This window comes from Brachionichthys hirsutus, chromosome 8, assembly GCF_040956055.1.
Source record: "Brachionichthys hirsutus isolate HB-005 chromosome 8, CSIRO-AGI_Bhir_v1, whole genome shotgun sequence".
In the NCBI taxonomy this organism is placed as follows: domain Eukaryota; kingdom Metazoa; phylum Chordata; class Actinopteri; order Lophiiformes; family Brachionichthyidae; genus Brachionichthys; species Brachionichthys hirsutus.
The window spans coordinates 11,498,656-11,642,834 of NC_090904.1; the positions used below are offsets into that span (position 1 = coordinate 11,498,656).

Genomic DNA, 144,179 nt, shown 5'->3' on the forward strand with positions numbered 1-144,179 from the left:
GGAAGGCTAGACGCATTGTGTCACTGAGGCCTGTGACCGGCGTACAATGGCGGTAAATCATTCCACTGATTTGAGGAATGGAGGCACAGATATGCACCAGTGTCACTGGAACCTATCCACTGGGAGCTGACGGGGTGATGGTATGTCTGTGTTTTGTGTGTGTCAAAAAGCAGGAAATAGAATGTACGTACAAGATTATTTATTTATATTCAAACCTGCATTTTGGTGTTAATCGAGCACCCCTGAAGGATTTGACTGTTTTCTCTCGGCCTCAGACTAGATGTTTCTCATGGAGATCCTTTGGCAGGCCTCACACATCCTTCTCTGTTTCCTATTAAAAAGCCATTCTGCCGTGGTTCTTCTGGGAGCCATGCAAGTAAATATATCCATTTCCATAGAAAGTGTTTTGTTTTGGAGGTCCAGTGTTTTCTTGGGCTCCTCTGCTCTCACTCTGCCTGGTTTTGGGATCCTCTCTCCGCTGTGCTCTGGACCCCTCTTGTAAACCCCCGCGTATGCCTCGTAACGGAGAACACAAATAAAACCTGAATCCTTCTCCTTTTTCTGCAACGGGATCCACACAGGAAGAGAAAAAAACCAAAGACACAGTTCGTTATTCTGTGGAGAAGTAGTCTGTGAGGCCATGTGCATTCACCTCATTGCATATGCTCCAAGTAAACAAACACGCACAAACCTACAGGGGAAACCTGCAATAAAAGTGTAATTGTGTGGGAAGGGTGTCACAGATGTTTATAGTTTGGCCCAGAGTTAAAATGCAACCTCATCCCTGTGTTTTAACAGCTGCTTCTCTCCCAACTCATTCTGTTATCCCAGGTTTTTAAATCATGATGCAAGAATCTGGGATGGAGGCGACGAGCAACGGATCAGCCACTCACAATGGAGGGGCGAGCATAGAGCGTGGCTCCAGGGAGGGGCGGCCCGAGAGTGCCGCGCCATTGGTGGAGGTGACGGGAGCCGACCTGCTGCATCTTCAGCATCACCAGGTACACCGGGTTTCCCTTTCTCACCTGCCCTCGGTCTGCGGCGCTCCATCACCGGCGTGCCCTCGACCTCCCTCTCAAAGTGCCTCTTAATATTTAATTCCTCTGGTTCATAAACACATTATTATTATTATTTATGTATATTGAGGCCCTTTTTGAATTTTTAAAGAAGTAGAAGTGCTCTCTCTGTGATTATGTTTGTCTGCGGGCGGAGTTTATCTTAGCATGCAGCATCTGCATGTCCGTCAAATATTTATCGCGGCGTTGGAACGCACTTTAAGTATGTAGGTGCCGCAGGATTTCGTAGACAGCCAGGAAACGGCGACACGCCTTACTCGATGTAAACAGACCTCACACTCACAGCTAATGCTACCCTCCGAAGTGCGGAAATGCACGGGACATTGTCAACAAAGCCCAAAACATTCTCGCCGTCTCCTGAATTGAGGCAAAGAGACAAGCTCTTTCTGTTGGTGTCAGCGTTATGTGTGGCACAAGACAGCGTTTCCCAAGGAAGCGGCATCGGAAAGATCAGCGTGTCTTCTGCTATCTCGGTCTATCCGACAGGACAACCAGAGTTGTTGTCAGGAGCTGTTTGGTGATGATGCACAGGCATCCTCGCCTCTGTCTGTTGTCCCGGCACATCCATCAGCTTGCACAGAGAGGGTAACAACGCTGGGAGGGGGGGGGGGGGTTGAGGCCTACAGAGCTTACCAGTAATTCAGAGTTATCATTTATAATCTTATAACGCGATGATCAGGAAGTAACGCTGCTATTCTAACACAGCCACGCAATTCTGCCACCAGAGCTGATGATAAATGGCAGATTCAGTTTATATCTCATTTTGACAAAAGGAGGTGTGAAATATTTTGGATCAAACCGTCGCCAAAGGGTCATCATCGCACGCAAGTGCCTTCATCTTCCCGTAAATCCCCGGGCAGAAACTACTGAAATTTTGCATATACATTTTCGGGACCTAAAGGTTTAAATCCCATAGTTGTTTTCCATAATTTAACATGTATCCGTCGTAATTTATGTTTTTCATTTTTCCAGCATCCTGTTGCAAAAACATAAATGTTCTTGTTTGGGCACATTTGGGAAAACTCCTGACATAATACCTAGATTGTTGCAGGGATACATCCGTTTTATTACCTTAAGAAAAACACACTTAAAGTGCACCGCTAACCGTGCTTATGTCACTCGATTGTAATATGACCTTATGCACGATTGTTTTGTATTGTGATGATATATTTTAATTGTTCCCTTATGCCTAAGCTCGATTTAATTATCGAGTAGAGATAGGGCCAAACATACAACACAGGCCAGATGTGATGTTTTATGTTATTATCTGCTTCTGTTTATCATATTTTCAAGGAATAAAGGGCGGGGGGGGGGGGGGGGGGGGTACTGGAATAAATACCAGAGAAGCAGTATAAGCATATCAGTAATTAGGAGTGTGTCAGCACTTGATTTGTCACGTTGTTAGTCTCCAGCTTTAGGAGATTTTAGTTTGCTCCTCATCTCCACTCACCCATATCCAGACCCCCCCCCCCCCCCCCTTCTCCCACCCATCTTTTTTTCAATCTTAAAATGAGCATGTCATCAGTGAGAAAATCACAGCCATACTGAATTCATTACTGCAGTAGTCACACAAAACCATGGCTAAAATTTCAATAACTGTAGGCCACAGTTGAGTAAACAGTTGCGCTGACACTTAACTCCTGTGGACTTCTCCTTCATTCTTTGCCAGGGGCACATTCTGATTCACTCTGCCGAGACAACTGGGTTGCAACTTTGATGAATTGACACAGTGGAGAGAGGGAGCGGAGTGCCGTGAATGTGTACTTGGCACCGTGGAGGGATGGAAGTAAAGGCCGTCCGTAGAACGGAGCCAGACGTCCGAGTGCGGTCCTGTTTTCTAGCCATCCAGGAAGAACCGGTGTTATTCTCCAGGATCTGTCCCGAGTTTAAAGGAAGGAAAACAAGAAACGCCCTCCCTTCCAAATTCTATGTGTTATTGTTGCCTTTTTTTGCACTCTGCCTTCTGTGTGGTAAATAGCAGGCGTTTTGCGCAGCATGGGCTTTGAACCAGTGGTTAATTTCTATCTCCTGTGGTTGGAGTTGGAACAGAGTGGGGGGGGGGGGGGGGGGGCTGTACTTGTGTGATAAATGGCTCACGGATGGGGCAGAAGGACGAGCTGTCGCACTCTTTACTTTGACGAGCTGCTTTCCAGCATTGTTACCGGGCAGGCTGGCTGTCGTTTTATTCTCCCATTAGACTAACCCAGGATTTTCACTCGTGGACCATGAACCATGCTAATTGTCCCCAGGGTATTAAGATCTGCGCTCAATTACTTGATAACTTTTTTGCGGCTTGTCACAGCCTCCCTTTTAAGTTTTACTTGTGACTCGGACTAATACGCATCAAACTGACACACAGAGGTTTTTCTTCTTCTGCATTCTTTGTTCTCCACAACATCCAACATCCTTTAGGTGTTGCAAAAATCAATCTAAAATTGTCTCAGTCTCAAAGTGCAAATGTCTGAGAATCCCCTGAGTGAGTGGGAACAACAAACCTTGCAGTGGCATATCATTTATTCTTATTAGGGAGCATAACTGTGAAAGACAGTCCTCATTAATAAAGATGGGGGATGAAATAATTGTAATCTGTTTGATTCTGACAGGGGAATTCATCTTGTAGACTAGTCAGATTTGGGGGGAAGTGGACCATAAGCTTGATTTAAGCATCTCTATTAGTGAGTCAAATACTCTAAGAAAAGCATCGTCTTCAAACGCCGAGGAAATTTAGCAGAATTGTTTTCCGATGAGCTCAAAGCCACGTTGTGATAGCTGGAGTTATGAGCCCTTATAAATGTTTGTCGTTCCATTGTTTGTGCAGATAAAAGGTGGCATCCACACGAATATAGAATCTCTTATCCGTGCACCCCCCTCCCCCCCCAGACCACGGGTGTGCTTGTTTTCTCTGTGTTTTTGTTTGTGCAGCAGAAGTTGCGGTTTAAACGTTTATCCACATGAGGAAGTGGAGATACTTTAGGAGAGAGAAAAAACAACAACAAACACAACGGTTTATTGCAAAACGGTTTGTTTTGCAATAAACCGATTTGTGATTTCAATGATTTTGCAACAGGAAGTCGTGTTGTGCATTTGCTGTAGTCGAATGAAAACAACGACAATTAGGAGGCTTGGTATTAGCATTGCAGTTGCTGGCTCCAGGACATTGTGCTCCACACACACACTTCATGGTATATGTGTGCCCCCCAGATTCTCACATGTTTAACCACGCGTGTGATCCTTTCACTGTGGAATTCAGTTCAACTGTAGAGTGTTAATTAAATTAAATGAATATCGTGTCTTTTTAATGGTAATGGACTGCACTTATATAGAGCTTTTTACACCTTCACCGTGCCCAAAGCGTACGTAATGCGACTCTTACCAGGTCCCCGGAGGAGGAGGAGCTTCGCACCTTATGCTGCAGAGCATCGGGTAAAGCTAAGTGATGAGCGTCACTATTACAGTAAACATCATGATGCACAACCAAAGAACCACAGATATAGAGAGACTAGAGAATATAGTCCAGGGTCTGCTGGCTTCTCGTAGCCAAGTTCCATTATGGTCTGATGGCCTGGACTGAAAGAGTTAACGCGAGGTCAGCAAACGTTTGTAGCCTCAGACCTCTGATTTTGTGCGTCTCTGGTAATCGACATGCGCTCTGTCACAGAGGGAGGGTAGGAGCCTTATCAGAAACAACACTTCTAAATTGAATTCCTGTCTTTATTCGCTCTGCTGCAGAATCCTACATCTGCGTAGAGCAGCGCTGAATATCGGAGTATGTGCAATAAAGGCCTCTTTGCCCTGGGTGCATTTTGACCAACAACTGTGATGCATCATCTAGGAGTGTGGGTCTGCTGCTCATGCACACAGAGAGTTTGTCTGAATGCATCCATCCGGAGGACCACAGGGAAAAGATGCAAGTCCACACCGCGTTGTTTTGCACACTCCTCCATCTCCCTTTGAGCTCTCAGGTTTCTTCATCTATGCTTTTCATATTATCACAGGAGGCCGAGCACAGATTCCAACTTATTGGAAAATCTGGGCGGCGAGGATAACATCAGTGTTATGACATTGCATATTGCCTTAAATTGCTTTATTGGTAAAATGATAGTGCTCTTCCAATTTGAATAATTTTGTGGAATCCCTCACAGAACATTTTAATTATGTTATCACACAACTGGCAACATCTGTCTTTATACCACAGCACATGACAGTTTTATTACAGGCTGAATTTCTTTGCTGGTTCAGGCAATTGATGTGTGATCTGATTAATAATCACACAGATGGAAGTGAAAATTGAACAGCGATGTGCTGCTATGTCGCGAAAAAAGGAGGAAAAAGCAGCTTGTATGTCAGAAAATATAAGGATTGTTCTTGTTTTTCCCAGGCGTAAGCATCCTTCGCTTAAAAAGTAATTTTACTCTTCTTTTTTTTTGTCCTGAAGTTTTATGCATTTTTTCCAAATCCCTTTGTCTCTCAGGTTTTGTTTGTGAGGTTTTGGGTGCCTAAAACCAACCGGGACCTCACCGCTTGTCTTTTGCATGCCTTCCAAAGACAGTCAGGCCATGAACTCGTCCGTTTTGTTGAGTCTATCTTCAGCCGGCGCTCCCCGGTCAAAGCACAGGTTGCATGTGTCATACGCCGAGATTGTTGCGCAGGCCGACATCCTTGTTTACACATCCTGCTTACGTGGGCAGCAGGTAGGGATCACAAGAGTTGTTTGACAATTTTCATAATCAGAACAGACACACACACACACACTGATCTCACCTTTTAGTTTCCAGCACATTCCAGCACAAACTAAAATCAACAATGTGTGTCGACATGCCTTCCTGCAACGTGATTAATATACTTATGGAGAATCAGGATAGTCACCACCTGCTAGGAGGTGAGTGTAAACAGCCCGTTATCACCTTTTTTTTTTTATTTCTCACTTCTTTCTTGTCAAAACCTGCCATCTTCATTTTTCCTAAAAGTGAGGGGATTAGGGTGTATTATGCTAGCAGCGGCTAAATAAGCCACAAGGAGACAAGAGGTCCAATAAGCTCCGCCTTTTTTTTTTACTCGTGTGACCTCACTTGAGGCAGCTTAGCGCTGATCTGTAAGAAGAAAAAAACCAAGCTGTGAATGATCAAAAGAATTGTTTGTGAGATAAAAGACAATTCATTCTTTTGTTTCCTGTATCCCCCCTGTAATTCTTTAGATTCTTCCTGATTCTTCATTTGTTGCTCTGAAATATAAAATAATTCACTAATATGACTCCCAAATCTCTCGTCCGTTTCAGTTACAGCCGGGAGTCTTCATAGTGACCGGTGTTGGAGACTTTTATTTTCAGTGCGAGCCCTGTGTCTCAACATGTCAGACATATTTCATAATTCCAGGAAACATCCCATTTACTCTGCCCACCCAAAAAAAACAAGCCAACATTTTAGATTCATCCATTCTGAACTGCCTTTGGGGGAAAAGCTGGTGTGAGAACATCACCGGCTCATGGTGGAGAGAAAATACCTGTACTAGGACAGAATTCAGCTTCGTTCGAGCGCATTTCTAATCATTTAGCTCACCATGAATCAGGTTGTAGTAACGACCAGCAACCTTATCATTCAATAGTAACAACATCTTAACATCTTATCCCTGAGTGAAGTGAAGCGGTCTCTTACTGTGCGGTGCCTGGATCATCTTTTATGACCACGACCTGCATGTTCGTGTGAAGTGAGCAACTTTAAACCTCAAGCAGGGGTCTGACAGGGAAACACGTCTGCATCGGTTTAGAATTAAACGGCTCGGAGTCAGAGGACTAATGCATCCTCCATGTTTTATTTAAAGTAGTCCCAACGACTGCCTCTGTGTCCCACATTAACACACAAATAACCACACATGCGCACACACACACACACACACACACAGGCACACAGGGTGATTTTGCACTGTTTAGCTGAACAACTTGTGTGTTTAGTGTTGTAAATAAGTAACCGTTTTAACAGCGCCTCAGGAGACCAAGTGGTTGAGAAAGTACACGCTCAGACATGACTGGCTTTAATAGCCGTTTCAACCAAAACCTTCTTCTTCTTCAGCCAAATGAATGTTTACACGCCTTTGAATAATAATGCCATTTTAAGGAGAAGCTATTCTTTAAGGATAGCCCATCTGACCCAATTTATTAGGGATAGACTTAAGGATGCGTAATTCCTCTTGGGAAAACATTCAAATGCAGGGCCTATTCATTTTTAATGAGAACGCTACTTTAAAAAACTTCATAGAATTAATATGTATCAGTGAAGTCTTTCCTGTGCAGAAAACTTCAGGGTAATTAATATTCATAGGCTGTGCTTGTTAACACCCCCAATGCTAGTGCAATGTAGATCCAATTAACATAGAATGGACCCCAAGGATTTGGGCAGATAAGGGTTAAATGAGCTATTGAAATTGAAACTGGGACCGTCTCTCTCTTAAAACACTTATTTGTTTCAATACGCCCTGGTCCTCGTTGCAGAGTGTGGTTTCGGGCGCAAATGTGAGGCAGAGATGCCTGAGAGACTGTGCATGCAGCGTGTGTGTGTGTGTGTGTGTGTGTTTGTGAGTGTGTAAGCATCTGTGTATGCTTAGGTAAATGTGTGAGAATGTGCATACACGACAAATGTGAGCCACATTCATGTGTGCATAGAGGGTGTGACCTTCACTTCGCCACAAGGCTAATGTGAAAGCCCTGTCGTGATGCTACCTTTAATATCTTATTCATAATTTCTTGACGCAGTAGACGTCGCTGATCTGGCCACGCTGGATGACTGAGTGGGGAGCACTGAGGTTCTAAGAGGAACCAGGCGATGGTAGCAGAATGCCTGTTTGTCACCTGCTTCAGTTTAGCATGCAGAATTCAATTATCGTTCCCCAGAGCATCTTAAAGGAGTCAAAGTTAAACATGAGCGTTTTGAAAGGAGGAAATAAATGGAGGAAATCAGCACTTTTAAAAAAATGTACACTTATTTTGATTCCCCATTTTATTTATTATAAAACAACATATTTATTTTTGCTCATGAAATAACTTGTGTGTTTTTGTTTACTTGCTTTGTTTTGCAGAGCTGTGTTGGTCTGGTAGATAAAGGCAAAAAGGATTTAGTAAGTAATAATGTTGACATGTTACATACACATAATAAACGAACCCCCCATTAAATCCCATGCAGCTGTTTATTAGCAATGAAACATCTGTATAAATATCTGTTCTGCGTATTCAGAATAGTGGCAGCTCTGCTTTTGGCTCACAGGGAAGAATATGATAAATTGAAGGTGATGAGGAGCCCCCATTGAAGTAAATATGCATGGACAGCCACACCATGCATGGGTCTCTTAGAGTAAATTTGATTACATGACATCTATTCACCCATCAAAGTGTGTATCGGTGATTCATAACAGCCCACCTTGCATGTTCAGCAGTAACGTGGCCTCTATTTGGAAGAAAAATGGCACCGGTCGGTATTCACTGGTGAGGAGCTGTATACCATTTACAGAATGATGTGCCATGATGGGGCGCCCAGTCATAAATAACCGTGACGGCACCTCCACATCCAGTGAATGGCATGTGCCATAAATACTTGGCCGAGCCAGAGACAATGGTTCATACATATCCTCATGCAACCCTTTTGTCTGCAGAGAAAAAAAAAGGTATATATTATTTAAATGGACAGTAAAAACCAATGTTTTTTCCTCCCCAGTCGGCGATGGAGAGAACTCCAGACGATGCGCTGTTGTTATTTGCTTGTTTACAGTCTTTGGCATGATGTAATGGGATGGCTGTGAAAGTACTAGCCACTAAAAGGCACGGAAATAAGACAGCCCTTTATGTCTTCCCCCTTCTCCTTTTTCCCCTCCTCCTCCTCTCTGCCTTTTTTTCTTGTTTTTCCTTCCCTGCAAATTAGGAATATGTGCTGTTTGACTGAAGGAACATGAGCCTTGAATATAAGTAACTGTTTTTTGCATTAGGTACTCCCTGGAGGTTGGGGAGGGCGGGGGTGGGGGGTTGAATATAATGTCTCTGCGTGAAATGTGAATGTGAAATCTAGCAGAAAGAAATATTTATGACCATTTTCTGCTTGATTAGAGCTGGATGACATGCCTTAGGAGACAGTGAGTGGACAAAAGGCAGCAGTGCTGCTTCTGGGCAGATGTTAAAGAAAGAGTTGTTGGGGAGGGGGTGCTTTCTGTCTGGGGGCTCTGTGTGCATGTCTTTGTGTATGTCTTTGGGTGGGATGGGATAGGGCTGGGGGGCTGGGATTGAAGCACGGTGCAGGAAATTGAGTAAGTCCAACATGAGTGCGGCGGGAGGCAGATGGAGAGCACATACGATCCATCACCCGTCTCGCTCTCAAACATGATATAATGTATCTCAGATGCCGTGGTAAATATATATATAATACTTATATAAAAATGTTGATACGCTGAAGAAAAAAAACCTGGCACATATTTCTATTTGAAAATATTTATTTTGGCAACAATGCAGCGTCTCGGTATACGAACTCAGCGACATCCCTTCTTTGATGCTGGTCTCAATTTATATTTTTGATTTTGCTGTTCCTTCATCTTTGACATGACATCATCACTTGTATTATTGGTCATCAATAATAATAATAATAGTGATACTATCTTAACATGTAATATATGTGTCTTGGAAAAACTAGCTGTAGTGAATCCTGCTGTTTTTGTCCTCTTATTAGCATGTAATAATAATAATAATAATACATTTTATTTATATAGCGCTTTTCTGAGAACTCAAAGTCGCTTTACAGTGTACATAATAAAAACAGTAGAGTAATACAGAAAATCCAAACAATAAAAATGTGAACACGGATATAAAATCAATAATGTGATAGAAAAAACCCACCGGTCCAATGCATTGGTATTTGAGTTCTATTGATTTGAAACCGAATAAGAACCCCGGTCCAGGCGGTTTTGTATTTGCATCTGTTTCCAGTAAATATGCATATCCTATTATGTAAAGTTGAAAGCGTTAATTTGTTTTATAACATGCGCTCAAAGCCAAACAACAGATATCTACCTGCTTTCTGACACAACATGCTGTCAGATGAACCCCACCCCCCTGCCCCCCCGCCCCTCATGCTACATGGTTTTATATTTTAGACACATAATCACCTTGCTAACTTATGGTAGCTGTATGCATGGCTGAAGCAAAACAAGTTACCTACTAAATATTTTATACTTTGAGTACAAAGTAGAAGAAAATGAAAACAGCAAGTATCTTAAAAATTGTCTTAAATTCCAATTAAGTAGGTTTGATTAAATTGTAGTACATTGGCTTGTTAGGAGGTGGGTAACATGCCAGCTCCCTAAAAATGGCGCCAAAATGTTGTGATCACCCCCTGGTGGCTGGCTGCAGGATAGCTCGTTAACCCATCCTGCTTACTCGACTCAGAAGTAGACATCAAATAATTTTCTCTCATAATGACATCTGTTCTTCTCCTAGTATGTGTGCAAGAGTTAATTTTTTCTGCTCGACTTGGATTTAATTAGTCATTTCATCTTTTGAAAGGGGGCGTATGACATCGTGATTGACAGCTGAGCCCACCTTACAACCGATCCGCTCGACTGAATGGGTGGGAGCGCGATACCCACTATCCAATCACTGCTGCCCAGGCTGTGACTCTAAAAATGATATGAACGGCTTAAAATGGCATCACTATAGTGTCTGATTTTTTTTTGTGTGTGTGGCAGGGGGTTGTCGAGGTCGTACCATCTCTAGTTTTTAGAAACATTTTGTGCGTGTCTTGGTTCAAAATCAGTGTTCGTTGTATCAGATTACTGATAATTTGTATAATTATAGGAACTAAAAAATGCTGGTAAATAATTAGTCACACCAAACCAACATTGTGTTTAAATGCTCGGTTAATTATCGTCTGTCTCTGCTGTGGATTGTTCCTGTTCAGACAGAGATGGTGACGAGGAAGAAACCGCAGCTCTCAGAGCCGTTTCCAATAGAGCAGAGAAATACAAAACTGAGAGTATGATTAATTTTTCAATTCCTCTCTGCGGATATCTAATAATTGTGACCACAGATAGCCGAGGGCTCCTATTAAACATTAACATGCAAAAGAAAAGTTAGAATCAGAAAGATTGTATTTTGGATTGAATAATGTAAAATATCTGTAGGGCAACAGGGAAAGAAGCAAACGAGTCCAGGTTTGTTCTTCAAATGCTTTCCTCTACTGCAATGCCTACTGCTAATTACCGAGCTCTTATCTGCACACTCAACACTATTTATTTTTCCTCATTGCGAAATGCAAATTTCTCTAACATTTTAATAACATATACATGGCAGATTTCTTTTTTTTTTATAAAGGAGTGGCTAGAAATGTCAGTTGGACTCTGCAAGAATTGTGTTTTTTATTTGTGTGGACCTTTGCTGGACAGAGGAGCGTTTATTTCTAAATGTACGTTCTTGATAATTAATGTGAGACTGTCTTCAGCATATAAATGCTCGGCTCTTTGATCTGGTAAAAGGGAGTGTTTCGAGACGCACGCTTCTTATTAAAATGTACCAGTGTGTTATCTCCTTGCTTTCCAGCTGAGAGGCTTTGCCTTTAAGAACCCGATCCTTCGGGGAACGTTCCACCTTCAGCTCTCACCCTCGTCTCCCTTTATGTCCTTCTGTTTCTCCCTGTGCTGTCTACATCATTTTGCTCTCTTCTCAGCGATATCATCTTCATCTCAGTTATCTGTTGCACGTGGGGGGGGGGGGGGGGGGGTGCTGCTGCTGCTGACGCCTCCTCCCCAGATGTACCGGGATGTGAGTGTAATGCTCGAGCCTGGTCACCGCTGGCTGATTGAGTGGTCCTGCCTTGTCACAGGACAAGATAACCACATCAGTAAATACTCCCAGCCCCTCAACACCGGCATCACTTGTACTGCTCTGCATCTTGTCCATTCATTTTCAGCTCTTCTTTGCCCCATGAATGTCTAAGAGCTCAAAACGTGATGCACATTTAGTCCATTCTCTCACAAATCCATTTGCGTCACAGCTAGAGAGGATACACACTCCATATTTGATACTGAGACATACTGTACCGGCGCTCTGCCTTCCCCAAAGGGAATTCTGACTCAAGTTTCAATTTGTTTTTCCTCTCAATTTGATTTGGTCCCCAGCCGGTATCGCACCAACAGACTCCAGTTTCACAGCACGTTCTTTCTTGATATTGTCCTCTCCTCAAAACGTCACCGCCATCGAGGTCGGATTGAATTAGGGATTTGTGGCATATTTATCTCAATCTGAGAGTAATTTCGTGCTCTCTGTCTTTGCACTCGAGCTCAATGAAAACCATAAATGGTGTTCTTATCTTCTGGAGGGAAATCAAGATAGGCTCAGGAGGCTGTGAGTTATTTGTGGTTGATTTGGAGGGAAGTGTGCCCGTTGGGGGGGGGGGGGGGGGGGGTGCTGGATGGACACCCCTCTCGCATTACCTCTCGCCATACGGCGGGAGAATGGGATGGGAGGCTAGGGAAGATTTTTAATCAGCAGAAAGCTGTGCTTCTAATGTAAAAGTGTCAGAGATGTACTTTTCTGGTCGGGTCCAGTGTTAAATTGAAATCTGCGCCCGCTGGGATTTGGGGGTGAGGGGTTAGGGGCCTCGGTAGTAGCAGCATCTTGGTCAATTATCACAGCCCCCTCTGCTGTGTGCTGCTATCAAGACTTCTCTTTGTCTGGCTGGCCTGCTGCACAACCAGACACACAAAAAATATATTGGTGCATTTTGAGGATTTAAAAAAAAAAAAAAATGTTTCATCCAAATGTGAGTGTTTGTAACTCCGAATTGCCCTGCCTGTTGGATGATCTTAGCTAAATGTTCTCGCTGCAGCTGCATGTCCTGGCACATCCCGGCATCCCATTTGGCCGCAGAGAAAAGGATCGCTTGCTGGCAGGTGTGTTGTGGGGAGCCACAGATCTTTGCTTTTCGCTGACTCGCCACAGAGTAAAAAATAAAATGGTAAACTGAGTGGGGAAAAATGAAAGTTGTTCACCACTCTGTTTATACGTACGTGTGTGTGTGTGTGTGTGTGTGTGCGTGTTCGTGCAGTCTACTTTAACCAACTGATTGCGAGCCAGGAAGGCAGCACTTGCCCCATATTTTAACCAGATGTTGAAAAGGAGAGGAAAAGCCTCACCAGAATCACGCAATCAAAATAATGATCTTTATGGGTGGATGTTTACAAAGTGTTAATGTGATATTCTGCAGGCAGACTGAGTCTGCCTTTATGTGTTGCACATGTTAAGTGCCCCTGTCTGTTATAAAGACCAACACTTTCTATACTTTACGCTGGAGCAACACAGTTTATAGATGCCTTAACCACTTTTTTCAAAAGAAGGGAAACATCTGTAGTCGGCCATGATCCTCCTTCTCTTTGTCACACCTCCCGTTTATTCCCACTATGAATCACAGCCGACGGGACGGATGGGAATGGAGGCAGCCTTTTTGATAGACAGTCAAAGGAGCACCGGCAGTAATTCGTAGCCACGGGGCAACAGTATTGCTGTAACCTGTCCTCTTGCCAAGCACTCGTCAGATGGAGGCGTAGGTGCGGATGCTCCAGCATATTTTCATCGCAATTCATATTCCACTAACTCGAGTTTGCATTTCTTCTTTCTTTCACTGTGTTATTTTTTGTGTTTATTTATATATTTAGTACTTGATTGTGAAATTTACAGTATGCAGGCTGAAACCCGACAGAACTCCCTCATTTGGCTGCGGGGAAGTTTGTTTTGGAGCGTATTAGATTTGCAGCGTCGTCGTTTGACAGACCTTTTCTCTCAGGAATTGGTGTTTAATTTGAATAATGACAAAAAAAAAACCCTGCTCTTTTGGTTTGCGGGGACATCTGTGTCCCAGATGAATAAAGGAGTAAATGAGGGAAAGAAAAACAGGTAATTATGCTGAACCAGTAAATGAATGACCCGCTGACCCACAGTCCTAATTGATTTTAGTGGCAGCAAATTGTTTTTATCGCCCGCTTTGATGTGTTTTTGTTAACTTTTTTTTTTTTTCCCAGAGGTAATTAATTGGTTGCGTGAACAAAGAATCAAATCCGAGAAAAGGAGAGCTCTGTCTCCTCCGTTTACGAGCAGGGCAATTACAGTTGGCAGCTTGAGTTCTGTAGAAAGGCGTCACATCCTGGAAGAAGCGCAACGCCTTCATCTCCCAAAGGAGTCATCACGCCCGCAAATGTACCGTTTAAACAACCGTACATGCAGAAATTAAACATACTGTTTGGTTGAATAGTTTGTAGCCGCCACAACTTTATCCGAAGAGCCCCCCCGCTCCGGGTCGGACCGTCAGCGCCGCCGCGGATGTGTGGCGGACAGTGCACGCGTGGCAAGTTGCGGCGCGACGCTCTGTGTGCAAGCACGCTGTGTGGGGTGATGACATGTGCTACTTTGCATGTAAATTCTTCAGCGATTCACCTCCCAGTGAACCCACTGAGAGCGATTCTGGTGCCGGCTTAAAGACAGAGGTGTGTTTTTATGACTAGGTGAGGCACGTCCTCTCCAAGGCCCTCAAGCTCTGTATCCCTCTACCCTCCCCTTTAATCACTGTATCAACCACTCTCATAAACTCCATGAGGTGTGTATTACTGTGTCTGTGTTTGCACGGGTGTGTGGGTGTGTGGGTGTGTGTGTGTGTGTGTGAATGCCATGTGTATGCATCTGCGGGCGTTTGCCCTTCCTTGTTTCCCCATTTTTAAACTTAATCAGCAAAAATAAAAGCCATTGCACGCCAGCTCATATTAAAGAGGTGATTATTGGTAATAAATACTTTTTATACATACTTATCACAGAGGCAGTTTTCTTCTTGCGCTTAATGAGAGTAATTTGATTTGCTTGAGAGATTACAGTTTCCTAGAATTAATGCAGCAATCCCCATTTCAAGATAGAGTGAGATCTAAGATTCTTCACAGGTCGTGTGCTGCTAGATGCACCCCTCTAACATAGCAGCTAATGGAGTTGAACAGCAGTCTGTCATCCCCCCGCCCACCGCCCCAGCAGCTCTATAGCCCACATGCCCTTGGTTCCTGCAGAGCTTGTTGTTTGGGCTACTTCTGCTACCTGCATTTGACTTTTTTTCCCCCTCTTATTCACGCCAGCCGCCACTAAGTACCTCTCTCTGAAAAAACACGGGGGCGGTGGTGATTTATTGCATATATGCGATGTTCAGTCATCAATGAAAATCCAACATCTGGGCAAATTATTCACCCAATTGCTTTATTTTAAATTGCTTTCAAGTTGCATCAGGTTTTTTTTCTTCCTTTTTCTCTGCAGCCCTGGTTTTTCATCTATTTTGTTATATTGTTGCATATTCTTAATATTTCCATCACGTGTTTGTGTAAACCTCTCATGCTTAGTGCGTAACTTAATTGTGATCATCTTTTCCTCAAACATTTATTAAAGCCAGCAGGTCCCGGTGCCCGAAGCTTAAGGTGGCTCAAGCAGATTGGCCGGTTCTGTCTCCACGCCGCTCTCCCTGAATGTTAATTAAGCTGGAGGTGGTTTGGAGAAGTGCTTACACTCAAAGGACTTTTTCATGACTTGTTAGTCCATAAACACTCGAGGAAAGGGCCGCGATGAAGGAGGATTTGTAAATTGGGATTGCGAATGTGAATGCTGAAATTAATCTTAAGCATCTGTGATGGAGTGTTTCTATCTCCGGTGGTCGGTAGATTCAGCCGTTAAACATTTTGAGTAATCGCATCCACATCTGGATTTGGATGCGCCGTGCTGAACAAATACCAACTGTCACCAGTTGCGTTCCTGTAAATCTCCATTGATTCTCCAATAACGGCTGATCATTCCGTTCATTGAACTTCCTTCAGTGAAACACGAGATCTTTTTTACAGCGCTAAGCGTTCCCACACTATCATCGGAATTCTTTCCCAATCCAATCATGAGTCAATCCACCTTCAGTCCAGCACAGACTGAAGAAGCTTCCCTTTTCGAGTCAGATTTAAAAGCAACTTTTTCTTTTAACTTGGGTTCTTTAAATGTACTTTACTCAAATGTGCAGTTTAAGGCTGTGGGATTCTTCAGTTCCCAACATAACTTTACGGAGAGATTCACCTGACATTCAGAGAACCTCCGTTTGCATCTTTCTCAGCGTCAGACAGCCTAAACCTTTGATTTCCCATATTATACTTCAACTCTTTCTTCCTTTGTCAAGAAAATATTGAACAATAATCTTCAAACAAAACCAGTTTTGGACCCTCAATAAGGTGAGGGCCCGTTCATGTGTCAGATCATCTGCTTGAGACGGTAATACATTACAGGCTGGTGTGACAGGTGATATGTCTGACCCGGCTGGAGATTACCCCTCTTTATGGCCAGAGCCCCTTTTCCTCTTCCCTTTCTTTATTCCTGACTGCATTGGGATCATATTACTCATCTTGGAATGACTTCAACAGAGACACTGCTATTCCCAGGGAGCTGTCCCTCTCCGCTGCAACTCAATCCATAGCCAATTGGACTGGCCTGTGATATATAGAAAATCCTCTCCTTCGGAGGATCACACAAACACACACACACACACACACACACGGGGAATTCGGTAGCCCGCGATGCCTTAGGTCTCAGGTCAGGACGGTTAAAAGCAGTGGTTGAAGATGCACCATCGGAAACCACAGAGAGCCTCGCCATTAAGGCCCACTTTGTGGTTGTAAAATGCAAGATAAAGAAAATGAAATCCAAACCGCTTGAAAAGAGAGTTTGGGATCAGTGTCTTAATGGCATCACTTTGAGAAGGATACTCGTGCTCTTTGGCCAGATGTCATCTCTTATTCATCGTGGAGACGGCAGTCGAAGTTGGCTTTGGGCAGCATCGCTTTTGTTGTCTGTTTTACGGATTAGAGGGATTGCTCATCTGGATGAGTTACTTCTTCATCCATAGCGATTGGTCAGCTAAAGACACAGGATGTCCACGCAGACCCCCCCAATAAAAGAAAAAGCGCTGCGAGGCTCTGTAATTGTGGCGAATGTCTGATCGCTCCTCTGTAGCGGCGTACAGACTACATTCATCTATATTCACCACAACTAAATTGGAAGATTAGGGGTTTTACTGGCCATATCCTGCATGTCTCAAGTGCATCAATAATGTTGAGTCCTCCATCTATGAGACCAGACCAGACAGATCTTCCCATTCTAAACAATATCTTTCACGCATGATAAAATGTGCTCGCAGTATTCTAGGTCTCACACTGGGCTTTTTGAAGGCCCCGTTTTCCCAAGCACAGCACAAGTGATGCAACACTTCTAACAAAGATGCAATAGGGAGGAGCGCGTGTTTTCTAGCAGTCCAGCTAAGCACCCAGCACAGTTGGCATGCCTCTGCTCTTTTCCTCCCACTTTATCAACTTGACGGATTTTATCGCCATATTCACTGGTGGGCATCCCGGGGCATCATATGCTCAGAACAAAAAAGATAAGGTCAGGGAAAGACGGGCTGCTGAGATCCGCCCGCCGCATTGTTCCCAGATTGTTTTTTTCTTTCTTCTTCTTTTACTCTCTTAGCTCATTTTATCCTCCTCTCATTCTCATGCTTTTTTTTTTTCCTCCCTTTTTCTCCACCAGCCTCTAAATGACACCTTAGCATTGAGTGCCTCTCCAACTGATTCCACTGTTGTATGACCTCCCTTCTTTAGTGGAGCCATTCGCAGGCGATGCTAAAGCCGAGCGCCTGGCTCTTGGCGGGGAGATATAGGAGCGACGGTGACACGCGGCTGTGCGCTGATAGACTTTCCACTGGAGTGGATTAAATCAGCATCAGGCTAGTGGAGCTGATTACCTCAATATGAAAATGCAGTATCTTAATGGTACATATTTTCATGAGGCAGCCCAGTCGCCTTTCATTTTGCGCCTAATATGTCTCTTCTTATGAGTCATTTACTTCTTTAATTACCTTTAGCAGCAGATGCACAATGGAGTATTAATGTGAATGATTTTTACTGCCGCTTTATCATACTGAGCTTATGAGGTTGAAAGGCATAATTGAGGTGGAAGAGCGACTCGTGAGAGAAACAATATTTAGATGACAGCTCCTCTTGTACTCCGGGAGGGTGTTTAGGAGTTTACACCGCACTAAAGCGGTAATAAACACACTGTTCATTTAATAATGGCGGTATGTGAAAACGCTCTCGGTTATTGAATCGTCTTCAGAAGTGGCAATCAGACGACGGCGTGCGTTTGCTCGGGCTGCTCGATGGCATCCTCTGCATGCATTATTGTGTGCAAACGAAATGCATGTTTGCAGCAAGCAAAAAAAAAAACCCCCATTCGCTGTTTGTCCCCATTTGCAGCATGTGCAACTCTTGACAATCCATGTCATTAGCATGTGCGTGCTTGTGTGTGTTTTGTCTTGCAGCTTGTGTACCTTCCTCCGTGTGACTTTCTCAATGGCGGCCTTCTTTGGCCGTCTGTTGTTAAGCTGTTGGCTAAGCGGGGCTGAGGAATCCAAACAAACGGCGGGCACACAGCAAACGGAAGCTGTCAGACCCGCATAGCTGAGCTGACCTCGCCGGCGTGGTGATGGAGGCAGAGAAGGGGGGGGGCGCTCTGTACCAGGCTCCAAGCGCCGGCACCGCCAAGATGGGGCGTTGTTTAAACTCCCCTTTGCACCTCCTGCAACCTCGGCCTCTTTATACCATGTTCTCATCTTTCTACCCCCCTTTACCTCTCTTGCCCCCCCAATATATTTTCCCTTCACTCCCATCATCATCAGTCCTGCTTTACAGCCCCCTCTTCTCTATCTCCACTCACAGTTAATAACTTTGCTTTCGTCTTGCTTTTTCTCACGGTGGTTTTTTCCTCCCAAGAACGTTTGTCCGGCCGTTGCATTACCTGTTAGTGGGGGGGGGTTGTTGTCTTATGTAAGTGCACCCCCTCCCTTATTGTTTAAATGTGGATATTTGAAATGTTTAGTTTTGTCATAAATATTAATAGATTAGTTGGAAAGTGCAGTGAAGGAAGGGAATCTAATGGTTTGAAGTGGGTATAAAACATTGATTTATTTATGTATTCTACATGAATTAGTTTGGAAATCTAAACACAGACTGGAGAGTGTTGTCGCGGTGGCCCTGTAATGTGCGAGGTTTGAGCATCGGGGGCCTGTTTTCCATGTGGAGTGGCTTTTTGGAAATGGCATTAATTATATACTTAGTAGGAAAGCAGACTTTCCCTGCTTTGCATTGCAGATAAACGTCTGTATTTCTGGGAAAAAGTGAAAGCTAAAAAAAATGCTAATAATATAAATAGACATGATCCTCGCTACTTTAAAATTCACCCCCACCCCCCAAAAAAAATTCTAATAAAAGTATGTTTCGACTGAAATGACAAGTATTGCAAATGATTTCCATTACTTTACGTTAACGTCATCAGCATCCTCTCACGCTGCCCTATTGTGGAATGAAACGCCAGATATAACCTCAGTTTTTCCAATTTCCCTGCTGCTGGTTACAGGAGCCTCTGTAATTTATGAATCGAACTACATTTCCCTTCTTGGGTGGCCTGACTGGAGAAATACTGGAGTATTCTCAGCATTTAATATCAAATCATGTGGATGAGCTGCTGAGGGAACCTGGTTTGGTCAGGCTGGGGAGGAGCAGATGGCCCCCCGCTGAAAAGGAAACTGCAGAAGTGATAAATGTCAGGTGAGGTGAGACATGCGATGAGTCACAAAGTCAAGCAGATAACCTTGACATTTAGGCCCCCGCCGGGGGGCCACGGAGTCGGACCGGAGGGCCTGGCGTCTTCTGAGCCGGACTACATTAGGAGATAACCTATTTGTCTTGTTGTTGTTGCTGGCTGCTCCTGAGCCACGCTTTCCTGACTGGCTGCTGAGTAAATACACTGAAACGCACAGCGCGGCTCGTTCCGTTTCCCCGAGCGGCCGCAGGGATCGGGTTACACCTGCTCGCACATCTTCTAGCAATTAAGAGCAATCTGCTTGAAACCATTTCACGTTCAAGGTCTTTGCCGGCGGTGGGAAGAGGAGTCTGACGTTTGTAATGCTGCAGAGATCTCTCTGCTGACCAAACATACAATGGAGGAGCCTGGTACCCCCCCCCCCACGTCATCTGTTTCCTCCAGACCTTTTATCACCTCCCCCGTCTTATATGTCATCGAGAGAGTGCATCACGTTGAGTGGTGTGGGTCCATCACACTTGAAGTCGTTCTCTCTGATCGATTTCCTTTATGCACGGGGACATTTGGCATCTTGGAATTGTGTTTGTGGCACTGCGGCTCGGTTAAGTTACACAAAATGAAAAAAACTAAACAATAACCCCAAAACGACCCATATCTGAAATATGTTGTTTTTCTGTCGCCGTAAAAAAAAGAAGTGCAACGAGGGATTCAGCAGAGAGCAGATATGACTGTGTGGCATTGCTCTGAGCTGGGATTTGTGAGACACCCAGAGCTGGCTTTAGCAGCAGGAAACCCCAAAGCCTGTAAATAATCCACATGTGCAGACTGCACATAAAGACATCCAGTACTTAGCTGTTCCCTTATCGCAGCGTGATAGCCGAGGGACACGAGAGACGCTCCTGCCTCAAATCAATAATATAGTATGAAAGAAGATGCAGATAAAAAGCGGCTGTTGTTTACGGAGGAAGTTGTGTTAGCACAAGGAAAAGAGTGTGAACTTTGAACACATTCGAAAAGGGGAATATAAAAGAAGACTGCAAAAGACAAGGATGCTAAATTATAGCAGCTTTGTTGCTGATAATAGCCTTTGTCTTTTGCTGGAGGGTGTTTTCTTAATCACAACCACCTGGAGGGTTCACTCACTGCATGGTGTGTATTTGTATGCATGCAGACCCACAAACAGGCTGTACTGTATTCGTAGTGTGTAGCTGTAGTCAAACTCTTGGTGCATCCAGTCTGGCTGTTTCAGTCATGAGTTATATTTGATTTAACAAGCATCATAACACAAATATTGTTTTATAAAACTCAGTGTATTTAGTGAGCGTATTGTACTATTCATGTATTTAAACAGCACAGTTCTTAGGATAGCATAACCCACTATGATTACCATCATGCCCGGACACGTCTTTTTCATTATAGCAGTCAGACATCGTACCGTTTCAAACATTTCCCAGTCCTTCAGATGTTCCTGTCATCAGTTGCAGGTTCATCACATTAACCTGGAGCAGCTCTCATGGTCCGCATGTCTATCAAGAGTCCAGCGGCTTCTGCATGGAAGATCAAAACCAGATAGATTCCTGAGAATGAGGTGGAGGGAGAGGCCTCTGAAAGAGAGCAGCGCTGCGTAAACATCACAGCAACGATCCAGCGTTCGGCCTCTCAGAGGGAACGCCGACTCTCGTGGCATTTATAAAACATACAAACAGAGCTCGCAACGCAAAACATGCGCTTTTTTTTAAACATTTTTTATCTCGTTATTTCCACCCCAGCGACGGCGTTTACTCAAATTTTATCTCTGACATTCAAAAGTCACACCGTAGAGTTATTACACCGACATATCTGTGCATGTGCTTTCAGGTGAAAATGCGATTTCTGTTTGGCCGTCTGCTGCGAGAATATTCATCGGTGATGCATTCAGGTGCTTTTTAATGTGAAAAATAATAATTTTACCATCATCATGCATCGTTAGAGATTCACGATTTTTGCACTGCATTTATTTGAGACCTTGCGAATTACCAAAGGACAAACACACACATAAACACACTCGCATTTGTTGGCCCGCGGTAGCCGTCGCCCTTAGCTGTTGTACTGATTGTTGCTTGCATGATTAATCCTTTACAAACACCCTCAGTTTTAGTAAAGACTATATTGCAAGATAGTCATAATAGCAACACAATTAGAATTTTAATATACCTGTCAACAGCCCATTGTTTGTGCAGCACGCATTATTGCAGTCTCACAATCCCTCTTCATCTACGTGTCGGGACTGATCAGCAAGCGGCTTCGCGGGCCACCGATTTCCTTCTTTAACATATTTATGTGAAAATAGAGGTGAAGTAAGACTTCCCAGAAATGCATCTCTTCATTCGTTAACTGTTGACACAACTCTCTGTTCCTACAGCCTCGACTGTAAAGCCACACACACACATATTTCACTGTGTGTGTCATCAGTTACAGCGGAAAAGAAAAGCGTGAACTTTGTTTATTCTTTGTTGTGCCCGTAATAACATGAATCATTTTATCACAGCTTTTTTTTTTTTGTCTTTTGAACTTGCATATGAATTACCTGTTGTTCTTACTCGTCTGCAGTTTTTCATCACATGTCAAATTATCAAAAAGTGCAGAATAATCACCCGGATGATACTGTCGTGATAGATTCTGCTTTAGAAGCTGGAAAACTTTGCAAACTTTTATTTTTATCCAAGCTAAATGACTGAAATGTAAATATTGCCATTATGGTAGTACTTTCTTGTACTTTCTTCTTTCAATTTATGCACTTTCTTTTTGAGTGCACTTGCCCATTTGGCGGGCGGGGGGGTTCCCCCATTGCAAAAATTTCAGGCCGGATGACAATTAGGCATGCAGAATGAGATATGTTGCTCTGGCGTCGTTTATCTTTTGCGTGGCAGTTCAGAGGAAGACAGACGCAGCGAAGTAGAATTGATGCTCTTTCAAGTTAAGCTTGTTGAAATGCCAGGAGTACGGCCTCTTTGTAGCCTGTGGTCATATTTATGCCTCATGATGTCATCCGACAGCACAGTGTTTGGGAGGATCAACACATAACACCCACACACAGACCAGCGTACAGCTGTTCTCTCCCTCCCCTCTTTCCGTCTTAAAGGTTTGTCAGACTTTACTTTAAGACCAGATCTCGCGTCTTTCTTTCACACAGTCTTTTGTGGGTTTCCCTCACTCGTTCACACGTCTCCAACTTTTTCTCTTCTTCTAGCTCTCTTCTCTGTCTTTCATGAAAAAGTCCAGCATTTTACTTTCACAAATTCTGAACCCTCCGTTGATCGGCTCGACAACTTAGAGCTTGTCCTTCTGTGAGATGAGCTCGGAGCTTCCCCCCCCCCCCCCCCGGCTGTTTATTTAATCGTGGCAGCAATCGTCTGAGGAACATGGAAAGAATGAGTCCAGTTATTTACCCAGATGGTTTACTGGTGGAGGTGTGAGGCTGGCCAGCTTACTGTGGGAACACAACGCTTGCTTTTCTTGGTATCGCTGACCGTTTTCAAGACCACTGTGTTTTTTTCCCCCCTGGCTCTCTCCAGCTTTGTTTGCTCTGGATGGCATGTTTGATTATTTATCGTAAGGGAAAAGGGAGTAGCTGGAGCAATAAACATGTGACTGCACTGTATTTTGTTTTCCACTTACAAGGCTGTGTCCTTTAACAGATATTTGAAACGGCGTAGAGCCTTTTATGTGGGGAGTTTGGCTGAGGAGTATCAAAAGTTCTGATATTCATCTTCGCGATGCTCATTTATGTACGCTGTAAATGCAAATGATCGGCTCGAAAGTCTGTGAAATTGTTTTGACGTTGGATCATTGTTCCCTGTGTTTTTTGGAGACTGTGTTTTTAATGCCAGACTTTACGACAGATTTACGATCCTGACTATGAAAAGACGATTCGACGTGTTTGTTTGTTATCTATCGTAAGGCCGAGGGGATATTTGTGTAAGGGGATACTCCCGCTCTGATAACAGGAATCAGAGCGGGAACATCAGAGTTCTCAAGGGGCTTCTGACATGACTGCTGCTATCACTTCATTGGTTTTGCATTTTTCTCTCCCTCCTAGGCTGTCCAAGTGGCTCGGCAGCTCCTCCTCCATCAGCAGCATCAGCAGCAGTCACAGTCGCAGCAACTGCAGCTTCAACAAAGCACTGGACACAAATCCCCCAAAGCCAGCGACAAGCAGGTAAGCCTGCAGGTACCGGTTCTCCGATGCACTCTCATTATTTAAAGTGTCGGTACCAGATAGGTTGCCTCTTTGACTTTGGGGTTGATCCAGTTTAAAAATAAAAATAATAATCGTGTGAATTTGATTCACACTTTCCAGAACACGGCGCGTGAGAAACGATTCATAAAGAGGAAATTAAAATTGCCAGTTTAACATTTTCGGTTATGAATTTTCAAGTATTGACCTCTGAGTATTCACACACCCACGTGCTGCCCCCCCCCCCCTACCCCGCCACGCTGTGTCTCTTGACGTAGAACAACCAGAAGTGGAGTCTGCTGTGAAATACGTCGACCAAAGTGTTAGAAGTAGCCTCCGTGCAGCCAGTTGGCCAGAAGTAGCAGAATAATTTAAATTCAGGAAGACGTCAGTCTGTGCTGTCTGATCCTGAGCGCTCCACTAGAAAAGGCTCCGCTGACTTGGTTTAGGAGGAGCACAGCTCGGGTAAAAGGAGGAGAAAGTGTGGAAATGAGGGAGGGAGGTGGTGAAAGGTAAGAGAGAGCTTCATTCCTCCTGCAGAGAAGTGAGTTGGGTCAAGCAGAGGAAACTCCATCCCCTCACCGTTTACCTTTCATCACACAGGCATCAGAAATAAAAGAGAGAGCATGTCCCCACCACTCGCAGCAGGAGGTGCTGTAGAGCAGCCCACAGGCGGGGTGGATGATTCAGGTGGATGGCTTGAAGGTGGAGCAGAGAAACATGTGTGTGGCAAGAAGTAAAGAGGCTGCGGGACAATATATAAAAGACTGCCTTTTTGATGTGAAAGAAAGGCAGGAAAGCAGGAAAATAAAGTTTTCCATCCTCCTCCGCCTTTAGTCTGAATGTGTGATGTAATATTTACCTTAACTGCAGATCAGCTTCCTCAGAGACGTTTTTGTTTGAACAAGAAGCGGCTGTTCGTGTCACTGTTAAATTGCATGCGTATATATTTATATATATAATATATACCCTTTCTATCCCATCTATCCCATTGTAGCAGTTCGGTCTCATGTCAGGTGGTGAAAAGAGACCCCCGCTTTGTTGTGCAGATCTCTTAGAAATAGCTCCAGAGGATGAAATATGACTGCGATGACCTTTCAGTTGTGTGCATATTTGTCAGGATTCAAATAAGTCGAAAGGATCAAACATAACAGTTTTCCCAGCCTGGCAGGGAATTGTGCTGCAGAGGTCAACAGGGGGGGGGACCACAGTGGCAGATTCCAGCGTGCAGCCAGTTGTTGGTACATAGTGGAGTACGAGACCATCTCCTGCACACAAAGACAAAATTAAAATTCTAATTTATTAATGTATACAGAGAGCTTGGCCAAGCTGTCACTCAGCTATTGAAAAGAGACTCGGGCCCTTTTCCCCTGCCCCCGCCCCCCCTCCCTCATTTCTCCTGCCCCGTTCTTGCTATCTAACTACTAGCGTAAATTGCCAGCTCTCTAATGTTGTATGTTAGTTTTGGTGGGTTAAAACTGTCATTCTGAAAAAGCCACAGGTCCAGACAAGTGTTTGTTTATATCTGCATTACATGCTCTGCTAATTAATGCCGCTACCACACAGACATAGACACACACACACACACACACAGTTTAAATCCAGGGTTTCATACATAAACAGTTTGCAGTTCTGTGTGTGGATGTATCACATTTGTTTTTGCTGTGTGTTTTTTCATCTCAAGGTCGCTTTCACAAAAAAACAGTCTGAGTCTTATTTCACTTCCTCTTTTAAGAACAAACCCCTGCCTTGAAGAGCCCCCCCCCCCCCTTCATGCAGAACATCCACTATCCCCATCACACGGTCCTGATAATGATTCTCTGTTGGCACTGGACCAGGTCATCAAAAGACATGATCCAACAATTATGAGGCTGTGTAGTAAGCTGGCATCCCATAAAAGCACCTGATCTGCAGACGAGGCTCCGTTCATCTCACTGCTCTTCCCATTAGCCACAAGGATTTGTGCAGAGAGACACTTTTACTCATTTGTGGATGTGACTCACTTTACAATTCATTTTTTATTCCAGTCAAAAATAATGAAGCGCGCTGTATTCAGAACATCTGAAGGAAAAAAAAAGACGTGCATCCAGTTGGGGGGGGGGTTGAGTCAGACAAGCCTCAGAATCCTTGATCAGCATTAAATGCCTCTTTGGTTTTATATCTACAACAGGGGTGCCCCTATACCCCCCCCCCCCCCCCCTTGCATCTGAATGAAAATGCTTCCGTTGTATACTCAGCTGCCTAGAGGTGCTTTAATCAGAGCAGATATACAAACAGCTGCTGGGAGACAGCTAAACACACTCGACTGGTCAAAAAGCCAGTAAATTACAGTGACAGAATGACACGTGTGATAAAAACATTCATGTCACTTCTACCTTTTTTTGCGCTTTGCACCGATAGCGGCATGACGACAAGCGCCAGTGACTCCCACCCCGCTAATTACCATTATCAGTGAAACGCTAGGGTTTGACTCATTAGTTCCGTGTGCATTTAATTAGAGGCTGGCTGAAATTGGATTTAACTTATTACTTTTTCATGGATCACTTTCTTGTCATCACTTCAAATTGGATTGCAGCCCCAGGTAACTAATTATGCCAGCCACAGGATCAGGAGTGGAGGAATAGGTAATTAGGAACAACACTGTCGGACCCTTGCTGATAGTCCGCCGCGCCGAGGTGGGGAAGAGGGGAAATTGAAGCTCGTTTGTGGTGTTTTTCACGAGCCCGACTGGTTAACTCCGTCTCATCGCCAGAGATCCTTGGTCGGCATCCGCCTCCAACAGGGGATTATGGGGCATTCAGCTGGGCGGAAGATGTTGTGTCAACATGGCGTCTTTGCTATTAGTGTAATGCCCAGATTAGGTTCGTTTCTCATCCAGGATTTTTCCTCAGATTGGCCTCCATTGTTCATGTCACTGGCGCAGAGTAACGGCCAGCAGCCAAATGAAGCTGCCCTGTTTGGCTTGATTGACGTGGACTGTATCTCTGATTGTAGCGAGATTAGGCGAATGGCCAGTTAATGTGGGAAAGTAAAAATATATTTAACACAGCTCCAGCATGAGACCGTTTTTACTTGTTATTCAGAGCAGAGAGCCTGCTAATGCTGAGGGTTAAAGGTCACTTTACTTGGCATTGAGAGCTTTGGTGCTTCATCCTAAACGGCTTCTTTGCCAAGAACTTGGAGTTAAAAGAGGATTCCATGGATTCTATTGTTTTTTTTCCTCCTTGGTTTGTTGTAATTATTATACGGCCTTTTTTGTTTTTAGATTAAAATGACTATTCAGTTTTCTGATAAGTGTTTTATTGAACATTTTCAGAATGTCAAAGGTGCATCACTTGTTATTCTTTAGAAACTACTGATGGTATTTCAAAACCCAGCCAGTGGAAGATTTTTCTTATCTGTTCTATAACCAGTTGAAACCACATTTCATTCTTCTCCTTTTTTCTTCTTTCTTTTGCTCTGTTTTTTCTTTTCTCTTTTCTCTCCACACCATAGTGTACGACTTCACAGAGGGCATCTCCAGGTCAAAAGATAATGTCTTTTCAGTTTACAGGACGAAAGCTTTTAAGTTACAGCGCGGCCCTCCAGCGCTCCCCCCTTCCCTTGTTTGCTCTTCCCATCCTTCATTTGCGGCCCGTTGAGCGGTGGGGGGGGGGGGGGGGGGCGTGAAGTGACACAATCCAGGGGCCAAGCCTCCGCCTGACAGGAAGGGGAGAAGCCGTCGGCTCTCTTTCGTTCCCTCTCCTACTGTTTTTGCTGTAGGCCCGTGGCATTGTCCTCACACACGTATACCACAGCGCTCCGATCTGTAAGTCATTAGAGCACTAGGCCAGAGCCTGTCAGCTGGAGCTCAGCCAGTGCTGGGGGGTGATCTGAGGCGCAACTTTGAGCTCAGCTGGTCAGTGGCCCAAAATGGCACAGCGGTGGTAGCCCACTGGCGAGGTGACGGCGAGAAAAAGGCTGGGATTAAGTACTGGGTTAGATGTGTTCGGATAAAAATAAACTTCCATCTCGATGAAGCCCTTCTTAAGAGAACAGGCGCGAATTTATATGCAGTGTGTTTCACGAAAAATGCATGCGAAGAATTTTAGACAATTAATGTTGCTGGGAAGAAAACAAGTGTTGAAAATGCAAATGGAAAGATGTGGCTCCTCCTCCAAACAAAGAACCAAACAAATGGCCAGTTTCAACTTGATTCACTTTGCAACCGCAAGTTCAGAAAGAGGAAGTCACTGGAATAAACCATTATTTTATTCCCATAAATCTAATGAGGTGTTATTTACTGAGCTTTAAAGGTTGTAATCTGTTGATTCTCGTAACGGACTCGGGTTAGAGTTTCCCTCTGTTTCCAGTCCTGGAGCTGAGCTGACTCTCACTAGACTCCACCTTTACTTGGAGCCATAAAGGACCGCTTCTCTCAACCTCTGCAATTACAGCTGTTGACATCTTGCTTCTTCACCTCCAGGATGGGCTTTTGCCATTAATATTTTTAGGTAAGCGTAACACAGTATACCCCCCCCCCCTCCCCCCCGTCGATCTGAAAAATGTCTCTGATGATAAAATCATGGGGTCTGTGTGCGATACCCACAAAGAGTGGATCGCTTTGTGTTTGTAGAAGTCTCCCGGTGATGCCGTAATGAAGTCTCATCTTGACACGTTTCAATGCTCTGAGATGATACGGCATGTCAGGAGTGATCATCGCAACGCGGAAGCCGATGCTTGCCCGGAACCCCAGGATCAGGCCGTCTCCTCTGCAGTTTGTTTTCCTTGTCATATTGTAAAAACCTATCATGCGTACTGTATAGATTAGAACCAGGTTGGGGATAATCCTGTCAGAATGAAGTCATCTATCCCAATTCCACGCGAGCGGAGCAGAGACTTGGAGGGCTGCTGTGTTAGGATCTCTCTCCCAGCCAAGATGATGACTTTTGAATTGACTCCAGTCACAGCGCTGGGAGCCGCTCACCATTTTCAGGACCCTCTTTTCACTTTAGCCTGATGTTTCCCTTCCAGCTGCGAACCCTCGCAACCCTCCACCCCCGTTCAGTCATCCGCCCAACTACGCACACACTCCTGCTAAATTGTGTTTGTATCTTTGTTCCGTCCTCTGGCAATATATCTTTGATGTCAAGAGTGCGTTGTTCGGAGTGATTCACACGCCCTTTGCAGAGGCACGGATGGATGCACAGCCAACCGTAGCATAAAAAAAAAGCACACTAACAGCTACACAAGGTGCAGTCAAGTCAGCATAAAGTTGCAGTTTCTCTTTGGGTGTTGTCGCACACCTTTGACTGCTTGCCGATTCTCTGATTCCAGTTTTCACTCTTTGTTAGGAGCAGGAAAATGGAAATATTGTCTTTGTTCTGTTTTGTTTCCATCTGTGGACAGACGTCCTCCTGTTGCCGCTTTTCTTTGACTTGTTGATTGGATAGTTTTAGCTAGTTAGTTTCCACTGTACCTCATTTGCCTTTATTTATTCAGAAGTGTCACACAATGGACTTTGTCAAGGCTGGCGTGCTTTTGTGATATCAGCGTCGTGGTTATAATGTGTTCTTCTTTTATTAAACAGCCTGTATTATCATTACTATTGTTCTGTTCTTAGTACTAGTTACCACCAGGTGTAGGTAAAGACAAGGTGCAAACATTTCTATGACTAAACAACGACAGCTAGAAAAGTAGAAAGAGAACCAGAATACAACCATTACTAGGTAACCGCCCAACCCCAAAAATAATGATGCCACAATCCCTGGAGGTGCTTGAAGCATGCAAACATCACACACACACATGCACACGCACACACACACAATTTGGCTTGGCTAAACAGACACCACTAATTTCTGTTTGCTCGGTTTTAAATTTAACTGATGTTTATCTTTTTTGTAACAAGATCATTTAAATTCTTAACACAATTTTTTTTGTAAGAACTGCCGATTGTAACAATTTACAGAAAATGTATTTATTTTTATTCAATACTTTTGTGCAGTTCAGGGTTTTGAATAGATTTTAACCCCGTAAGTGAAGGCTTTTAGTTTTAGGGATCGGAGCTGTGCTGTTCAGAGCATTTTAGACTGGTGTAGGACAGAAAGCTGATCTTCATATATACCGTAGTCAAGAGAAAAACTGCACAGAGAAAGCATTTCAAATATCAACCACTGACAAAACTCAACGCACGGAGTCTTACGAACAAGAGACATCTGCAAATGGAAGCTGGCGTACAGTTAATTAGAATAGCTTAACTTATAACTTAAACAAGTTTCAAACCAAACATCCCAAGACATGATACTGAGGTTTTAAAAACTATTTCTTTTAACTAAAACAGGTCATTTCCATGTTTTTTGATCAGCTAATTCCTAATTATTATGCATTGTTGTTGTTGCCATGAAAACATCAAATGTACCAGCTTTTCACACATTTCAGTCTCGAGATAGTCTTGTTTATCTCCACACCTCCTATAGAACAAGTGTTCATCAAAACAGTTACCACAAATTAAGGCAGTTTCCGATCTCAAGTCAAAGTGAAAATTCCCCCCACCTCGCCACATCGATGTTGCTCAAACCCAAAAGTGTTCTTGTTTTGACAAAGTGAAAAACCACAAGAACGTGCATGCTGAAGCACAAGCGCCGTTATGCACTGGCTGGCACATCACCTCAGGAAATAGTTTACAAATACAGTGCTGACTAAACAATGTGCTTCTGAATACTGAAATTAAAAGAAATAACCAAGCCCATATGCAATAGTCCAGAAGGAACATGGTGACTCAGGCGTGACTTACTGTAACTGCATTCTGCTTCGGGTGATAACCTTATTCAAGGATAAATATGACATTCTAAGTATTCTAGGGGAACATTGTTGTGCTGCAGATGTATCAACTGTCTTCACATGCTTTTTTTTATTGTGAAAATAAAGATCTTCCATCTTATTTTAAGGTGTTTAAAATATACCATTTATTTAAAACAATTAAAAATGTATTATTATTTTTACAACAGTTCGCCTTTCAGAACCCCTTAGTCTCCAATGATTGGCCACTGTTCGCTTATCAAATGAAAATATATAAAAAAAAACAGGAGAGTAAACAGCTATATTTTACGAAGTAAACTAATACATTTTACAGTTGCTGCTTTAGAGACTTTTAAATATTTGTGTTACAGCTAGAACATGGTGCCGTCTCCTCACGTGCAGGCAGGCATCTCTTAAAGACAATTGCAAAGCAAATGAGTTGTTTGACTATCAGTTCAAAGTTCAAGCAAGCAGTTATTAACAAAATGCAAATAATTCCACCTGACAAAAAGACCAACAGAAACGACCAACAAAAAAAAAAGGACTTCTTTGAATTCGTGAGAGACAAAGTGTTCAGGCATCTTGTGTGGAAAAATGTCACGCTCGGCACATGCACCTTGTGCATGTCATGTGAACCATAGTGGAACCATAGAGATCAAAGCAACACCAACAGCTTAACAATGCTGAAGTACTACGTAGTAAAAGTGTCATATGCAAAAGATTAGACACAAATAGTGGGCTGGTTACTGAAAATAGGAATTTAATAAACAAATGATGTTGAGGCTCATTTAATGTAGTGTTGCCGACCTTTTAAAAGTGTGTGTCTTGCACGCCATTTGGGTTTTGGTTCTTCCTTGACTTTAGAATAGAAATACAGAGGAGCTCTTCCACATCTTAAAATATACATAACCCTCTCCTGTGCGATGTCAGTGAAAAAAAAAAATTCAAACGTGGGATCTTTCTGAACTGTGTGAAGTTTTTTCTGTAGCTTTGAAAAAAAAAAAAAGGCTGATAAGTTGAGAGAAGTGATGAAATGCTTTACGTCTCTTATGACTTTGAAGGATTTGGGGGGGGGGGGGGGGGGGGTGCTGCTGAAATAATAGCAAGAAACTATAGAACTATCATACACTGGGGCTGCCCTCTTGGATCTATAAGATATTTTTGTTGCCCCAGCAGTATTATATAGAGCACCTGGTATTTAAATAGGTCCCACACCTGCCCTGATAACTCTGACCATCAGTAAAGAATGATTTACCACCCAACCCACACAGAGAAAACAGGCTGTGTTTGGTTTCTCATGACAAAGGTCCAGAGGCTTCCAGAAAAAGGAATGGCTGTAGAATTGTATATTCCTCCTCCACCCTTCCCCTTCTTTTATGCAGTGGAAGTAAGACATTGCTTGGCAGGCTGGTGCAGCTTATTCACAGACTGCTGGTGTTTTGGGAAGGCTTTGTAATTGGAGCCGAGTCGTTATCTGTACCCAGAGCCAAGCGGAGCAGAGCCCGGGCCAGACCAGACGTTAACTCATACTTTCACTCTAACTCATGCAGGAAATAGGAGTATTTTATAATGTCATCCGCTCAGTCATGAACACAATCACTCCACGCCCTCGCAGGGGGAAGCTGGTTCAAGGATATTGATGTTTCCCTATGCACCGAGAATAATAATAAATAAATAAATAAATATATATATATACATGTACATGTGTGTTATTATTTTATATGGCGCAGGCACACAGGCAATGGATTAGAAAGACAGTCTGTGAGAGAAGCTTGAACTGTGTATCTGCTAAATTTATCATGAGGCCTTTGGGAGCGTTGAAATGAGAACAGTGGCCTATTACTGCTAAGAAGGTGTTTTATTGAGAATATGCCGACATACCACCCCAGGGAGAGTAAAGGGGGGAGAGGAGCGTGGCCGTGCCCTAAACCGCTGTGTGTGTGTGTGTGCGTGTGCGTGTGCGTGTGCGTGTGCGTGCATAGAGTCGCGAACACATGGCTGCATGCCACAGTCTTTTCTTTCTCTCTTTTTTATGCGCGAGCCATCACGGGGCGTCAGATAGAAAATGAAAGCATTCCTTTCTCCCACTTAATTATTCACCGTGATATGTATTGGAATTGTCGTTTTTGACACTTGAGGTGTCTCAGTCAATAATTTATATATATAGGTCAGGCCGTCTTAGCAGCGGCCGTCCTTAGTTATTAGCAGATGAGAGCAGGCGCTGTGTTTATTTTACCAGCGTGTTTGCGGACTGGAACGCATCCCTTGAACATTCCTTCTTCTCCGGCCAAGGGTTTATAGCTGCTGATATGAGCTGTGTTATTCGGCTCTCTGTTTAATGTCATGATAATTAACAAACTGATGAGTTAATCTCGTCTCAAGCCTTCATTCAGATCGTCTGTTCGGCGGTTGCACAAGTCAGTTAGGATCACTTTGTTGCTTATTTTTTGTACCCTTAAAAATAAAATGCACTTGTTCTCTATTCAGTTAAAACCTGGGACTTGTCGCCCCTCCTCTGCTGTCCTGGTGTGTTCAGCAGTATATCCAGTAGGTGGCAGAGTCCTGTTGTCTTCTCCTGTCTTCTCTCCTTACCGGCTACACGTGGGTGTTAAAGAGTGTGGTGATATTATGAGAGCTAATTGCTCTCATTGGGTCGCCCGCTGGATGGACAGCCGGTGTAACGCTAGCTATAAATATAAGTGGTTTTAGCTCGTCTGAAGCCAAATTGTAGGATTAAACAGTGAAGAAAGTTAAAGCTGCTGTGGTTGATTTTTATGACCGAGTGCAAACAAACTTGTGTTACTGCAAAGGGCTCTGATGCAACAGTGCATTAATAGCAGTGGAATACAGACAGTTGTTAGAATTTTTATTTGTTATTGTCAAAAATGGGAAACTTGGAAGGGAAAAAAACAAACTACAAAGCCCGTTTGTGCATTTGTTGTTTTCGGCATGTGAAATGAGTTGTGTCTTTGTTCCGGCTCTGTAAACAATTCCATTTCGCAGAACAATAAAGGGGCTGATAGTGGGTCCGGCTTTCTTTCTTTTCCACTGGATGTCCATGTGTACTTATCTGTTGTTTAATTAAAGGGCCTCTTTTCTTCAGGGTTCCCATTGTTTCAGTGGCACGGCCGGAGTCCCAGCAGGGGTCAAAGGGTTAACAGCCGTCAACTGTGTCTTTTTTTTTTTTTTTTATTCTTCGAACGTCCCTCACACAAAGGCACAGTTTCACCTGCAGCGCAGCCCGAGGCGCCCTATTGTATGGCCCCATTTGAATTGATTATGTTTCAAGGGCCGGTTGTGATTGGTGGAGAAGGGCGTGGTTGATTGGGTAGTTTTGTATCTTGTCAGCCGGGGAGACAACCTCGCGCATGCAATCTGTCTGCATCCCGAGGAAGGTTGGAGAGTCGGCAGCACAGCGGCGCTTGTTCTCAGCCTCTCTGCCCGTCAGCCTCTCGCTCTCACAAACACTCCCTCTCCTCCTCCCTCTCTCTCCCTCTGTGTCTCTCTCTCCTTCCCTCGCCACTCTGCTCTTCGCTCTGCTTCACTCCACACCGCGTGGCCCAGCACTCTGTTTACCCTGCCAGCTAAATGGAGTTTGTCAGGTTTGTCAATATGATTGATTTCTGTGATTTTCTAATTTTTTTTTTTAGCATTCTTCTGTGGAAAAACTTGACAATTTAATTTGATGAGGGAAAAGGGGGTTTATTGTCTGCCTATTGTTGATGCTTCTTTCACTGTAATTGACTAATTGTGTCATTCAGGTTTGTCTGTGTAGCAGTTATCCAGCAGCTGCACAGTTTAGTACGTCGTAATGATGGGAGAGACTTAAAGCTGGTTTATATATTAACAGTAGCAGCTTGTTTTATGTAAAATACAACAGCTTATCTGTATGAGAAAATAGCGTCTGTTTCTCTGTGGTCTGTGATGCTGATGGTTGTTTAACATTTCAAATGTTCAGCAACAGTTTCTCCTCTTTTGTCAGTCACTGGAAGAGTTACCCAATTGTCTAACAAGTTTACGACTATGCTACGCAGGGTAGTTTTGTTTTGTTTTGTTTTGTTTATTCAGTTTGATAGTGAGCTAACCAGTTTAGCACGATCTGACCATGAGATATGTGCTGCTTATGAATTCTAAAAAGTTCTAGGGCAAACGGCAGACAGGTTCCCACCTCTTTCACATGGTTCTTGTTAGAAAATGATCTCTTTGTCACTGGTTTAAAAAAAAAAAAAAAAAAGATTTTAAAAAGACTTAAATTATCTTCTTTCTTTTTGGGGGATTTTGTGCTTGTGTGTTTTTTGTCTGATTTGTTCTTGTGAGTTCATGAGCGCTGGTCAGACATTCATCGCTTTGGCCTGGACTACGGTAATCCTCACTCCTCTCTTGGTGTCACAGTGGATTAAAGCAGGCTGGGGCAGCTCTATATTTGACGCCGTCACCACAAAACCAGACTAGAGACACCCTGTCACTCACTCCAGATGTCATCGTAGCTTCCCTATAACTTAGCGAGTGAATGTTAGAATGGTATGTTAACAATGTTTGTATGTGTCTGTCCTTGTAACCAAGGAAAATATGATTAGCAGGAAACGCTTTTTTTGTTGTTTCATTTTAATCCTATTTGAAATCATCTAGTTTTACATACCAGAAAGCAGCTGAAGCATCTCTACACCCAGGATTCCAGTCAGAGCAGCAGAAAAGACTCAAATTAATTCTTCAAAGTGCTCTTCGCACGTTGTACCTCTGTTTTTTCTTATTTTTATTTACTTACAATAGTTTAATACCTTTTGCATCGGTGCAGAGGAAGTGTGTGCCTCATGGAAAGGAGAGGTGGAGGAGAATATCAGACGCTCGAGGAGGTGGAGAGTGAAGCCTAAACAGGGCAGCGTGCAGCGTAATGCCGTGCAGCTGTGCCGAGACGCAGTTTGGGCGAGCTGGAGTGCGAGCTGATTGGGCTGACAGTTTGTAATCAAAGTTGATTTATTGTTCATTAGTAGTGCATTACCCTTTCAGGCAGGGGTGTTATTTGTGCAGTGGCCTGTCAAGGCGAGGGGCTGCCAGCACCTGTCATTTCTAAACCATGACACAGGCAACCAGATATTAGCCGTCTTCCCAAAGAGAGAGAGAGGGGGGGGGGGGCTGCATGCGGTAGCCGCCAGAGGCTCGCGGCTCGCTGGGATATCCTTTACAGGGAGCGTCTCTGCTTCGCACTGGAACGGGCAAGACGGAGGGAATAGCTGAGCAGTGATGGAGTGAGCCGCCAGCTGCTCTCCTCTGTTATTCCCCGGCTTTCCTGACTAGAACGTGTTTCTATTTTTCTCTCTTTTTTTTTAAAGGGTCATTACTGCTGGGAGTGTGAGACTGTTGCAGATTGGGAGATTAGCTCCACACTTGAGACGCCATGTGTTTCAGTGCGTTGAGATGGGTCTATAATGATGAGATTACATGGCGACGAATGTTTTATGGCTGCTCATCTCTGTGATCATCTGTTTATTCCTCTTAACCGTGAGGGATGTGATTGTATTAACGTGTTGACTGTTACGGCGGCGTGTCGACGTAAGCAAATTTTACGATTCCTTAACTACTGTGCTGGAAAAAGCTGAGCGTCTCTTTCTTTGATATTCTATTATCTGGCTCAAATCCTTATGTGAGTCACATAACCCAACAACACTAAAAATGTCAAGAACAACCACATTTTGAGCTCTTCTTGTCTGCCGTCATGGAAACAAGGATCAACTTTGCGGGTGTGCAGAGAATGGGGACAATCAGTGCGAGGATGTGTCGCCGCTGTCTTCTGATTCAAGTTTCCTTTAAAGGGATTTTCGAGGCTGCGATCTTAATTGAAGCGCAGTAGATTAAAATAATCCATTTGTAAATGTGTGTCATTGCATAACTGGGTGGAACTGGTCACCTATAGAACACACGGGTGAACGTGAGTGTGTGTGTGTGTGTAGGATAGGATGGCAGTTGTAACCTTGAGATTCAGGAATGGAGTGACTTTTCACTGTCGTAGCTTCAAAAGTCACACACATTTTTTTTTAAATACTTCTGTGGAGATGCTTATTTAAAGAAAAAAAAAAGATTGTCATTGTTTTTTTCATACTTTCAATAGAGTTTTTTAGGGTAGAATTTATTACATTTACATAGGTGTTATTTTTTTCTTTAATTTCTTTTCAGAAATACCTAAAAAAATAATTGTTTTCAACATTTACTGATGATGCAAAACGGTTGTTGCATTTCTGTGTGTGTGTGTGTGTGTGTGTGTGTGTGTGTGTGTATAGTGGGATGTGGACAGGTGCGTTGTGTGTTCCCCCTCGGCTATGGTCACCTGCAGCGGTGTTTCCTCCAGTGTGGGAAGCGGCGTGCATCTCAGCTCTGCTTCTGGGGGGGGGGGCGCTCAGTTCGCTGTGCAGCTTGCTTGTTTAAACGCAACACCGGGCCCAGCCCCAACCAAAACCTGTTTGTTTGCAGTCGAAGAACTTGAATAATACAACCATAGCTTTTGTATTTACAGTTGCTTCAAGTAATTTCAGCCTCAGCGTTCACACCCACACCTGACCCAGAGTACGTGGAATTTGGCGATCGCAGGCCAAATGTGGCCGTGATGATCCTGTTTGTCTCAGCTGTAAACATTCTAGAAACCGCTTGATTGATGATTAAAGAGTTCCCGATACTTTTAACACATGCAGGGATACGTGTTTCTTTCCTCCATATGTTTTTTCTACTTATTATTATTATTATTATTATGTATGATTATCATTCTGAATATACTCCATATATTTTTCAAGAGATAAAAAGCTCCACACCTCAGAGATTTCAATCAGCCAGATGGAATTAGTCTTTCTAGTCTTGTCGACAGCTAATTATGTTCACACATCACTTAAGTACAATAGCCCCCGTGAAATTCTAATTTGGGAGACGGCTCATAGTCGGGCTGGGAAGTCGTTTCCTTGCACCTCTGTAGGCCGGAGTAAAACACTAGCATCAAACGGACTGCACTCTGTAATTTCTCCAGGGCTTGTTATGTTTTCACTTCTCCATTCCATTTGATGCCCCCACAAAACAAGATGACCCCGGGGAGCACAAATGAAAATTTGATAATTCTCCTCTTTCATTCTTCCTTTGCTTTAAAAAATAATAATGAATAAACAAACATATTTTTATGAATTTCTTTTGCAGCTAAACTGCTGCTAAAATATCTCACTGATGCTCACCTCCTCGTCCTTCATTTCTGTTCCTCCTAATTGCCTCCGAGCCGGAGAAAGGAGCTGTCTTGACACCTTTTCACCGGACTCCGACCTCTGACTCGTGATAGGAGGAGGCGCTCGGGGAGCGTCTTCATTACCTCTGAATGAGTGACTGGTTTTCTGATGTGCAGTTTGTGTTACTTCATTAGTTGTTATTTTTTGTGATGTTGCACAAAGAGAATCTTACTGTAGGTGTGTGTGTGTTTGTCTCTGTAGGTGTGTGTGGTGCAGGTAAGCGATGGTGTTGAGAAATGAATGATGCTCCATATTAATTTTGTTTTATATTCTTTTAAATTAAAATGTATATTGTTGTTGTTATTATTAGTATCATTATTGTTTAAGTTATTTGATTTTGTTTTAGATGCTCTGGTCTGACGCTCTATTATATTTTCAGTATTTTTTTTAACATCATGTGAATGTTACAGTGTGTGTGGTGTGTGTGTTTATGTGTGTGCTAGGCTTGTGCTGGCACGGTATATTGCCTCCAGTCACTCTACAGCTGTGTTTGAATGTTTATGGGTGGGAGGGGCCTGGAGAGCGCCACACCTTTATGAAATTCATACACGTCGGCTATTCCTGGCGTCCTCCGAATGTCCTCCTTTTCACACCTTCATTCTGGTGGAGTAGATTAGAGCTTGGCTCGCTGGATGCCTCCAGTTATTAGCGCCGTACAAACCCCCTTTTAGGATGTCTTTAGATGATGATATATTTTTGCGGATCATCTGGAGACGTGATGTTATCCAGGCGATAAGGGAGTGCACCATATGGGAGTGCTCTAAATGGCGACTGGCGTCCTGTGTTTGCGTTAAATGGGCATGATACGGCGGCCGGGGCAATATTTTTCAGTTAAAGTGCTCCCTCCCGCCTTTCCTCTCAATAGGATCCAGTCGTAGGCAGATTTTCACTCCTTCATCACAGGATTAAATGCTAGTAGTTACATTGATCAATAGGTTAAGAAGCGTACAATCCCTCTTGCTGCTAATGACCTCAGTAGTAATGGGTAATAAAACGAGGGGTGTGTAATAGCCTCTTGCTGCTGCCATGCACAGAGGAAGCTGCTTGAGCTGTAGTTACCGTGAGCCAGATGCTCCTGACAAGACAAAGTGTGAAACCATGATGAGCTACACACCCAAGGTGTAAAGAATTAAGACAATTAAATTGAAGCAAATCTCAGCATAATTTGTAATGAAATTGGCAGCTATTGAGAGCTGCTGAAGTGTGCAAAGTCTCAACTCCTTTCACATCACACTCTGTGTAACACGGCACGAAGAAATGATTATATATTGAAAATAAGACGAAATTTACAACTTTAACATGGTCATAAAAAATAGTGTGACGAGTATGGGGTAGATTATAAGGCTCAAGAAAAAGGATGTATTTATTTTTCTATCAGTGTGCCGGGGGTGTTAAATCTCATGATTAGACGAGTGCTATATATCGAATCATGTATGGCGCTGTCATGTCAGCAAGCTAGGAGTCCTTGGTTGACCTTCAAATAGCTCAGCAAAATTAACAATGCCCAGAAGAAGAAAAAAAAACGGACTTCACTGGATAATGACTGTGAAATTAGGAAATAAGAGGCCGGGGTTATGCAAATGACAGGACATGTCAGGTGCAGAATGCAAGATGGCCTGCGTATTAAGGCATAATACGAGGGGGCGGGGGGGATTAATATTGCATTTTCTTCCTGCTGTCCTATGCCCCGACCGGATAAATGTGCGTGTTAGTCCCAGGTGGGGGGGGGGGGGGGGCTGAAACTCCGCCGTTCTCTCATGGCGCAGGATGAACTCAACATGACGGCGGTCTGTCCTGCCTGACGTCACTGCCCTTTCCCGTCCACGCTGTTCATTATGGCGGCGCTTTGTTTTTGTTTGATGCTACAGTCTGGATGAGGCGATGTGCTCAAGACGAGTTTTAAACAGCAAAATAACATTCGAGAAATGCATGAAATATTCAGTGGGTGTCATTTGCCGCACAATTCGGGTAACCTTGGTGAAGACGGACTGTCACCCGTCACGTCTGCTCTATCGCCGGCTCAGCTTATGCACGTTCATACTAATAAATATGTACATGCACAAAAGAACGATAGCGCAAACATGTTAACTGCAAAGACGCTGCACCATCAAGTGCGTGCTAGTTGCTATTTGTCATCCAAATGTCATGAAAAGGGGCTTTTAATGGTTCTGCACATCACAGCGGTGACTGGCAGCGCCCAGACATGCTGCGAGTCCCCTGCACCGCCGGAGCAATTAAAGCACCCTGACAACTGTGGGGGCTCTTTCAGTGTCACAACAAATCACTTGTGTTGAGGAGTCGTGCACTCACACCTTTCTACTGAGAGTTAGTTAGAGGCCTGTGTGTTCTTCGCCGTGACTCCTCCCCCTCCAGGCGCTCCTTCGACTCACAATAATAGATTGCCTTTGACAGCGCCTCTAATGAAATCTTCTTACATGACATGTTGTGCGTGATGAGACAACTGCAGCGTTGTTGAGGGGGGGGATCTTTTAATGTTGTCAGGTACTTCGCATTCGCCGCCACAGACGCAGGTCACATCTTGATGGTTTCTGTTTTTAAAGAGGAGGGTCGGAGGAAGCGGGTAGGGGTGGAAACACGAGGCGTCCTGCGTCCTTTAGCCTGCCCCAGTGTTGTGTGACAGAGCAGCCGAAATGTGTGCGTTTGAAGTCCTGTGAAGCTTGTAACAAACCAAGATGACACCAAACCAATGGACTAGAGCATTCATATTTATTCCATGTATTTTTACTGAGAGGTTTTCATTCCAAGCCTTGTGTTCTTCATATTTCCCAGAATGACATCCGAGTTCTCTTCCATTGCGAGTTAGGATAGGGTTGAGTTGTGGCTGTTTGCAGGAGAAAGTGTGTCTGCTGTAATTGTGTACTTGTCGTTCTTGACATTTCTTCTTTTGTGTCCGTAGGTTCCAGTTTCAGTGGCTATGATGACGCCTCAAGTGATTACGTCACAGCAGATGCAGCAACTCCTTCAGCAGCAAGTCCTGAGCCCTCAGCAGCTCCAGGTTTTTTTCCAGCACCAACAGGCCCTCATGTTACAGCAGGTAACGTGCAACCTGCAATCATTTCAAAGATAAACTCACTTTGAACTAGCATTCCTCAAAGTCGTGAAAAGTTTCGCTGAACCCTCTGCCGAGCTTCTGACTGACAGTCTCTCACGTCACTTTCCTGTCTTTTCAGCATCAGCAACTCCAAGAGGCCTACAAGAAGCAGCAGGAACAGGTCCACCTCCAGCTCTTACAGCAGCAGCAGCATGGAGGCAGCAAGCAGAGTAAAGAGGTATGCTGACATCACTCCAGCCCGCCTGCCATTACCAAACCCGTTGGCCAGACAACAGTATGGAAGGCATGTGTGCTCCCTCCCTCAACCCCATCTGCTTCCAGACTGTGGTTAAAGCAGGGGAGAATCAAGTGCACTCATGTTTCTGATTAGTAGTCAGACTTGCTGGATAAACGCTAACAACTGACTGATACTGTGCTAAAAATACAGTCTTTTTTTTCTGAAACCAACCCACATTCATTCTCTAATATTTTCTAGAGCCTGAGTCCATTGTTTTATTTTTTTCCCCTCCAAGTAAACAAGTGTCCCGAGCAACAGAATTATGACCATTCCTGCGAGCCTCATGTGGGACATAATGAAAGGCAGAAGGGAGAAAGGCAGGAACACTGAGCACATAAATCTGAGGGGCTTTTCTCCGTAATTAACATGGAAATGGCAGAGGAAGAGAAGGCATGTAATTGTGAGATATCAGTGCAGAGAGCGCTCCCAGCTTTGTTGCCCGTGTTGAGTTTTTTTTTTCCCCCTCCTCCATCTTTCTTGCTCTCTCCACATCGTTCCCTCCACTACAGCAGGGCTTGCTCAGAGGCAGCGGCTTAGCGCATATTAATGACTGGAGGATACATGCGTTACTCCGGACAAGGCAAATTATTATTGTGCGGTCAGAAGAAGTTCAAAGACAAAACAAAAAAAAATGTCCCTCGTGTCCCCGTTGACTTCCATGTTTGGACAGCGGAGGACGCATAGAAAATTAATCCCAGTGTGTTTAAAGCAGACGTGCACGCATGCAAGCATGCTCACACTCGAACATGTGCACGTGCTGTCAAAGATCCGAACTTCAAAGTCGTAGCTCCCTAATTAATGAACTGTGGGCTTCAGTTTGGACAAGTTGTGGCGTGATGCTCCCATAAATCAACATGACAGCGGAGCTCCTCGGCCTCAGATAGGGCCTGTCACTGAGTCGCATCTGATGGAAACACCAGAGGAGCGAGGGAGAAAGGGGAGGGATGGGGGGTGGGGGGGGTGGGAGGAGGTGCAATTGATTAGTTGAATTAAGTATGGGAATAAAAGAAAAAAAAACTTTTGAAGCGTATTATGCATGATCACAGGAAATGGATGCAGCCTCAAGAGGCTCTCCCCCTCTGTCGGTGTTTTCTTTTTCAACCCATCGGTCTCTCTCTCTTTCTTTCAGTCGCGTTTCTTACAGCCATCAAAGACTCCCCTGTGGCTACCAGACAATAGCCCCCTGTTGTTGCTTTGTGCCTCTTTTATTTTATAGACATCAAAATTTCGTTTTTTTTTGCTCCAAAGATCTTTAACTTTTTATTTGAAGCTTGACAATAAAGACCTGCCAGCACCACTCTTAATCATTTGTCAGCGATTGTATTTTTCACTCCCTTGTGCCACTTCTTGTTAACCTCTTATTTGGCGTATTCGGTCTTGGGCTTTTAATGTGTCTGCATGCTGGGAGCTCTCAGGAGCGCCCGTCAGCTGATGGGCCTAACAGACTAGAAGAACAAAACAAAAAAGTGAAGAGGAGGGTTAAATTCATTTGCAATACTCTGATTTTTCTTGCTTTCAGTTTTTTTTCCCTGAAAAGCCACCCTCTATTTATTTAGCGTTTTGATGAAAGACATTGTTCCCTGTGAACTGCCGCCCCCGTAACGCCATTATGTTTGTGTCAGGCTGTCAGGGAGGAGGTCGAGAGCAGAGAAACCACTGAAGACATGAGAAACCTGATAGAAGGGAATAACGAACCAACCACCTCTCACAAATAGGACGGATCACAGAGGATCACCTGCATCCCATATTTCACCAAAATGTGGTTACACCTCAAGTCTGATTCTCTGCTATCCACCATAAAACCCGCCTCCTTCGCCTGATTGATCCAATGAGACGCCCCGGCTCACTATAATAAAGGGCTTCCCAGGGCTTTATTCTTAGCGAGCCTATGCCAGCAGTGTGTGGGTAAGGGGGGGGGGGGGGGGGGCAAAGGAAGGCCTATAGACCCTTTTGACATGCCAAAAGGGGGCAGTCGGAGGGTACATGTTTTATCCGGCTGTTTCAGAGCCTGACGGCAACGTTGCACCAAGACCTTTTTTGTATGCGCTCAATTGTGAGAAGTAAACAAAGTGGTGTATCCTGTGTTTGGTAACAGGGTGCGGCGCACAGCTTGGCAGCCCCTGCACTGCTTTTAGTCCCCCCCCCCCCCCCCCCCGCTTGACAACTGGCCTCGTATCCTCATAAACAGGCAATAACCCGATGAGTCTCAGGCATGTTTATTTTAAAGGCATCCATCAGAAAGTACAGAACGCTTCCTGTCGCAGCTTGTTTAATTGATGATAGACTTTTTCATGCGTTGTTGAGATCAAGGGTTAATGAAAGGGTTAAAGACAGCTCTTCTCCGTGCCGCTGTTATCTAAAGAACATCTCTCACTTGTTTTGACTCATTGGGGATATTAGATCATTTCCTTCTATTTATTATTCTGACTCCATTTTCATATCGCGTTTACATCCTATCAGAGTTCACGCGTTTCACTTGCCAAAGCCGGAGTTATTTCCTAACCCTAGACATTTTTGAAAAGCAACTTTTCGTCGCCAACTTTTGCGACGGAGCAGCTGATGTCACTCGGCCGGCAGCGAGCGACAAAGCTCGCTGCGGTGGTTTGGGGGGAGCGGCGCCTCCCTGAGCTCAGCGCCGTGCCTGAGAGACTAGAGAGAGTTTCTAGTGTAGTTATTAAGCACTTTGATTTAGTCACACATTGTTTGCTGAATTATGAATGGCTGTAATTAAATTCCTGTGGCTCTTATTATGAAAGATTAACTATGTTGTTTCATTGTTTGTCATTTGCGTCACGACTCCTCTGTAATTAAGAGAAAGCATGAGAGGGACGTTCCACCTGTTTTAAGTGGGCCGGATAAATTCACCGTAAAGGCACATTTCGTGAATATCACACTGGAGATATGCGGCTTAGCACGTTTTGCACTGGCCTTTACACCCTCAGGCATGTCGTGTTTGCTGACAGTGTGCCTTTTGATCTTCATATCAGGTGTCAACGCAGCAGCTGGCCATCCAGCAATTCCTGCAGATCCAGCAGGCCCAGCAGCAGCATCTTGCCAACCTCCAGAGGCAAGGGCTACTCACCATCCAGCCTGGACAGACCAGCCTGCAGCTGCACTCCCTCACTCAGGGTCAGTACCTGCTATCATAGCATCCCCGCCTGCAGTCCTCACCTGTTCAGTGGGAGCATTTGAGCAAACCAAACACCACAACCAATTACGTCTAGGGATTATCTGTCAGTATGACTGTATGACTGATGTGAAGATTAATTCTGCCGGGTAGGGAACACATTGGGTTATTGGTATATTTGTCAGGTGATTTCACCACCGGTTATTATGGAGTTGTTTGCTGAAGATAAAGAGTGACTGTCATTAAAAAAAAAACAAGAACGCTGCTTATAAAATTATTGAACTATTAAGGCTAAGAATGTTTTCACTGATGGGGAAGGAGTCAGTGTTCTATACAGATATTTATAGTTCTATATAGTGTTCTTTGACACCTGCTGCCACACCTAAAATTCTATTATATGATCCAGATTTCATTGTAAGAGTCACATGATTATCACGATGATGTCATTTCATTGGTATTCACGCTCCGACAGTTGTCAGGGAACTGTGTGCGGCTTTCTCCACACAGAGATGTTCCTTTTTTATAGTCATCTCTGTGCAAATTATAGCCTCCCTCTAAAAATATTATTATTCCTGAAACTAAAGGATGCTGCAAATAACTTTAGACCTGCCATTTATTAAGAATTGCAGCTTGTGTATTATGTCTCTTTGTAAGTGGACTGGTTTGATCCGTCCCTCTTATTGCGCTACTATACGATACCTGTATAAATTTGCTCAGTCAAAGTGAACAATGCAAGTCTGTGGTTTCTGTGATTCAGGACGCACGTTTTATAAGGCCTCATTCAACATCTCTGTGATTTATTAATTTCCATCTTACACATCTTGCACTGTTTGCTGCCACTTTGATCCCGGTGCATCGTATTTTATTACAGCCTACAAATCCCACTTTGGACAAGCGATGATGTTTGATGGTGGAACTTTGTGCGTGAACTCGTGTACTTGTGTCTTACACTTGGCATCCTGATCGCCTTCAGCCATAGGGGAAACTGGTTCCATTGTTCCTAAACTGCCAGTGAACTTGACATTGTGAAACTGCCTTTCATTTGATATGGCGTCAATACTTGTTGTTCGGCAAGGACGTTTATTTCTTTATTTACTCTTCAATATTTTGTTAAGGAGTGGCCGCCTTGTGACAAAGCAGCCGTCACATGGTTGACGGCGTCAACATGACATGCACTATTCATTCCCAGCAAAGACAAACAGTTTTGAAATAACAAGATAAGGGTGATAAAAACGGGAGTGTTTGGGGTGGTTCTTAGGTAATAGGCAAACACAAACACGGTTTGTACAGTGGTGTTATTGTTTGGACTGGGTATGGAATCACTCATCCACTCGCCATGGGCACAGGCGTGGAGCGCAGTTGTGTTGTTAGTGTGCTTTGCTGAATTGCTTTGTGTCAGATGTCTGGCACACACACACACACCCCTTAAGTAAAGCATTGTATGTGTGATATGACTAGTGTACACTTGACGGATTTCGCAACAGCCCCAGATACCATTGAGTCATCTCCAACTTTTATAGCAGCGTCCTATTTCATTTATTTGTTCTTTTTTTTAGTTTATTTTTTGATACTCTAAGCTTCTTGGAGCAGGAGGCGGAGCTAGAAGTGGCGATGAAGATGCTGAGGTTCTCCTTCGGAGTGACCAGGTTGTATAGGATTAGAAATGAGACAATTAGAGGGACAGTGAAGGTTAGACGTTTTGGAGACAAGGTCAGAGAGGACAGACTTCGATGGTTTGGACATGTCCAGAGGAGAGACAGGGACTATATCGGTAGACGGATGCTGAGGATGGAACTGCCAGGGAACAGGGCTAGAGGTCAACCCAGGAGAAGATACATGGATGTAGTGAGGGAGGACATGAGGGGTTGGTGTTGGGGAGGACGATGCAAAGGACAGGGTGAAGGTTGGTTTGCTGTGGCGACCCCTCACGGGACAAGCTGAAAGTACAGTAGTAGTAGTAGTAAGCTTCTTTGAGCCACACATTTACCTTTATTAAAGCATTGATCCACGTGCTTTAAAGATTCCGTGTGTCACCATACCTACGAAGATGGGTCGTAGAACCTAATGAGTGAAATGTCCTCAGAGGCTGAGGTGTGTACTCACATCGGGAAGGATCGATCAAAGAAGAGGAATGAACGTTCAGTGTTTTTCTGTTACAAGCAGTCTAACCTGATTGGTTTGCCCTCACGATCCATTGATGGTTGACTCTGTGCCTCCAACAGCTGTTACGACACTTGGGCCCCTGGTTTGTCTTCCTTTTCTACACATTTTCTGCTTGATTGTTTGAAGTTATTGATGACCTTTCTGTTTTCCACATCACTAAACTCTTTCATGCATCAGCAGACCGTGCCCACGGTACTCAGATCTCATCTGCAATATACAGCTAACAGTTAGCGCTGCGTCAGAAGAGATGATTGGATCTGCTCTGTTTGGATCCCAGTGATTATGACGTCTGGGGTGGGCAGTAAATTTGCATGACTTGTGTATTTCTTCCATCTGAAAATATGGATATCAGTATACTGGTGATTACACACATGGACTTTACTGAATATTTTCCTAAACAAAAAGTTTTCAAATGATACAATGTTGCAGTAAAGGATCAAAGTAGTTGTATTTAGAGCGCTAAGATGCAGTTTACGGCTTATTTCTCCTGCACTCATCGCTAGCGCAGACAGATTCCAGTACTGACAATGGACTGACGGAACGCATCTGAATTAGCTTTTCAAAATTTGATAGGGCTAATTAAATATAAACTTTGTAGATAGATATTTAGAGGAACAAAAAAAACCTATTGTTCACATTATCTAAAGTATAATTTATTTCTCCTGTTGTAAATTCTGTTGACGTTAATGTTCAAAGTCTTGGAAGCGGCCAGACGGTGTCTGTTATAAATTACAGCAATTTGTTTAAGGAGGATGTGACTCCCAAATATAAATTTGATCCACCCTCCCCGGTCCTGATGAAAAAACCCCCCACTGTCCTCTTGACCCAAAGGGAGTCAGTGGTTGCTCAGGTGATTGTGCGTTTGAATGTGTGTGTGAGTGTGTGTTTGTGTGTGACTGTGGTGGGGGTAGGTATTTGTGCACAACCCGGCTAAAATGGATGCTCATCCTCTGCGGTTACTCCACTGGAGTGCGAGTTCTTGTAGCTGCACGACATTATTTAAGTTGTCTGTGGAGGCCAGTGGGACGGTGACAAGACAAATTTGTCGGTAATATGAAAGCAAAGAATGTGGCGAGCCATGGAGCGGTGGTATAACGGCGTCACATCAGGGACGGCGGTGGGTAATGCGGCTGACCTGTCAGTGATTGATACCTCCAGCGGTGGGCCACTGGTAATAGTTCTTGCAACATTAGGACAGGGCATATTTCAGGCCTAAGGGGTGCATATCAGCAGGCTGGTGATTACGGCAACATAAACAGGGGTGCAGTAAAGGTCCCAGCCTGATGGAACAATAAACTAATAGCGATGTCACTGTCCCCCCCATGGCAGCGACGCTGCGTGTGAGAAGTAACAGCTCGGTTTAAAGAGCCCAGAGCACTGGGGGCCATTTTTTATTTGGTGGATGATGGCCTGCAACTGATGTCATTATGAACCTTAAATCAACTTTCTGCTTGCTTGAACATGGTCACCTGGGTGCAGGGGGACAAGGACAGGAAAAGGTTGAAGAGCTCGGCCTGTCTCGGTGCCAGAGGTACCTGCAGAGGTAAAATTGAGTTGGGAGAATGGTGATCAATCAAGTGTCCCAACAACATACATTTTTTAGAGCGCTTGTCCGTGTTTCCCAGTTGTAATGAGTGGAATAGTTCTGTTGAAAAATGGAAAGGGGAAAGATAAACCAATCTGGCATTTAAAGGATGGACAAACTGGGGACCAAAGAAAGACAATTTACAGATCAATGTCATTACGTGTCCCAAAGTAATCAGATGGAGAGAAAGTCAATGCGTTTCGTCCAAACACAAAATATAAGACCCTTTGAGACATTTGTGTAATGATATTTTATTGTCATTTACGTGGAATCATGAGCCATAGCTGTTGTGGCGCTTGAAGAGGTTACGGTTAGATAGGACTACCGGGAGCGAAGAGGTGAACGGAGAGCAATAAAACCACGGACTAGATTCAGGAAGAGACGGCCCGGTCCCAGTCCGTTACCCCTCTCATCAGACCGGTCTATCCGCTGCTGTTTCATCTGAGTAAACAGCGGTGCCGGGGTCACCGGGACGGCTGGGTAATTGAGCCAGTGTGGGCCGCCCTGTCAAGCACATCGGCTAAAAATACATCGCCCACTGTCACCGGGCACCAAGTGGGGGGAAAATGATTATTCCCACTGTCGGAGCACAGGACACTCGCATCACCAGTGACCTTCTACTTCCAAACCCGCCGTCACAGAAAAAAAGGCGTTAGCGCCAAAAGTTTCCGTGTGTCATCAGAGCGACAATGGAATCTTTGCTAATGCAATGGTAAATAGCGGATTAGCATGTTATAACAATGATCATACTATTGAGAGTGTTTATTCGGCCATGGATGAGCCCTTCGGTTTTGTACACGCAGACATGCAAAGGGTGTGTTGGAATGTAGGAACGAGGAAAGACACTCCTTTGAACGTGGAAAGGTTATTGATTTGTCCTGTAATCATTTCCTGCTCTTTGATATGCAAACGATCTCGTGTGAATTTACAGCAGTCCTATCAGACTCATTTCACAGTTCTTAGCCCCGGCGTCTCTCTGGAGTCCTCCGCCTCATTAGCCCTGTGTTCTCCATTACCGCCATAATTAAAATCTTTAGTAGCTTATCAAATTAAAAATATTTTTGCTGATCGTATTGAGATCTTCACCTCACAGTTATTTTCCACAACAGGAATAAATTAAGACTAAGCATTTTGCACACAATGTGCGACAATCTGGTGCTTGAAAGGAGCACTTCTGGTATCTTTTGAGCTGCTGATGAGAAACGGGGGGGGGGGAGGCCATAGAGAATTTAAACCCAAGCAGATAAGCATGTGCAAATCATCTCTCATTTGCCGGCGCTCATTTTGAGAATGGATTTAATTAATTGTAATGTTAAACGAGTGGTCTTGCCCGTTTGCTCTGTGGTTGAATTCAGCACATATCCAAGGGCTTCTTCCACCGTACTTTAAACATGCGGCTTATTTAAGTGCGGATTTAGAATGCGCCATTCAAATCCGTACGTGCTCCCTGTTAGGGCTTAAAGTGCGCCAATGAAACCAGGGTTACCCAGATGATACTGATGTTTTTTACTGAACAAAAAAAAACAAGGTCTGATCCACCCAAAACGGCTCAATGGTATCTGAGTATCAGCGCCACGCTCATCAAATGAAAGCACGTTAGTATAGTGTGTTACGCATCATCCAGGGTTTGTCTCCGTCACTCGTATAAATCGTGGAGCACAAACACAGAATCTGGCCCCTTCAACGTGACTCTGACTCTGCGTTGCGGGATCGCTGCCACTCACAGGAACAAAATCCACTTGCAGAAAATATTCCTCCAACAAACCAAAAAATGTCTTCTGTCTTCAAGGGATTTTTTTTCTCTTTCTTTCAAAGGGCTACGTGAGCTGCAGTGTGCTTGACTTGTTAAGTGAGTTTTAAGTCTTCTGTGTCAATTGGAGGCGGGGCAGAGCTTTAAGTATTTTGCACATTAATGCGCTTTTGAGAATATTACCCCAGGGTCCTGTTTCACGGGAGAGGCAGGGATAAGATGTTTTCTAGCATCCCCATTGTAAACATTTTGTTGTGTATGTTCTGCATATCTCCTTTGTTGAAAGTGATGCCGATTATTCAGATTTCATGCCTTGTCTGGATGTTAATTATTTACTCTGGGCATGAAATTTGCCTGAATGCCAGGGATTTGTGTCTACAAGCAGGCGACAGATCACAGGAGGAATGGGAGGGATAGGAGGAGGTAGAGAGGGAGGCGAGAGCTCTCGGAGCTCTACCCTGTAGTGGAATATGTTTTCTAATTAATGCTCAGCTTTGTTTACAGATGCTTTAATTTAATGAAGTGATGAAGAGGAGAGTTGGATTAGCCGGTAATTGATTCCATTATCCCATTCGTTTGTCTCAGGCATGATTCCAGCAGAGCTGCAGCAACTGTGGAAGGAGGTGACAAATGCTCAAGTGAAGGAGGAGCACAACCACAACAGCCACAACAGCCACAACAGCCACAACAGCCACCGGGGCCTTGACCTGTCGTCCCCGGCACTGCCAAAGAACCCAGTCCTGAACCAGCACGCCTCCACGAACGGGCAGTACATGAGTCACAAAAGAGAAGGGTGAGTCCCTCCCTTCATTGCACCGAGGAGGGGGATGCAGGAACGGCTTCCGCCTGTCCGTCTGCGTCATCATCAGAACACAACAAGAACTGTTCAGTAGTTTTTAAGGAAATTTTCTCCACACATCAACCGAGTAATCTAATCCTGTAATATTCATGGATTTCTCTCTCTCTGTTTCCATGGTTAGAAGTATTTGTCTTAGCGGAGGGTTACTGGGGCATAACTGTTCAATATTATTTTATTTTTTTACAAAACTCAATGGTGCACGTCTACAGAACATAATGGAGGGGTGCTATTTGATATTTTTGGACTTGTACATTGTGTTTTTTATTTTAATTTTGAAAATGCAACCCTTTCTCAGATATCCTATTAACCAGGGCAACTTGAATCATTTCTTTCTGCATTTTCTCAGTGAAATGCACCCGTGGCGGAGGACCTTTATGCACATGTATCTGCTCAATAAGAACAAGTCAAGACACACCGTCTTAAAATGACGTGTCTCAAAGCACTCTTCTTTGTGTTTTTTGTAACCCACAGCAGGTAATTAAACGGATCTTCACAGGCTCTTTTGTGAATAGCAAACACAAAGCTTTTGTGCCCTATATTCCCCATTTAAAGCTGCAATTTCCCTCAGGGTACAAGTTGAAGGCGACGTCCCTGTAGGGGCTTCCAGAGATATTACTATTAATTCATAGTTTGTAAGTATTATTTCCATCAGGGTCACTGTTTTGTGGCCTGTAGGCAGCTGGGGATTTCATAGGAATACCTGGAAGGGATTTGGAGAAATGTGCACCGTGCTATTAATGAGGAGGTCATGGTATTGATAACCTCCTGCTATTGTTTTATTCTTGAACACACTCAGGGATTACCAGTGTATTGTCAGAAGAGAAAATATGTTCTTTGTGTACTGGGAATTGTCTGACATGTAGATTTAACATGATAATCACCTGTCAGTCCAGGTAAATATATATATGCAAGAACAACATGCTCTTATTTACCAGAACAAACAATCTATGTGCGTATCAGATCATATTTGCAAAGAAGGCATGAATCATCTTCGAAAGGCGCATATGTCTGTGTTTTTAAGGAAGGAATTAATTTGGCATCTTACGTATTTGCTTGTTTTCTTGCACCAGCGATCTTTGAACTGCTCCCGAGGAGCCTCCAGGCGCCGCGAGCTCGCTGCGTAACATCTGACATGTGTTCCAGTGATCAAAACCAGCGCACCATTATGAAAGCAATGCCAATGAAAGTATGTTTAGCGCAGTAAACCAGCATGCCTTTGGAGGTGAAGAGGGGATGCTAATGGGGATCGGGGGGGACACAGAGATTTACAGAGGATCTGAGTGAGAGGCTGCGTTCGGATTCACTGATGTATTGATACAAACAGAAAGCAGACGTTTCTTTTAAAGCTGCGCTATCAGCGTTTAAACAGATTCATATTACCTGCACAGACTTATCCTCTTAACTGTATTTCAAAGTTATCTTTTTGCACAGACGGTAGAGGGTAAAAAAAAAAAGGGGTGGCATTAGCTGCTCCCACAGTTGACAGTATCACAGGCTTCCAATCCTTCATCCATTGTCTGCCTGAATTTCTAGTTTTTGTGCAGTCGGAGACAAATCGCGAGCGAGGATATTGACTCGCTCACTCCATCAGACATTGTCGCGAGCAGGCGAACAAGGTGAGCATCGGTGGCAGGAAAAGGCGAGAACCAGCCACAGCTGTGGAGTCCTTGTAACATCGGAGAAGACGTAAAAGCAAGAGCTGGCAGCCCCTCTGCCTGGCACCGTCTGTCAGAGATTAAAGAAGATGTCAACAGCAGTTTAACACAAGCTTAGGCGAGGAAGGCAGTCGCCCTCTGAATATTCTCAATATATCTTAGATGTCAGAAAATCAAGCAGGTGCTTCTCATCCAGCCCATCTGCTCGTGGAAGCCACGGTTTATCTACCCGGAGTTTTTCAGACGCAGAGCGCTAAGAATAGATGATGAGTACAAAGCGAAAACAAAGCGTCCTTTATTAAAGGCTGAATTTAGATTCACACAGCCAATAATCCTTTCTTGTGTTCATTTTGGGACACTTGCGTTACACAACCATTATTCCTCTCTTTTGATGCCGCGTTCTCCATTCTAATCTGACTCCATGGAAAGAAAAAAAAAATCCAAATATTATTAAGTGTGATGAGTCCGAACGAAGCTCTGAGAAAATCTCTGCGTTATAATCCAGGGATTTGAATAATCAGGTTGAAGATAATGGGCTGGGCCGGCCCGGGCGTAAATAGAGAGCATCCACTCATCCTCCCAGCGCTGAACTTAATGAACTTTTAATTGATGCGGTTTTGCAAGTCCTTTTGTCATGCAACAGAAACAAGCCACTCTGCTGATGGGCCTGTTTTCCCGACTGGCTTCATATTGGTTTACAGCGGGCCCTAAGTAGCATGTAGTTAGTTTCATGTGTCATATAAAATCTGCCCAGGCACAACGACGCCTGCAACTAAAACCTTAAGTGCATCAACAGGAATCACTCTTGAGCTTTGCACTTCCGTCTTAAGGAAGGAGGAGAAATTCAATCACTGCCTTCTTGACACACCGAAGACGGCGCACGTGTTTCTGCCTTCAGATTCCGTCTGCTCTGAGTATAGCATCCCCGACGCAACCAGGCTTTGAGTCACTCAATCTTTCAGGCCCCGTTGTTTCCCAGCCAACATCTGTGATGCATAAATAGAGATATACCCTCCTGAGCCGGAGCATCTTTATTCAATGATTTGCTGATTTAAATGAAATGTGCCTGATCTTTATCTGACACAAATTCCCAATACAGTGCTGCATCAGCGTTGTAATGGGGAGCATCCTCACAAAGCGCTTGGCCCACTTTACTTCCCAACAACCATTAGTAACCGCAGCTCAGGGACTGTAACGCAGCAATCTGTAAATGATAAATGATCAGATTTGGCAGAACAGCCCCATCGCTCTTCCCTTTTATTTGTTGTACACCAGAAACATATAATTAAATCATTTAGCTTAAAGTGACGCTGTGTAGGATCTAGAGTTCGAAAAAGAAAGTGCTGATGTGGGAACCAGCGATGAGGGAGAATGTTGAGTCTGGCATCGAACTCGATGGCTAGACTCGGACCTCACATGGTAGCAATTCATCTTCACATTTGCCCGATGGACTGAGTCCATTAGGCCACGATGCCAGAGAGCAAGTCTTGTTTTTAGCGCAAGGGTAACGTCAAAAGTAACTGGCTGGCAGCTGTTGGAGTCGTGTGTGTGTCCGCCGTCTGTCCACACATAAAAACAATGCAACACCTGAAAGGTTCACACACTCTCTGTCCAGGTCTGCGGACATTTTACTGTCTCTTCTCTTATAAAAGAAGCTAATGATACAGTTTTTCTTATTACTTTTATAAGATCATTGGATTGTTCTTCCCTTGGGGCAACAATAATGCCCCGACCACCTGTCCAGGCTGCAAGTCAAATTGTAATGTAAAAGTGGGACCATATTTTTTTTCCTCTTTCAACACGTTCTCAAATGGATGACCCCCCCCCCCCCCCCCAATGAATGATGTACTCTCCCATTCCACTAATGTAGCTCATTTGGTGTAAATTAATTTACTAATATTAAGCCATCCACTGTTCTCTTCTGTCACTCACACAGGTCTGTGCCCAATATACTCCATATTTCAATGTCTTATAATACCGAATTAACTAATGAGCCTGATTTTAAAATTAAAACTATCATTACCTTGGATGGTCTACGCATTTTCCTGTTAAAACTCATTACAATAGGTATTCTGTTGTCTATTTATTAGCTGTATCCAAACAGAGGTCTTACTGCGAATGCATAATCCATAATTAAATTTTTTTTTTTAAATCACACTTTGAAAAAGGAAATGAAAATTTTGCTAACCACACTCATGAATGCTTGACTGCTTTCTAATTGCAATGCAATTATCTCACGTTACATACACAGTGAACTCTAAAGGAAGTGATTGTAAAAACGAGCAAACCCGTGTCCACCTTTCTAAATTTCCTCCTCAAGATGCAGCATTTCTAACATTGATACCAGTCATGAGATTTATGTTCCTGTTCTTCTGTCATGGCAGACAGGCAGCTGGTTGAGCAAGCTTTTCTCTTGCTTGTTCCCCATCCAGTCACACCAGTATAAATTTAACACAGAATTGACTCCTTCTACCATTGATACCCAAATGTGTCCAAAGCCTTGACTCAAAGCATGACTTTAAAAGTGCAATCTCCACCATTTACTTTGGAACGTTCAAGTGTGGGTGGATTCTATAGTGACAGTTTCAAAGACCAAAGATGAAATGCAGTGATTACATTCTTAAGAATTTTCTGATTCAAAGAGACGAGGTCGGAAAGCGTAGTGCTTCTGAACGTTCGGCATGGGAAACTTGTCACGTTTCGATGCGATGTCTCATGTTGACAAGTCGTACGCTGACTCTTTGACTGACGTTGTGACACACGGAAGCTCCTGAGGCAAATTGTAATCCTGATGATGCAACGTTTCAGTTATTCTAAGCTGGATCAATTCTACGACATCGACAAAATAACAATGACAAAGCAGACCCAATTGAGAATTCTGGGTTCAGAGGTATTATTTCCAGTTTTTGATCTTCCTTCTTCCTTGTGGCACTAGAGCGTAGCCCATATTAAATATATGTATATGAATTACATTTGAATGGTCATTATAGTTATTCCCAGCTGCCATCAGAGCAGTTTGTGGTTTAATGAATCTCCCTCTCTGGCCATTCTCCTGGAGAGCAGAGCTCCGGCTGGAGGAGCAGCAGCAGCGTTTTGCTCATGAGCCACCAGAAGCACAGGTGGTAGCGATGTAGGCCAGTCCCCCAGGCTCTTGTTGCTGAAAGTTGTACGTCTTGTATAGTGTCTGCGTCCATATGGTCGCCTGTCTCACTCTCTTAGCAGACGCTGCTTCTACACGGGCTGCTTTCTCTCAGCGCTGATTGTGGATCCAGGCCTCCCGCCATATGGAAGATGTTGTAAAGTTTGTTTTTCCGGGACGTTCCACCTATTTAGACTGATTGCATGGAGCCGTACACTCCCTGTAGATGTGTGCTTGTCAGCCTGCGGCGAAACGGATTGGTCAGCATATAAATTGATGTCAGGTGGGGATGTTTGCGGTTTGTGCGTGGTGTGAAAGTGTCTCGTGCTTTCATGTTGCGGTGCACGCTTCTCCAGGAGGACCCTGGGACAATGTGGTGCAGGAAAAGCAGCGATTAAGGAGAACCCCGGCAGACTTGATCAAAGTGAATTACAGCATGGCTCACTGATAAATAATTACATATTGATTTAGTTCTGGGTTCACAACGTGAGTCTCCTCCTTTTAGGAGAAGATCAAGCAGACATCTCACAGGTGTCCTGATTCCACGCAGAGCGAGGTTGAAGAATATGTTTTTCATGTGAATAAAGACAGCATACAGTACACACAACAGGAAAAACCATCTTCTGGGATTCCTTCTGAGCCCACGCGCCTGAAAATCCATTTGTATAAAGAGTCCTCTCTGGCTTCTCTGTTTCAGATCCACGCTAGAAGAGCCATCCCATCACAGTCATCCTCTCTACGGTCACGGCGTTTGCAAGTGGCCCGGATGTGAAGCGGTGTTTGATGATTTTCACTCATTCCTCAAGTAAGTAAAAATCAGCGGAGGTGCGTTTCTATCCGTTTGTTTGTTCAAGCGTTCGGTGACCCCCAGCGACCCCGAGGCCCGGCTGGTGCAGCCGGTTGTTATTCCTGAATGTGGGTATCTGTGTTGGCACTCCTTTTTAACAACGACACTGCAGTGGGGTCTCCTTCTGAAAACGGCATGGGCCTCCAATTCCTGTGATAAGTGCGGTTCCCATGGAGACAGAGGCCGTTTTTCCCAAACAAACAACGGCGTGATGTTTATCTGAGGTAGCATGCACTTAGTGCTCTCTGCGTGTTTGCCCTTGTCACTTGATCGGAGGATTGGTGTGTGTGTCTTGATTTTTTTTTTTTTCCTCCGTGGTTTATTTGTCTTTCCCTCTCCTCTCTCATCTTTTACTTCTCCTTATTTTCTGAAGGCCTCGACAGTACGTTAAAACAAAAAGCGCATACTGTGTTTCCATCGAGCCGGCCAGCATCGGCCGCCGTGCGCCGTCTTTCCAGAGCGCGCTGCGTTTTAAGTTTTACCTCAGCCAGCTCGATGAAGGCCTTTCGTTTTGCACCGTGGTTCTGTCAGAGCCGGGCCCCCGGTTTACTAATCAGCCCAGTGTGCAGCGGCGCTTGAGCTAATCCAACACATAACAGCGCCATGGTTACGGAGAGGATGAAAACATCTGCATTGTGGCAGCAGATCAATGGCTCACTGTCACCCCAGATTAGTCGCATTTTTAACAAGATATGACACAATTCCATTATCCCAAAACAAGCACTCACGGGAGAGAAAGGTGCTGCAGAGAGATGAAAGTTACGACCGTCTTTGAGTCGCCTTTTCATTTTTAGCCTTTTATTACAACCTCGATGAGGTTGTGTCTGTAGCTATTGTGTGAAAAGAAAAATGGACAGTTTTCTTTTTTTTTCTGTTTTATAAACATCCTGTGACACCGACACATATTCCAGCTTTGGGAGTGCCCGCTTACATCCATCCGTATTTATTGTATTCTGACGTTGCCTCGCCCTTTGTTTATGAAAGAGACAGGAATTAAATTCAATGTGCCCGGCGGAGCCCTGCCTTCAAAAGTCTCTAAGTGCACTCTGCCGTGTTTTTACAAGTGTTTTTCTCATGCCAACATCTTGTTTACTTTAGTTGCCTGCTCAAACTGCTCGGAACATGTTAAGAAAACATTTGGGGAGAGTCTCCACAAAGCTGCCTTTGTTCAACGCTGGGCGAGGGCGAGAGCAGCTCACCAAGGTGTTAACGCTCAAACCCTTAAGCGCTTCCACATGAATCCCAGCAACTGATACCGTGGGCCTCCGCAAACCGAATCAAAAATACAAATAAATGATACTCTTACAAAAGTGTCCAAAGGTTGGGGAGAATTAGAAGTAAAGAGAAAGCGTGTGTGTGTGTTTGTATAGTCAGCAGAACACGGCGTGCACGCACCAGAGGAAGAAGGTAACTTTAACATCGACCAGATTTCAGCTCCACATGCCAACAGTAACAGAGACGACGACTGAAATGTTGTTTTAAACTGTGCGTATTTATTCTATCTTTTAAAGAAAACATTACATGCCTGCACGCACTCGTCTCGATAAATACAAAACACCAAATTCCTGTTTGTGGGTTCAGCACACAGATGGGTGGGGCTTTATGGGGGTCACGGCCCTGCTTCTCCGCGTCCACTCAGAGGTCAGGCTCATCGAAACGCTGCAGTGCCCTCTAGTGCTGCTCTGCCTGTCAGCTGGAGCTGCTGACGCTCCTCTATGCAACCTCGACGCCAAGACGTCGCTATTCTGTAGTGCCGGACACCTCAGGAAATAAACATGTCAAATAAAACATGCCTTTAATTATTTTCATAATCTGTACTTTATTTAAAGAGTTACTTCTATAGAAATATTAAAATCTCAATAGCACTGTAAATATTTGTGATGTAATTTCAATTGTTCCTTACGTGATACGTGGAGAGAGCGAGCCTTAGGCAGGCCGGTCTGTATAAATACAAATTGTGAAGGGAAAAAAAATTAATACCAGACAAACCTAACTGCTGTGTAAAAGCCAAACCGTAAGAAGAATGTCTGTTTGAGTTGTTCTATTGTGGCAGTTTACATTAGGGACTGTCATCCTGCCAGAGGACGTTTGCATTTGAAGTCCAGAAAGTGACACATGCCAACGTTCATAGTCTCTCCCTGCGTCAATTTCCCGTATCCCCTGCTCCCGTGTCCAGACACTCCTCTCAAGGCTGCATTAGGGCCATTTGAATATTTCATTTCCTATTAATTATGCACTGTGACTCTCCATGTCATTAGAAGAAATAAAGTGGACTATAACAAAGGATGAAAAGAAACGGGCCACATGTCTCCTATGAACAGAGAAATTCCAAAGCTGCTCACGTAGGCCACCCTTCATTGAAAATTCACTCTGGGCCAGTTAAATTGAAGTTGAAAGGTCTTTACCTATTATTTCCCTCATTGAAATTTAGTAAGATGTCCTGAAATGTTTACCAGTTTCATTTTCCCGACCTACTTAATTAACCGTCCGTTTATTTGAGCTGAGAAAAATTCTGAATTGATTTCAACAAAACGGGGGTTCCTGCCCACGCTTCCTTTAAGCACGCCTTTTTAATTTCTTTCCCGTCACAATAATTAACTTCAACCGGTGAATGTATATCGCAGCTATTTAAAAGAAAAAATATTTGATTATAGATACACAATAGGAGGACCTGAATGTGGGGTTTTGGGGAGGGGGACTATATTTGCTATAAAGATTTTTAATCATTCACCTCAAGGTTGAAAATACCTCAGCTGAGCAGAAACCTTCACATTTCGAGCAGAGCGCCATCAATTTTCCACCCCTTCGCTCGCGTCTGTTTTCTGTGTGTCTGGTGCCGTTTAATGCACAAATGTGTTGTCTGTGCATAAAAGGAGCGATGTCAAATTTATTGGGCTATCATAGCACCGGTGCTGCCACTGTGTGCCTTCACAGGTCGACTCCAGTGTTTTTGATTTGCGGTAAATGACAGAAAAAGTGCATTTGAAAAGGCGGGCTGGTAACACACCTCTCCACCCACCCCGTCCGCCGGCGCCGCTGCGCACAAAGAAGTGGCTGGTGACAGTGACCTACATGGTCACTGAAGATGTGATATAATTTATGATATATATAATATATTGGATCCATTAGCGGGCATAATGAAGTAGTGAAATGAAAGGGTATTTGTGAAATCAGTTCAAACATCCTGCTCGGATTATGATTAAATGATTAATGAAATGCCCCTGCATAAGCATTTTCAAACAGTAATTCATGCGGCTGCTGATAAAATTCCTCCAATCATATTTCCTTCACTCGTGAACCTTATCTCCACCATTTTATATAAATCACAGGAAGAGAAAAAAAAAACCGTCTGCTACCCGGCGAGCTACTTATTTAGATTAGTTATAAATGTACAGCAAAAGAGAACGTCTTCTCTATATAAAATAATCACGCATAATTATATCCATAATTCAAGTTTGTGACAGATCCCATCTCCTTGTCCTGTTTAGCCTGGCTTTATTCCCATTATTGTCACTTAAATTACAGAATTATCAGACAACAAACCAGCAATAAAGTCAAGTGATCCATGGAATAAATATTCAGTTGTATGTTAGAATAATTATTCTCTGTGTAATCTGTATTATACTGTTGTTCTTCATCTCTAAATGATTTAGGATTCTTCTTTTATTTATAAAAATTTTGCCATATATTCTATTTTATTTTTTGCATTGTGAGCTAAATAATTACCAGGTTTGCATCATTAAACCAGAAAACACACTTTACATGAGATTTCTTCTTGTTCTTTTCCTTCAGGCATCTTAACAATGAGCACGCCCTGGATGACAGAAGCACAGCCCAGTGTCGGGTGCAAATGCAGGTCGTACAGCAGCTGGAGCTGCAGGTACCGTGTCTCCGTTTGTTTCCGCCCAAATATTTGTGTCTTCTTCTGATGACATTTCCTCTGTCTGCCGAACCCCTCCCTGATGTCAGTCACGGGGTCACTTGCGTGCGTGTGTGTGTGTGTGTGTGTGTGTGTGTGTGTGTGTGTTAATGTGTGTGTATGAGGGGTGGAGGGGAGGCAGCAGAATCATTTTGCGCATTTGCAAGTAATCAGTCATTAAAAATGTGTTATGTATGCATGACAGCCAGGAAAAGATATATGAAGGGCCCGGGGCTAAGTAGAGAAGATAATTACATTTTGAATTTTACTGGGTTTTAAAGTTATTTATGACTTTTAACTATTTTGCACCAACAATAAAACACTTAGTGAAATGGTTTGGCAGCGGTCTGGCTTGCTGCTCCGTAGTGAGTGACTGTAGAAAAATCCTGGTGATCAGCGGACATTATATATATTATTATATCATTATATATACCTTTGTCTGTGAGAAATAAAAATCCACATGCGTAAATTAAGACACTGCTCACCGTCCCTCCGGCGTGCCGTGTGTGTGTGTGTGTTCGTGTGTATGCGTGGTGATTGGGTACCGTTAAATGGTGAATATGACCACTGGCACTTGTTTATTATCCTAAATCCTGCCGTTCCGTCCAACTGTACATATTTATTTGCTGCTGCTGCAGCTGTTTGATAATTATTAGTCCTAATGCCACATTGTTCACATGTTAAAAACATGACATTAGTTCAGGCTTAGGGTGTTTAGGACCAAATGCTACACCATGCCAGCTTCCTGCTGTTTCTGCTCTGGTGGTGTGTTTTCCAGAAGGATGGCATGAATGTCTATCAGACGCAGAGCGGGTCCTCAGATTTAGACATACATTAGGTGCCTGCGCTTGTTATCTCTTAATCTGGAATTGGTACAACGGTAGTCAGATTGTCTGAAGTGTTGAGTTGTTGACAGCTTCCAAAGAGCCTTTAACACAATAATCGAGATCAGATCCACCGATTTGTTCCGACATGCTGTTTGCCGTCACTGCAAAGGAATGTAGGAAATGAAGATGCAGAGAAATGGATTGAATCAAATGTCTTCTTTCCTTATTACAGCTCATGAAAGACAAAGAGCGTCTGCAAGCGATGATGACGCACCTCCATGTCAAGTCCACGGAGCCCAAAGCCATCCCACAGCCGGTGAGCAGCGACCCCCGTCATACGTCTTCCTCTGGTTCCTCCTCCTCCCTTTTGTTTGTCTTAATTGGTGCGCATGTATCCATTAATCCCTTTCTCCATCTTCTTATTTATCTGCTAAATAAAAACAGCTGTTCTCTTGAGGGAGGCAGTAAATATTGTTTGGACCACATCTGCTGACGTCTGAGATTCAATTTATAGTCTGTGATGAACTGGATGCAGGCTGTGATGCAGACGAGGAAGAGGAGCAGAGAGTCATGGCAATAACATGCATTTTAGTTTAAACATGGAAATAAACTAATGTTTATTTTAGGGTTTTAATTAGAAAATTATTGCCATTCCAGAGACATTCATTTAAAAAAAAAAAAAAAAAAAGGCCAACAAAAACCTCAACAATATAAAATATTAAATGATGAAAGAAAATATCTTATTACGGATGTTATATTTTATTCTTACTGAATGTGGCACTGAACATTCCCTTTTATTTTTGATATAGGCAATAACAGCTGCTGCTTTTAATTTGAATCAATTTTTCTTTTTATTCCATAAAAGCTGCATTTGGATTTATTTCATCCACAGTTTTTAAATTTGACGTTGACGTTTCAATGCATATTATTATTATTATTATATATTTATTTATTTGGCATCAGGGTCATAAATGAAGCATAAACAAGGGCAATTTGAGCGGAAATTCTTTTTTGCAGGATGAGAAAATATTTTACGAGTGATTCAAGAAGATCTGCTTCTGATCATAATCAACAGCAGATAAATTGATTATCCTCCAGACTATCCCAGACTCTTAATAAACGCCATGAATCTGTTAAATCCACATCATATAGGGTCTCATGCAGCGTTCAAGACTCTGTGCTGTTTGGTTGTGTTTAAAAGACACCATATTTCAGTCTATATGACAGTTCATTCACAGAGGAGCCAAATGTGTAAAGAAGCACAATGATCATTTTACTGCAGGGTGAGAATGTGAAGTCAAGCGCACACGCACTCACACACACATGAACGATGCACGAGTAGTAGCGTTGAGCTGCTTGGATCATTTATTTACAGTCAGAGGTGGCTATTGATGTGCAGAGGCTGCATGTTCGCTCCACGCAGCGCGGCCCGCCAACATAAAGCGCCCGGAGATGTCGAGCGACAATGGGCTGCCTGTAGAAGCCGTGCCAGTGTCACACACACACACTGATTGCCTAGATTAGAGTGCAAAAGGAGGGCTCCGGCACGGGAGCATTTGTGTATGGAAAGTGGTCGGGGTGGCAGATAGCATCTTGAGTTCGCTACCTCGCCTCTCTTCCCCGGGGCCCGTGAGAACGGCTGTGTCAGAGCGAGCGTTTGCATTCTGAGGGGAAGGGGGGGGGGGGGGAAGGGGGGGTGCCGAGCCAGGATTTTTATTCAAATAAATAGACACCCATTCTGCAGCTTCACTTGGCCTGCTGCGAGCCGCTGTGTAATGCTGTGATAGATATGTCTGGCTTCAGCTGGGTGAGTGGTGGGCTTACAGGTCAGGGCCTCGTGACCCCTGTTCTGGCCTCCAAAGAGGAGACGCAGACTGGAAATATTCTCCAAGTTCACTCTGCCTTCTTACCGTTAAGGCTGGTTATGCTGTTCTGCGCTGCCGCCTATAATAAAGACACGGACGCTGAGATGAATTTCCTGGTTTTACATTTAGTCATAATTACAGACAAACAAATGGATACTGTGCACGACCTCAAAAAGAAGAGGACTCTTATTCTCTGATGTGGATTGGAGGGAGGAGGGAGGAGGGTGGAGTCTACGCACAACATGCCACACTAGCAATGTGTGGGTGGGTTTTTCTGCCGACGGTGTCACTAAGCATTCTTGTCAGAAATCTGACCTTTTACGCCATACGTAATTAAGGAGGGACGTTTTGTTTATTTTCTTTAGCAGCTTGCCGAGTCAAAGCCAGTATAATTAGATCACCAATTACCATTTAATTAATTTCAGTCTGAAGTCTCATTTTGTCCCGGCACTGGAGTGAGCCCAAATGGCGACGCAAACAAAGGCGAGGCTATTACCAGCCTGTCTGGCCTATTGTGTAAGCCTCTCTGTGTTTATTGCCAGGGAATATGGATGAAAATGAAACAAAGCCCACTAATCCACAGGAAGAGAAGTCAACACCGCAGCCCCTTTCTATTGATAGCATTGTGTCAGAAACACGCGAGCCACGGAGTGATTTATTCTGCTTGTGTCTTCTGCTACCATCGGTGAGCATGTCTGCATTTGTCCATCCCTTCAGCCACAGAGTTTAATAAGGGCCCCTTTAAAAAATACATTAATGCATAATGGAAAACACAAATTTAACATTCTAAATATAATTAGATAATATTATTCTGACTGGGCATTATCTGCGCTGCTATCTAACAGACGTCTGTTCCGGTCTAACGGTCTTCCATCACACCCTTCATCACCTCCAGCGACATTATCAGCACCAATCAGGCTTCTGATCTGGTGGTCAACAAATGACATCACAGAGCGGGCTCTCTCTCTCTCTCCCCAGTCGCCGAGTCTCCCCTCTTTATTTCATCTTCTCTCTTCCTCACAGTCTGAAGTCACGTTTAATTCGGAAACTGGCCTCTTTTAGGGCAAATTAGCAATTAGAACAATTTAGTTTGAATATGTATCTGTGTCATTAGTTTTCCTGCCAATTAAGAGCTTGAGGTCAGGCTAGAATTTTCCACTTGACTGCTGCTCCAGTATGGAGGCTTGGCTCTTGACTCGAAGCTGCCAGAAGCCGGGCTATACCCATGGAGCACTTGCCATAATTAGTTTACCTTGTAGCCACTATTACTTACATCCCGTCCTTCTCCTTTGCCCGCTCAGCACATCCCCACGCAGCACGAAGCGGTGAGGACGTATTCTTTCGGCTGTTCTTTAGTCTTTACCCGGTGATGGAGACGAGTCAGATCAGTTAATCATCTCATCAGCCTAATTAGAGTCCTCACAATACAGTTTAAGTTAATAATTAGCCCAGATCTGTGTCTCGCTTTGGCTCCCTTACTCTGCTAGTAACCATGTTGTGGACCAACAATGTGGGCCGGGGGGGTCAGTCGTCCAAACAGGACAGGAAGAACAAAAGATTTGACCAAATGCAATGAAACAGAAAGCCATGGACAGGGCTGACGCGGCAGCGAGAGGGGGAGGAGGGAGGAGGTGGAGGAGGAGCGAGCCTCTGGGGTTCCTCTCCAAACATTTAGCGAGTGTTCATGGATCATCTCAGAGCCCACCTGCAATTAGCGAGGAGACGTGCATCGCCGATGAGGCGCCAGAGACTCCAGAGACTCCAGGGGTAATTAACTCTCGGTCTTCCTCTCCTCAGCTCAACCTGGTGTCCAACATCACGTTGTCCAAGTTGGCCCCTGAGGCCTCCCCTCCCCTGAGCCTGCCCCGGACCCCCACCACACCAACGACACCCCTGACACCCCTGTCCCAGACGCACTCTGTCATCACGGCCAACAGCCTGCACAGCTTAGGCCCCATGCGCCGCCGCTACTCTGACAAGTACAACATGCCCATATCTCCAGGTACTGCACAGCGAGCGCACACACACACACACACACTAAACACACACTGGAAACCGCACACACACTGTATCTGTATACACACACGTGTAATCATGTTATAATTTGTGTTATTAGCCACTGATAGGGCATCAGTGTCTGCGCCGGATCACTTTATTCCATGTTGACACAGTTTGTTTGTTTCCTGTGCGCAGATCTCAGTCAGAACAAAGAGTTCTATATGAATGCAGACGTTAGACCGCCGTTCACGTACGCTTCGCTAATACGACAGGTAAGCCGTGTAATGTGTGCACGTACACACGCAGCTATTTAGTCACAAGATATATTTATTCCACTTATTTTGCTATTCCTTCCTTTTTAAAATTTCCAATCGCAGAATGCATGCAGGATTAAAAAATAAAAAAATAAACCAGCCACTTTTGACAATTGCATTTGGTTTGAGTTTTTCAGCGGCTGTGATTACAAACCAAGTTCATTTCACACAACAGTAGGGACGGACCTGATTTAACATGGCCAGTCAATTACTGCTTGGCCGCTGTAATCTGGGATCTCAGGAATTAATCTGAGCCGAGCGTAATTACTGTCCCTGTAATCTGCCTGTGAAATGTTTTTTTGCTTGCCCTTCATTTACAGCCACGAAAAGGAAAATATATTCAAATCTGCCATTCTTGAATGAACAGAGCTGGAGATTACGGAGTGCACGTCGCTCAGACGACTTCTTTTCGCTGTTGTCTGTCATTTTCCTCAGGAGAACACGCACAGTGTGAATTATTGATCGCTCTATGAAGGCAGCAAAATTGTAAATGTTTGTCTCTGTACCTCACGCAGGCGATCCTCGAGTCTCCGGAAAAGCAACTAACACTAAACGAAATCTACAACTGGTTCACACGAATGTTTGCATATTTCAGGCGCAACGCGGCGACGTGGAAGGTAAATCTTTAAGTCCTTTAAACCAGGAGGAGACTTTGTGTTGATGTTTAAATGATGGCCAGACATAATACCTTTTATAAATGCACCTCTTGTCCCAATACAACGCCGTACTTACTCTTTCCAAATGAACCGCCCTTTAAACAAACACCAGCCATGCAGAAAAAATACGGAGGGAGAATATCAGCCAGAGAGGAAAAACTATTTCTCTGTAATATGTTTGGATTTTTCTGACAGTGACTCCTGGCCAAACCTCTCTGAATGGAACACACACTCACACACTCCTCCTGGAACATCAGAGGGATCATATTTAGTAAATGCAGATGATCTGGACTTGCCATTTTTTTACGTTTTTAAATCTAAATCACCTTTTCCAGCTGGTTGAAAAAGGCAAAAAAAATGTGTCTCGCAGCCTTTGTCCTGATTGATTGCACTGATAGCAACCTTTTCTTTCTCTCTCTCTCTCTGTTTTGACACCAACTGCAGAATGCAGTCCGGCATAATCTTAGTCTTCACAAGTGTTTTGTGCGGGTAGAAAACGTAAAAGGGGCTGTGTGGACAGTCGACGAAATAGAGTTCCAAAAGAGACGGCCTCAAAAGATCAGTGGGTAGGTTTGGTCTGATCGGCCGCTGACGGGACGATGCTGCTTTCTGCTTCTGCTCGCACCGCCGCCGCTGCTGCTGCTGCTCCATCTCATTGTCTCTGTGCCATAACACCCAGAATCCCCCTCACCCGCTTGCTTCGCCGCCCCAACGCTCAGGGGAAGCTTTTTGGTGATGCTTTCAGAACCCTCAATGGCTTATTTGAATTGTGATCCTCACCCTCTGCCATCCTTCCTGTCTGTCTCTCCGTCTGTCCATCATGTGTTCCTGCCCCGTCACTGCATCTGCATCCCTCGCTGTCCTGCTTTCCCAGGGTGCCATTCGCACCAACCTTTCCCTCCATAAGTGCTTTGTGAGAGTAGAGGATGAGTTTGGGTCCTTTTGGACTGTTGACGATGAGGAGTTTAAGCGCGGCCGCCACGTGCAACGGGGTCGCCCTCGGAAATACGTCGCAGATGAGAACTTTGACGAGCTGCTCGCACAGTAAGCACTTCGCCCCCCGTGCTACGAACTCCAGAGGCCCCGCCCCCTCTTGCATGTCCCCACCCCAATGTTGTCATCATGCTTTTTGTGCTTGGCTCGCCATCCACTCTGCTTCATCAACTTGGTCTCTCTTCCCTTTAAATGCAAAGTGTGTAAGATGTTGGTGTGGCATTGAACATCTTAGAAGTGTAGCCTTAATAGCAGCATTACTTTATCAGCAAATGTGTTTAGTCCTCCTGCAAAGTGCATCGATTTCTTTTCAGGATATCAGATTCCGTAGCGGAGGAATGCTGCGGTTTGTAATGTGATTGTTCTGTTTGCAGCAGCCCGGCTTTAGTGAAGAACATTCAGACCAGTTTGGGCTACGGACCGACCCTCTCTGCTGCCTTCCAGGTAAAAAAAATAAGAAATCAAGCGCCTTCATCTTCATCTGCCTCCCACCATCACCATGTAAAAAAATAAAAAATACCCACCTCCTCTTTTCAAAGATTCCTCGCCTTTGCTTTTCAGGCTTCAATGGCAGAAAACTTACCTCTATACACTACTGCTTCCCTCGGAAGTCCCACCCTCAACTCCCTGGCCAACGCCATCCGTGAGGAGATGAACGGAGCGATGGACCATGGAAACAGCAATGGCAGTGACAGCAGCCCGGGACGCTCGCCCCTGTCAGCTATGTGAGTGGCACAATCGGGCTTCTCTGTTTCCACTTGGCCTGCAGAAGAACAGAGAGTGTGTGTGTGTGTGTGTGGGGGGGATTCGACCGCCTCCTCCTCTGAGACGGAACTCTGTAAATAGATTTAGAATGAAAGCCGTTCCAGCGCCCAACCAAAAGGCTTTAAAATGAGCTACCGCATGGCATCAGATGAAACAGAAACAATGCAAGGAGGTGAGGGGGGGGTGCAATAAATTAAGTGCAGAAGGATGATATTGAAGGTGCTGTTGGCGGGGTCACGGCCAGGGCTGCGGCCGGCCTCCCTGCAGGAAAGGAAACTCCACCTTTTTGACGAAAGAAAGGACCGGCGCGCGTCTGTTATTCTAACTGCGAGTTTATGAACTTCCCGTTACGAGTCCTGCTGTCTGTCGGACCGCACGGCAGCCTGTTAAAATATTTTTACGAAACGTGGAGTGACGGAGGTGAAACATTAGCCGGAACACCTTCAGAAACACCCCGAAGCCACGGCAACAAAAAACAACACAAAAGCCTCATTAGTCTCGAGGACGTCTTCTGAGATCCTCATGTAGGAAAGTTGCGGCGGGCCTGGAAAACCGCAGCCTCCCTGTTCACTTGTTGTATCGGAGCGTCTGCTGGGTCGTTTGAAGCCTAAAATAATGCAGCGCACGCTGCATGATTTCCAGATGTGGGGTGGGGGGGGGCAGACCGCCGATGTATGGCAGGGGTAGACTCGGGGATGGCCTCCTGAAACGTCAGCGCTGTGGGGTGAATTCTGCCTGAAAGAAAAATGTACAAAAAAAAGGTGCAATAATGAGTTCCTGGCCCAATCATCCCTAATCATCGTGAACATGGCTTTGGGCGTGGCTGTGGCACAGGAAAGGCAGAGACAGGATGGGTGTGCTGGCCCGGGGGCAGCCTGCTTCTCCCTCCGCTTCTGTCTTCAGGCTGAAGCTCAGAGAAACCCTCCGTAATTATCTCCATCAGCGTTATTTAAGCACAGAATCAGTCCGGGCTGCTAAAGAGCTTAATGCTAGTGTTAGCAAAACACACCCGGTGTTTCACGCGCACGGATTGAGCGCCAGGTGACGTCGTCTCGTCCCGCCCGGTGGAGGGAGCGGTGAAGTAACGCAACAAATCTCCTCCACTCGCCGCCGTTAGCCGTGTGGCGACGCACGCTTTACACGCGGCGAGGAAACCAGAGAATCTGGCATGCAGAGAAGGCTAATTATAAGCAAAGTGTAGCATCAGCATGCAGTTCAGCAGCATCATAATAACATTTTCATGTCTGCCCTGCAGCCACGGCGTCCGACCCGAGGCGACGGCACTCCTGGAGTTACTTTGATGTGAAATTGATAGAAAAGCTGACTTTACTTTTTCCCCTTTTTATAATTTACACACAAAAAAAATTATGTCTGCTCATTAGCATACGAGCATCTCCGTCACGGCAGCCGCGAAAGGCACCCGCGCTTGGGCGAGGAAGAGCTCGCCATCGGTCCCTTGTTGATGAGTGCGGCGTCGCATCCTGACGCCGCTCCACCGCCACAACGGCCGCCTGGCGCCGCGGGTTAGAGCGGCCCCCTGCAGCTGCTCATAATGCGCTCCGTTTCTTTTCTCCCACAGCCGGGCCTCCTCCTCCTCCTCCTCCTCCTCCTCCTCCCGTGCTTTATTCCTGCTCTGTTTCTGTAATAAGAAATTTGGCAGATCTCATGTCTTTAGTGGCTCCTTTGCCCAAGCAGCGCGCTGGAGGGCGGGGCGGCCTCATGTTTCCGCCTTGTTTACAAGTGACAGCGTTATTATTCTCGTAAGGGTTCTGTTTCTTATCACGCTGTTGTGCCAAGCGAGCCGCCGCCGCTCTTCCTCGCGCGCCTTTCCTGCCAGCGCTTTTCTTCCTTTATTGACACTCGCTTGAAAATATGCATTAATTCTGGAGTTTAAAGCGAGCACAGCGGCGTCTGGTCGCTGTGTTTGCTTGAAGTTGATTAATGATAGAAGCCGGGCTTGGGGTCGTCCTCTGGAGACCCGCCTCGCAGGTTGTGCATGTTAACGAGCAGGAAGGGGAACACACAGAGCGCCGCTGATCCGCCGCCACCAGGAGGCTGACAACGGCTCGGTCCATTCTTTCCTCTCCTCGTCTCGTGTTGTTAATCTTCCTCATTTATCAATTCTAAGTGAATACCCTGTTGTCGGTTACCGTGAAAATAAAAAAAGCCTGCAGCTTTGGAATACCTCAAAGGGAAGCTGAAATTATCATCAGCGCCAGTGAGGGCCCCGTCAGCGCCTCATTGAAGCCAGACATTTGTTTCTGTCCCCCCCCCCCCGGTTTCCTTCTTTCTCAACAGAATCAGCTCAGGTCCGCGCCACGTCGAGCCCGCATGTATGAAAGGGTATATAAAGCGCAGGAGTGGAGGCGGGGCTTAGAAAGTTAGGGATTTATCACAGGACTCAGAGCTACACTTTTTTTACTGTGTGCTCCTCCCCCAGGCATCACATCAGCGTTAAGGAGGAACCGCTGGACCCCGACGACCACGAAGGGCCCCTCTCTCTGGTGACGACTGCCAATCACAGTCCAGATTTAGATCTCCACAGAGATTACGACGACGATCAGTCCCACGAAGACATGCTGTAAAGCCGGCGTGGCCCCTCCCCCGGCCCTCAGAGGCAACGGCAGTCTGGGTAATTTGCGAGGCGAATGGCGCCCGGCACTGAACTGCAGTCTCAGCCACTGAAGACTCTGATCGAACTTTGTAGTGCCATTACAACACATCACAAGAATGCCCCCCCTCCCCCCCCATGCCAGGGATTTGTCTTTCCTTTCTACTATTGATTCGAGTAAAGCTTAAAGGTGAAACTTCATTTATACTCGTGTGGGATTGGACTTGTTTGGTACGGGGGGGGGGCGACACGTTCGCAGGCGGAAACCCTCGCCATGGAGCCACGATGGACTTGCACCTTGCAAGAGGGGTTGTGCCCCCCCCCCCCCCCCCCCCATCTCTCTCCTTCCCTCTCTCAAACGTGTGACCACAAACCGAAGCGGGAGAGAGAGGATGACTGATGTTTAATTTACACAGAGAGCGAGCGCGGACTCGTGTTCATCGTCAATGCGTCTCATTGGCGTGACTCCATGTTGGGTGGGAGGGATCTGGTGTTTTTATTTGGGAGTTGTTTTTTTTTGTTGTTGGGGAGTGAGAGGTTCTAAAACATCAACGTAAAGTTGTTGATTGGTTTGTTTGTTTTCCTTTTAAAGCTGTTGTTGTTGTTTGTTTGTTTCTTTGATGATCAGACCTCATGCCCGCGCTGTGGAGATTCCGTATCGTCAGCACTTGATGAATGTTCATGATTTCCTTCCACGTTGTTCCTTCAGACACATGAAGCAAGATGTCGGATGCCAAGTGGTGGTTTTTATTTTGTCATTTATTCCACACACACACACACAAAAAGTCACCACTCTGATGTGTAGCCCCCCCCCCCCCCCCCCCTCCATCTGCACATGAAGTCCATCGGCAATGCACTACTAATAATGAAGGCTCTCCCCACGCATCAGTGAAGTTTAATTTAAGATGCGAATGAATGACAGAGAAATCATGCAGGTTATGATTTATCCTGATGAAATTAAACTTTAAAATGGCGCCGCATGAGTCTGCTGAGCCGCAACAGGATTTCCGATCATTCACAAGCGCCGTGTTTAGTAAGGATAAATGAAAATGTCAGGTGTGCACTGGCGAAGATAATGATTTAGACCAACTAATTGTGATTCCAGAACACAACTGTCGCTGTTCAGCAAACGTGCCTGCTTTTTCCACGCTGTAATTTCGTCCATTGCTTGAAGATCAGCGTGATTTCCCTACAGTTTCGCTCGCACGGCGACTTTTGTTTCCTTGCATCGAGGGGGAAAGACACCAGAGTAGTAAGTAAGAATTATCACACATTCCAGTGTTTGACAGCCATCATGACGGACCCAAACATTCAGTACATGTCATTGAGGGGATGTGGACTCCGCGCCCCCAACAAATAAATATAAATAAATAAAGACCGAATGGAATCCTCCTTTGGTTTGGTGACGCAGCAACTAAACGTCCGGCTTCGATAGGGAATCAAATTCTAAAGAGACCATGAATTTCAAGACGGCAATCAACCACTTTTGTTTTGTTTTTATTTATTATTGTGTTGTTATTAATATTGTGTTCTATCTGGCTTTAAGTTGTTGATGTATTTGAATACATTGTCCTGTGATTACCAAAGATAAACTACAAAGTCGATGTTGTGAGTTCCATGCAATAGCAGAAAAGGCCAAATATCTCCTCTGTTCCCTCCCGCCGGCTCGATCCCGGCGGCCCGGGGCCGATCCCGGCCGCCCGGGGCCGATCCGGCAGGAAGCGAGGAAGCCGCTCCTGAAACTGGTGTTTTCATTCGAACCAAAGGAGGCGTGTCTCAAACAGAACGGCTGCAGTAATGTGTGCAGTGACCAAATCTGAACGGTGTTGACAGTCTGACTGTGATGACCAAATTAGGGAATCTTTGTTTTTGTTTTTCTTCATCTTCTTTGGTGCTGGTTAGCGGAGCGTTTTGGTCTGGAGGTGTGTTCGACATTAAGGGTATGTAGAAAGAAAATAAAAAGGAAAATAATGCTGGTAAATGGAAAAAGCTTTGCAGAGAACAATGTGAAACAGATTCTATACTTCAACTGGACCACACATTAAATGATTCTCTTCTTTTGCTCCTTCTTCTTGTGTATCCTTTGTAATGATTGTATGCCACTTTTTAGGGATTTTAGCATCTGTGTTAGATTGGCAAGACTTTATGATTGTGTTTAGTTTCTGTCAACTTATTACTTTTTATATTAAAAAACACTCCTGTCAACTAATAAGCTTGGGTACAAGGTACTTTATCTCAGTTATTATTATTAGTAGTAGTGTATTGCGTTTTTTTTTTATTCACAGATCATTAATTAAAAAGGAAAAAGGCAATCTGTGGTTTTCCGGACGGTGTATTTTCTATCCAGGCAGCTCTGGGTTGTTTCGGTCGCAGCCGGGTCAGGATGGTGAGAACGAAGCCGAGCCCCCCCCCCCCCCCCCCCCCGGCTGGTTTGTTTGGTATTGAGAGAAAGCAGGAACAAACGCTGGTAGACGAGAACATTCTCAGCATGCGTAGCTCGACATGACTAAAGATAACAGCATGAGAAAACAGTTTGTAGGCGTACCTCAGCTCGGACCGATGGAGTCGATAAATGAGGGGGGGGCGGCATTTCATCCAGTTGCACTCAGTCTTGTTTATCTTAAAGGTTTCATCCTTTTTGCCAAACCAATGCAAACCTCAGGCCTTTTTGTTCACTGAAATATCACCCAGCTGTGTGGCACCACTCGCCCCGTCAGAGTCTCTGATGTACTGATGGGCTTTTATTTTGTAAGGGCGTTCCAATGTTAGGTTGTACATACATGTCGGTATAACCTTTGTCTTTCCTCTCTCTCTCTCTCTTGTTTTAAGATAAACAATACATTTGTGTTATGATGTTTGCTTAATCGCGACTGCTTTGTATTAACTATGAAATAGCTATGAGAAAAAAAAACTGCTGTATGTACTGGAATAGTAAACTGTGCTGCAGATGTATTTTACTGAGTAATCCTTGCTTTAAAAAACAAAACAAAAAGACAAAAAATATCATCCACGCAGGCATCTGGGTGAGCCGGGCGGGGCCGGGGCCGGGGTGGGGAGATTATCCTCGATTTTGGATTTGTAATATAGACAACAGACTTTTCTCTGTTATTGACCGAAGCATTTTTGTACAGATTTTTTTCCCTCTTTGTGTTGAGCTGTTTTTGATACGTCCTCTTGATGGTCCAACCACTGCCCTCTGTGGCTGTATGTTAAAGATTCCTGCTCTGAGCAAAGGGCAGACCTATATTTCCTCTACCGGGCGGAGATATCGTGCATGACTAATCCCGCGGTCGCAGAGAAGTGGAGTGGGGATGTGGTTTAAAGTGGTCAGTAATAATATAAGGGTGTGTCAATCTAATGATATTTTATATGAAATTAATAGGAAAATGAAAAATATGCAGTGCCAAGATGTAAAGAATATTGTTAAAGGCTGTCTTTTTTTTTCTTAAAAAAAAGAAAAACTCATTTCACTCACATATCAAAGATGCTTCCTTCACGATTTGTCCGGCATCAAGATATTTATATTTCTATCTGGAGGGTCATTGTAAATGAGTCAAACCAAGCACAGCAGGTGAAAAAACGCTAACGTCCTGCAAACCGCAGCCCTGTGGCGTCAGATCCCCCCCCCCCCCCAACATCATACCACCGCATCCCAACTGAAGCACCATTGTTTCTTCCGTCACCGAGCATTCACATCCCTCTCTTCCTCCCCTTCTCCTGCCACACTTTGTCGTTCCACGTGGACAGGGATGGAGGGAGAATGGTTAGGGGGTGGGACTGTGGAGCTGTCACGGTGCGCTCATCCTACAGCAGCGGTTCTTTCTTTTTCTTTGACGATGTGCTCTGTAGTTTCTTTTTCCTGCGTTTTTTTTTTTTAATAGAGAAATATTATTGCTCATCACTTCCATCGGGCTGTAACCTCTTCATCATTCCTCGTCTGCCTGAAGCAGACAACTGTCGTAGTCGGTGGCGATGACTGACATGAGCATTCTAAACATGCAATAAAATGCTGGTTGTTCAGATCTTTTCCTCCAAGTCTCTCATTTGATTAGATCTACACATTTATTTTAACTCTAGTGGAGCCAGAAGAAAGTTTTGATGCAGAATTAAGCAGTCAGCTAAAGTTTTGATGCATATGTTTTACTTTTGTGGGGATTTCGGTGGGAAACCACTTTTCTTTTTGCATGGTTACAAAGGCATGGAAAGTTGTAGAAGACATGTTTCGCTGAGATATATTATCATATGTGACACTTTCATTTTGTGCACATGGCTCCTTTAAGCCCCCTCGGTGCTGCTCTCCTCATTATTTTTGGCGTACAGAACAGTTTCATCCAGACCCGTGTTTGTCATTTGCTGTAGGACTCCCATCTCAGCCTCAACATTAAATTATATCGTAATTAAAAAGAGACAATTAAACTGTCTATTCCCAACAGCAATTTAGGTAACTGCATTTGATAAGCTATAAATTGCAATAGCATTAAAATTCCAGAAATAATAGCGATATGGATTTGGTGACAGGAGCTAATGCTGATGACCAGGACTTGCGTTTTTTACGACGAAGGCACAGGTCATGTTGGCCGCTAAACAGGAGGCAGAGATCAAGTCTAAGCACTTTTAATCTTGTGAAACAAGCAATTACAAATAGTTGCATTGATTTGTTAAAAAGCTTTAGGTGACATAAATCGTTTCTTGCTTAGCTTATTGCTGGAAAACATAAACGTCAAGCGGATTATTAATTAGGGCCTTTGAAAGACAAGATTTAATGGAAACAATATAAAATCGCAAGCAATCTTCCTGTGGGCAGTATTTCACCGGAGCGTCGGGATTCATGTACTTCCATGTTGTTTTCATGACACTGATCACAAACCGGATGACATGAAGTTAGAAGGAAAGCATTAATGGAGGCTGGGCTTCAAATCAATTCATTTGAACAAAGAGTTGCATTAATTGATATTACATAACGTCATCTTTAACTACATCCTTTAATTTATCCTTTAGTTTGATTTCCAAGCTGAGGTTTGCTGGTTTTTATACTGAAAGAATTCGACTGCAGCTCTTCTTCATATCAATATGTTATTTTCACCAGGAAACCAAGAAGAATGTCAAAATGTTGCATGATTAAGATAGAAATAGTCAAAATTAGTCATTATCTTTACCATGTCAACATTATGAGACAATTCAATATTTTAGCAAAAACAATACTTTTATGAAGTAAATTTACAATATAAATATAGTTTTTAACTCATAATTTGGACCTATTTCGTCATAATCCAGATTTTGAATAACATACTTCGAAGAACATGCATTTAACATAACAGACTCACAAAGCTGCAAAAACTAAAACAGGAAACAGTTTTTCAATGTTAAAAACCAAAGAAGAATTTTAATGTTTTACTAAGAGGTGTGGAAAACCTGTGACTTGAGTCAATGGAGGGTCTCATCGGGGCGATTTGGATAGAAAATTATTCCAATTTCTTGGTAATTCCTGGAAAAATTATTAGGGACGCCTGAGAATTCCCAGTTTGAAAACCACTGACTAAACCTATTTTAACACAAACCATTATTGTTTCCTAAACTTCACCAATTTTGGTGCCTGAAAATAACCAAACATGAGCTAACACTTGTGGCAAGTATTCCATGTTGGAATGACTTCAAGACAGGAAAACCTCTAATTGGAAGATTTTATTGGAGATGACTGGATCTCCAGGGTTGAAGTGGGCTGCAACATTTTGGAGCAATGGAATGAGCTCTGAAAGAAGGTGAACAGAGAACGCACATGCTAAGTTTGACTGCCTACAAATCAAGCACGTGCTTCATCAGCTTATAAATGATGGAATAGAAGGCATATCTCTTTATTGTAGTGCAAAACAGAGGGGAAGACATTGGAGAGTAGTGGTCCGAGGACTGACCCTTGTGGAACTCCAGATATGCTTGGTGCCTGCAGATTGGTCAGAACATAAAAATGTGTGTCCATGCACTCCAGTCAACAATAGCACATCGACATGTCTGTACATGCCAAAACAATAGGACATCATGTCACACATGTTGAACTTGGAGACCGGTGAATTTACACCAGTGCTGTGCTAAGAAGGAGTCAACCAGATGACATCACAGCTCTGGATTGGCTGACGACATCAAATAAACACAGCGATGCATTTGTAAATGCCTGAGAGGAACTGTTATCTTTATGACATTCACAAATATATCTAGCGTGTCTACGTAGCAGAAGAATTGCCCTTCTGATGAAAACACGATTTAGTTCTGTCGGAGTACAAAAACAAGCGTGGACTGCTGTTCACTTTATTCTAATTAAAGCGAGGCACAGTCTCATCCACCCGCACAAGCGCTTCCGTCAAACAGTCGGGGCTGGCAAACTATCAGCGCTGCAGCGAGGCAATTAGCAGTCCTGCAGTGTTTGTTATTCATGGTTTGGTGTAAAAATTTGTTTATTAAGATGGGCTGCAGGCGCTGGTGGGCAACAGACCTGCTCGTAATTAGATTCCAATTATTTGTCTGTTTCTGATATTGTAAACTGGCACTTACCACATCAGTTAAATTGACACACTGCACTGCTTGGTTTACTCTGTAATTAAAATGTGTTCTGTTAATTAGATGATGACCACTTTATTCCAGGGCTCTTGTGTTTGGGCTCCACGGCGGCTCGCTGTTTGGATCATGGGTTGCCAGACGCTTCCCTAATCAGCTCTTGTTTTGTTTCAATTACCACCTGCTGTTCAAAAGGCATGCCTCGCTGCCCCCCACTCCTACACACACACACACACACACACACACACGTGCTACGAGGAGGCATGTTTCCGCCAGCGCCGGCTCCAACACAACAATCAGTACTTCACAGCTGGGCCCGCTTTCTTCTTTATTAGAAGGCACTGGTAGGTTGCAAAACAGAGTCCAAGCAATTAAAAAGGAAGATGAAAGTATAAAGGTACTTATCGCATCAGTTAGCCGGCCTCGCGCGAGTAGCCAATGGCGATTTAGGCTGAGTAAATGCCTGCGATGCTCAGAAGCCTCTTTCTCTCAGCTGTTGAATCCACTGTTGGCTTCACTGACTGAGGATGACGAACAAAAAGATACGGCCATTTCCTGTACATTGTCATGACAACCCAAACTGCAGATCTCTCCTCATCATCTGTTTGATATGTGGCTGTCCACCCATCCATCCATCCATCCATCCATCCATCCATCCACTCATTGAACTTCCTTGTAAAATCCTGGCTTTCCTCATTTCGGCGTGTTCTAACAGAAAGTGTGAGCATCGGGTCACCCAGCGGCGCCTGCAGCGTGAGCTTTGTGATACTCTTGCTTTTTGGAAGATGATTACAGCCACAGTGCTGAAAGGAAGCGGAGGAGATTAATAGTTGGACCATTTTTTTGTTTTGTTTACCATTGATGTAAAAATATATTTTGGATCTAAATCCACCGTCCCCGTTAGCAGTTATTGTCGCTGCCGCATTAACAAATGTACAGATGAATGTTTGTAATGCCAGGTTTGGATCAGCACCTGGGCGTCGTCCAATTTGCTCCAGGCTCTGTGTTGCATGTGAAGCCACAGGCTGCAGCTCTGAAACAACGGCGGAACAAAGCTAACACATGTCCGGAGCATACTCTTTCCCCGCTCGTTCCCGTTGTTTGTGCTAAACTACGCTAAACAGTTGCCCGATCCCACATAGACAGCCAATCGATCGTCATTATTCCCAAACAGATAAGCTATGATACCATTTTAACGACACAAAAAACAACAAGGCCTTTTCCCTCCAATCCAATTTAATGCACGCATGCATTATCTACAGCGACGTAATCCGCGTGTCTGAAAATAAAACGATTCACGGTGCACAAGCTTTCTTTTTGATTTTCGACACGGAAGCGTCGCTCATGCGGAAATGTGCATTTTGTGGTTGTCTGACGGCTTTGGTTAAAAATGAAGTGAATTATTGTAAAGTGTAGATAACCTTTCTCCTGCTCGGATTCCTGTCGGGGCTTTTCCTTCTGCACATGCAACTGCAGCGTCCCCCCCCCCCCTTATATATAAAAAAGAAGCTATCATTTTAAACATGTCATGGGCAGTGTTTACCTGCACCGAACCTTGATTGAGAAAGCCTGTGACTTTGCACTGATGCCCTCCTAATCTGTATGAATGGCATGCTAATTTCTCTGATGCTGCCATTCAAAACACAAACATGAAATGTTGGTTTTAGAACCGGGAGAACTGGTAGAGTGAATTTCAAGTGCTTATTCAAATATTTCATTAAAATGTAAATTTTTACAACACCGTTCGTCTAGCTGTGCACAAGGCATGACTTAAGAAGTTATGAAGTTATAACAGCATTTCTCTCTCTCTCCTGCCAATTAGCCGGTGGGGTGACGATAATGTCCTTACCCTGTTTTATCGCCTCATAATAGCGCACCACAAACGCATCACACGCAACGAGAGTTTCAGGTATCGGCATCCGAGATGGGTGGGATGGAAGGAAGAAAGATAGACAGGCAAACACGAAGCCTCGTGGAGAGCGGTGGCTAATCAATTCCCTTATCTTCCCAAAGTGCAAATGACGAGATTGAAATTAAGATTATGGGAAGGGGGGGAGGCCACAGGGCTGCACCGGACGTTCGGCAGGACTAGAAAGCAAACTGCTAAAGGAGCTCAGACAAGTATTTAAACCGCCATCTTTGGAAATTCCAAATATCCATCCATCCATTTTCTTCCGCCTTGCGGGTCACGGGAGTTGCTGGAGCCTGACCCAACTTGCTACGGGCGAGAGGCGGGGTACACTTCGGACATGTCGCCAGCCCGCATCGCGGAATTCAAATAGGTTTTATGAGAAGAAAAAAGGCGCCCTTTTTTTCAGGTTCACTATCCATTTGACATTTGTTTCTATTTTGCACTTTGAATTTGAGTATTTCTCTTCAAAGCATATCGATTTTGCATCTTATGCTAGATTATTTGTTGGTAAAATACTTTAAAATACACACATTTAACAAAAGCTTGAGAGAAACAAAACAAAAAAAACTGTAAATGTGAGGAAAAGCATTAAAGCAGTCATATGATAAGATAAGTTCTATTTTATTCAAAACTTTTTCTGCGTGTCCCGCTCCAGGAGTTTCTCAACTGTTTTGTAAAATTGTTCCGCAAATATTTGACTTTTTCTACAGTGTTTGCTTCTAAATGGTTACCTCCATTTTTCATGACTTTCAACTATTTGCATGTTTTATGGAAATTCCGATTATGTGTCAGCGCCCCACACCACCGGCTACGTTTTACACACAAAGACAATTTTGCACTGACATGTAAGTAAACACGTTCAGAGAAACCGCCGCCGTACTGGACAACCTTTTTTTTTATGTTTAACTGAAAACTGCGGCTGAGTTTGTTCTGAATTCATTGAGACAACTGAGTAAGTTTAATTTTAGAAACCAGAACCGTTTTTCACTGGCACATACAATACATTTTTAAGGAGCTGTTGCTTGAATTATTACAGCGTCACAAACGCGTCACAAACGCTGTAATCCATAATCGATTGATTGATCATCTTAAGTTTTAAATAGAGTATATGGTAAGAAAAGGCGAGCATGCGGTTGTATATTTTGAGTGTTTGTCCCTTTTGTCTTGAAATATGAAACATCTTGAATTAACAACATTTGATTAAGTCACGATAGACTCAGTTATTGATCATCTGAATATGCACGCTTGCCAGAGCATATAACAAATAATAAACAAGAGTTGTGTTGACATTTTGGGTGTTTGTCTGCCTTATATTAGCATTTTTCCCTGCCTTCATCAGCCACTGAAACTTCAACGAAAAGAACCCGCGGCTTAATATCGCTGGAGGTTCTCCGCTCTCCTTTTTATTTATTTATTTATTTTCTCATTTTTAACTTGCAGGGGGAAGAAGACAAAATGGTTGCAGGTGGTGATGAAAATAAGAGCCATCCATCATTATTTATTAGGCATGAAAAAGATACACAATAATGTAATTTAATCTCTCAGCAGACAATTATTTCCACATATTGATAATGCAATGCGAAAAGTGCCATGAATCCTAATATGATGTTTGCTTTTATTGGTGTATGATACAACCATAACAAATAATGTGATTGTATGAGGGTGAAAATGTGATTATTTGCACATGCTAACATTATAATAATATCAATCTGCTGCAGACAATGGTATCATATTATTTTGCTGTGCTTAACTAGTTACAATTTGCATTAAGTTATTATGTCTGGGTGGCAATAAAATGCCCCCCCCCCCCCCCCCCAACCCTCTGGTCGCTGCTTTACTTAGTTTCTCATTACAGTTCGGTGATATTTTTGAAGGTTTTGAGCCCGGAATCCGACATGATTCCTGACTTTAACAGGCAAACTTTTACGCAGAGTTTTAATACGATTTTCAGCCTTTGCGCTTTTACCCTTTTATCTATTAATTTCAAGCACAGATGACTATCAGCAGCGCGTCCACGAAACACCATACAATAGAATTATTGCTATGCAAATGATGGGCGCAGAAACAAAAACACATTTCCCATTATAAGTAAGCTTTGAGCATTTGCATAAAGGTGTGCTGATTTGGTTATTCATCATTTGGCAATGATTAACATTAATGAAGGCGCTGTCAGGCCCCATCAGGCCACCTACGTATAGCCTCCTCTGTGTTTTGCAAGGCGAAGCGTTCACGCCATTGTGAACTAATGACCAAGTCGGCCCGTGTAAAATTAGACCGTGCATCTACACGAGTGTCTCCCTGACTTTATGACAATGTTTTATTGATGACTCATTATTAGCAGTCCAGCAGCAGTGAGGTGAGTTTGATCCACGCGGAAGATGCAAAGTGTAATAATAATAATGCCTGATTAATAATTAATAACCAAATCCTAATCCATCGCTACAGAGAATATGTACATATTTTAGCGTCTCATTTGAATTTTGGCAACAAACACACACCTTAAAACCATTAGACGGTGGCGGTAAAGGCAGGTTTAAATGGGCTGATTTTTAAGAATTAATGTGTTACTGCCATTGTGCGGCCCGCGCTGAAAGAAAGCAGGTCCTCCTCTTTATTCTGTTTGATTCTGAAAGTGTGCGGCGGCCCATCGCCCGTCCCCTAAGACAGGCGAGCCGAGCGCACACACTGACGAGATGGCGTCACTCTGCACCGGAGGCTAGAAGAGTGTTTGCAAGTCATTAGTGGTTTGTAAATGATATTTATTCCCATGTGACACATCATTTGAAATGGTTTTCTAACAATAACACCCACTGATAATAAAATAAGAGGGCCCTCATGTTGGGAGAATGCTGTCATACATTTGATTTTTGATTTTTTTCTTCCATAAACCCGAGGAAAGAGGACGATTGGAGATGAATGAATGGTCAATAGGAGTGAATGTCAATCTCTACTTAAACATCTGCTTCAGGGTGAGATAAAGCATCTCACACCGATACTTTCCTTAATGTCATTTGTAACCTGACCCTGTTGTGGAGCTCGCTGCACCTCGTCTGCGGGCAAAAAGCTCGAACTTCCGCCTCCTTGCTTGATGACGGTTAACAAACGCGCTGTTTTTCCTGTGGTGCGCTTCTTCTTCGCCACAGACAGCTACTGAATAAGGAGCTGTACTGCTGCTCAAACACATTTGCCTCGAACTTTCTTAAATGAACCAGCGGCTCAGAGATCAATAGCCCCCCGCTGTAAATGTGAACAACACCACCGGGTCCTTATCAGGCGCCCGCTGCCAATCTGTGGCAAGCGAAGCCTGCACCTTCCCTGGAGACACCATTGGTCTTTGAAATTAAAGTTGACGCCTGTAATCCAGGGAAATGGTCCCTCTACTCCTGCTTAGCACCGGTTTAGTTTCACCCCAGCTGATGATAAAGCATGACGGAAATACAGAGCTACTATCTTCTCGCCCGGGCTGACCGAGCTTATCGGTGAGCAGGCAGCTAACCTTCTTGTGCGCGGCTCGTGGACCAAACTGAGGAGTCAATTTACAAAAGAAGCCATGCTGGGCGGCTTGTAAATAAAACCCTTCCTCCTCCTTCTCCTCCGAAGACAATAATATTAAAAAGAAAATATCCAATTTTAGGAGCAACCCATAAGTGAGCCAATATAACACAGGAGGCTAAGCGCTCGTGATAGAGTGTATTCATGTAAATCCATCCGAGCCAAGCCGCAGGAAATTGACAGGGATCTGCTGGAGCGCTTTGCCTGTAAAGGGTGGGATTTACATGCCTAACTAGGGCTTAACCAACCTCCCTCCAGTTTACCTGTTACTCTCTGGCCTCTAAGCGTGCGCCTGGATAGGCTAAGGTTGCCCCGCTTATTTTTAATGCCGTTTCATCCTCCCTCATATCTGTCAGTCTCAGGAATGAACTCGTAAAATCAGCCGAGGCGACTTAGCATCACTTTCTTTTTTGACGTGGCGGCGCATCGGGAGTTGTGTTTGTTTCCTACATCAGAACTTTCCACAGCGGCCATCCACATCCAGTTAAAGTGCATTTAGAGCGGCAGGTTGTGGCGGTGGCGGTGGCGAGGTGATGCCTTGCCTGCGTCCCTCCCGGGGAGAAAGTATTTTCCTTTGGAGAGGATGTGGCCTCTGGGCAGAAGCGATGGTGGGCGTCGCTCCTGGGCTACAAAGCCCCTGGGCCCAATCTCAACCCCTCCAGGCAGATTCTGCAGACTCCTCATGGCAGTTTAGACTAAGCAGGAAAACGCTGTTTGGCTTTCCTTCTTTATTTCACGAAAAGAAGGACAAGCAGTGCCGGAATGCAGACTTAACAAAAACACAAAAACATTTCCTCAGTCAGAAGTCATATCCCCCCCGAACGATTAAAACAACAACAACACAAACAACAAGCAGCAATTCTATTAACGCTGCCATCCTATCACACAGGAACCAAGCGCTGGTCAAAGCATTCCTCATTGGCCGGACTGATCTGGACTTTCCCCCGCTTGAAACAATGATTTTTCAGAACTGGAGCCGCCGCCAATAAAACTAATGAGAGACTCGCTGAGTCCATTCAGGAAGTGGGCTTTTAAAATAAACACATTGTTTCCAAAATAATCTACACCCCTATTGTTTACAGATGGGGAACTGGGATGTGTCCAGACTGGGGCCGGTCCATTATGTCCCCCCCTACCTCCCCAACTCCTCTGTCAAGGCTAGTCTATTTCGAAGCAGAAAGGGAAGAGATGCGTTCAATCTTTTTTATTCTATACAGACTTGTACTACTGTACTTTTGGCTTGTCCCGTCATGGGGTCGGCACATTTTCAACCTTCTCCACTTCACCCTGTCCTCCTCAACACCCAAGCCACTCTCGTGAGTTGTCTTCAAAGTCAAAAAATTGGAATTGAATTGGAAATTTTCCTCCAGCTCATGAAAATAGTCGTGAGATAAACCTTAAAAGAAGACGCTCATGCACTCAAGTCTGTAGAAGACAGGGGCTAGCTAGCTAGACCCGTCTCTTTCTCTCTCTGTCTCATTACTTGTGACCATTGCCACTTTAGCAAGGTGCTAACAACTATTTATCGTACTACCCAACCTTTGAATAACCCTTTGAGTTAAGGGGGCTGCAGTCTGCTCTGATGGCTCTGCTAAGTATGTCCCCGATGTTTACGATCAATAATCAAAGACTGGAATTCACGCCAGCTTTCGTTATAAGAGGTTGAGACCGCCGTCATTTGTAATATTATATTAATTTCTTTTTGTACCAGCATGGCTGCACAGATGTTTCATTTAGTCCTGATATATAACTATAAAGTGATGTTTTTATTTTTATCCTGTAAGAAAATCACACGTTCTGCTCTCATTCATGCATCTTTCACAAAACGAGTCCAGACAAAATGCATGTGAAGAACACACCCGACATCAACACTGAGCCATTTCCATCCATAATGAGAGAACATATCGTAACAACATTTACGTTTAAATGATCAACCATGGTCAATATTGGCTTTACAGAACACACCATTTTTTTTGTTTTATTAGCATGCAGGGCCCCTTATATAATAAATATACTTTGCATGATCAAATTTTCATCCCTGATGTTAAAACATCCGCGGGTACACAGAACCACTCTGTCAACCACTTTCACTTATCGCCTACTGCATCGACTTTTGTTTCAAATGCTACCAGTCACTTTTATCCCTATTTGCATAATGCCCAATGAGAACATTCTGTCAGGCAGGTTGTAATTTATATCTCCACTCTGCGTGCTCACTGGCCCTAATACTTCAGTTAACACCTCACATTTACATTTCAATCAGTGATTATAGCCTCTCCTCCTCTCATCTCTTTGAAAGTAAATACAGTACTGCACTATCTCCAACTGAAATGCTTTTGGTATACCAGGGGGGGCACATCCATGAATATTCTGCCTGCTACATATTTACCATGTGCTGCTAAGTGTCACATGCTGCGAGAGCATTCTTTAACAGCTCGCTGCTCTGTATACATCCCAGCGTGGCGCTAACGGCGCCAGGAGCATCAAACATCCTGAAAATGTCTCATTTTGACTTGTAGTCACCAAAGTGGTCGCCAAATGTCATGTGACGTGTTCTCCGAGGCGGATGTTTAGCGTCCGGCGCACTCCATCCAACCTCGTAATTTCATTTTATTTGTTCAAAACCCGCTGCCCCTGTTTTTCCTTCACACCGGGTTTATCTTTCCGTGTGTTTCTACATTATCAGCCAGCAAATAATGAAGCTGCTGCACACGAGCCGCGTCCTGCAAGCTTTCATTCAGCTTCAGGGATTAAACACATCATCATTGAAAAGGTCAAGCAAGTGGAAAATTTGTCTATTGTTGGCTTAGTTTTTGAACGCAACTGTGAAATGAATGTTTGGCGTGTTTGTTGGAGTTTTTGCATAGATAGCTGCGAACGCATCAATGCTGCGTTTTACAGGCGGCTACTGATGAAAAAAGGGGACAGCTTGAAAAGAAAGCAGGTTTCACGTAACCGAGCTGGAAGCCGCTGTAGGAAAGTCTGCTGAATTTGGAAAAGCTTTCCTTCCATATTCCTGCACCACTCGATGCCTGTCTGTTGACGTCTCCGCCAGTGGTAACCCAATATCCGACCTCATAAGGAAAAGTCTGTCAGCTGATGAGTCATTGTAAAGCTTACATTCATTGCCTTTTAATTGCTCTTTGAGTGGAATGTTGTTTGTGTTGCGCCTGAAAAAGTGAGATGACTGGGATCTGCTGGTCTCCGAAGGGAAATGTTTACATGTTTGCTTGTTTGCTTGTGTCGGAAAGGCCGTGCGAGTCATCCATCAAGCTGCAAGGACCAAAAAAAAGAAAAGAAACCGGGACAAATCATAATAATCGCACATTGCCACAAACTGCTCGAACCCGGCCTTCTGTTTTCCAAGTCTGGTTGCACACATGCTGGCTGAACAGAATATTCAATAGACGTTTACAGGAAATAAATTAGGAGATGAACGCAAACCATATGGCATTCAGGGGTTTATTTGTAAAGCCTCTGCATCAAAGCTTTTTCCAGATCACACCATATTAGCTATGTTTTTCCAGTCCAGCAAAATCAGGAAGGTAACCACAGACTTTCCTGATGGGAAACACATGGCCGGCGGGCCGCCGGGACAAGGAGCCTCATACATGGACGAGGCATCGTCGGGGCGCATCAGTGAAAGCAATTATTCCCTGGATGTCTGGATGTCTTGTGTCACCCTGGGTTGACTTTAATAGAAGGACGGCGCTGCGTCACGGCTAGCAGAAGCCATTTCAGCCTCAGCGTGACCCCCCCCCCGTTACATTCACACTTCTCTGCATGTGAGGCCCGGATGCCTGGATGGGGTGTGGGCTTGAGGACAGACTGGGAAGGAAGCCAAGAGGAAACAGCAGGGTCCGGGATATCCACATCCAACCCCCCCCCCCCCCCCTCCACCCAGCCCCTTCCTTAGCGTAGCGTTTTCATATAGACCAGGCAAACTTAAGATTTTGTGCATTGGAGTGTGACAGCAGCAGCCCTCCTGCATGTGACGGGCCCGACAGCGGCGGCGTGCCAGCACACGGGGTGGTTTCTCCGTCTTTGGCTGTTGATCTTGGGCTCGCGCTGCAGACACGCAGAAGGCCTGCCAACGCCAGGCACGGAGCGCCGCTCTGTTTGAGCGTCCGCAACTTTAACCGCAAAGCCTTGTTTTGATTTAGAAATGTCTGCAAGATGAGAGGAGTGAGATCGGTGTTGAGTCATAAGTGTTTTTGGTGCCATCCCACAACAGAGGGAACGATGCTGCGGGGTCATCTTTGTTTCCTTAAGCATGAACAGAAATGCACGCAGGTAAATGCCCCGCGGGCTCAGAGTTGTTGTTGTTGTTTATTGTTGTTTGAGCGTTCCCAGCCCGCTGCACGCCATCGGGTAGTTTACCTCAGGTCTGACTGAAAAGCACTTCCAGAAAAAGAAAATCCGGGGGATTCCCGCTGAGGGAAAATGCATCAAAGCACCTGACTCAAGGCTATAATTAGCTGCTGTGGCGTTTGAAATGTGGAAGGATTAAGTCTTAGGAGAAACGTCATAGTTTATTTATATTTGTTATTTTTCACAATGACTAAGCGGGCGTTGGCACACTTATTTAGACATTTTCCTGCGCTAAAGAAGGGAAGCATGCGAGACGCCGTGTTACAGTAAATGACATGTTCTTGCTCCCAGAGCAGCCGCTGTTACGTGTAGCCATGCTGTTCTCTAATGATGTGTAAAAAATGAAAGTAATAGCAACGCAACCTGCCGCTGCTCTGTCTCCTGTCTGCTGCTGGCGTGTCAGCGATGAAAACCGCCGGCCTCAGAAGACCTTCAGTCTCGTCTTCCCGTGAGGGAAGAAGGGAAAACTGTTCTTGCTCCTTCTGGAACCAACACATCCGCTGACAGCTCGCTGCTCCAACACCCTTCCTCCAGTGGAACAGCTTATAGAACGTAAGGCTCGCTGGCATGTGCGATGATTAACATTGGACAACCGCGTTCAGAAATCATCCCGGATGCGACGCAGGCTCCCGGGTCAGGGGTCGTCCACATTGCTGCCAGGCAGCAGGGACCAACGAACGACTCGCATGGAAGCGTTTCAAAGGCGAGTAACCACGGCTCTGTTTACTCTGGCTATCCCGTTCAGTGCAGAACCTCCCGAACTCAACGAGAAACGGAGACGGCCATTTGTGTCTGTCGGCAGCGGAGAGGCCATCTCTCAATTAAGCCCAGAGTGGACAGGTCATAGAAGGACGCAACGTCCCCGTTGAAGAATATCTGCAGCTTCATCGGCGGGTTATATGATAGCATATTTCTATTTTTATTTATGCTATTCATGTTTCCAGCTTGTGAAGTTGACTCAGCCTTCATGAGAAGCTAAAGAAAAACCACCTCACCACATCTGAAGGCCTCACGATAGCCACGGCCGACAGCATGCGCTCGCAGTCCAACAGAAAGACGTGCTTAGAAAGTGTCTCTTGCTGATTTTGAGGAGTGTGGATTCATTTTAGTTTTTTACGTGAAAATATTACAACGTGAAATAATTGGGTAATTTCCACATTCAAAGAATCCAGTACAATCAGCCATGTGTTTGATCCGCTCCTGTAATTTTCACTCTTACTAAAATATTTGTTAGATTAATACCAATATTAGTCCAAAAGCCGAGCGCCGGCGTCAAACCGGCCGCCGTCCCTGATGGCGCTCCTCATGCGAGTATTGACCAGTAGATGTTGCTTCGTCTTGTCTCCTGCCGCTCATTTGCACAGGAATGTTTCTTTCAACAAAATAATGCCTCCTTTAATTTCAACTCCACTTTAAGACCGTTTAGAAACACAAGCAGAGACAATTGATCATCAAAACCTCATTTCATCCCATCACTTGTCTTTGTGTTCTCCCCACTTCACTAACTCCTAGAACAAATGAGAGTCACCTCCAGACGGCGTTTCCAAGGTACGAGTGGCGAGCAACAGAAATCTTCACCCTGTGTTCAGGGTCAACTGCTGGCTGCCTTTGAAAGTCAAGCGCACTGTCAGCTTCAATAATTAAAGCTGTTTATATTTCAAATAGAATATTTAATTCAGCAAAGGAAGTTGCGCGGGGAGCAGCGCCGCTGGATGGACAGCTTTGCATCAAACGTAGGAAAGTATAAGACCAAAGCATGAACGTGATTGTGTCTTATGATTAAAGTAAAAATAATTGAATACCCCTGAAAAGCTCCAGTTAATAGCCACAACGATGTATCTCAGTGGCAAACAGCACGGATCACTGTTATTGTTGTATTCTTTAGATCAAACGGGGCTTTAATAAGGCCATTATAAATACATCTGAAAATTCACTCTCGCATTCAGCAAACAAATCAATACAGGATGTGCGCCGTTCACTGGTCTTTTATTGTGGCCCTGCAGGCCGTCGCTGTGGAATCACAGCGTAATGAACAAAGCCCATGCCGAGCTTCGCCCCCCCCCCGCCGTGTTCAAAGTCTGCCGCGTTCGGTAGACTTTATAATTGAAATAAAGGTAACATCTCCATTCTTTAGAGCTGCTTACATTCTTCTGCTGTCGTCTACGTGGAATGAAAAGGCGTCGGTTGGTTTCAAAGCCGAACTGGAAGGCCAGATGTTTTGGTTCTACTTGTTCCACTGCTTCATTTGTTCAGGACGTTCAATAAGCCATACGTTTCCTTATTATTAATTGAATGCCATTGGCAAAGTGTTCCCTAATCCCTAATTCTACACCTCTGTCCTCTCCCCGGTTGGAGTGTGTTCAATGGGCCTCGTACCCCTGTCCTTCACCACCAGCCTACATTATTAATAAGCTGCAGGCTGTACGACCACGGCTTAAAAGCCCCGTCCTGTGCTCGTGGCTCGCTGAGCGGGCCGTGCGACGACGTCTTCTGAACATAACTCCGTCACTATGTGAGGACCACCAACATCAAAGATGCTGTCTCTAACACTTCTTTAAAATGTCAAAATAAAATCTAGAGCTGTTATATTTTGCGTAGGAAAATCCTCCCAGATATCTCCAGTAATGTTCAAATGTGAGGAAAGTTGCAATTTTATTCAATGGAATGTTTCATTTGTTGGCCTGTTGCAGGACGGAGTTAGCGTGTGAGGACGGAAGCTGCCTCCCATCCAGACAGGATGGATGGACCCTACTGCTAAATTGCATTTAACAACTAGAGAAGGGAATTCTGACAATATTTGAGTGAACATTTCATTTTTGGGGAAATTTAGGCAATTGTTTTGTCATCAATGTGTTGCTGGAAGGAAAAAAAAGACCAGAATGCTTAATATTTACTGATATCTACGAGACTCAGCCTACACGAGTTAAATATGGACAGTCAAACAAAACATATAAATAAAGAATACAAATTTCTCCTTCAGAATCTACATATAAAACAGTTTTCTCGGCCCATATTCTTGTGTGTGTGTTTTGGTGTATCTTAATGTGTGTTTTTGTGGGTTCTTGTTTGGATCAGTAATTTTCTTCCCCATTGCCAGCAGCTATTAAAAAGCGGCAGGTGTAAATCTGCATGTCATGTGACTCCTTCATCCACTGACATGTGAGGAGTTCAAACGCTCTCGTTACTCTGCTGACTGATCCCTGAGATCACCGCCGACCTCCTCGCCGTCCGATAACCTCATCCACCTTTCCTGAATTTCCTAAGATGACTATCCGCACTGGCCCAAAGTTGCTCTGAGAATATTTCCTACAGTCATATTTCTGCGTCCAAACCCTTTTCTAGTTCTGAGAATCCATTGATCAGCTTCCTTTCTCACCCGCAACACATGACCGCTACACCCCTTGCATCACTATTGTGCACCGCAGTGTATAATAAACCTTGTTTGAAGTACATTAACCTTTCTCACAACAATGGTAATGTGCACCCGGAGGGAGACACGGGCATTATTGACTTCCTGTTCCCGGAATGTTTGTCTCCTGACTGGTAACTGAAGCCATTCTAAGTTTGCAGGAATGTGTGGAAAGTGAACATATTAAGTCCTTTTTTTTTTTTTAACCACAAGAGAGAGATGACAGTTCTGGGGTGTCTCTGGTGACTCAGGGTCACACCGAGGAGGTCAAATGTCACTCATTTGATGAAAGAAGAAGAAACACTACACTGTACTAAACTACTAGTCACAGTATCCTCATTCTTCATTCATTAAAAAAGACCCGTATGAGCTGAGCACTCAAAAACAAAACTACAGCAACAAGTAACTGATACAATCGCCTCAAGTCCAATGGATCGGTGCGACGTGCAACCACCAACTGAGGCGTCCCTGCCTCGGTGAACGGAGAAGCTCACGCTAGATTGGAGCGATTGCTGCCAGCGTCTGAGCCAATCAGACGCCGTCTCTCAACGTTATCTAAATGTAACGCATGAGAAGGGATTCGTTTAACGCTAACAGTTGGTAATGGCAGGTTTCCCAATCAGTCTCGGGCGTGCGACTCTCAGGTCTAGATTAAGGTTCAATAACAGTATCAATATGTCAACATGAGTGGCTAATCTATAACCTATAACTCATGTCTTACTACTACTAGTACAGCATCAGTAGTAGTATTGGTGCTTTATTTCCTGAAGCCACCCATCTTTGTCGGTAAATACAAACAGGGCGGGATAGTCTTGGGTCTCAGCTCATTGTTTATTTAGCGTCTTAAGAAGCAGATATTTCCATCAGCGGTTATAAACAAAGCTAACAGAGAGTGGATATTGGATTTCCATTCACCAAATGGAGCGGAACACTGTAAATAAAGATTTTAATTTAAGCTGCTTGACTGTAAAATGACAATAATTTGTCGGCAACTAGCCGGCAGTGTGGGTTGTCATTGTTATTGTCAAACACGATACTTGCAAACTGATGCTTCTTATTTTACAGCTACGAGATCTTTACTCTAAATCAGTGCTTCTCAATTATTTCTTGTTATGCCCACTCTAGGACCCCCCCCCCCCCCACACACACACACACTCTCTCCACTGCAACCATAAGTATAATTTGTCTATACAATTGTTACACCTCTGCATAACATTGTATCCTTACTAGTTAACAATAAGTACATGTGTAGGAATCTTTTGGCCAATGACTATTATAACTAGTACTCACTAATGATTGCAAATATACATAATATAAACTTGACTTACTTGCTGAAACTGATGCCTTTGGACACTTTATTCCTGTAATTGTAACAGTTATATGCAAAACATCCAGTGTTCTCTAAAGTTCTCTTTCTTTTGAGGTTAGTACCTTTATTTTTGCTTGGTTTTCCACATATTATCACTGAGTAAAGTAGTTCTGGTGGTCCGATCGGTCCCTCTTCTGTTGTCATTTGTACGCTAGCTGTGAAATCGTTCACTACAATTAGACAAATGTAATCCTGCTTTCAAACATGCAGAAAGTAAATTATTTCAGCGTAAAGTGCGAGCTGAGATATTAAATCCTGGCATTCTGATCGTGCAGCACAGTCAAAACTACATAATGAGAAACAAGGGATGAGCTTGAGAAGTATTATTATTAATAGTATTAGTTTGAAATTCTGACAAATGATCTATGCCTTTTGTTCACCCAGTGTTTAAGACAGCTGTTTCTTACATTCAACTTAGTTTTGTCACACTTGTGATTAGTCTTTGCCATTTTTTGTTTCGAGACTTGTGAGCCCAATCTTTGTGCATGTCTGATATATATATATATATTGTCAGAATTCCTCTGACTGGGAAAGACTGTTTAGGGTTCGGAATTTGGAAAACCACAGGATGTTTGAAGTTGAGCTCCTGTTGCGTCGCTTTGAAAGTAACCTGTTTAGGCAGTTTGGGCATCTGATTAGAACGTCTCCAGGGTGCCTCCCTTCGGAGATTTTCTTTGCAAGTCCAACTGGGAGGAGACCCCATGATAAACCCTAAAATTCGCTGGAGGGATGACATATCTCATCTCGCCTGGGAATCCCCAAGGAGGAACTTTGAAGGCATTTCTGAGAGAGACGGTTGGAATACCCTTATTTACATTTACCACAACCTGACCCTGGAGAAGTGGATGGATGCTGAACTTCCTGCTTTTTACAACTGGGACAACTTGGACAACCGGGACCCGGTTTTTAACAAACCTCTCCAGAAACCTCCTGATCCCTCAGATAAAGAGATTTATTGAAAATAACTAATACAAGTCTTGGTCTTGCCTGGGTCTCAGCAGTCTTGGTACTGGTCATGACCCAGTTTAGGTGATCTGGACTACGTGACGGACAAAGGGTCTTTGTTCAAGACCACTTGTGACTGACAGAGAATCAAAAACTGAACCAGAAGCAGTTTTCAACAAAATTCAACAGGAAATCAAAAAGCCTTTTACCTGGTTTATTAAATTGATGAAAAACAACTCTAAATATATCCAACTATTTAACGATGCACTCTCCATTACTAAATATATTGAACCTTGGTTGAAGAGCTAACCGTCCAGGTTGTGTTTCCTCAGTTGTTCGTGCTATCCCAACGATGGCGGCACCGCATCCTTTCTTTCTTCTGAAATTGACTTTCTTCAAATATTGACACTCTTACCAGGAAGACCTCAGAAGGCACCATTTGTTTCCGCTCTTACCATGTTAACAGAAAAAACTCGTTTGCGATGTCGTGTTAAAATTTTTATTAAAAGCAATTTGTGTCACTCACGCAGGGCCTCTGCAGAGCAAGGAAACATTTGGGCCTTGTACAAATCTATCACTCAAGTTGTCAAAAAATTTTGTTCTCATGCAATATAAATAGGCTCCGAGTCTGTGGGCAGAGATGGGATCTGTTTCTGTGAGGGCGACGGGCTGGCTGTTTAGAGACGCCCCAGTAAAACAGGTCATGCTGCTCACATCGCGAAGCCTCAATCACAAACAAATGTTTTATTTAAGGATCCAAAGCGTTGTTTACGCCGGTCTTCTTACGCTCCTTCCTCTCCCAGTCGGGTGCACGCTGTGTGTTCAGCACATTTGAATGCTGGAAGCATAGAAGGAAACACAAACACTCCTGACAGGAAGCTGTACCCCATCATGTAAAGGAACAAATAAGTAGGCATGTAGCTAAGTGAACAAATTGCATCGGCGGTTTAATAAATGAAGCATTCGGGGAGTTGGAATGTGCAGTTAATGTTGCAGAACTCTGCAGCAAATGCTGTAAATAACCTTGGCAGCGCTTGTTTGCAAAGTGGACAGGAGGGTAAACCGGGGTAAATTACACAAGCGTGTGCTTTTGCTGTATTTGTCACTGACAAATACAGGATGTAAATGTGCTGCTGCAGTGTGTGGCAACGGCAGAATTTGTCAAGTAATTATGAGTCTACTGAGGGACCTCTATTGGCTCATAGGCCTCTCTTTTGTCCTATCGATTGCATCTGTGAGTAAAAGCCACTTTTATTGACAAATCTTTGCAGGAGGCATCGACTGTATGCATTAATCTATAGCTATGGCTCCATAATTCATTGGGGTTGTTGTGATCTCATGCGATAGTTCTGCCTTTTCTTGTTGGATGTTTGCTGTTTCCCACAGTTCCTTTTAGTAGTTGCTGGAGGAAGGTCTGAGGAGCAAAGTAGAAAAGTTTGTCTTCTTTTATTACCTGCAATCTAGGATACGTGTTTGTATATGTTGTGCAAAAACACTGATGAATATTCAACACAGGGGGGTTGACTATATGCTGGCAGGACCCTGGCCATTCACTATGTCCTCCTCCAGCATTCACAACAGCACCAAACAGTGAAACACACACACACACCACTTTTCCATCCATCTTGCTCTCTTCACTTCAACCTCCCCTCCACCGCCGACCAAACAACCTGCCTTAATTCTCAAACAAGAGATGTGAAGGTTAGCCGGTCTCTCATCCCACCTGGAACAAAGACAACAGGAACGTTGAGCGATGGAGGCGCTTTGGAATAGTTCAAAAGATATCGTCGGTGTCTCCCTTGATCACAACGGAGGGAAACAAGACTTGAAATGACACCGCAAGATGCGGCGACAATTTGTGGTACAGTTCTGGAAACTGTAATCAAATGAGATTGGATCAATGCTCGGGGCATGGAGAAAAAAAAACATACAAAATAGTTCCTTTACAGCCTGATTTTTCTTCTTTTTTTTCTTTTTTATCTATTAAGCAAACATGTCGTAACTGAATTGCTGGGACCACACCTCATGTGCTGAAAGCAACTGCTGTGGAGCTGGGAGGAGATCTTCCCTCCGGGCAGAAAACATCATTAACATATTATTGTTTGACTTCTTTTTCCTCGACATTTCTTCGGTTAATTCAAAGGAGTTGTATTTACATGATGGATCTGGTATTGACTAAATAATGTGGTGTGAATATGCAAATAACTGTTCAAATGTTAGAAAATACACATCCTACTTGCAATTATGCAAATTGTCTTTGGTTATTCATTCAGTTATTCACCCTTGTATTCGCTCATGCATTCATTTGCCACATTAGGGGCTGACGGTGAAGCCCTGAAAGTGGCAGACTCTTTCTGCAGGACAGACAATGGACAGGAACAACCCCCCCCCCCCCCCCCATTCCAGAGCCGATGCTCCAAGTTGACCCGTTCACATCTCACATCTCCATACGGAGAGAGATTGCTCTGAAGAGGCCTGCATGGACCTGCACGCCGGCACACAACAAGGACTAAGATCTGGCACGCACACATTCACACACACACACACACACACACACGCACACACACACACACATACACACACGCACACACAAACTGCACATTCACGGAGCTTGTTTTCTGCTGCAAGCCGCATCGCTCCCCAACTAGGAACAGGTTTGGTTTTATGTTCCAGATCCGTTCAGGAAATGCGAATGAAACGACACCCTAAATCAAAAATGTCATCAGAACCCCGCTGCTTAATATGAAGAAAAATTACGTTTTGACAAGCAATATTTGATCACAGCGTTGGTGAGAAACACTGATAGAGGAACGAGATGAAGCTTCTTCAAAAGTAGATCAAAAACAAAGTGTAATGGTGGAGCACCCCCCCTCCCCCGGGCATCTTCCCTCACTATTTCGGTATTGCATCTTTTGAATACTTTTTGTGTTTTCCTTCCATCTGCACACTTTTTTTTTAGAACACTCCAGTGGGTTACCGCAAGGATTGATTTCCATGAGGAGCGACGTGAAAAATGCACGCAAAATGCTCCGAACACGTGTCTCTGATCAGAACGTTTGACCTCCACCTAACCTGCAATCACTAATTTTGAGCCCGCTTCCATATGGAAAGGGAGCTCAGTATTAAAGGTGACATGCAGAGTAAAAAAAAGGGAAGAAAGGTTGGGAAAATAAAGCGGTGAACTGTACTCTACTGTATTGTGTTGACACCGGCCAGTCATGGTGAGACGTTTTCTGTTTTCTGAATGGCTTCACTGTATAATGTAATGGATTCTCAGGCGTGACCTGCCAGGTGTGTGTGTGTGTGTGTGTGTTTTCCTCCTCTCCTCTCTCCTTCATACACTTCCATTTATTTGTATTCAAGACTAAGGTGTTATTGATTTGGATGAAACACGTAGGTCCGACATAAAGAAAGAAATGACAGATGTTATAAAGAATGAAGCGGTATCCGATGTGGAGACAGTCCGATATAAAGCGCTCCCGTGGGTGGGGTGGTTTAGACTTTAGAGGGTGTCCTGTGGACACACCTTGAGTGACTTTTAAATGTTTCACAAATAAGAGCAGGAAGGAAATAAGGATAAATATCTTTAAATTCAGTTGGCCACTTAAGGAAAGATTGTTAAATGTCTCATTGACATCTTTCCACTGTCCCTGACAGCTATTTGCTTTTGATCTGAAATGTCTTTACCTTTGTCCTGCAGCCATTGCTTTCCTTCAAAAAGTGACATGAGCAACATTTGTGGTGTTAAACATATGTCGTCCCCCCCCCCCCCCCCAAATAAAACGTTTTATGTTTGATGCCCCTTTATTTTGTATTCTATTACCGGTATATTTTTGAGGGAAATATTATCCTTTGCATTTGTTTTTCACTCTACTCTCAAATTTAAGATTTTTAGTCATAGATTAGTCAGGGTCTTTGTGGTGTGTGTGTGTGTGTGCTAAAACTAATAAAGAAAAAGAAGTGTTTTTTTTTTTTATTATAAGGACAAACAGCTTTTCAGTTGACACTTGTCAATACAGGAGCTTTGGCTTCTTAGCAGGGAGAGCGTTTCCCTCCTCCCACGATGGGAACAGGTCGTCCCTGTGTGTCGGCAGGGCCTGAAACGCTCCATGTTTGGGTAAACTGCGTAACAAATTGGAGAAAAAAGGCTGGAGCTGGAGTAAACTCCCTCCTGGACAATACCCTGTTGTATTATTAAAACAACAGCGTAGGTCCCGGAGTTGAAACCTGCTTAGATGGGGGAACATGCTCATCGATAATATCAAGGTGACTGAACAGCGGCGCGGAGCAGCGGGCCAGCTGCTGTTCAGGCAGCGTGGCGGGGCTCACGCTGAGGTCGAGGTGCTCGGATGCATAATTGGGAATTATTAAACATGGCTCTAGCAGCGAGGTGATCATGAAATTGTATTTTCAGTCTTGAGGGATGAAAGCAAGAATTTAAATGTTGTCATTTGTTAAGAGGCGAGGACAAAAAATAATAATTGAAGAGTCTTGTCCTAATCCTCCCATGATTCAATTTCTTTTAAGAAACAATGGAAATGCATTTGGACAAGCAGGCAGATGGATGGCACAGACTGCTGCCGTGAATTGTGGATTGTTGTAAATTGCAATCTGAATAAATATTTCAGTGGCAACTGGACCAACATGATGAAACGCAGGAGATCTTGTCCGTTTGTCTCTGTGCGAAGGAAGCAAACAGCTACAAAGACAGGCTAACAGTGAAGTCAGAGAAACGCATGAAAGATGCTCCAATAAATTGTTTTTGACATAACAATGATAGCAACTCAGTATAAAAATTGGATCAAAGTTAATATTTTATATTTTTAGCTCAATAATCTGGATTTAAAAATCATAGAAAACAAACAAACAACATGTTTTATATTTTAAGCACAAGCCAGTTGATCGTTCATTCGCCTTATTAGTTGTTATAATAAAATGAAAGCACAAATAAATACCCTAACCAGGTCTGCAACAATCTGCTAAAGGTCCTTTGTATGCAAGAACAGACATGTGACACCTGAGCGCTCGGCTCAGAGGGACTTTCAAGGTGAGGAAAACAGTCAAACACGAGGATATTTCTTCCAGGTAGTTGATCATTAAGATAATTAGAAGACAAATTAACCAGAAGACATCACTCTGTTTATTTTGCTGAATGTTCAAAGTAAGTTTAAATTAGTTTGTTTTCTAAATGAGATGCTACCATAATAGTTTCCAAGACAGTATTACCTAACCCAATACTTTAATTGCACGCAAGGCTTTTTGATGCTGTTTTATGTATTAATAGTGATTACTTTACACACAAAACTCAATATATTCACCTGCCGTGAGTCAAACCAAAGATTGCTTTCCTTTCAGATCCCAGCGAGGAAATATTCTGTTCTGCAAAGCAATAAAAAGGTACGACGAGGGGCACGTTTTTCTGAAAAGAAAAAAGCCCTAAACGTATGCGGTCATCCACCCTGATCAGTGATGCCACAGCAGAGCAGGCGCTTCTATCAGGTGTCAAAGGCGAAACACCTGCTCAAAGATTTTTGATGGATGGGAGCTGCCATATGCTCGGAGGATTTACCTCCAAAAAAAAGCAACGGAGAAGCGGCTTTATGATTGAAGTCAAATCTTACCGACAAATGTTACCACATGATATACAACATAAGCTGCCCAACATCACTGAAAAGCCATCGTTTTTCAGGATCATTTTTACTTTACATGACCCAGAAATCCAGTTCTGTCTCCGATAACTTGACATTTACATCAGACAGTATGAAGCCTTGTGTTAAAACACACGGAAAAACTTTTAATTCATAAAAAAAAAAACACGCAATATAGTTTATAAAAATTACTTTCAAACTTCATTGGAATAGTCAATTGTTGTATATTACCTTAAAAATCAATCAAATTAAAGGCCTGGGATGTCTTATGGTGTGTTCCTTTAAATAATGAAAAGATGTGGAGCCAAGCTTTGATCCGTTTCCAACCCAAATGAGCCATTTATTGAATTCACTGGTTTCTGCTGCAGGATTTAGTTTCAAATGCATGAATCGGTTGACAAATATCAACAATTAAGATGAAGTCAAACAAGGTAAATCCTTTGCTCGCTCAAAGGTTGAGCTAAAGTTTTCAAAGGGAGGTGGAATCAGAAAAGTGTGACAGGCGACACGTTTCTTTGAAATGAGTTCATCTCACTGAAATCATTATTTCGGAGCTGCGAGCAGAATTTTTCCTTTGTAGCTGGAGTTTCAAATCACAATGCAATAATATTTTCCAGCATAATCTAAAATGATGTTGGAGGGGGGGGCAACATGGCAAAAGGAGCAGAGGATGTTGGTGATTGTCCTATATTGCTCATGCTCTCATGGATTACTTAATTATCAGCCCGTGCCAACGTTCTGCTCTGTTAATGGTAGGGAATATAGCCTTTACCTCGCTTAAGGAATAAATTGTATTGCTCCATCTCTCTCCATCTTGTAACGAACACCTCCTCCCACACACATATAAACATCCTTTCCCTCCTCTCTTCACTGCTCATATAGATCATTTAAGATGGAATGGGATAGTTACTGAAGCAAAATCCGCCGCTATTTCACAATAACAATTTATTTAATTGGGCATCCTTGCCTATTTCCCCGCAACCTGTTTTATTCATTGTTGCAAAAATCATGGATGGGATCCTCATTGACACATGCTGGGTTTACGATTTTGCATCATGAAGAGTGCAACTTCTCAAAGAAATTGCTATTGCCTCAGTGGGAAGCATTGTTGTGAGCAGAGGATTGGAAGATTAACAAAAATATGAAGTTAATCATGAACTCAGGAAGTCAGAGAATCTTGTTTTGTGGCAGGTTGCGGCTGGATTGACATAGAAAGGGAAAAAAGAATTGTAGCTGGGAAAGGTGAGGCGGAGGACATTGTCGGCTTCCGTGTCATCAGGAAGTTAGCGGAAAAGGAGCATTTCAAAATTACGATGTTCTGGTTTGAGGAAAATCTTTATTTATCCTTTGCCACCTTTTCCTTGCGTAACTACAAATGTCTACGATATTACTTTGTGATTACGTAAAGCAATATTTTGACCTTTTGAGAAACTGGAAACGTAGATCAGATCAATTCCACCCTTGTGTCTGTGTTGTAAAAATGTAGCTACAACCAGCCGCTAGTTAACCCAGTCTAGCATAAAGTGACAGAACAGGTAAAACCAGCTAGCCTTGTTTCACCAGAACCACGAAAAGGCCCTAGTCAAGGTGTCATATATAGTCCATATGTGTGGACTATAGTGACATCTAGTGGTGGGGTTAAATTTCGGTGTTGCTTACTGTTCCTCGCTTACATAAGCTAACAGGATACTGGCCACAGATTCATATTCAAAGGACCTGTGCGAGCAATCGATCTTGGAATCTGAGTCTTGGCAAGAAAGTGAAGCAAATTGTTTCCAAAAATTTTAACTATTACGTTTAATATATCAATGCATTACTGTGAAGTACTGAGGAAAATGACAATTTAAAATTCAAAGCAGGGATGTATGACTAACAAACTCATGCTCAATAGTCAAAGCAGGATTTCTTTGAGATTTTAGTGGGAATTTAGAAATATAAAAAGACTTATTATTCACGAAACATTAAAAAATGGGTTGTTTAATTCCCTTGTGTTGGGAACAGTAGTTGTACAAAGACATATTATGGTTATATTACCTCCACAAAGGAGGTTTTGTTTTTGCTGGTTTTTACCAAGACACTGTGGAATTAGTAGAGGACAAACGGATTTGTTGCATCTTCAAAAGCTCTGGATCTAGATCCAGAAGACACCGCCATTACTGAAAGTGTGCTATTTGTGAATAACTTCTCAACTAATAATGATATCAATTCCAATCCAATGGTTAAAGATATGTTTTCCGGGGTGTTCTAAAAAATATAGATAAAATAAATGTAGGGCCATTATTTTTTGGTGTAAATCACGTTATAGGGAGACTGAGGTGCTTGGCGGAGGTCTGCGCTCTCTGTGCTTTTCAAGTTATTCTCGAGCTCCCTCTACAGAGCCACAGGAGACAGTTACGTCAAAGTTATGCATGATTTAACTGTGTGATTTTATGTAAATCAATAAATATCACGATTTTATAGGATACATTTTCACGTGTACAAAAACAACCTGAAAAGTACAAAGCAGAAAAATGTACTTATCCCAAACGTCTCCAGCAGAATAATCCTTACCATATAGCTGAACAATCTGCTAAAGCATGCTAAAGGCAAAATGGCCCTGTGAGAAAATTAATTGTTTTGTTGTCAGAAAGTGTATTTAAACTACAAAGAACTGAGTCACTGAGTGCGAGGCAGCAGAGATGCTTGCAGGTTGCATCCACAGAGGATGAACACATGCATGAACAGGGACGACGGTACAGCCAGCCCAGTCTAAAGACTCCCACTGACCTAATCCCGAGTCACAGTCTCAACAGGAAGCCTCCCGTTTTACGCCTTCACTCCGGTTTACTGCAACCAGCCGCACACCGGCTGAGGAACCTTTACGTTTGCGTCTGCCAGATTGCTGCGTCCCCCCCCCCCCCCCCCCCCACCCTCATTGGGTCAGTTTGGTGTAAATACCCAGCATTAATATCGCAGAGGATTATTGAACATTAATTACATTAGCATTTTCTCTCTGACAACAAGGTGGCTTCTTATCTGTGATCTTCAAACTGCGACTGGGAACTATTGATCTGGGCCATGTTGTCATTCAGATGATAATTAGGGGGGTGGGTGGGAGGTCAGCCTCCAATCCATTTGAACATCTGGATGAGAGTTCCTCAAGGACAATGGGAGCCGCTGGATGCCGCCGCTCTGTCGAGCCCCACATGTCTTTATGTGTCTAAGTCCATTATACAAATTGTCTAATTAATTCCCACATTTTCACAGAGTGGCCCAACAATCAATCGAGGCAAAACAGAGGGAAGAAGCACCCAGCCGAAGCCCGAAGTGCACTCACTGTTGATGCATACCGAGCTGCACGCGATGCACCGGCTTCAAGGTTGAACTTTGACCCTTTTTTAGTTAAAAAATGGACAAAAAGTTCAGATGAACAAATTCCTGGAGAAGCAAAACTGCAAAGCTAATAAAGTTAGCTGCACATGCACATTCGATTTTGTGACTTTTTTGACCATCTTATCTTCCCGAGGATAACACTATTAACATGAATCTACAAAAAGTCTGCATTAACAAAATAATATGTGCCATAGCTCTAGAGGTGGTGCTATCACAGATTAGCCTTATCTATAATTAAAACTGTATTTTAAGGACATGCAAATGGAGATATTAGCAGACCCAACACATATCCTTCGCAGTGCGGCGGGGACAGAGTTCAAAAGAATCATTTTACAGAGACCCCACTTTACAAAAAGTAGCTCAGTGTATTCTTTTTCATGAGTAAATAAAGGTAATCTCCGTGGGTGCATTAAATTCTGTCGCCGCTGCATTTATGTTATCATTAATGCGATGAATAATTCCGTTTGCACAATGCGAAAGTGCTTACAGCAGAACTTTGGAAGAATCAACAGAACACATTGTGTGAGAAATTCTTAAATGTTCTTGTTCAGAGTGTTTAAGTGTGAAATGCATCTCCTTCCTCTCTTTCTGCCGAGCTGTAACACTGAATGCTTGACCAGAGAGCAACAGAACAGGTGATGCGCCGGCACAAGTTTGCAAAAGTGCACATAAGATCTGTTCTAACAGAAGACGCGTGATTTAGTCTGTGAATTGTTATTGCCTTTAAATTCTGACATGAGGAGCCGGTGGTCCTGTCAGGCTGCTGTCGCTATAGGAAAGCGCTCATCTTGGTTTCTGTTAGCATATTGAAATGTAAACGAACAGCCAAAATGTGCTAATCCAAATGTGCAAAACATCAACGTACATCTGTGAGTGTGTGTGTGTGTGTGTGCGCCTGGGGAGCATGCAGACAAAAGACAATCAATGCAAACATTGCCCCCTTGTGGTTCGTGTTCTCCACTGGGTGTTGAGAGAAGCTGGAGCCATCTGGGACAGCAGACAAGGTAACCTGTTATAGCCCGGTTAAAGGTTGAATGACATGTTGGTGAATCTTTTAAGAACCTGCAACCTCCTGCATTCCTTCTCCCTCCTAGCATCTCTCTCTCTCTCTCTCTCTCTCTCTCTCATTAGAGCAGAGTCAATTTCAATGTCACATAAAGTCAGAGCTGTAATTTATCGGCTTCTTAATACTGATGGACAAAGGTCACGAGCAGCGCTGTGAGGCATTCTATCGGGTTTATCAGCGCGGGTCATTAACCTTGACCCGGTGTAAATGCACTTCAGTCGAGGAAGCTCCCTCGTGTTTGTTTCCCCCCCCCCCCCCCCGAGAAGTTCCACCCTCTCACTCCGCCCCGTTAAAACAAGTGCTTTAAACTTGCCTTAATTGTCATATGGCAGCCAACACAGCTTTCTTAATTGATCTGACCTTTCACAGCTCTTTCTAATTTCCAATCCCGCTTTCATTGTTCCATCTGGCACTTTTAAAGCGACATCTGGTTGACTGTACTTTACCCGGTGATCTCTGTACAGTTATTTCTAAACTTAATGTATGCTTCAACAGATGGCAGCTTTTATAGGTGAGCGAAGAGCCGGACTGCACGCCAATGTCGGCCCGGGTCCACGTTCCCTCCCCTCCACCAGCACACATGACAAGCCAGGCTCAACCTGGTGCCTGTTCTGTTTCTTGTGTTTGTCACCTATTACCCAGTACCTTTCTGTTTACAACCAAATCAACAACCGTGTTGCCGTGCAGACTACGGTTTTGCAAATACGTCTGATGTTAGCAGGACTATTTGTTTAATAAGTAATAAGCTGGATGAGGGCGCTGCACGCCCTGAACGTGGAGAAGAAAGCAGCTCGCTCTCAGGGTGGAATATGGCCGCTGTTTTCCCGCGGAATCATTATCAGGAATGTTAAAATATTCTCTGCACTATCGAGTCCAGAGGTTCTTTTTTCATCTTCACTCAAACGGCCTGATTGAAGAGCCTCTCTGCAGAACTGTTATTTGTAGATCAGTTCTACCATAGGGCATCTTCTTCTTCATCTTCTTCTTCTCTGCACATTCTCAACCAAATTTTTGATAACTTAATGTTGAAATCTTCTCCTCTCCTGCTGGAAGTAATCTTCTCTTTAACCCTTTCCCTTCCGGTTTGTCCTCCCTATCTGCCAACATGGATGACGTGTTGCAGACTAGATTTTCGGGTCTGACGTTTTTCCAGAAGATAAATGTCCTATATTTTCTTGGGGAAGTGCTCGGCGATGGCTCTACCTGCAGGCTGTTAAATTAGTGCCATATAATTGACTGATTAAGCCCTTATTGATTGCTGAGATCCAGATGATGGAGACACAGGATATGGATACTCTTGCCCTTGCATTTTACATGGTTCTCTGTTCATGAGGAAGAAAAAATACACACTAAGCCAAAGAGAAATAGATCCCTGATTGAGAAAATCCTGACTCGTGCTGCACATTTATCAAGAGTTCTGAGAACTAATCAGGGCTGTAACTTTTTTCCTGAGCGGTCATTTTAATAGACGCATATCGGAAACTAATGTATCGTGTGTTTTTTTTTTTTTACTTCCTGTCTATTTGATAACCAAATAGGGCGGTGTTCGGTAGTCTCTCTGGGTTTTCGGAGACAGGAATTGACATCCGAAAGCCTCAAGGTCAGAGTCTGCTGCTCTGCCTCCAGCCTCCAGCCACCAATAGACACGTCTCCCCTCCTGAGCCGTGCCGGAGCAAACACACCACAGAACATCTGTTCGCAAACAGCCCTGATGGAGCCGTACTGACTCCGAACGAACACCCCGCCACCCAATTCCCAGGCTGGGGCCAGATGGCGGCCCACGCTGTCGCTCCCTCCTCTCCCGACCCAGGACAAATCAAGAGGAAGAATGGCCTGCAGGTACCGCCCCAGGCACGCCTGTGCCACTCACCGCTGACCACCCTCTGGTGGCTTCCAATGTTCCCTCCTGTCAAAAGACAAATTGTCCAACAGATTGCTCTTTTATGAATTCACCCCGCGGTCCATTTCTCAAAAGAGGTTAAGGAAAATCCTTGGCCTGGACTGCTCAAACTTTGAGACACAACTCTTTTCTCAGAGAAGCTAACCAGGTCTGGACCGAAAGAAAAGCAAACGGTCCTGGAACTGCGGTTTCCTTTCCCAACACCTCGCCCTCATCCTCTGTGCATGAGTTATGCACCCCGAATCCCCGATGCCATCGGATTTCATACTTCAGTTTAAAACGGAAGTGTAATCGATTGGAAAATGGAGCTTAATTAGCATTGGTTTGGCGAAACTGAGCCTAAACTTTGAAAAGGATGGACACACATGCTTGTGGTTCACCACAAAACACTGCTTCTATTGCTCTTCCTGTGCAAAGACACACAGACACATTACTTGTCAAACAAATCATCTCATCGCCTTTTTGTTTTTTATTTTTACGATCCATGATGTGCCTTCATCTGGGCGTCTGCTTCCATGAGATTGTGGGTTTCACTTTAAAAGTGAGTCGGACTATTCCGGCTCTGGAATAATCTTTTTGCAGGTGACCCGGTTAGGAATGCCAGCACAGATCACGGATGAGAGTGATTAATCTCTGCTGACATCCTTCCAGCTCCTTTAACACAGTTTTTCGTCTTGACACTGGGGAAACAATATATCTCTGATGACGGTAACAATCCGCCTCACGGATAACTGCAATATATGCTCATTTAGCTCCAGTGCTATTTTCAGGTACCTTATGTTTGCTCTAGTTACAGTTATCACTAAGTTATTGCTGGATATTCTGAGTAAGCAGATCAAATAGATGGGATTTTCTTTCAGCACTGTGTCAAGGTGCAAATTAGGCTCCTCGTGCATGCACAAGTGCTCGGCTATTTACATTATGCATATTAGCCACTATGGCATTTGTACTGGCAGTTTATTCTTTATGCTATACTTAAAGTATAACGTGGGCCCAGGCAGGTTTTTAATAGGTCACGAGATAGGTCAGACCAGGGAAAGCACAGCACATTAATGCTTTATCGTTCTGTCCCAGCAGCAACTCAAATAATTATTAACCTCTGCAGGACTACTCTACTCAACATGGAACACATAGCCTAATTAAGGCAGCACCTCTGTGATACTACTACCACTTAGTACTTAGAGTTCTATGGAGATATTGTAAAGTATTTCAGAAACCAAGATTTTTCAAAACTCAAGATTATAGTTGAGATGTATGTTAGGTAGCTGTATGTATCTGGATACTAGCAGGGATAGTGGGCACTGTAGTTTTATGGAATATTACTATATCCTCCTGGGACTCAGCTTTGGGTTTGCATGTCATCTGTAATGGACAAATGTCCACTACAGAGGACATGCTAACTGGCTGGGTCTCAGGAGGATATAATAAATATATCCTGTGTTTGAGGATTATTTTCAGCATACATTTGCTTCTCTGGTTATTTCCAGCAGTGGGACAGCCTCTGTGGAAATAACCCAAAACATGTGCATCATATAAATTTACTGTTGGTTAGGATTCCTTTATGATTTGCTCACAATAAATCATTATACAACAAAGACATCGCTTGACGCGTCATTTAAAGCACATGTTCGTTTTTCAGTTTCATCCCTTTGCTGGTAGAGTTTTACAGATGAGAAAGAAAGAAAAACGCTTCCAGTGTCAATATTGTCTCTGTCCAAGCTTCACACAAACTGATAATGTCAACGCATTTATAAAACATGCGGAAATTCTTACTAAAACAAACATCTTGACGCTCAACTTGCCAAGAAAACAGTTCAGAAACAAAGTTGCTGGTGAGAATAAACCCATAGATCATCTCATGTGGGTTTCTGCTAATGTTTGTAGCTCGGTGATACTTAGTTTGAACTAAACATGACTAATCACAGCCTCTTGACCAACTCCAGATGCCTGGAATCATTTGAACTAATATTTACGCCTCTCCAGAAACTCCGTAAACATCAAATACCAAGTTGAGCACTATCAAAAAGCTTCACAAGGGCTGCTAATAGGAAGCCATGAGCAAACAGTGTTATCAGGATGATCCGCTAATGTCTGGTAGACTTCTAATTCCATGTGAAAACTCTGCTGTTTCCTGAGCGACACTTCAGGCTTGTTTACCGCTAACCCGCCCGTAGAGGCGGCGCGCTCGAGGCCACTTACCCATGCGATGTGCTCTCCGAGAGTGAGGTAGAACCATCTTGAACTGCAAAGGCCGTGCAGCAAAATATCCCCCTCCAAATTGCACTGGTGTTAGTCTCCAATTAAAGCCATGCTTCTTGGGAGAAGAAGCACTCAAAGAATTTTAACCTGATGACAGCTTTCCTACCACAGGTATGCGTCCCGACTGCCAAACGGCAATTTAGCACTCCGCTGCAAGTGTTTACGCTGCACTTTGGCACTGCGGCTTTTTTGATGTGCCCAGTTGTTTTTGATATTCAGTGTGTTTTACATTAAGTGAGGGGATTTGTACAGTTGTAAATGGGGCTTGAGGCCTGTTTGGTTTCAGCTGAAGGCCTCCGGTCACAGCCTGCGCTGGGATGGATGCAGGGATGGAGGAAGGATGTGAGTTGGGAGGGATGGAGGAAGAGGTGTGTGTGTGTGTGGGGGGGGGGGCCTCTCCTGTCTTCAATCCCACATGATCTCACTGGTCCTGGAGAGTATATCAGGGAAAAGCAGCATGATCATTAAATGTCCTGGCTGCAAATCTTTTTAATTATTCTCATTCCTCCCCAGCCTTTTAACGAGAGGAGTATGCACAGATAATGCGGGTAATTGGACAATGGGATTCACTCATTCAATTACTGACCATTGAATCTCCTCAAGAGTTGATGTGTAATTCTCAATCTCGGCTTTGGCTCGGGGACTCGGACATTCATCGTGCTGGTTAAAGAACCAAACGGAACAAACAAACTGAAAATAGAACGCTCTCTAAGTTACGTTTATGTGATGCTGGCCTTTGGACTTTAAACTCAACCTGCTATTGATGCTTAATATGTTGAAATACAGTCTTTTGTTTGAAATCAACTGAACTGAATGCAATGAGATGAGTGTGTTTTTTGACACAACGGAGCAGCGCCTTTACGCTGATCTTAAAAAAACCAACATCATCGGATTTTTACCTTTGCATCGTCAAGTCGCTTCTCTCTTAGCTGTGCTAACATATATCAATCGTAGCCTGTCCAATAAAGACAGACAGAAAAATGTCAAGCCTTTTGTTAAAATAGAAATATTTGACAAAAAGCCTTTTGTCAAAAAGAAATATTAATGGAAACACATCAACAAATCCTATTCAGGCCTTCGGGTAGCATGTTTTATTTTATTCATGGCTCATCCGAGTGCAGTTGGTATTGCAAGTGGCAGAGTAAACAATGATTCCGGGCGACTTCCCCCATCTCAACCCGTGTTTAATACTGAATTGCAAAAAGCCACTCTTTGGATAAGGCACATCTCCAGTTTGAGTGAATTTCAAACCTGAAGGCAAAATCCACACACCGTAACGAAGACCTCTGAGATTGGGAGAATTCCCTCATTGATCATCCAATTACGCTGATAGAAATAAAAAAAAAGCAGAGGGGGAAAATAGATCTCTCAGGAATCTTCCATCGCCCTGCTTGTGAACAGCGGCACACATTGATCCAACACATTAATCATGAGTAGACAAACAGCATGTTGTGTCTGTTGGTAATTGTGACGCTCAACCATACTTAGCTTATAGCCACCCTCAACACGAGCTGATAAACCACTCTATTACTGCAACACAATGTAGGACACGTTCCATCAATGGCAGTTCCAGAGAAGAGCTTCCCGCAGCAGTAATATCAAAAAGGTCGCTTTATCCGCGTTCAGAAACAGAGCGACACGCACGCTAACAAAGAGAAGTCAAGATATTTCTCAATGGCAGTGTTTTATTACAAGAAATATGTGAAATAATATTTTTACACTGGAAAGAAGAGGTATGTTTTTGAGCTTTTTAGCACAGCACTGGCGTTAACAGCCAACCCCCCGGTGAAATTCACACCTCTAGAGTCATTATCATAACGGTTACCAAATACTGTAACTCCAGAGTTTTAATTGCGGCACCATTACTTTCCAATTTGACTCATTTCCTTGCACAGGCAATTTCATTTCCAATTTGACATCCCCACTTAAATGATTTCATATAAACACTCTGATTAAAAAAAATAACTTCAAAATCTCAGGAATAGCGAGGAATACAAGGGTGGATGAGGCTGAGAGGCTAATCACAGTTACTCCTCCCAAGCTTTAAAACAAATATGCCCTTCATCCGACGCGTTATCATCGTCGGCGCACTGCAAATAAACTACGCCTTGGCTCATTTCTTTTCAAGATAAAAGACCAGTCATTCGAGCATAATGGTCAGGGCCAAAAAAAAGAAGAAAGAAAGGAAATAATAAACCATTCATTAAATCAAACACACAAGTGGTAACTTTAATAATAAAAAAGATTCTGAAAGTTTAATTAATAGCAGTCGTTAGCTCTCGATTAAAACTTATCGATTTAAACATAACAGTGTGTTAAAATAATGTATCCTGCAACAGTCATCGCGCCCCCGCCTCCCCCGTCGGGGGCCTCTGCTCGCACCGCATTGTAATCAACAGATTGTTAGACATGCATTTTCTGAGCCGCTGACAAAGCCTGATCTATGGGGTCGAAGGGAGCGTTCGTAATCCATCCATTGCAGCAATTTATTATCTTATTTTAATTGTATACACAAACATTGAGGTGATTTAGGTGACACAGTGGAAAGATGAAATCCGTTTATATTAAAAGGGTTGCTCACCCCTGAAGCCTCCTGCCAGCAACACCTTTCAATGGCTGCTTTTAACAACATGGTTATTGTTTTATTGATCAGGGTTTTATTACAGATTTGACACCCATGTTATGTGTTAATCGAACCCGCATATAATTTTTTGACACATATTTTACGAGATTATGACTGCAATTAATTTAATAACTATTATTTTTTTCCCTGCGATTTCAGTCTTAACGAGGTTTCCCGGAGAGTGCTCCATTCGTCTTGGCGCTGTTGTCACTCATGCACTCTCCACCACGGTGGCGCAGTGCACGACCTTAATGGAAGCCACGGAAATGGCCAATTGAGCTGGCGTCCGCACTCCCCCGGCTCATTCTGGAGCCACCTCCTTTAGTTCGAGGAAGTGATATCACTATTAAGGAAGCCATTCCCAGCCATATAATTCCTCCTTTCTACACTTAAATGCTCCAAGCTTATGGGAAAATTATACAACTCAGCCTATGCTCAAAAAGTACCTGGAGGATGTGTCATTTTTCAGGCAGTGTACGTTTAACCTGGGAGGGGGACAAAAATAACCATTTCTGCAACGTGAAGAAGGATTAATATCCTTTCTTAAAACACAAATTATGCAACATTGGCTTTACACACACTAAATCAGGAAGCCATGGAAGCCTGCTGATGGTACGTGGGCAGTTAAAGCAGGACGAAGGGGACAGGGGACATAAAAGTGTGTCAACCTGAGATAAAACTCACACATCTATTAAGGACTGCGTAGAACGGGGCCACTGTTGGTCAATAGTGTCCATTTACGTCTCCTCTCATCTCTAAGAAGTGCACATCTGCTGAACATGGCACAATTTATCTATCAGAAGAATTATTCATTAATAGTTCATCCCATCCTGTACAATTGAGGACAGATCTGGAACACCATTAAGCTGTGATAATAAAGAGAGCGCTACCTTCCGCCCACCTGAGCACACGGGAAAAGCCTCCTCTGGTTCTTTGTGGCCCAGTCAGCAAATGTATTCTCTTGCAGCGAGCAGTAGTTAACAACTTATAGGTTTGTCAAACCAATTTCGTTCTTTTTAAATCTTCATAGCAATTATCTTTTTGCATAATCAGTTTCAAGACCTTGGGGGTCTACTGGGTCTTGTAACGTCTTTAAAATAATTGTTCGGATAGTAATTTGAAGTTTTGTGGAAATTGCTTAATAATCAGATCCCGAAGTCAATATTTGGACGAGGAACTAAGTTGTAGATGGAAAAGACTTCATGGGGCTCCGGCAGAAGAGAAGAGCGGCTAAAAATAAAATGAAATCAGAAGTTGGAGCCAACTTCACACAAAAGCATGAGTGTGTGCTCGCTGGGATGTTCCAGTGTGTGTGTGTGTGTGTGTGTGTGTGTGTGTGTGTGTCTGCATCCGAGGGTCTATGTTCAACATTAGTTTCTGAGTGTGTGTGAGAGTTCAGCTCTGTGCAGATGCACATCCAGGTTTCCTGAGATAATGCGGTGATAAAATTCCACATATTTGATTAAAAAATAAAACATTCCATGTTAGTGCACCATCCACGTCAGGCCGTTGGAACGCAGCTGCATCATGATGAAATATGAACAGCTGTTGTGGACCCAACGCCGCAGCCGTCTACTTTGAACCTTGGAAAGATATCCAACTTAAACAGAGTGGCCACTGATTTTATGTTTGTCCCGATTATCTGGTAACGAGACGTAATCTGGTAATGCCTCTAATGACAAAGGTGCAATGAAAAACAGATCTGGCATAAGAATGACTCGCCAGCAACCCGTCTGATGGATTCAGGAACGAAGGAAGTCTCCGTGATTCCCAACAGCAAGGACAAATAAAAGAAAATCCAGGTCCAACACGGTGCACCCCTTGACTCCTAAAGTATATATGAATCACTAGCCTTATTATCACTCTGACACAGTGAGGAGCTTTGCTTTATGAATGCTACTTAAGAGCATCTCATAATGTGCTCTGACTAAACCCAATCATAATCTGTCTTGCCCAATAACAACAAGACAATGCTTTACAGAAAACGTCTGATGTCATATCACCATTACACTAATAGCAGAAGCCCAAGCAACTCTTAGCCCCACCCAATTAGTCATTTTAAACTGCTTATTGGTGAGAAAGCATCACTGATCAATTCAAGCATTTAGCCCATGGAGCCGGGCTTGAGTTAGTGCCAACATTGATTATCTGAAGGAGCAAATTGGTCTGTAATAATGGATATTTCTCATGATGTCTGTGTGAAGCTCTTCATTTTATACAAATACTGTACTGATGTGGGGGTTTATTTAATTTCAACATAAGCGGTTGAGCGTTATTTATGCCAGCTGTTGTTCTTCTGATGCTTTCCTAACGCTAATATATTTAGGATGCCTAAAATTATCTTCAATGTCCAAAGTTATAATAATTTAAAAAAGCACCTTCCAGTAAAATTTCAGCAGTTATTATAAAGGATCCAATGCAATAATAAATATGTTCTGAACAAGTTTTAATTATTTTCTATGTTTACATGGTTATGTGAGTGTAGGCTCTAGGTTCTTTCTATTTATGAATGTAACTTGCACGGGTGCCCCGAGGAGACAAAATACATTTTGTCTGCAGCACCAAGTATCGAACAATTGAATGTAAGTTAATTGTTTGGAAGATAATGATTGATTCAACAAATAGTTCCTGTTATAAATCAAACTTTGAGACATTTTTAGAATATTTTGTCACAGAAAATCTCATTAGATGGATTGTGGATGAGCTCTTGCACTAATTAAGATAAGATAAGATACATTTTATGAAAACTATTGTTTTAAAACATGTAAAGAATAATAATTTGAGACTAATCAAAGTTGTAAATGTAATAAAGTTAATTATATCAAGATTTGACCAGTTGCTTTTTATTTTCACCGTTGCCGCTGTGACAGAAAACAACCTATGACATTACTGAAGCTTCAAGCTATGCAAATTAAATACAGAATATTGACTGAGTAAAATTAAATAGATAGCCTGAAACCAGTATTAGAGGTGCTAAAAAAAAATCAGAGCAATACACCCTAAATGTTAATAGAAAAGAAATCTATTTAGCCTTTTGGTGGGTTGAATAACTTCAAGGCTTTTTGCAAATACCCCATGGATCATCAGGAGGTCCCAGGTGGGCCTGTTGCCTCAGGAAACGCTCACTTCCTCCACTGTGGAGAGAATCCCCAGTTGGTTTAAGTCATATACTGTTAGACGGCAAATAATCCAATTTACCACATTCCCATACTTCTTTGATTTCCTTTGCTTTGTAAGGTCATTTATCTGCAATCTTAATTTGGAAACTGTGATTTCTCCCCTTTGTGACGAGCAGCAGGAGTACCTGCCCCCCTCCTTGGTCGGCTGTCATAAAGGTAAGCAGGTGTCCTTAAAGATGACGAAAAAATTGAATATAACAGACGTGTTCAATTAGAACCAAATTATCTCGAAAATGAATTATTGTGCTCTTAATGGGATGAGTAGGAACATTCCCCTGAGTGCAGCTCTGCTTTAAGGCACAGCACTTTAAGTGGATCAGAACAAACTGCTGCATGAACGGCGAGTTAATGAGGAGCCTAAATAATGACTGAAATGTACACTCAACAACAGTAGAGTTATAGCGCAGTCAGAACAGAGAAGGTTTGATTCATATTCCATCTTTTCTGAAGCACGGCTCAGTTTCTCAGAGGTGATATTTCTGGATTATCACCTAATCCTGTAAGGAAAGACCGACTGGAGATAAAAACTCCTGTGACTTTTTCCTCTGAAGTTTACCAGAAACCCAACACCCTTAAATCAAAGAATCAATATTTTGTTTTCAAATCCTTGTTCAGCAATTATCGCAATTAACTTTATGGTCGATTTTAGCATTCTAATATATTTAAAGGTCCCATATTATACCCTTTTTCCACAAGTTAACGCAGTTCCCAGGCACTTATATGAAATATCTGTGCTAGTCTTTGGTCAAAATAGCAAACAGATGCTGCAGGACATCATCCGTTATTTCTGTCTCAAACAACTGTGACAGAAACGCTCTAAACGTTCTGGAGAAGATTGTGACTTGTATTAAAAGACTACATTAGTTCATTAAAACTAATGTTATTACCTCTGTAACTTCACCTAAAAATTAATTTATGTTATTTGAAAACAAGCCAGCGTTAACGTTTTGGATGCACATGCATAATCCAGGTCTCCTGGGAAACATCCACCAACCACACGGACCCCATGACCTGGATTCATCATTCTTTATACGACTACACTCCAGGGACGTTTCCAGGGATGACACCACAGGGGCAAGTACTGTGTCATACCTAGAGGTGTGCAGATCCAATCCAGATGAAATTTGGAGGTAACATAGAGATCCCCATCTTACATGATTGTGTCAAATTCCATAAACATTAGTCAATAATCAACCGAGATATTGAGGAAGATGTTTTTAAACTCCATTGACTGCAACGTTACCAAAAAATTCAAAGTGATCCAGAATCAAGGATCTCTTCTGGATCGTCACCAAAATTTAACCATCTGTTCCTGGTAACATTCCCTGCATTTCCTGGACATTTCAGTCAACAGACAGACAGACAAACCAACACTGTTGATTACATAACCCCCACCTCATTATACTAATGAGGCAAATGTTTGTTTTAGGTATTTTAGGCTTTTATCTTTTACATTTCTAAGGACAGTGACATCTGCCTGTAAAAATGAAGTCGCCCCACCAGGGTTAACCATGTGTAAAAGGAGAGAGGGAATATGACATCAAGTGTCTCTTTCCCTTTGTCTTAGCCGGTCTCAAGGTGACATGGGAGTCTGGACTCGTCACCACAGCTAACTATGACACTTATTCTCTGTGGAACTCATTAAGGGGCAAAGGGGACCTCTGCGCCAGCAGCATGTTGAACAAGCTGAGACATTTCACTAAAACAAAAAGTCACAATTTACATTTTGTTGAATGAAACACCTGCCCAGCCGCTCGCGGAGCAAATGTTACTCTGCCTTTCCAAGGTGATACGGACACGGAATTAGAAGAAGAACGGGACAGCTTTTGGTGGGATTGTGCCTTGATGCTGTATTTAATGTGACATTTTCTCAGTGCATTCAGTCAGCTGATGGATATTTCAGAATATGAAGTTCAGCAGAACGAAAGTGAGTTGAACACAGTATAATAAAAACTATAGCCGGAAGGATCATTAGCTTGAGCGTGAACCTATGCTAACAGATTTTCCACTGGAATAAAAAAACAAATGTGTAGAATAATTATTTTTAGCCACTTAGCTGCATTCACTCCCATTCACTGACTCCTCAGGATTAATAGGAAGTGAACAGGCTGTCTGCAAAAGGGCTGAGGTAATGCATACTAGAGTTATGTGAAGTATTGATTAAAATGTTGAGCAAAACCCACGGAGCTTTAAATAGCCCGTGTAATTTGGTCACTTTTATTGAATCGTTTTTTCTTTCTTCACTTTTCACATGCAGCATTTCTCTCAGGATGTATGCAGGTTTACAGAAGTTCACCGGGGGTGTGAGTGGACATAAATTGAGGGATGTTTTGGTAACTCTATTATATCACATACAATATTATATTTACACGTAGAGCAGATTTTATGTCATCAAGTTGCCCCAACATTTGATGCGCAGGTTGCTGAAACTTGGGATTGAACCAAGGACCTTCAGATCTTCAGTCTGACGCTCTCCCAGCTGAGCTACTTCAGCACTGGAGCGCAGTGCTTTTCTCTACACCACAAACAGCACACGAGCAAAGCCAGACTGGCGCCGTGATGGGAAGCAGGTGTGGATGTGGACCGTTCTACAAACCTAAATAATGAAGTGCAAGTTATACCTGTGTCCACTTAGACGCTCGCCTCACAGGCAGAACTGATGAATGACGACGCGATGAAAGAAACAAAATCCTCTGTGCCGAAAAACACAAGTAAAATCTTATTTTGTATCAACGCAACATGAAGACACCGGAAGGAGGAGGAGGAGAATGAAAAGGAAGAGCACTCCGTGGAAGTTCCCTTCAGGAGTTGTATTTGCTCTGGGTGCAGCGTAGAGAGCTCAGTAGACAAACAGGCTCACATCTTAATTTTTCAATTAGGATGGCTCTTGTTCTCTAAACATATGCAAACACGGCAGGGTGTCTATTAAAATGCACACTCTAGTGTGGAGCCTAATTAGAGTAAATTGGTTGGCTAGCATTGAGAGGAATTTGAATGCAGCTTGCTGCACATGTTTCACTGCGTTTCGCCCCAACAAACAAACTGGCTCTGGCTGCCTCATGCAAATGTTCAGCAGCATCACAGCCTTGAGTGAGACGTAGCGGCTGGAGGAGCGAGTGTGTTTCTAATTGTGTGCCATGTTGTCTGTGTATAGAACAACTTTATAATATCTTCCAAATCATTGAATTGATATAGTCAGAAATAAAAACAATTGACGACATCACAAAATCTCTTTTCATTATAGGAAATTACAGATTTAATGTTGTGCGTCTTCATTTAGCTCCATTATTACTTCATAGAGGGGGGGGGCATCTAAAAAAAAGTTGCTGACTGTGTCTAGTGATGTTTCCATTTTTATTATTTTTTGCCGACATCATTGGAACATTGGAGAGCCTCACTGTACAGCAGGCAGCAGGCCATATGGACCTTGCAAAATGTAAAGATAATTTGTCCTGGATGATCTGTGCATCGCCGAGGTAAACAGCTGCCTCCACAGCTGAGGCGAGACGACACCATCTCAGCCTCGTGCACCGAGAACCGATTCCTGAGAGCTGACGGGTGAACGCCGGTGGTATTGTCTTAAAAGCGGCGAAAGACAAAGGAAGAGGAAACGCTGCTGTGGAGAGCTCTGTGTGGGAGGGAGGAGGTAACTTAATGTCAGTCAGGTCTGTGGGAAAAAATCTGATCATCACTGAAGTAAATCTCTGCAAAGATAGCGTGGAGCAAACAGTGTCATCCGTCCTGTCCTTAGTCAGTTTCACATGAAGCTCCAGAACAATTTCCCAAATGGGTTTTGCCGGTCTTTGCTACAATAGATGCTTTAAATTGTGTAAATATTTCCTGCTCCGCCGTTCTACAAATTAGAGTTTGCACTTTGATTTAAAATATGAAATGAAATTATCGACAGTCCAGTGGTGCCTAATGAGTGAAAGCAACCCGGTGAAACATTGGAACCCAACCTGAAAAATGCATCGTGTGCCTGCAAGGCATATTTCTTTGCTAATGGCCAGAAGCATGGACCAGCTTTACTTAAATTCATTGGATAACCCAGGAGCATCACATTGTTTCTCAGCTCAAACAACCAGGCAGTGGATTAAAAAATATGTTTTAACTTCTGATGGCAAATGACATCAAAACACAGACAATTGGTCGTCGCACGTGTTTAACCCCCCCCCCCCACGCTAATTAAACCTTTAAAACGCTGACACTGCCCTGAGCAAAGCCGATACCGATCTCTGTTTCAAAGATTTATGTAGGACAACAAATTCAGTTTATTTGACTTTCAAAAATGTTTCAAGATTGTGAATAAATCATTGGGCATTAAATGTTAAATGAAACAGAGAAAGGAACTTTGAATAATTCATTCTGAATAGGTGATGAAAAAGTAAACAGTCTGCAGAAAGTGCAATAATTCGACTGACATATAATTTAATCAGACGTTAACACACTCGGATTTGGATTTGGATTCTCCAGTGATCTCCAACTGGTGGCCTGCAGGCCACATCCGACCTGCCAAGGCTTCCCACAGAATATTCTGATTCTATCTTAATTAGGTCACTTAATATTAAAAATGCTTGCAACATTATTCACCAGTAGAAAATGCCCAGTTCGTCCGGAGAGCATTCGTCCTTTAGCTTTTCAACCCCAGGCGAGGAGGTTAGAAAAAAAAAAAAAAGGTCTCTACAGAGACGTACCATCAAAGCACCCGGATGCAACCACTGGAGGTGGATCCAGGATGGTCAGAATGTCAGGAAGCTCATCTATTAGACATCCAAGGTCACTTTAGTTCAGCTTCGTTGGCCCACCGGTGTATTGAGTCTCAAACCAATATTCTGATTTGTGAAGTATTGTCAAGATGAATGTTTTCGTTTTTTTATTTATTTCCCAGAATATCTAAAAGTTTTGCGATGGATTCTGATTATATTTTCTTGAGAGGCGACTATTGAAAGTGGGGAGGAGATTCTTAGATTTCAAAACAGATCTGGATCAATATGCAGATCCAGGATATTTTTTTTTGGCTTGGCACAGCGATGCATCTGAGAGAGCCCTTCTAGTTAATTGTGGGTCTTGTGCTGAGCGTTGACTGCCTCCTTGGTGAAGGAGCAATTTCTAGTTATCATTATGAATGTTCCGTTTCTTTTTATATGGATTGAAATAAAATTTCTTTCAGAAAAAAGTTTAAAATCGACATATAATGGACAATAAACTATTTAAGGAAAAAAAGTCCCTTTGACCAATGTAGTCCATAAAATAATGCATTTTATGCCAAAAATGAAGTACATTTTGATTTTAATCCAGGACTTTCCTTCGTGTCATTGTGAGGAATAATTGATATGCGTCAGTATTGTTCCATGATTTCGTGCTTCATGGCACCAACGGGCAAACAACTTGGCAAAGGCTGCTGGGAAGTGTCATCTCACGCCGTTTCAGTGCAACCACAATGCAACTTAGAAACGCTCTTGGCAAAGTGTACAGGAAAGACTTCTGGTAATTGATTATGCCTCCAAACAACGTTCCTGCTTGCCTCCCTGTGAAGGATCAAGGCTTTCTTAAATTATTCATGTGCAAAGGAAGCAAAGGAAGCTTTTAAAATGTTCCAATATATAAGCGGAGAGCAGCCGCTGTTATAACGACACGGATGATCTGTTTCCCGAGATGATTTAGACACAGTTCATCACACATCGTCTCACAGATGTGTGAAGTCATGAAATAAATACAAAACAAGGCGTGTTTTGAATGCTTTTGCTGACTGTGTCCTATGTGTTCTATCCAGACTGTGCAGGAATGGCCTTGAACTGTCTGTTCTGCCACTTCCACGATATGATCCTCATGTTGCCGCCTTCCTGTGAGAGAGTTGCCTATCCCTGTTGCCCCAACCACAACCAAGTTGCCACCAAAGCGGACCAACGGTAATGCATACTCTTGCATAGGCTTGGACTGCGGTCTATTCACTTCCTGTCAGGATACAGCTGACTGCTTGGAGTTGGCCATGGAGGTTTCTGAATTATGCTATCTCTAATAGGATGCTAATGGTAATGGCCGATCTGGTCTGCTTTATCCACCTTCCTGGCCACGGGTGTTGCTGGAGCCTATCCCAGCTTGTCTATGGGCGAGAGGCGGGATATAAACCGGAAGCGTTGTCAGCGTATCGTGGGGTTGGCGTTTTTTTGACCAGCCAAGTCTGTGAATTCTGTCGCTCCTCAAACTGACATCAACAAGCATCCCAGCTTCATCATGATAGTCTTTCTGAAGTATGTGAGAAAAAAAAAAGATCTTGAAGCCTGTCCTCTGTAAAATGCATTCATTTCAGTTCAAGTGCCACTGGACGCTCGGGAGCCGTTGGATGTGGCATTTGTAGGACACTCGTCCTTGTCGCTCCCCTCGACCTCTGTTATCAAAGACAGTTCTCTCAAGTGCTAGATCGCTGTTTGGATCACTTCAGTCTGGAAAATGTCCTTGTCACATAATGGGATGTGATGCTGGGATGTCAGTGTGAGAAGAGTATACAGGACAACAATGTTCTGGGGCATCGGAGAAGGCAGCGTGCGAGCGGAGGAACGCGGCAGCAGCGTTACCGGATTATCTTCAGCTACAAAGCATTTGTTATTTATGCAGACCAAGAGAGTCATCTCCCTTCACAAACAAGGGGACTATTACAGTCCAGAAGTGCTGCTATCGCCTGCTGTTACTACGATGATTTTACTGTAGGAGTACAGCCCTGAGACATGTGTATATCAAATGGTACAAATATTTATTTTCAGGAGTGAAGCAGAAATACAATGAGGGATTATTTCTATAAATGTGGCTCAGAAATGAGTTTGAAAAATAAACACTTTGGGTATTAATACATGTCTTATTCATTTGTGGGAAGATTAGAGTTGAACTTCACACATATTGTAATACCTTTGATTAATCAGAGTAAAACCTGACTGTGACACTTTAAAAACGGTTTCATGATTTCCTCTGGTACATTTTTAACATATTTAAATGTGCTATTAATTTACACTTAGTATTTAAATTCCTTTTATAATGTACAAACCTTCATTTAAACAAGTTAATTTCACACACTTAATTTCCACTGGCTGCCCAAATTGCACATGCTGCCTCACTGCAACAAACTTTACTGCACTTCAAGCCAAAACACTAACCCATAATTATTCTGAACCATCAACTTTTTTTCATGTCAAAAGGATAATCATGAAGGCAAATCAATTTCTTTTATTTCAATTTGAATTTTGGAAAATCCATATCCATTCCCACTATTTCTCTTATGTACTGCTTTAAAGGTCAGCTACACTTTAGTATTTTTAGATGGTATGCCATCCTTCGTTAGGTGCTGTGATCACATTAGATCTCCTGACAGCAGCGATGGAGCTCAAACAGCCATGTTCATATTAAAATGAATCTATATACTGCACATGCTGTGCAAAATTGTATGTTGCGGGTTACATCTACAGGGAACACTGCTTGTGACCAATTTTCTCATTACCGACTGCAGCACAATTACAAAGCTGAGTGCTCGAGCTGATACTGCTCCATAAAACCTAGTCCAGGTCCTTTGTGGGGTTATTTTTTCGAACATAAAGTGTGTCTGCATAAACAGATGCCAGTTTTAAAGCAAAAACATCTGCACATCTTAAACTCGCTGGATCTCTTTAAAATTACCGGATGGCTTTGGGAGTAGGGTGGACTTCAGGAACTTTAATGCTATTTAATAGCATCCAAATGACCTGTCCTTTACTGGCCACATTCTACGCTGTCCCGTACCGGTGGGGGAGCGGATGCTGTCAAGGTCAGGTGATTTTCACTGCTGCACAACATGTGCATGCTGTGAAATGGCTGCTTAGAATATAGCGTTATAGCTAATGTAAAACACTTGTGCAGAGGGTCAGAAAGAAACTGTAATTTTGAAGCGATTAAAGGCGAAATGCTTTAAAATCCTGCACGTTGTTCCGCTTGTTGTGCTCGGCGACACACGACTCGCATTAACGAAGTGATCTAATCTGGCTGCTCCAACGTGTTTACATGCATCTCTGCTCACTAATTGTATACGAGCTTCCTCCTCAGTTTGGGCCCTGATCGCTTCATTAGTATGAAGCTGCTCTTCCTCCAGAGCACACATCACTAATACAGCCTTCCCTTCAGACACTACGCTGCAGCCCAGAGTGGCCTCCCGAGGAAGCAGCACCATTAAATATTAATGCCATGTGTTTAGAGGGTTTTTATTTCAAACAGCGGGTTTGTCAGCGTCTTATGTAGTGACCCTCAAGACTAAGTCCAAGTGGAAAATGGAGTCCCGATGCTTTGGGTAGCATCGTGCCTACAGAATAATTTAGGGCTGTTTATCTAATGGCCTTTCTGTGTTAATATCGCCAACATTTTCACTTTGATTTTTGTGAGTAAGTGGAGCATTTTTAAGTGGCTGAGAGTACTGCTTTGTGTACCTCGCTGCGAACAATCCAGCTGCCACAAGGTGAGGAGTGTTTGGGTGAATTTTAAGATTAGGTCACTTCAAGCATTTGATGCACGTCCCTTTTGCATGCATGATGCAGAACGCTGTCAAAGTACGACAACTGACAAAATAACTAACAAAACTATGACACAAGCATATAATAACGTTCTTTAATACAGGCAACTAAATTTATATTTTTCCCAGACGACATATGTGAATGTGGCAGGTACAAATTCACGACAAATCTATCAAGAAATGTCTTAACCGTCCTCATTTTTTCTTCTTTTGTCCCAGTTTACATGCCAATTTGACAATTACCCCCTCAGATGAACCTGACCTCCCTTCCATACAGAAAAGTGGTGTGTGCATGGGCGTGCATGCGCGTGCATGTGTGTGTGTATGTCTGTGTGCATCCTCCTCAATTAGGTCAGGGGCATTAATAGTACAGTGGAAAATGAACACTTCCTGCAACATCCTCCAGGAATTGCTCCTGACACTACTGACTCTCTTGAATCTATATTTGGGCCACGAGCATGGATGTGTGTCACCCAAGACAACTCGCCTCGTCTCCGCCTGAGAAAGTAAAGCGAGTCGTGCGCCCATGGGCAGAGATTGTCAAGATACAAAGGGAGCTCCCAGCAGGCGCAGTAAAAACCAGGCCCTGGGCAAATTTTTATGATATCTTTCAATCATCTGATGAATCCCAGATGAAATGACAGGTGATTTGACTTAGTCTGCATTTAATGACCTCATTTTAACAATTAAGAGCAGAGGAAGGAGACAGCCTCGCGAAAAGACAGTGAACGGGGCCAGGGGGCGAATTTTGATGCCTTGATAGTGAGATTGCAGCGCCCCGCGCTACGTAGAACGTGACTTGAGCCTGCAAAACCAGCTCAAACGATCTCTCGCTTGCTTTTAAACAGGTGGTGTCCCGCAGGGAAAGCACACTTTAGCGAGGAGCTGGCCCCGGCATGGGAGGGTGGAAGGAGGAGGGTGTGGCTCAGATAAGGCGAGGAGGTGACAAGAGGGTGGCAAGGGGATGATGGAGTACGTCAAGCTGTGCATGCCCCCTTTCCATTTTATTTTGCCCCCACCCCCCACAGTATAGAGGAAATTAAAGAGCCGTGTATCAGGAGGAGAAACGGGGAGGAGGGTGGTGATTTACAGCGTGGCACAGGGGGATGGGGACCCGGCACATTGGAGTTAATTACTGAATAATGAGGAACAATTTATTGTGTTCTTGTTAGAGACATCAAAATGGTGCTGGATACTTCCGATAGAGCAAAAAGCATGCATCTCTCGCTCCATGTGCATCGCTTAAAATTAAGTGTTTAACCTTAAAAAGCCTCCTTTTGCCTTACCCTATAAAGTGGTGGGGGTTGCTGCGCTTCCAGACATTGTGCATTTACACCATAAACTTAACAAGATCTCAAGATGTCTCTGAGTTAGTCTGTTTTTTAAGGCCTGTGGATGGTTTCATCGATTATTTACAACACCTGTCAAACTTTCTATTCTCCCTTCTGGAATAATTACCCTAATATTAACTGCAAGCTAATCTCAAACCGTCTTTTTAATTTCCATTTAAGTCATAAAAAACATACTAAGACTTAAACTGCTGCACATATTCCGGGCAAAAGTAAATAAGCCCTGTCATCAAGCAATCGATAATGCACGGATCATCATAGAAGACAGGGAAATATGGAATTGCATTTTGCAGTGGACATTTGCCACATTATTTTAGTCTGGTAAGGGAAAATCTAAGAATCTTCTATCAACATATGACCATAGAACAAAGCAGCTGTCAGCAATCAGCACGTGTAAAAAGCAATCCACGCCAATTATTATCGAGTTTCCGTCATGCATGTATCTGCTGTGCAGACACTGAGGTGTGTTACGGCATTGCGGCGCTAACAAAGACTTCAGACAGTCTTCCGAAATAAACATCACAGGCTTGGCTTGCCTTCATCATAATACTGACGATGATTGTCTGCAAATGCATCCCAAGAGGCGCCTTTTGTCCGGATGGCTTTTAGAACGCGGGCGGAAGTGTTCGTTCCCAAAGCTGTGTGCCGCGACCTCGAGAATATGACTTTAACTTTGTCAAAAGGTTCTCCACATTAACAGCAACACAATCACTGGATCACAAATCACACACTGTAAGTTATGAGAGTTACATGCTGTGTCTCTCGTGACATTGAGAGGCAAAGCGAGAAGGTGCTTGCTGAGTGTGTAGCCATGCTGCGTTGCCCAAATAGATACTGTACGTTCCATCCCGGAGTGATGCCGCCTTCGGAATGATCCCGCTAGACAGTTGAGTGCTACTTGAATGTTAATGAGGGCTCCTTTAGACGCGCATAAATTAAATGATTAGATGTCTGCAATCATGCAAGGTCCTTAGGTGTCCCCTATTTATGGCATTTGAAATGTAGCTGCCTGTATTTACGACATGTCTCCCCTGCACAGGCTTCGCCACCTGAGCAGCCTAATGCTTTCAAAAGAGGACTTTTTTTTTTTTTTTAATGACCTGCAAATGAATCACTCTGGCAGAATCATAAGAGAAGCCGACCCCCCCTTTTTAAAAAACAAAAAAGGAAATTGTGCCATCAACTGAAAAAGCTTGCAGATGTCTGGAGCGAAAGCCGCGCTGCAATAAGAGAGGGGCGGACTATAACATAGCTGTTCCAGAGATGCTGTGTACTGTACACTGTTGCGCCTCGGCGGCGGCCTCAGAGGACACCGGAGTCTCTGAACACAGTCGCCTAACAATAAATCTTCCCCCGCCTCCTCTGATTACACGTTCTTTGTTCGCTCTTCGTCGTTTTCGAGTTGCAACAACAGCTATTTTCATCTTCATGATTGCATTAATTACAGCATAACTCACGTCTCTAGGCTCCAGTGGTGTTTTCCCTATAGAAAACTACATGTCAAGCCTTTAACAAAAGGGAGGCAACAGTACATATACTCACTTGACACTTCATTAATCAACATAAGAAATCACCTCGGCTTGACACTTATCTAGCTCACAATGGATTTACAACTGTATTGCGTTTTCTTTCATTCTATTCGGAAGATTTTAATGAGATTTATTCTGCATTCTCATTAATGTAATGATCAAAGAGATGCGGCCACATATATCAAATAGCTTTAGCGTGTGTGGATACAAAGCTTCGTGATGGACAGGCGGCACCGACTGCTTTTCTACCGAATCGTCAGACGCACTTTAAAGACTTCTCAGGGTCACAAGAAGACCCTTGGGTGCAAAGGCAGCAATTATGAGAAGCACCCAAGTTATCCTCATCCACTCTCAGGCCAAAGTGAAGTCTTTTTTGTGTGTGTTCTTGTTGTGAGAGAGAGAGAGAGCAGGAGAGAAAGAGATGGAGAGAGAGAAATTTCTCTTAAGATTCTCGCTTTTCCCTCCTCTATTTATTAGGGTAATGAATTTCCGACTGCGGTGCCAGTTCCACTGAGTCTGCTTCTCGGCCTAATTCTCTGTAACATTTCCTCATTGCCGCTGGGGAACATTATATGAAGGCAGGGCTTACAATACCATCAATATGCCCAAGACGACAATCGGACGTCTCATAGATATTAATGGAAGTGCAAATTAAATCAAAGTTGGAGTGCAGCTATCGGGGGCTATGATCAATGCCTTTTGCACAGTCAGATTTAATATGGGCTTTGTAATTTGAGTATCCAAACAAAATGTGCATCTTAATGGGAAAGATGAAAGTAATCCCACATGGGGAGGAAATAACACATTAGCTGCATTGTAATTAGAGAATTCAGAGTGCAATGTTTCCCCCGGTTCCGTATTAATGTTGAATAAAAGCCTGATGCGTTTACGGTGTGGATTCAAGATGTGGCCACTTGAATTGGGTTTTTTCAAAGACACTTCTTGGTGGTGAATTTGAACAGAAACCAATCACAGCGGTGTTACTGTAAGTCACCAATCGCTTAAATGAAAACATGGCGCTCACTCTTTCACTAACTGGCGGCCCATCTGCGGACACGCTGCAGCCATTTGAAGTCACTTCACGTACCGTCAGCAGGTAGCATGTGGAGACCTTAACAGCCTTTTAATAAATAACATATGAGCTAACAAACATAGCCACGATGATCCGGTGCCTTCAGCGACTCAGGCTGTCGCAAAAAAACTCAAAAACAGAGACTCGAATTAGCATCAAAGTCTAATTTACACAACCGTTTATCAAAATGTGCAAAAAATTTGGTAATCCTACTTTGAACCCAAAACAGCATCCAATGTCAGAGATTCTGTCCCCACCGCCGCCTGGTGCGATGTCTCAGGAGATAAAGCTGCTGCTGCTCATCCACCGACTGCTCATTTCAAGTGATTGAAGATGGCCGACGCCTGACACGCAAACATTTAGTCTCTTTTGAGACGGCCTTATTGCTGCAATGACCATGAGATTAATTATCCAGATTAGAGCCTCTTGGATCATTACGTTTGCAGCGACATGCAATTATTTTGTAAGATAAATGTTGACATTTTGCTTTTGGGACGTCTGACCTGACGGCAAGAATGCATAGTGCTCAACTTGGTTTCTAAGGGTTATCATTTCATCCTCAAACACACTCCAGCCTGTGAGAAAGTAACAGGATATTATAGAGTAATCAGTAAAGGTGTATTGATATTGTCAGGTGTTAATATGTCATCCATAAACCTTTGAGTCCTCTTGTCACCGGGACGCAGCCTCCTCGGCAACACCTCACGGCTCAGCGCGTTGCTCGGCATCGACCCGGGTCTCCCTTCCCCGTCGGCTGCTGTAAAACGTTGCATGCCGTGACGGAGGAGAGCATCAATCAAAGTTGATTTGTTAGTGCGAGGGCACAAGAGCCTTTTTTCTCTCTCTCTGCAGGAGAATTGTTTAGCACAACAGCGCTACTTACAGCAAGGTCCCACTCTTCTCTGTAATGGTAGCGATAGGAGGTCATAAATAATGGATTCAAGATCACTTACACCTCATGAAGCAAGCTGTGGCATACAGGGTGGGGGGTGCTATCGCGTTTTGCTGCTCAAATGATAGATTTGTCTCCTCTAGCTGCAATTGTAAAAGAAAACAGGACTTTTCCAAGAGGGCTTTGAAAGAGTGTTAATATGCTGACAGCGAAACAACACTTTAGACTGAAGGATGACGGCGATCAGCTGGAAGCAGGACGACTCGGGATAAAAGAAGGCTTTGGACTCGAATGGCTCCTTATTTTTTGTTGCATCCCATTTGCCATAGGGACAGAACAGTTTCATTTGCGGCAACTGTCAAAACTGTGTGCTGTGGGTGAACCAGCCTCACCTTTATCCAATTTAGGAGATATAAAAAGAAACTTTGTCAACTTCTGTTTCAGAGTACTATTTACTCTCGGATCTTCTCCGGACTTTAAATGCCATCTCTGTTTAAAAAAAAAAAAGATTAATGCAATTATATTCTCATGCACTCTGGAGCCACACCTATTTGAAAACAGGAGTATTTATCCACCATTTCTCCGATTGTCTCTCATTTTGAGATGTTTGCACACCAGAATTGGATAACTGCTCCGATTTCATCGCCGCAGTATTGCATTTAGATGATAGAAAACAATGTGACAACCTCTTCTTGTAACTGCGTGCTTGTGTCAGTGCTGCAGCTGCCTGTCTTCATACTGCCCCTCAGTGGCAAGACGGCACTATCGCCTACAAGAGACAACTTGCCGCTGTGGAAAAACTTCAATATTTCACCATAAAATACGAGGATAATAATCCCAATAATTTCTGATGTGCCAATGCAACTGGAGATAAAAGCACTGAGCAGAAGACATGATCAGATCTCACTCCATATCTTAATGGGATCCTCTCACACGCCATTCCCATTAATGACCAATACCCCAATTATGTAAATCAGCCAACGGTCACAACAGTGAGAAGTTGAAGTTGCTCACATATACACAACAACAGTGTCACATTGCAGGGAGAACTAATTGGACGCTACTTTTCATATAATTGCAGCAGCCGGGGTCGCGTCCTTGGCTAACCTCGGCTTTAAGTATTGTTTTTCAGCTCACAAACAGTTAATGGAGCAATTAAGATGGTGCTCACAAGTACCACTTGTGTGGACCATTTGGAAAGACAGCTGCGGAGAGGCCGACTGGGACGCTCTAATCCTACACATTGTTCACAAGAGTCTTGGACCAAGAGGAGCAGCGGCGAGTCAAGGAGAAGGCAGCGGCATCCTGGATCAGCTCTGCTGCATGTTTCCGTCTGACATTTTAAAAACTGGACATTTTGGAAAATATGAGGCAAAAATACGTTTTAATCAGCGAAGAAGCCTTATTTTGTTATCCGGTGTGAAATGGGTGCAGTAAATATTTAGAGTTCAAAACCTTATATTGTAAGAAAAAGAAAGACTTCCAGTGGAATTTCATCAGTTGCATTTATCAGAATTTTAACGCCGTGAGAACACAGAGCATAAATCCTCGGACATGACAAAGGCATGTTAGCAAATTTATAATCAATGTCACGTGCCTCTTTTCTTTTTTCTTTTTCAGCATTTAACATGACAAGATGCTGATTGTGTCGCAGTCAGACTGAACCTCTGCGGTACCGTGGGATTTAAACCAATGCCACTGCGAATAGCTCAGAAGGAGATGACGTGATTGCCACCTATTTTAAACACTAAGCCCAGGAGAGGGGAAGAGGGGAGGGAAAAAACAACAACTTTTCATCTCTTCATCTTCCCCCTCCTCTACCACAGACTTTGCCCACCCTCTATGACTAAGTTATGCCCTGTCATGTAGTCAGAGGCGTCACATGCCAAGTAGACCACTGCAGCTTGCAGGTCTGTCACTTGAGCCAGTCTACCAGCAGGGATATCTGACAGCCAGCGCTGCACCAGAGGCCTGAGACGCTCCGAGTGGATGAGAGGGGTGTCAACAATCCCCCTGCAAAGAGAGAGGGAGAGCGAGAGTGAACAATAAGAATCAGAAGGCATCACAGTTCAGAGCCAGGAGTGACAGCGTCGTTTCGGAGCCACCGTCGCCACGGTGACAAAAAAAAAATAAGAAAAGAAATTATCCTTTGAAGGGCAAGGCATGGCATCTCTGATGATGTTTGCTGTGGGATTGGCGACTTAAATAACTGGAACTTTATTAGAAGAGCCCGCAGGAAGAGAGGACGTCTGGAGTAATGTGCTCAGAGCCTTTTGGTTAAGTGCCTCATATTCCTGCTTGAAATGAGGAGGTGTTGTTTAGGCGGAATTTACGAGAAGGCAGGCTGTGTTTTTTTGAAAGCGCATCAATGCAACAGATCCCGCTATTAAATATCACAGAGCTGACATTAGAATAAATGTGTCAACATGTGCGGCTGCGACTAACACGGAGACGCCTTCTGACATTCTGCACGACTGTTGAATGGATCCTGGTGTCTTGATATGGAATTCCAACATTGGATAAATTAGCACTTCGAAGGAGCATGCGACACCGTGGTTAACATATTCCACCTCAATTACATTTCTCTTCAGCTGCTCTGTTATCTGGAACCTTTGCTGGCAATCAGAGGTGCCGTTTTCCCTCAGCCAATTTTCTAGATAATGCAGCTTATCACCACGGCGGCTAAAGTTGCCAATGGAATCAGGATCCAGTCAACCTCGGGGAGTGCTAATTGCGTCCCCTTTTTTTTTTAATGCATATTTACCGACTGTCACTTCAAAGAAATCAGAGGCCCATTGAGACGCCCAGTTAGCGAGGAGAGAGAGAGAGAATTGCTTCTATGCAAATTAAAATTAGCAAACAAGCTGGCGATAAATAAAGCTGAGCGAGGCTCGCGTGTGAGGGCTTTGTTCTGGGGATGTGACTGGGCCTGGCTTGCCCGCCGCCACCGGACGGATTTGCTCAGAGATGGTAGGGGCTAAGGGATGCTCGACTGAACACACACACACACACACACAGCCTTTTCTTCCCCTCCTCAGCTTCACAGACAAATGGATGCAAACAAGGCGCTATTGTTGCGCCGACGCTCGGAGTGAGGTTGCAAATTTGATTCAGTAATTAAATTGAACAATCGCAGCAAGTGTTTGGTCGATTCATCCCACAAGACGTAATCTAATTAGGCATTGATGTATTGTTTGAGGACTTAAATTAGTGCATCATTCTCAAATGGGTGTCTTCACGTGAAAAGCAAACACGCTAATCGCCGATCCTTTTGAAGCTCCGGCTTTCCCAAAGAACGCTCAAAAAAGGTGAAAACCGGTAAAGGATGGCACGAAATGGGAGGAAAAGGAAAGGCAACACTCACGGTGAGATGCAATTGACCCGCACCCCTCTGTCAATCCATTCGGTGCCCAAAGTCTGGGTCAGTTTTACCACTCGGGCCTTGGAAGCATCGTAGGAAAGCTGCTTCTGGGGATGCAGGGTAAAGGAAGGAAAGAAATGACCCTGAATGGAGACAATTCAGCTCTTCATCAGGATGGCATTCACTGCAGCATGAATAATGGTGCGCATCTGAGAAAATCCCAGGTAAATATAACATAATTTACCTCGTAAAGCAAAAAAAAAAGAAAAGAGAGAAAGACTAGCAATAGATTCTCTCTCACACAAGCTGACAACACAACGCATGCATTTCATACTGCAGCCCATGTGGCGTCTTGTGGATGCAACATAAAAGCTCTTCCATTAGCAGCTGGGGTCTTTTTTAGCGGATGAAGCCATGTAAAATTAATAGCTCATAATGTCCAGTTATGCACTGTCCTCAGCAACAAAGGCAGGGAGCCATTTGTTTGCCTTGACCATCACAGATGCCGCGCGCTGCATGGGATTCTGGGACAGGGGCTCGTTTTCCGCTGGTTGATTAATCATCGCAAGGAAGGCTCCAAGTTACACACAACTTTAGTAGTTAACCTCGTCACCCGTTGCTCTGACTGCCAAATGGCTTCAGTGTGAAACCAGGATGATGAATACCAGCCAGCTGCAGAGAGGCAAGGGCCGGTCCTGGTGAGAAAAGGCTGGAGCGCCTCCATAAATTGCTTAGATGCAAAGAAGAAAAAAATGTAGCGGGTAAGAAGTCCAGAATTAAGATGTAAAGGGCGGGCCGATGGTACCGTAGGATTGTGTGGCGAGATAGCGGAGGAAGGTAAGATTGGGTCGGGCTGGATAAGGGTAGGCTAGGACCTCAGAGGAGCAGGCGAGGAGGAGCAGAGCCCAGGGCTTACACGCAGATTGACGGTGAAATCCGACTTATCAGGACAGGAAACACAGCTCAAAATGCCTAACAGCACTAATCCTCACTCAAGACCTGATGATACGGCCCCAAAATACCATTCAGAAAAAAGCCTTCATCCTTTAAATAAACCTGCATTGATGTTTTTGCCGTCTTAAAGAGCAGTAATCCCCCCCCGAGAAGGGAAAAAGAGGCAGAAGGAGCACATTCTCCAAAGCCCTCTTTAACATTCACCCTGCTACTTATTGCCCATTTCGAGTGGGTGAAAGCACGCTCTTTATCAGGCGTGCCTTTACATTTTCAATTCTTCTTTTGAGTTCAAATGATGCACACTTTTTTTTTCCCGGGAAAGGTGCAGCTGCTCCAATGTGCATTATTATGCAGCTGACATCTGCACGTATGAACGCAAGAGTCACACATCCTTCAGGAAGGTCAAAAGAAAAAAGAAAAAAAAAATGCGACCAACCTGGACGTTTCCTGTCTGGGAGTCTTTGAGCTACTGGCCGTTATTCAGTAAAAACAGAAAGTCTGTGTGATCTGACCTGATCTGTGTGTGTGTGCTTGTGTACATGTTGTGTTAGTGGATACGCACACACACGCACGCACACACACACACACACACACATTCTATTCAGCAGATGGACAAAAAGCTGTCATTGTGCATTTTAATTGGCCATTTACGGCTGCTTTTTGGGCTTCCACTTGGCTAGAACAGGTCCCATCTGATTACACATTATGACAATATTATAACAGATGTCCAGACCAATAAAGTAAATTCCTGAAGGACTGTATGTAATGTGAGTAATTGATCATTTCTTTTATGCCGTGCCGGCCTCTATTTACCAGCCTGCTCCTGTTTTACAGATTGCCCCTGCAGTCCGGACTGGGGCCCATATGGCACAGCGGGTTTACTGGCGATTTGACTATACTGCTGATGAAGTGTTGCTGCTCCTCTGGAGGAACCTGTTGGAGGAGAGCGAAATTACACCGGTGCCGCGAATTACAAGGCTTTTACAAGGCTCTTACAAAACTCTAAAAGTGTCTTCCGCTGTTTTAACAAGGCTGCCGGCGCTGGCTGGGGTTTTGCCGCTACGCAGGAACCCTCCCTTCCCGAGTCGCACCTCGGGTTGCCTTCCGCATCCTCCGCACTGCTCCGCTGAGAGGGAATGTTTGTTATGATGCAAAAGCACCTCTGTGAGATGCAATCACAACACTTTCCTGCTGCGCCTTCTGGATGCAGGGCTGAATGCATTTCAATAGAAGAGTTTTACTGAGGTAAAAGTTAGATGTGCAGACTCACCTCAACAGGAATTCTTTTTTTTATATATATTTAATTTGAGTTTTGCCACACCTCTGATAACTTCCTGTTTGATGATACAAACTAATTTTGACAGCAAGTACCTTCAACTCTCCCTCATCTCCTACAGACCGAACTCCCCGCACTGAATGGAGAGATTAAAAGCAGAGGTGGAGGAGCTCCGGAGGAGAGGGGAAGGAATGGAATCAGCACTCACCTATCAGACTGGCCATAGAGGCCGTGTTGATAATCTTGCCGTATCCTTGCTTCAACATGACTCGACCTGCTGCCTAAGGCGAGGATTGAAGGGAAAGAAACGCATCGTATTATGGCACTGATCACACACCAACACACAACATGGACTTTATCCCTGGAGACAGAAACGGCTGTTAAACAACATTTGAAGCACTTAAATGGATTTTAAATGATTCACACACACCTGACAACACATGAATGTCTCCCTCAGGTTGACGTTAAAGGTTTGGTCCCACTCCTCCAGGCTGGGGTCTTCGCTGGCTGGATGTGGACCCCCCCTCAGCGGGAGACAATGCTGCCGATCATCCTCTGAACGTCATCTGATTTGCTGATGTCGGCTTTGATAGAGATCGCATTGATACCTGTATCAAAAAGTAACCGTTAGAATGATTTGTATGTTAGCAGTTTGAGATAATCAATGTGATTTGAGATCCAAGACAACTTGGTTTGAAATTTTTTATAATGCTGTTACTTAAGAAGAAAAATAGGAAAATTAGATATATATTTCAGAAGGGTGTGTACAGATAAATAGGGACAGCTTACTTTATGCTTGAGTATACTGCCATCTGCTGGCCAAAAACTAAAGCGCACATGTATAAATTCTAAAAGTTTGAGGTTTTGATAAAATACAATTCTGCCTTTGGAAGGCTTCGTGCTCTTGGAAGCATCCTTCTGTTTGAGGATTGTACATATCGTTGATGTACTCGCTCCTACTGGCGTGCCAAATCACTTACGCGGACACCACGGTGATGTTTATCGATGATTATCCAGGGATGATCGTGCGTATTTTCTTCTCACTGCCATCCTTACCACTCGCTTTCTTTGGACCCGTCACTTATAAAGAATATTCACAAATACAAGTGAAGCGCTCTCGGCCATCTAGCGTCAGCAACCGGACGCGTGCTCGTATCTCAATTTTATGGTCGTATCTCAAAGCAAAAATAACCCTTAATTGGAACACGAAAGGGTTAAATTTAGATGCTGGAACCTCCAGCTGCTCCGAGTCAAGTCAGGCCTCAGTCAAAATAATCAGCCTTAAATTTCAGTCAAAATAAAAATGAAAGAAAGTAACGTACTGTGAAATGTACATGACACGGACCTTAAGAACACGCAGACCTTTGTTAATCTGTTTGTCCCCCTGGCGCGGTCTGATAAAGTGTTTGAGCTTAGTGTTCTAGCTAAATGTAGTCCTTGAGACTTGGACAGGGCCTCTGCCAAACACAGAAACCATGGAGGAGTTGATGATTAGGAGATAAGGGCTTTGTTGATGAGCTGAGGTTCAACAGAAGGATAGGAGGCCTGGCTTCTGATATCAATGAACAAGTTGATTTGACTGTAATGAACACTTTTATAATGTTTTATATTTATTTTAAAAAAAAATGTTAGCTATAATCTTTAATATTCCTTCCCCTATGAAGTCCTTGCTTTGTCTGTTGTTGTCAATGCTATACTTCTAGCAACAACTATTTACTGTTATACAGTACCAGCGTCATTTTAATGAATGCTTCTTCTTTGTTTGTTTTTTGATTGGCCACAGAAAAGGGCACCACTTGGACGGTGGTCAGCCCAATAGTCTTTACCTATGAGGTCATTGAGACTTTTGATGATGATCCAGATCACCATGTGGATGGTGTCAATCCAATTGGTCTGCGCTGCCTGAGGGCTTTCCAAGTTTCAATCTGCTTTGGTGCCAAATAAGTCCTGGTGAAAATTGATTCTTTTTACAAGCTTTTTTATTAACTTTGCTGTTGCAAGCGCTGACATGAAGACGAGGATTTCACAGTGAAGTTTGAGACTTCGGCCTTAAGATCAACTGATTAATACATTCAGTTCTTACCAATCATTTTCAGATACCGGTACATTTTCAGATGTTTCAAGATGAAAGGAAAAAAAAGACAAAATAATAGATAGCCGTGGAAAAGATTAAAGGTTAAATATATGACCTTCTGAACACACAAAAAGAAAAGACACTCTGTCCATTGTAGTCTGAGCTTCTCAGTTCTTTGTGTGTGCATGACAATTTTATGGCTGAGCAACTTTCCCCCGTTGCTAAACGGTTGTAAATTATGATTCCACAAATATCTTAAGTGAGAAATAGATGACGTCGAAACTAGGGATGTCAGGCTCAAGATTTTTTGAGTCCGAGTCATTTTGATTTTGAACCGATACCGAGTCCCGATCCGATACTTCTTTAATACATTAAAAAAAAGTGAAAAACGGATCCAGGATGTCCCTTATTTTTTTATTTTATAACCTTATTTCAGCATTTAACTCTTAAAAAGAACACTTCTGTGGCGTAGCTTGAACATTCAAGTAATAAATAAAATCATTTTTGTCACTTTGAACTTGGACTAGAGCAACAGGAAATAGTAAATACGAATGTTTAAAATAAAAGGAAGAGCAGCTCCATCGCCAGGTTTTTGTCACGCACTTCAAAGTACTTCCACACCGCAGACGTTCTCGCGCGACTCGCTTCAAGCTGCTTCCGTGTTTAGCCAGCATTCAACCAATAGTGTCACAGTAAGTGACGTAATGCCGCACGCGTTACGATCTCTGTCTGTAGTGAAGAGGTCTCACTCTGTGCCACAGCGGAACTCCAGATCTGACAAAAAGTAATGACAATAACTATCCATATCGAGTCCGCAAGCTCGTGATCGGGCCCGATTTCTGATCACAAAAAAAAAACGATAAATGAAAAATGTGCCAATTAAGTTTATTCTTTTGAATATATAAACTTGGATAAAACAATAAATTTGAATATTACAAGCATTACAAATATATAGAATAATATGCAATGTGATCCTTTTATTTTGAATACTGATTCAGATTGTTTTTGGCCATTTTAAGTTGGGTTAGGTTCAACTTTATTGTCATTACACATCAACTACAACTGTAATTACTACACAAAAATACACAGGTTAAAAATATTTACAGTTGTCTTCATGTACTTGAACTATCAAAGATTACACATTGTCCAAATAGGAGACAGAAATCTAACATTCTGCAAGAAGATGCTCTTTTTCAGCAGGCTTGAACATTTTAAGAAATGTTTTTTTTTTACTTAAACGCTGCATTATCTACATTAATCCTTACTGGTAAGGACAGAAAAACACAAAACCGAACAGCCTGATTGTAGTTATATTTGTAAATCAACTTTTATGTGCTTGACAACTGAACCATCAATGTACAGTGTATAGAATCAATATGAGAAGAATGTAAAAATACTGTGTATAAGAAAGGAGTTGAAGTGTTTTTGATAACATTCACATACAGCATTTGAACACAAGGACTCAGCAGTGAGTGGAAAAACAATTAACCAAGACCTCGGGCCTTCGCGGCGAGGTGCCTCATTGGAATTCTACGGCTGGGCATGTACAGTTCAGTTCATTGGACATTGCTAACCTTGCTCCTCCTCCACACTGGAGCAGGAACTGTGGTGGTCGCTGGAGTCGTTGGATCCATCCAGGGACACTGAAGACACCAGGGGGTCATTAGGGGAAATTGGCGACAGGGTGTTGTCCCTCACCAATTCCAGTTTACAGGTCCTGGAGTTTCCGAAAAGACCAGAGTCCTCGGTGTCTGCATGAACCTGGTTGAAGGTGATGGTGCCGTTGTTGAGGTCCAGCGTGGTCGGAGGGGACATGTCCGAAGTGGGGCTATGCTGGTAGAGATTTGAGGGGCAGTTGTCGATGGCCAGCTCTTGCTTAATGGCTCGCGCCATTAGATCAGATGTGCAAACAGACGAGGGCGATGCAACTGCAAGACCGTGAGCACGAGCCTGGATCTCCAGCTCCTGCATTACAGTGCAAATAAAGACACGTTGAGTTCATTTGTTTCATACCAGCTGGTGGGTTTTGTATTGCTTTGGGAAAAATACACATTTGGTTAGTTAGTGGTATTTACCGGCTCAACTACAGAATAGTAGGTGGTTTGTTCCACCAAAAATGCATGACCTGCCTGTATACGAAGCAGCAGATGGCGGTTGGCATGTTCCAGCTTCCTCTGCCTGCACTCCAGCTCCTTGGCTCTCTGCTGCCCCCGCTGTAGCCTCCTGATATAGTCCACTGAGGCCTTCAGAATGGTTCCCTTATTCCACCGCATGTCTCTGGCGGACGTAGGAGACAAAGGTCTACAGTCAGAATCAGTTGACCAGCTGACCAGGAGAGCACAGGATCGCTCACGGCCCCTTTGAGTAAAAGGTCATTATGCTGTAAGTACACTCGTTCGTGGATTTATGGACTGCTAGTATTTACAACCATCAACACGAGGCACTTACGGATCATTTGACTTGGGTATCAAGGTTCCCAGCTCCTTGATGCGGTCATTGATGTTAAATCTCCGTCTCCGTTCAACTGAAATGTGTCCAGAAGAAACACATAACTCAAATCATATTTAAAAATGCATAATAATAATAATAATAACAATAATGATAATAACTGGGTTGTATTTTGACTAACTCACTTAAGTTGTGGTTGTCTTTTTTCTGTCTTTCTTTAGCAAGGGCACGAACTTCAGCCTCTATGAATCAGACAGGATCATAAGGAATTTGAAAAAGCGTCACAATCTCATTAGGCTTTATGGGACACTTAATCTACCAAATATAATGAATTATATGCAAGTACCGAGTATACAATGGAACAGAAGACAGGAAATTTGCTAATGTACCGCGAATTGCGTCAGAAAGACAAAGCATTTACATCTACTGGACATGCTAAAGCTAAAATCAATTGGGATCGGATTTTACACGATCACAGTCAAATCACATTGTGTGCGATTTAGCCATACACAAAATTCTTTAGATACAGTTGATGATATCTGGTTTCCTGTAAAACGTTTTTCATGTTCTTCATTTTGCTTTGCTTACCTACTGGAAAGCCATCTGGCCTTTGATAGTTTTCATACTGGCCACAGGATCCTGACTCTTCCAGGACTTGCTTCATGCCAGGAGCTGTAGTAATTATTTGCCAAATAATTGACTTCATAGTATCTTGTGCATTTCCAAATGGCAAACAATATTGACACTTGCCAGTCGTCATAATAAATGTGTTAATTTCCCCCTTGATAAGGATTTATTCATGGAAAACATAATGATTTACATTTATAGCAGCACAAAAATGCTGTATCAGATCTTAGACAATTAAGTCTTTAATATTGGCTGAGGTAAATTCTAGTATTTTATTGAAAAAAAAAAAGAGCCTAATGTAAGCAAGTCAGACAACTTAGAGTTTTGATTTTAACTGTAAGTGAACAGACATGTGCGGTGAATTGAAATAAAACAATTTCCAGTGTAAATTCAAAGCACTCACATCGTCCACAATCCGAATCTAAACTGAAAGCCAAATGAAAGTGCATCCAATCACCAGCAAAAAGAAACAAACTGTGACAATCCAAGCTCTATTATAGATGATCAGGTGTAGATTACCTGTGTATTCTCTCTTAATGTTGGACGGACAGGAGCTTCTGATGGCGAGGCCAGGCAGCGGTAAAGCTTGGTTGCCATACACGTCGAGGAGGTTACCAGACACAGGGAGCTGAAGTGTTTAAAAAACGTTATTCCAATGCACCCTTTAATTTATTGTATTATTTTTTTTATCTCAAAATATCACCTGGTTATTCATTTGGAGACCTTGGTCCATAAGTCCGAGAACATCTTCAGTGTAACTTGACTCCAAGCTGATGATGTCATCGATCACATCGTCCATCTGTAAAAAAGAAATAGCACAAAAATCACATTTTATTTAAAAGTTACAGTCAGGTAATCCAATTGGAATGACTGTAATTGGTAAAGAGCAGCTGCACCTCTTTCTCACAGGTGGAGCTGAGGGTGAGTAGGGCAATGGGACTGTTGGGGTCGCTACTGCCATTCCCGGGTGGCATGCCGTGCTCGGGGGGTTGGCTGGGGCACTGGCTGCCGGCTTTACCACCCAGCGTGTTGGACAGATACTGCCTCACCTGATGCCTCTGGGCCTGCTGGATGTGGTACTTGGTGGGAGTCTCCAGGTGGGACTGCACCTAAACAAGGAAGTCCGTGGTTGGATTTTGAATTGAAATACTGATACAACCTGAAAGTCTTTTTTTGTTTATCCACTTATAGATTAGTTAAGAAGGTTACAATAAAAAAAAAACAGTTTAAAAAAAATTTGTTCTAGCCCTAGATGGTCGCAGGTTCGTCTCCGGCTTGTGGCCGTTCTGTGAGGAGTTTGCGTGTTCTCCCCGTGTCTGCGTGGGTTCTCTCCGGGTTCTCCGGCTTCCTCCCACCGCCAAAAACATGCAGCCTAGGCTGATTGGTGACACTAAATTGCCCATAGGTGTGAGTGTGTGTGTGGCTGGTTGTATGTCTCTGTGTTGCCCTGCGATGAACTGGCGGCTTGTCCGGGGTGTACCCTGTCTCTCGCCCATTGACTGCTGGGATTGGCTCCAGCTTGGCCCGCGACCCGATAACGGAATAAGCGGTTAGGAAATGAAATGAATGTTCTAGCCCTACTTTTTTCAGCTTGATAGACCAATAGACTATTTTACATTCACATTATGATTCTGTTACTGAAATTATAATAGAGGCAGAAGACAAATCTCAAAGGCACAGCGCAGAGGCGAATCCTCACCCCTCATGTGGGGCAGCTTGATAAAAAAATACTAATTTAACAGCAGTCAACATTTGTCTATTTTAGCCCTTCAATATTTTAATGTCAAAATAATATTAAAAATTAATAATCTTACCTGATAGTGGCTGTATTCAAGCATCTCTAACATGATATCTTAGTGGTAAATTATCAAAATAATCTGGCAGTAAATAGCACCTTTATGCTGTTGGCTTACACTGCGGACAGTAAACCAGTGTGAGAGAGCAGTCGGCAGTTCAGCTAAATGTATCCAGGACTTAAAGTTCATTAGTTATGCAAGTTAAGAAATGGGGGCGGACATCAACGCTCGTCCTCCCACTTCTGTGTTGTTCCGCTTTAACTATTAATTCATTTCTTTATAGAGCCCTTTTTACGTCACCGGCTCACAAAGACATCTTTTGTTGGCCGGTAGTCGGCAAACTGAATCCTGCTTAAGGCAAAGTAACGTTTAATCTTTAGTTCTGCTCATCCAGTAGAAAACATTATTTGTTCTGAGCACCGGGAACACAAATGTCACCACTGTAGCCATCGGAAAGCCCAAACTCACGGCCTGGTGGGTTTACCAACCCCGTCTGCTTTAGGAACAGTTGAAGGTTAATTAAGTTTATCTGCCAGGAATGATGTCTCTTGTTGGGTACAGAAAATGAACACCTTGATTTAGTTAAGATGGCGAGTTTTTTTTCCAGACATTCTCATGACCAATCTAGGTTAGCTCTCTTTGTTGTCAAAAGTATTTGAGAACAATCCAGATATTAGTATGCCATTTGGGTGATCTGAACTAGTTTTAAGTGTTTGTGAATAAAGCAGAGTTTATGGTGCACTGCTATAAGTGTAGAACCATTAGAAACAGTTGGGGTCTTGGCCCACAACTTAAATGGAGTGAGTCACAGAACATTTGAACAGAGAGATTAACTCTATTAACAACTAACTAAAACTAAGATCAAGATATTCAACAGCATGACAAAGAGAAGCAAATACATCATTATCTGTGTCTGTACGTTTTAAATCAGCTAAATAATCATTATATGTACTCGAGAGGGGCGTGGTTTAAACAGGAAGTCTGTGATTTTTTAACTGGACATTGATCATCTGTGTAAGCCGATCAGTAGTTGCTGTATTTCTTTCTTATTAGAAAATCTTTCACAGAACGGCCTCATAATGGAGCGTCACATCAATTATTTTCAGAGCGACATGATTGCATGAGTCGCTGTTGGGCCTTCTTCACCATCGCCGTGGTGTTCGCAGGTGTTCGCGGACCAGGAAAGAATATTCTGGGATGTGGACGGCCGCCTCAGGAATTTGAAGGAGTGAACCCTTTCAAAGCAAACAAACAGCTGACTTCAAGTATTACATGCGTGCATGATTGGACTGTTTGCGGAACAAGAAGAACAGCTGAATTCTGTCAGCACACGTCAGCAGGAGTACGGATACAGAGGCATATTCAATGGGATTGTCGTCACAACATAAACAGACACCAACAAATTCCTGGCTGTTGATCATCAAGGCCTCAATGATGTGCACCGTTACCATAGAGATATGTAGCGCAGGGCTTCCATAGATTGCCACCAGACACATCTTATGTTCAGCTGACGGCTTTTTTTAAGGAGCAATTTTTGAAATCCTGCTAAATTTACATATCGGCTGTCATGAAATCTAGTATTTGATTTGTTTGTTGTCACACCTCAAATGCTGCAGGAGCCAACTGGAAGCAAGATAAAACCCCGCCCCATCACAACACGGGCTCAGGAACACTTCCGATTGTCGCTGCGTCCACGAATGCAATTTAAGACTCTAGGAAAGCTACATATCGGCAAAGTCTACAAACGCAGCTGGCTTTTCTTGTAACAAGTTCTTCTGTGCTGTACTGACGCAAAGAGCTGGGTTGGTATTTCAGTTTTCAGAAATCATGGACGTCATGTCCTCTGGGCTAAACAGTAAACAGTGAACAACATCCAGATTGTTAGCTCCCAATCCATCTCTGCTCGTTCCAGCACAGCAATACCCATGAGCGTGTCCATGACTTTATTTGCATTATGGTTAACTGGATGCGCAAATTATTGCATTTTAGATTTAATTCACATTCTACAAACAACACATCTTTTTCTTTCTGAGGAATTAGGACTTTAGAATGTGCATCTGATTTTACAGATATTATTATTAACACAGTTATTGATTCTCTCATCAAGTGGTACATAAAAAGAGTCTGAAATAATTGATTATTTACAATATTTAGAATTAGTCACTCTGGATGGTGATGTAAATATGCAATTACAAGCAAAGCCTAAGTACAGAAAGTTAATGCGCTGCATGGAAAGCTGATATTGTACGCTTCATTATTCACAAATCGTAAACTACCCTAGGCATCAACACTTAGAAGTGGCGAGGTGAACACGGACCTGTGTTCAGGGTAACTAAGTGGCCCTGGCAGGATGTAGCCCTCCACAAAAAAACAGAGAAGGATTTATTTGTAAACTCCCAGTGAATGTTTCTTTGTCTGTCCTCTTCAGTGTGGCCTTTTCCTTTAGAAAAACCTTTTGGTTGGGGGGGGGGGGGGAATTAACAAGGGATGTATTTCATAAATTCCGAGAGCGAACGAAACTCAGACTTAATTTGAAGATTGTGAAACAGATGTTTTATACCTTCTCAGGGACACCACATGAGTCTATGTTTTAGGCCATTGCCTCGTGGACAGCAAGACTTGAAGATAACATTTTCTCTGTTGACCTCTAAGAAACAGATGCATTCATATCTCGTAAGTGGTTCCACTGTGGTATGGCAGCAATCCATACTTGATGGCGTTTTAACAAAGAAGTAGGCTAAACATTTATTATGTAATAAAAGTTGAGGAAGTGGTTTCAGTAGGGCTATTAAACGTTAAAAACTAAAACATTTCATATCAAACGTGTTTAAATTTATAAACTAGAAAAGCACTCAGAGAGCGCAGACCTCCGCCGAGCAGCTCATTCCACTCCTAATTGCATGGATTTACACCGTTCACATGGTGGTCTGGATCATCATCAAAAGGTTCTAACTGATTTTCAAATCCATAAATGGGAGTTTCAATTTTAAAATGTAATATGTTTTCCTAATGTCATTCTGGATTAGAACCAGAAGACATTTTGCATGGTATGATAGTACATATCGGGGCCCCTTATGACTGTAATTTTTGATGAGTGAATTGAATGCATATTTTACAAGATATTATTTTTTGAAAAAGCCTTGATTATAAATAAATGGGAAAATCTGATTTTTTTTGTATTATCATAGCTATAGTTTAAAATGGGGAAAGGATTGAAAGCGGATAAGTGCAGACAATTTACAGAAGACCTGCAAACCACAAAACCCCTGAAGGGAGAACCTCAATGATCAGGAACTAATTGTCCAAACGCTCAATCAAGAATGAAACTAATTCATGGCGTGATTTAATGGATTACATTAGGACAACTGACACTGGAGGCTTTGCCAGGCAAACAACAGTGCTAAATGAGGCACAATAATTGTTTTATTACTTGGAAATTAAGTTAAAATAAACTGTCTGGTCTTTCTGATTTCTAAATTAAGAATAAGGAATCGCTCTACAGATCTTTTCACTAAAACCTGATTTCTCTCGCCCGCTTTCACATTTTGCCCTTGTTGCAGTTTCTATTGTTTTTTTATTTTATTTTGTATTTTATCAGGTCGTGAATTCACTTAGGCAATGTCCCTTAATACCATTTGTAATTTAAAAATTAAATAAAGACCACGATACCCATCTTCCAGTTTGGAATTTGTGGTGTTTGGATTTAAAAGTGACCATATCTGGACAATATGGTGGAATCGGGAAGGATGGTTTCAGGAAATACTATGGATTAACTTCTGATACGCTAAAAGTAATTTTCATACTTAAAATGGCCGACTGTGGCTTAGATGGTCATTCACTTATCATAAGGTCGGTGGTTCAAGTCCCAGATGTTCCTAAAAGGGGAGGTTGTGAAGCTCCTTTGATGACCTTGCTGGTCTTATCCGTCTAGAAAGGAAAGGTATTTTCTATTTTTGTCACTCTTTTGTGTATTTTTTGTTTTTTGCCAGCAAGGTTGGTTGTGGTGGAGGGCAACAGTGACCTGGCAGTGAAATTAATTCCAGTATTTAACTCCAGCTTTCTCCGTGGAGGCGAGGTGAAGTAAAAAGAGAAATGAATTAAGAGACTGCTCATGAGTGGGTTACCAACACGTGATGCAGACACAGCAAGAACAAGAAAGATCTCGAGTTGAACGAATACTTCAGTTCCGCCATTGCCTCAAGGAATTAGTTTTGGCTTTTTTTTTTGTCAGATATGCCTTGAGTAACGATTCGCCACACCGAATAGCTAGAGCAGATACCAGAAGCTTTTTAAAGAGGAGGCGCTTGGGACAAAGAGGAGTCTTCTCTTCTGTCCTTCCCCTGCGGCTACAGGGCAACTTTAAAATGTAATATCAATTTCCAATAATGGGATCCATTGTCCAGTCTTTGTGAAAAAAGGAGCATGCACCCTTTTAAGTGACCAACAATGCAGCTTAATTTAGCAGCTACATAAACACACAGAGACTTGTAATTGTGCACCCTGATCGGACATGCACCAGTTTAGGAAGTTGAAGAAGACCCTGTGTTCCCAAAGTGCAGCGAGGCTAAAAGCCACGGCTGAGTGCTTTTATTTTTAAAATAAAGAAGCCACACAAATTTCACATGAGAAAACAAATGTGGTGGGAAACCTTTGGAGTGGATTTTGAAAGCAGAATTTGAGGATAGTGCTCTGGGTATAGTTTAATGAGCATAATAAACAAAAGGTTCTCTGACCTCAGAGTCAGTTAACTTTAAAACCTCAGAATGAAAGCACACAAGGATAATTCATCCTCTCAGTGTGTCTGAGGAAAAGGTCACTGGAAACCATAAACGTCAGCACATGGGGAGGAACTGGTGATTCTTCAGGGTCCCAGTCGTCAGTATAGTGCTTTCTTCTCCAAAGTTTAACAAGTACAGAAACATTATGTTGTGTGTGAAGCAAAGCAACAGTTTTCATTCCTGTGTTGGGTTCACGTTATTTAACTGCTGAGGATCATGCCACTGTACGCTCATTTTATATAATGTACACCTTTTTAATGTGCATTTAATGACATTATTGGATACAGAAGTTACGGTAGGTTATTCATCAGATATCACTCTTTTATTACATTTGGATGATTTTTTTTTATAATGTTATCACCAAACCAACTTTGTGCATTTTTGTTTTTTGTTTGTTTCATGCTGTATTTAGCTCCTTTTTTTAAATGTATTTATGCATTTGTTTTTCTTCATTCATTCATGTATTGATTGATTGATTTTCTTACTTACTGACTTAATTTTTTTCTTTTTGTTTTCCCACATTTACCTTTATTGCCCTCTTAATAATATAATACTTTCATATGAATTTGTCACTTTGCCATTGATCATTTACAATTTTGTGATTGCCAGTCAAGCGCATTATATCAAGCAAGCCAACCAATATTGGCATGTGCATTGTGTGAAAGATCATCCCTGACAGATGTCAGTACCAAAAGTAGAAAATCAAATTTACACTCCACAGCAGGTTGTACCGTGGATCTCTAAAAAACTCCATCCTCACCTCCACTGACCAAACAACGGCGGCACCTCCGAGGAAAAGTCACCACGCATAAAGAGCCTGCATGTCACAGAGTAATTTATATTCCATCAGGGCGTGTGAGATTTGGGGTGAATCATCGGTCAGAGTGAAGTGCAATCTAAAAATCTATTTCTTAATAGGCT

At 43.4% G+C, this 144,179-nt stretch overlaps 2 protein-coding genes and 1 non-coding gene across 3 annotated transcripts in view; 1 reads left to right on the forward strand and 2 right to left on the reverse strand.

The window, feature by feature from the left end:
* Nucleotides 1–842: 842 nt before the first annotated feature.
* On the forward strand, nt 843–70,398 carry foxp1b (forkhead box P1b). The gene is made up of 16 exons (XM_068741934.1): nt 843–1,001; nt 23,831–23,962; nt 40,919–41,056; nt 41,193–41,291; nt 44,339–44,480; nt 50,562–50,769; nt 56,327–56,434; nt 60,269–60,356; nt 61,455–61,538; nt 64,885–65,089; nt 65,281–65,357; nt 65,915–66,016; nt 66,500–66,621; nt 67,423–67,492; nt 67,610–67,773; nt 70,254–70,398. Exons 1-16 carry the CDS (start codon nt 843–845, stop codon nt 70,396–70,398), a joined length of 2,043 nt encoding a protein of 680 aa, XP_068598035.1.
* Nucleotides 70,399–114,996: 44,598 nt separating this feature from the next.
* Nucleotides 114,997–115,069, reverse strand: trnaf-gaa (transfer RNA phenylalanine (anticodon GAA)). Its single transcript has one exon. It is a non-coding gene; the product is annotated as a tRNA-Phe (tRNA).
* A 12,692-nt stretch (nt 115,070–127,761) lies between these two features.
* LOC137898130 (microphthalmia-associated transcription factor-like) overlaps nt 127,762–144,179 on the reverse strand; it is a 25,073-nt gene continuing 8,655 nt past the window's right edge. The window contains exons 3-15 of the mRNA XM_068742128.1: nt 137,581–137,793; nt 137,388–137,483; nt 137,204–137,312; nt 136,646–136,729; nt 136,243–136,299; nt 136,058–136,133; nt 135,739–135,886; nt 135,184–135,574; nt 131,966–132,042; nt 131,744–131,816; nt 131,288–131,385; nt 131,092–131,192; nt 127,762–127,957 (exon numbers count right to left, since the gene is read on the reverse strand). Of these exons, the coding sequence (XP_068598229.1) occupies nt 127,762–127,957; nt 131,092–131,192; nt 131,288–131,385; nt 131,744–131,816; nt 131,966–132,042; nt 135,184–135,574; nt 135,739–135,886; nt 136,058–136,133; nt 136,243–136,299; nt 136,646–136,729; nt 137,204–137,312; nt 137,388–137,483; nt 137,581–137,793 (1,719 nt within the window). The remainder of the gene's footprint in view (nt 127,958–131,091; nt 131,193–131,287; nt 131,386–131,743; nt 131,817–131,965; nt 132,043–135,183; nt 135,575–135,738; nt 135,887–136,057; nt 136,134–136,242; nt 136,300–136,645; nt 136,730–137,203; nt 137,313–137,387; nt 137,484–137,580; nt 137,794–144,179) is intronic.

What these genes read in the sequence shown, in the direction of transcription:
- foxp1b (XM_068741934.1), top strand. Translation starts at nt 843, where the DNA reads ATGATGCAAGAATCTGGGATGGAGGCGACGAGCAACGGATCAGCCACT. An exon ending in AGGCCCTCATGTTACAGCAG is followed by an intron (nt 41,057 to 41,192) that starts GTAACGTGCAAC and finishes CTGTCTTTTCAG; the next exon opens with CATCAGCAACTCCAAGAGGC. An exon ending in ATGAGTCACAAAAGAGAAGG is followed by an intron (nt 50,770 to 56,326) that starts GTGAGTCCCTCC and finishes TCTCTGTTTCAG; the next exon opens with ATCCACGCTAGAAGAGCCAT.